Source organism: Triplophysa dalaica, chromosome 4, assembly GCF_015846415.1.
Source record: "Triplophysa dalaica isolate WHDGS20190420 chromosome 4, ASM1584641v1, whole genome shotgun sequence".
Lineage (NCBI taxonomy): Eukaryota > Metazoa > Chordata > Actinopteri > Cypriniformes > Nemacheilidae > Triplophysa > Triplophysa dalaica.
In genome coordinates this window covers 3,525,333-3,667,301 of record NC_079545.1, presented here as the reverse complement: position 1 = coordinate 3,667,301, position 141,969 = coordinate 3,525,333, and the positions used below count along the sequence as shown (strand labels likewise).

Sequence of the window (141,969 nt, the reverse complement as noted above, 5' to 3'; positions counted from 1 at the left end):
GAAGTGTTTGCTCTTTATTAAATTCGTATTAAAGAGACACGCAAGTCACCATGACCGCCTCCTTTTGGCTGAGGCCGGTACTGCACCGTTTAAAAACTCCGGTGTGCAACAGTAATAATTTAAACAGGCTCAGAACACACATAAATAATTACAAATACACATTACACTGTGGATACATGCATGTTTACCACATTAACTATACAAACAACAGCCTGAAAGACTTACTCTCAACTTATTTGTAAGAATAAACACATAAAGATGATCTGAGATCCTCTGATACCCAGTGACCTTCATTAATGAGACTTTTTTTATACTTTATATGTGTCTCGTTTGAATCATTTATAGTATAATAACTTTAGTTGAAATTTCCTTTAAAGACTTTATTTTTTCCCCAATCGTTATTCTTCATTATTATCTTCAACTTTGATCATAATAACCTTTCAATATTAAATATTCAAATGTTTGTGTAAAACTCTTATAATGACACCTAATTCAATTATTTGTTATGTTTAGTTCAGTTCTGCTCATCAAACTTAAGATAATAAGTGTTATGACACGGGTTAAATCATAGGAACATAAGAGAAAATGTAGAAGATCAAAACAATTTACAAAGGAAAGAGCATCTGTCTAACAGGAACAATAAAATTGTGACAAATTAAGATTTTAATTGATGGAGCTGTTTTTGTAAATGTATTTTTTTTAATTATCTGAACCCTTCTTAATATCATTACTAACAATTATTTTGATTATTACCATAAACAAGTAATTATAATTAATAATTCAGGTCAACATTTTTCACATTTATACCAACGTAAACAATGACCAATTGTTACCATGGTTACTGCATTTTTTAATTATTTGTTTCGCCTTCATTTAGTTCGTGTAGATTCAGAGTCTGTTGTTAATAACTTTACTGATTTCTTTTCATTAATTGTTCAAAATGGATCAAAGGCGGAAATTGTTCATGTTTGCTGGCTCGGGTAACATCAGAGTGGACATCAGCCATGAGTCCAGGTAAAGAATCACCAGTTTACACAACAACACAAACAAATATAGTGTAGCCTACTTCAAAGTGTCTTTACACATTCCTTTCAGAGGTTTGATTTGTGAAGGAGTGAAACTCCCTCTTCTCCCACGTCCACGTAAGATTTCATAGATGTTGTGTGTGTGACTTTACTTCAAATCAAACATTACATCGAAATCATTTTTATCTGCATTTAGCAAAGAAAGAGTTTAAATTGAAGCCTCCAGTGGACCTGAGGAGAAGCAAAGTGACTGAAGAAAAGGTAAGAAAATTACTGTGCTGTGGACATTCATGTTAAAAAACGTTATTTGAGTTGTCAATGAAGCCTCTTTACGAGGCCAAAAAATTTCAATATGAATGTTGTTTACTACAGTTTTTAACTGTGAAGATAAAAATTGTGAAACGTATATGAAGAAAAATCGTATTAAGTAATCATTGTTCTTTTGCAGTTGACACTTCCCAAACTCGCCGTTAGGGGGCAGCATCAGAAAAAGCGTCAGATGTGGCGCCCCCCTGTGGTGACTATTGGGCCTTCATCTGCAGGTCTGGATCCCCCCGGAGGTGAGTGAATATGTCACATTGAAGTCTTTACCCAACTGTGTTAGATATCATAGTACGTTAGAGAATCTTGTAGGTTTCTATAGTCTCTAAATAAATTAAAAGTCCAGCAGCAAATAATCTGCTTTGTTTGCAGCATCACTTCCACGTCTGGAAGGTTTTAGACCATCCAGACCTATCCAACCTCGTCTAGCGATGGTTGGACACAGGAGGACGTTCAGGACTCAGGTATATACCTCTGAAGACATTCAGATTTGAATGTGATGGTTGTTTGACTGTTACTGTGTTTCATCTGTTATTAATATCTGTGTCAGCAGTCAGGCAAGAACCTGGAGCTGATGGTCACCAACAGTCCTGGAGCAACACCAGGGTTAAGTCAATTTATTTAATGTGCAAATAAAGAAAAAAATCTTACAAGCGACAACAAAAAAACTTCAAGGGTGCAAAAAAATGAATTATGTGCAAAATATGAATTATGTGCAAAAAAATATGCAACAGAAAATATTCATGTGCAAAAGAAAGAAAAGCTCTATGTGTATCTGTTTATGTAAAAGTTATTTCCTTATAATATTTGTTTATACATTTATGTTTTTAATAAATACTATTTATGTTTTTATTCTGTGTGTTTCGTTTTATGAATGCAATAAATATGCAACACAATCCTGTGTTAAATCAGAAAGAACAGATCAAACTAGTTTTTAGCATTAACTCTACTATACTGTAAATGTGTTTGTCATCTGAGCTAATATTTCACAGATAATTCAGTTTTGGCAACATATACAAACAAACACTTTACACATGAGAAGATTTGATTATCTTTAAAGGTTTGTTAAACAAGCATTTGTAAAACATTTGTTGTGTTTGTGGGACTGATCCAAAATAACAACATGTTATAATACAAACAAAGATTTGTTTATTACATATGATAAAATACGGTAACAAACAAACACATTTTTAGCATTAAGGTCTAGTTAAGGAGTAGAAAGTGTAAAACAAACATAAGTGCAGTTCTGTACAGAATGAAAGCTTCTTCATTACAGTCTCTTTAGTATTTTGTTTAGATCTTTGTTCCTCTGGATTCCATTGTTTTCTCCAAAAACTCCTAAAGGGAGAAAGTTACAATGGAAACCTTTTGTACATTATCTACTAACACAATAAACAGATCAATGACGATGAAAAACATCTGAAAGTGAGTTTGTTACCCTGACAGCATCAGAAGCTTCTCCTCCCTTCAGCTCTCTGTATGTCAAATACTCCTGAGCAAAAGACACAGCCTCCTCTTCACTGAGAACACATGTACATTACGGTTTACATATCTTTGTTTTCTAACTAAAGTCGATGTGACATCCTGAGAGATATTAGATAAACTGAGTTTGTGATTAATCTGAGACTCAAAAAGATTAGTTGAGAAGGTTATAGACCCATAATGCCAAAGAAAACAGCTCACATTCATGTATGTGCTGAACTGTTACACCTGAAGTCACAGTTTTTATGTCTTGTTAAAAATGAGCTTCGACTGACCTGTTTTGCTGCACGAGGCGGTTCAGAAGATCCTCCACTATATCACTGTTAGTGTTTGTGATCAGGTGCCTCTTCAGGTGAGTGAAGTGTTTGCTCTTTATTAAAGTCTGAGCACGACCATTTCCACAAAGAAACATAAAGACGGTGTCTCTGATCTACAGGAAACACAAATGAGTTCAAGACATTTTAAATGAGGAAATGCATATTGAAAAGAAGTGTGTTTTTAAGTAGGAACCTGTGAAGGAACGCCGGCGAGTTCTCCGGTGGCCATGGTTTCTTCTACTTGATCCAGAGTGAGGATTGGGTTACAGGACGACAGAAAGCTCTTATTTAACAAAAAAAACAAAAACTGTCTAAGCAAATAAATTTATACTTAAAAGTTTTGCCATGGTTCTGTAAAATGTCATAAAAAATGCATTGTGTTGCATGTCAAATGCCACACGTAATTAGGACTTGTCCAGATGTTAACAGATCAAAACTACAATCTGGTCCTGAAAACTGGACTTAAGAACAGTCCAAAGTTTTGGTCCTATTTTAAAAGCAGCTCTGTGATGTTTAGGGGCTGTGTCCACCAAGGGGTTTCTGCAGTCGTACGGCGTGTTTTATCAATTGTTTCTAATGGAAACGGCACGCTTTTTGTAAACGACAGCAGCTGGTGTTCCTTTCTGCAGACTTACCTTTTTATTAAGCTAAAAAAAACGTTGTTAAAACACCTGCAAAGTGCACTTTCAGCCCTGTAAAAGTCCCTCGGTGGGTCTTGAGCCTTACAGTGTTGAGCCCCATCCGCAGTAAATTTAGACCTACCTGAATGTGTGGGTTCTTTTTACTGACACAAGGTATGAGTAGAAGGGCGCCCAAAGAGAAGGCCTGCAGATTAAACTGAGAAAACCGCTTTGCAATGGCAACCAGATCCAGCGTCAACAAAAACGGGCATCTCAAAAGAAAAGAAAATTAATCATATTTAGTGAAATAATGCACATCTATAGACCCATTACTACAGATACATACATGGAATATAATTGACAATTTAACTGTGTTTCTAAAGTAGGAACTTACTTTAATAAGAGGACAAATGTCTTATACATGATGTCTTGCTGTTGAGGGCTGAGAGGAAGAGAGGCTGACAAATAAACAGAGACAAACAAAATAGGTGTTAAATACAAGTAAATATTGTATGTAAAAACTTGTTTTTAAAGAGGTTTGAAAAGCTGTTTGTGTGGTTTGTGTGATTATTAGGTTAAGGGTTGGGGATTGAACATATCATAAGCCTGATATAAAATCAATGGAAGTCTATGTAATTACCTCACTAGTATTCTCAAACAAACCTCAGTGTGTGTGTGTGTGTGTGTGTGTGTGTGTCTGAAAGCATGTTTCACCTGTCAGAAAAGGGGCTTGAATGACATTACGCCAGGTTCTGGACAGACCTTGCCCCTGCAGGGAGAAATCACTGTTTTAATATAAAAATGATTAACAAATTTAATGTTGACAATACAGAAAAGAGAATGAAAATGACCTCTAGAAGACTGGGCACTGCCATGAGAGCTTCAAGAACCTTCTGCAAGTAGACCGTCTATAAAAAAAGGGAAACATCTAAAATGAAAATATTCTTCATCAATCAGAAATTGAGAAATGTGGTGGACCAGAAATAAATTCATTGTGTGGACGGAACCAAAACTCATCTATTGACTGCAGACTTACCATATTGAATGACAGAAGCTTTTGCAGGACACTGTTCCACAGCTGAAGATCATAAACCTGATACTCCAAACAAAGATCTGCCACAAGACGCACAGCCTGAAGGGAAGACACAACACATGACAACCTTTACTGTCAACGTATTTCCAGTAACAACAATGAAGATGATCTGTGATTCTCTGAGACGTTCATTATTGAGACCGCTTCAGGCTGTAACTAATGTCTGTGGTCTATTTTTAAACTACATCACTTATAATTTATTCATTTCTACTATTTGTTATGTATAGATTAGCCCTGATCATCAACCTGAAGATGAAAACTACAGAGTGCTTTGACATGGGTAGTATGATGGTTAAATTGATGCAAACCTTTCTCTTTTTTAGCAGATAAATAGAAATAACAGTATACAGTATGTGTCAAATGTAACTAAAAGATAGCAACCTACATATATATGGATCTCACTTTTGAGTTGGTAACACAGTACAGATCAGACGGAAATGTGTTTAAGATATTTTATTTTCTATAATGTAAGCAGAAGTATTTATCCAGCAGCAAAGTAATAAAGTTCTGCTGTGACTGAATGAGATTTTCTTATACAGTGAGGAAAATAAGTATTTGAACACCCTGCTATTTTGCATGTTCTCCCATTTAGAAATCATGGAGGGGTCTGAAATTGTCATCGTAGGTGCATGTCCACTGTGATAGAAATAATCTAAAAAAAAATCCAGAAATCACAATGTATGATTTTTTTAACTATTTATTTGTATGATACAGATGCAAATAAGTATATATTTAAACACCTGTCTATCAGCTAGAATTCTGACCCTCAAAGACCTGTTAGTCTGCCTTTAAAATGTCCACCTCCACTCCATTTATTATCTTAAATTAGATGCATTTGTTTGAGGTTGTTAGCTGCATAAAGACACCTGTCCACCCTATACAATCAGTAAGAATCCAACTACTAACATGGCCAAGACCAAAGAGCTGTCCAAAGACACTAGAGACAAAATTGTACACCTCCACAAGGCTGGAAAGGGCTACGTGGAAATTGCCAAGTCGCTTGGTGAAAAAAGGTCCCCTGTTGGAGCAATCATTAGAAAATGGAAGAAGCTAAACATGACTGTCAATCTCCCTCTGACTGGGGCTCCATGCAAGATCTCACCTCGTGGGGTCTCAATGATCCTAAGAAAGGTGAGAAATCAGCCCAGAACTACACGGGAGGAGCTGGTCAATGACCTGAAAAGAGCTGGGACCACCGTTTCCAAGGTTACTGTTGGTAATACACTAAGACGTCATGGTTTGAAATCATGCATGGCACGGAAGGTTCCCTGCTTAAACCAGCACATGTCCAGGCCCGTCTTAAGTTTGCCAATGACCATTTGGATGATCCAGAAGAGTCATGGGTGAATGTCATGTGGTCAGATGAGACCAAAATAGAACTTTTTGGGCATAATTCCACTAAACGTGTTTGGAGGAAGAAGAATGATGAGTACCGTCCCAAGAACACCATCCCTACAGTGAAGCATGGGGGTGGTAGCATCATGCTTTGGGGGTGATTTTCTGCACATGGGACAGGGCGACTGCACTGTATTAAGGAGAGGATGACCGGGGCCATGTATTGCGAGATTTTGGGGAACAACCTCCTTCCCTCAGTTAGAGCATTGAAGATGGGTCGAGACTGGGTCTTCCAACATGACAATGACCCGAAGCACACAGCCAGGATAACCAAGGAGTGGCTCTGTAAGAAGCATATCAAGGTTCTGGGGTGGCCTAGCCAGTCTCCAGACCTAAACCCATTAGAGAATCTTTGGAGGGAGCTCAAACTCCGTGATTCTCAGCGACAGGCTAGAAACCTGACCGATCTAGAGAAGATCTGTGTGGAGGAGTGGGCCAAAATCCCTCCTGCAGTGTGTGCAAACCTGGTGAAAAACTACAGGAAACGTTTGACCTCTGTAATTGCAAACAAAGGCTACTGTACCAAATATTAACATTGATTTTCTCAGGTGTTCAAATACTTATTTGCAGCTGTATCATACAAATAAATAGTTATCACATACATTGTGATTTCTGGATTTTTTTTTGATTATGTCTCTCACAGTGGACATGCACCTAGGATGACAATTTCAGACCCCTCCATGATTTCTAAGTGGGAGAACATGCAAAATCGCAGGGTGTTCAAATACTTATTTTCCTCCCTGTACATCATTTATAGGATGTTGAACGTTTAAAATTTAAGATTTGAAGACATTATATAATGAGATTTTTTAAAAATGATTGAACAGATCCTCTCGTCTAATGTCAGTGTCTAAGTCAGAAGTTGATCTGAAAAACAGTTTTTTTAGCGCTAAGTGACAGTGATTCTGGAAGTCGACCTCTACTGAGTGTCTGAATCTAAAAAAGTTTTGTAACAATCGAAACTAAAAGTCACTTTTGGTTCAAGCTGCGATCCGTACCTGAGGTTCGTTGCTGTGATTCTTCCACAAACCCTTGATCATGCCCTCCTTTGGGCTGCTCATGAACATCTCCAGGGTATAAGGAATGTTGAGCGCCTCCAACTGAGCAAGATACACGAAGCACTTCAAATAATATCTGTGTAAAACAGAAGCACAAGATACACTTTAATGTTTATTAAATCACAATGTCATTTATTGCACATGAAATGTCCATAGACTTACAGATGGATTTAAACCAACAACAAAAACAAATGTTACTTCGCATCCGCAAAGAATAGAGTCGCTGGAGATTATTTATGATAACATGGCAAGATAAATAAAAAGTAAATGACATTAGATAGCGAGATAAAAGTATGTCTTGTAAGTATTATTTTGGGTTAACAGTTGAAGAACTGTTACTTGGCTAAACTTAAATGCGATAAAGTTACACAACCCATATTTATTAAATAAACTCAACAAACTGTTTATTTAATACAATTATTATACAATAAAATACAAATATAAATTAATATTAATATAAATGAAATTAAATATAATTAGTTTTATTACGATCCACTACCCAGACATATGTTATTTATTTATGTTATGTATTATATGGACCACTCCTTCCCAAAATGTGCGATGGGAAGGAGTGGTCCATGTTAGATGATTGAGAGGCCACTTGAGGAAAGCAGCCGTTCGTAGGTTGGGAGAAGCGTCAGAGAGAGCCTCCTGTTGGCTCTGGCACAAGAGAGAGGAAACAAGCTGGAAGCCTGGAGGAGAGGGGCAGTGACCTGGCCAGTCACTGCAGACCCGCCAACTGGAGGGTGTAGTGGTTAAGGGTCGAAACACCCAGTGAAGGTTGAGGACCACCCGATGACCTCTCTTCCAGGCCAAGGCTTCATCCATTAGAAATGGGTGTATGCTAGCATCGTAGATGTATTATATAACTGTGCAAAAAAATGAATTATATGCAAAAAAATGAATTATGTGCAAAAAAATGTGCAACAGAAAATATTTATGTGCAAAAGAAAACTATGTGCAAACAAAAGGGACTATGTACAAAAGAAGCTCTATGTGTATCTGTTTATGTAAAAGTTATTTCCTTATAATATTTGTTTATACATTTATGTTTTTAATAAATACTATTTATGTTTTTAATCTGTGTGTTTCGTTTTATGAATGCCATAAATATGCAACACAATCCTGTGTTAAATTACCAAGAACAGATCAAACTAGTTTTTAGCATTAACTCTACTATACTTTAAATGATCTGTGTTTGTCATCTGAGCTAATATTTCACAGATAATTCTGTTTTGGCAACACATACAAACAAACACTTTACACATGAGAAGATTTGTTTATCTTTAAAGATTTGTTCAACAAGCATTTGTAAAACATTTGTTGTGTGTGTGGGATTGTTCCAAAATAACAACATGTTATAATACAAACAAAGATTTGTTTATCACATATGATTAAATACTGTAACACACAAACACATTTTTTCCATTAAGGTCTAGTTGAGGAGTAGAAAGTGTAAAACAAACATAAGTGCAGTTCTGTACAGAATGAAAGCTTCTTCATTACAGTCTCTTTAGTATTTTGTTTATTTCTTTGTGCCTCTGGATTCCATTGTTTTCTCCAAAAACTCCTGAAGGACAATGGAAACCTTTTGTACATTATCTACTAACACAATAAACAGATCAATGACAATTTAAAACATCTGAAAGTGAGTTTGTTACCCTGAACACATCATAAGCTTCTCCTCCCTTCAGCCTCCTCTTCACTGAGAACGCATGTACATTACACTTTACATCTTTTCTAATTATATTCACTGTGACATGCTGACAGATCCTCGATTAACTGCCTTTCAGATTAATCTGAAACTAAAAAAGATTAGTTGAGAAGGTTATAGAGCCCAGAAAAGCCAAATCCACCCATAATGCCAAAGAAAACAGCTCACATTTATGTATGTGCTTAACTGTTACACCTGAAGTCACAGTTTTTATGTCTTGTTAAAAATGAGCTTCGACTGACCTGTTTTGCTGCACGAGGCAGTTCAGAAGATCCTCCACTATATCACTGTTAGTGTTTGTGATCAGGTGCCTCTTCAGGTGAGTGAAGTGTTTGCTCTTTATTAAATTCGTATTAAAGACACACGCAAGTCACCATGACCACCCCCTTTTGGCTGAGGCCGGTACTGCACCATTTAAAAACTCCGGTGTGCAACAGTAATAATTTAAACAGGCTCAGAACACACATAAATAATTACAAATACACATTACACTGTGGATACATGCATGTTTACCACATTAACTATACAAACAACAGCCTGAAAGACTTACTCTCAACTTATTTGTAAGAATAAACACATAAAGATGATCTGAGATCCTCTGAGACCCAGTGACCTTCATTAATGAGACTTTTTTATACTTTATATGTGTCTCGTTTGAATCATTTATAGTATAATAATTTTAGTTGAAATTTCCTTTAAAGACTTTATTTTTTCCCCAATCGTTATTCTTCATTATTATCTTCAACTTTAATCATAATAACCTTTCAATATTAAATATTCAAATGTTTGTGTAAAACTCTTATAATGACACCTAATTCAATTATTTGTTATGTTTAGTTCAGTTCTGCTCATCAAACTTAAGATAATAAGTGTTATGAAACGGGTTAAATCATAGGAACATAAGAGAAAATGTAGAAGATCAAAACAATTTACAAAGGAAAGAGCATCTGTCTAACAGGAACAATAAAATTGTGACAAATTAAGATTTTAATTGATGGAGCTGTTTTTGTAAATGTATTTTTTTTAATTATCTGAACCCTTCTTAATATCATTACTAACAATTATTTTGATTATTACCATAAACAAGTAATTATAATTAATAATTCAGGTCAACATTTTTCACATTTATACCAACGTAAACAATGACCAATTGTTACCATGGTTACTGCATTTTTTAATTATTTGTTTCGCCTTCATTTAGTTCGTGTAGATTCAGAGTCTGTTGTTAATAACTTTACTGATTTCTTTTCATTTATTATTTAAAATGGATCAAAGGCGGAAATTGTTCTTGTTTGCTGGCTCGGGTAACATCATAGTGGACATCAGCCATGAGTCCAGGTAAAGAATCACCAGATTACACAACAACACAAACAAATATAGTGTAGCCTATTTCAAAGTGTCTTTACACATTCCTTTCAGAGGTTTGATTTGTGAAGGAGTGAAACTCCCTCTTCTCCCACGTCCACGTAAGATTTCATAGATGTTGTGTGTGTGACTTTACTTCAAATCAAACATTACATCGAAAACATTTTTATCTGCATTTAGCAAAGAAAGAGTTTAAATTGAAGCCTCCAGTGGACCTGAGGAGAAGCAAAGTGACTGAAGAAAAGGTAAGAAAATTACTGTGCTGTGGACATTCATATTAAAAAACGTTATTTGAGTTGTCAATGAAGCCTCTTTACGAGGCCAAAAAATTTCAATATGAATGTTGTTTACTACAGTTTTTAACTGTGAAGATAAAAATTGTGAAACGTATATGAAGAAAAATCGTATTAAGTAATCATTGTTCTTTTGCAGTTGACACTTCCCAAACTCGCCGTTAGGGGGCTGCATCAGAAAAAGCGTCAGATGTGGCGCCCCCCTGTGGTGACTATCGGGCCTTCATCTGCAGGTCTGGATCCCCCCGGAGGTGAGTGAATTTGTCACATTGAAGTCTTTACCCCAACTGTGTTAGATATCATAGTACGTTAGAGAATCTTTTAGGTTTCTATAGTTTCTTAAGAAATTAAAAGTCCAGCAGCAAATAATCCGCTTTGTTTGCAGCATCACTTCCACGTCTGGAAGGTTTTAGACCATCCAGACCTATCCAACCTCGTCTAGCGATGGTTGGACACAGGAGGACGTTCAGGACTCAGGTATATACCTCTGAAGACATTCAGATTTGAATGTGATGATTGTTTGACTGTTACTGTGTTTAATCTGTTATTAATATCTGTGTCAGCAGTCAGGCAAGAACCTGGAGCTGATGGTCACCAACAGTCCTGGAGCAACACCAGGGATAAGTCAATTTATTTAATGTGCAAAAAAATTAAAAAATCTTACAAGCGACAACAAAAAAACTACAAGGGTGCAAAAAACTGAATTATGTGCAAAAAAATGAATTATGTGCAAAAAAAATGTGCAACAGAAAATATTTATGTGCAAAAGAAAGAAAACTATGTGCAAACAAAACGGACAATGTACAAAAGAAAGAAAAGCTTTATGTGTATCTGTTTATGTAAAAGTTATTTCCTTATAATATTTGTTTATACATTTATGTCTTAAATAAATACTATTTATGTTTTTATTCTGTGTGTTTCGTTTTATGAATGCCATAAATATGTAACACAATCCTGTGTTAAATTACCAAGAACAGATCAAACTAGTTTTTAGCATTAACTCTACTATACTGTAAATGATCTGTGTTTGTCATCTGAGCTAATATTTCACAGATAATTCAGTTTTGGCAACACATACAAACAAACACTTTACACATGAGAAGATTTGATTATCTTTAAAGATTTGTTAAACAAGCATTTGTAAAACATTTGTTGTGTGTGTGGGACTGATCCAAAATAACATGTTATAATACAAACAAAGATTTGTTTATCACGTATGATAAAACACGGTAACACACAAACACATTTTTTCCATTAAGGTCTAGTTAAGGAGTAGAAAGTGTAAACAAAACATAAGTGCAGTTCTGTACAGAATGAAAGCTTCATCATTACAGTCTCTTTAGTATTTTGTTTATTTCTTTGTGCCTCTGGATTCCATTGTTTTCGCCAAAAACTCCTGAAGGACAATGGAAACCTTTTGTACATTATCTACTAACACAATAAACAGATCAATGACAATGAAAAACATCTGAAAGTGAGTTTGTTACCCTGACAGCATCAGAAGCTTCTCCTCCCTTCAGCCTCCTCTTCACTGGGAACACATGTACATTACACTTTACATCTTTTCTAATTATATTCACTGTGACATGCTGACAGATTTTCGATTAAACTGCCTTTGTGATTAATCTGAGACTCAAAAGGATTATTTGAGAAGGTTATAGAGCCCAGAAAAGTGTTTGCTCTTTATTAAATTCGTATTAAAGACACAGGCAAGTCACCATGACCGTCCCCTTTTGGCCGAGGCCGGTACTGCACCATTTTACAACTTGGTGTGCAACATTGTTATTTTAAACAGGCTCAGAAAACAAATACATGATTACAAATACACATTACACTGTGGATACATGCATGTTTACCACATTAACTATACAAACAACAGCTTGAAAGACTTACTCTCAACTTATTTGTAAGAATAAACACATGAAGATGATCTGAGATCCTCTGAGACCCAGTGACCTTCATTAATGAGACTTTTTTATACTTTATTATGTGTCTCGTTTGAATCATTTATAGTATAATAATTTTAGTGAAAATTTCCTTTAAAGACTTTATTTTTTCCCCAATCGTTATTCTTCGTTATTACCTTCAACTTTGATTTACATTTCTATTTATTTATATATAATTTCTTCTTGTGATAATACCTTCCATCCAGAAAAAAAAACACGCAAAAAACTACATTCATAAAAACCTTTCAATATTAAATATTCAAATGTTTGTTTAAAACTCTTATAATGACACCTAATTCCCCATCGGCATTAATTATTTATCAATTATCAACAATATTAAATTTCTCATAGAAAGCTTCAGGCTATCAGAAATGTCTTCGGCATATTTTTAAACTACATCACTTATGATTTATTCACTGATATTATTTGTATTGTTTAGTTCAGTTCTGCTCATCAATCTTAAGATAATAAGTGTTATGACACGGGTTAAATCATAGGAACATAAGAGAAAATGTAGAAGATCAAAACAATTTACAAAGGAAAGAGCATCTGTGTAACAGGAACAATAAAGTTGTGACAAATTAAGATTTTAATTAATGGAGCTGTTTTTGTAAATGTATTTTTTTTTAATTATCTGAACCCTTCTTAATATCATTACTAACAATTATCTTGATTATTACCATAAACAATTAATTATAATTAATAATTCAGGTCAACATTTTTCACATTTATACTAACGTAAACAATGACCAATTGTTACCATGGTTACAGCATTTTTTTATTATTTGTTTTGCCTTCATTTAGTTCGTGTAGATTCAGAGTCTGTTGTTAATAACTTTACTGATTTCTTTTCATTAATTGTTAAAAATGGATCAAAGGCGGAAATTGTTCATGTTTGCTGGCTCGGGTAACATCAGAGTGGACATCAGCCATGAGTCCAGGTAAAGAATCACCAGATTACACAACAACACAAACAAATATAGTGTAGCCTATTTCAAAGTGTCTTTACTCATTCCTTTCAGAGGTTTGATTTGTGAAGGAGTGAAACTCCCTCTTCTCCCACGTCCACGTAAGATTTCATAGATGTTGTGTGTGTGACTTTACTTCAAATCAAACATTACATCGAAAACATTTTTATCTGCATTTAGCAAAGAAAGAGTTTAAATTGAAGCCTCCAGTGGACCTGAGGAGAAGCAAAGTGACTGAAGAAAAGGTAAGAAAATTACTGTGCTGTGGACATTCATGTTGAAAAAACGTTATTTGAGCTGTTAGTGAAGACTCTTTACGAGGCCAAAGATTACAATATAAATGTTGTTTACTACAGTTTTTAACTGTGACGATAAAAATTGTGAAATGCATATGAAGAAAAAAATCGTATTAAGTAATCATTGTTCTTTTGCAGTTGACACTTCCCAAACTCGCCATTAGGGGGCAGCATCAGAAAAAGCGTCAGATTTGGCGCCCCCCTGTGGTGACCATCGGGCCTTCACCTGCAGGTCTGGATCCCCCCGGAGGTGAGTGAATATGTCACATTGAAGTCTTTACCCCAACTGTGTTAGATATCATAGTACGTTAGAGAATCTTGTAGGTTTCTATAGTCTCTTAAAAAAATTAAAAGTCCAGCGGCAAATAATCTGCTTTGTTTGCAGCATCACTTCCACGTCTGGAAGGTTTTAGACCATCCAGACCAATCCAACCTCGTCTAGCGATGGTTGGACACAGGAGGACGTTCAGGACTCAGGTATATACCTCTGAAGACATTCAGATTTGAATGTGATGGTTGTTTGACTGTTACTGTGTTTCATCTGTTATTAATATCTGTGTCAGCAGTCAGGCAAGAACCTGGAGCTGATGGTCACCAACAGTCCTGGAGCAACACGAGGGATAAGTCAATTTATTTAATGTGCAAAAAAATTAAAAAAATCTTACAAGCGACAACAAAAAAACTATAAGGGTGCAAAAAAATGAATTATGTGCAAAAAAATGAATTATGTGCAAAAAAAATGTGCAACAGAAAATATTTATGTACAAAAGAAAGAAAAGCTTCATGTGTATCTGTTTATGTAAAAGTTATTTCCTTATAATATTTGTTTATACATTTATGTCTTAAATAAATACTATTTATGTTTTTATTCTGTGTGTTTCGTTTTATGAATGCCATAAATATGTAACACAATCCTGTGTTAAATTACCAAAAACAGATCAAATTAGTTTTTAGCATTAACTCTACTATACTGTAAATTATCTGTGTTTGTCATCTGAGCTAATATTTCACAGATAATTCAGTTTTGGCAACATATACAAACAAACACTTTACACATGAGAAGATTTGTTTATCTTTAAAGATTTGTTAAACAAGCATTTTTAAAACATTTGTTGTGTGTGTGGGACTGATCCAAAATAACAACATGTTGTAATACAAACAAAGATTTGTTTATCACGTATGATAAAATACGGTAACACACAAACACATTTTTTCCATTAAGGTCTAGTTAAGGAGTAGAAAGTGTAAACAAAACATAAGTGCAGTTCTGTACAGAATGAAAGCTTCTTCATTACAGTCTCTTTAATATTTAGTTTATTTCTTTGTGCCTCTGGATTCCATTGTTTTCTCCAAAAACTCCTGAAGGACAATGGAAACCTTTTGTACATTATCTACTAACACAATAAACAGATCAATGACAATTTAAAACATCTGAAAGTGAGTTTGTTACCCTGAACACATCAGAAGCTTCTCCTCCCTTCAGCCTCCTCTTCACTGAGAACACATGTACATTACACTTTACATCTTTTCTAATTATATTCACTGTGACATGCTGACAGATTCTCAATTAACTGCCTTTCAGATTAATCTGAGACTCAAAAAGATTAGTTGAGAATGTTATAGACCCATAATGCCAAAGAAAACAGCTCACATTCATGTATGTGCTGAACTGTTACACCTGAAGTCACAGTTTTTATGTCTTGTTAAAAATGAGCTTCGACTGACCTGTTTTGCTGCACGAGGCAGTTCAGAAGATCCTCCATTATATCCCTGTTAGTGTTTGTGATCAGGTGCCTCTTCAGGTGAGTGAAGTGTTTGCTCTTTATTAAATTTCATATTAAAGACACACGCAAGTCACCATGACCGCCTCCTTTTGGCTGAGGCCGGTACTGCACCGTTTAAAAACTCCGGTGTGCAACAGTAATAATTTAAACAGGCTCAGAACACACATAAATAATTACAAATACACATTACACTGTGGATACATGCATGTTTACCACATTAACTATACAAACAACAGCCTTAAAGACTTACTCTCAACTTATTTGTAAGAATAAACACATAAAGATGATCTGAGATCCTCTGATACCCAGTGACCTTCATTAATGAGACTTTTTTATACTTTATATGTGTCTCGTTTGAATCATTTATAGTATAATAATTTTAGTTGAAATTTCCTTTAAAGACTTTATTTTTTCCCCAATCTTTATTCTTCATTATTATCTTCAACTTTGATCATAATAACCTTTCAATATTAAATATTCAAATGTTTGTGTAAAACTCTTATAATGACACCTAATTCAATTATTTGTTATGTTTAGTTCAGTTCTGCTCATCAAACTTAAGATAATAAGTGTTATGACACGGGTTAAATCATAGGAACATAAGAGAAAATGTAGAAGATCAAAACAATTTACAAAGGAAAGAGCATCTGTCTAACAGGAACAATAAAGTTGTGACAAATTAAGATTTTAATTGATGGAGCTGTTTTTGTAAATGTATTTTATTTTAATTATCTGAACCCTTCTTAATATCATTACTAACAATTATTTTGATTATTACCATAAACAAGTAATTATAATTAATAATTCAGGTCATCATTTTTCACATTTATACCAACGTAAACAATGACCAATTGTTACCATGGTTACTGCATTTTTTAATTATTTGTTTTGCCTTCATTTAGTTCGTGTAGATTCAGAGTCTGTAGTTAATAACTTTACTGATTTCTTTTCATTAATTGTTCAAAATGGATCAAAGGCGGAAATTGTTATGTTTGCTGGCTCGGGTCACATCATAGTGGACATCAGCCATGAGTCCAGGTAAAGAATCACCAGATTACACAACAACACAAACAAATATAGTGTAGCCTACTTCAAAGTGTCTTTACACATTCCTTTCAGAGGTTTGATTTGTGAAGGAGTGAAACTCCCTCTTCTCCCACGTCCACGTAAGATTTCATAGATGTTGTGTGTGTGACTTTACTTCAAATCAAACATTACATCGAAAACATTTTTATCTGCATTTAGCAAAGAAAGAGTTTAAATTGAAGCCTCCAGTGGACCTGAGGAGAAGTAAAGTGACTGAAGAAAAGGTAAGAAAATTAATGTGCTGTGGACATTCATATTAAAAAACGTTATTTGAGTTGTCAATGAAGCCTCTTTACGAGGCCAAAGATTACAATATAAATGTTGTTTACTACAGTTTTTAACTGTGAAGATAAAAATTGTGAAATGCATATGAAGAAAAGATCGTATTAAGAAATCATTGTGCTTTTACAGTTGACACTTCCCAAACTCGCCGTTAGGGGGCAGCATCAGAAAAAGCGTCAGATGTGGCGCCCCCCTGTGGTGACTATCGGGCCTTCATCTGCAGGTCTGGATCCCCCCGGAGGTGAGTGAATATGTCACATTGAAGTCTTTACCCCAACTGTGTTAGATATCATAGTACGTTAGAGAATCTTGTAGGTTTCTATAGTTTCTTAATAAATTAAAAGTCCAGCAGCAAATAATCTGCTTTGTTTGCAGCGTCACTTCCACGTCTGGAAGGTTTTAGACCATCCAGACCAATCCAACCTCGTCTAGCGATGGTTGGACACAGGAGGACGTTCAGGACTCAGGTATATACCTCTGAAGACATTCAGATTTGAATGTGATGGTTGTCTGACTGTTACTGTGTTTCATCTGTTATTAATATCTGTGTCAGCAGTCAGGCAAGAACCTGGAGCTGATGGTCACCAACAGTCCTGGAGCAACACGAGGGATAGGTCAATTTATTTAATGTGCAAAAAAATAAAAAAAATCTTACAAGCGACAACAAAAAAACTATAAGGGTGCAAAAAACTGAATTATGTGCAAAAAACTGAATTATGTGCAAAAAAAATGTGCAACAGAAAATATTTATGTACAAAAGAAAGAAAAGCTCTATGTGTATCTGTTTATGTAAAATGTATTCCCTTATATTATTTGTTTATACATTTATGTCTTTAATAAATACTATTTATGTTTTTATTCTGTGTGCTTCGTTTTATGAATGCCATAAATATGCAACACAATTCTGTGTTAAATTACCAAGAACAGATCAAACTAGTTTTTAGCATTAACTCTACTATACTGTAAATGATCTGTGTTTGTCATCTGAGCTAATTTCACAGATAATTCAGTTTTGGCAACATATACAAACAAACACTTTACACATGAGAAGATTTGATTATCTTTAAAGATTTGTTAAACAAGTATTTGTTAAACATTTGTTGTGTGTGTGGGACTGAAAGTGTAAAACAAACATAAGTGCAGTTCTGTACAGAATGAAAGCTTCTTCATTACAGTCTCTTTGGTATTTTGTTTAGTTCTTTGTGCCTCTGGATTACAATGTTTTCTCCAAAAACTCCTAAAGGGAGAAAGTTACAATGGAAACCTTTAGTACATTATCTACTTACACAATAAAGATCAATGACGATGAAAAACATCTGAAAGTGAGTTTGTTACCCTGACAGCATCAGAAGCTTCTCCTCCCTTCAGCCTCCTCTTCACTGAGAACACATGTACATTACACTTTACATCTTTTCTAATTATATTCACTGTGACATGCTGACAGATTCTCAATTAACTGCCTTTCAGATTAATCTGAGACTCAAAAAGATTAGTTGAGAATGTTATAGACCCAAAATGCCAAAGAAAACAGCTCACATTCATGTATGTGCTGAACTGTTACACCTGAAGTCACAGTTTTTATGTCTTGTTAAAAATGAGCTTCGACTGACCTGTTTTGCTGCACGAGGCAGTTCAGAAGATCCTCCACTATATCACTGTTAGTGTTTGTGATCAGGTGCCTCTTCAGGTGAGTGAAGTGTTTGCTCTTTATTAAATTCGTATTAAAGACACACGCAAGTCACCATGACCGCCTCCTTTTGGCAGAGGCCGGTACTGCACCGTTTAAAAACTCCGGTGTGCAACAGTAATAATTTAAACAGGCTCAGAAAACACATAAATAATTACAAATACACATTACACTGTGGATACATGCATGTTTACCACATTAACTATACAAACAACAGCCTGAAAGACTTACTCTCAACTTATTTGTAAGAATAAACACATGAAGATGATCTGAGATCCTCTGAGACCCAGTGACCTTCATTAATGAGACTTTTTTATACTTTATATGTGTCTCGTTTGAATCATTTATAGTATAATCATTTTAGTTGAAATTTCCTTTAAAGACTTTATTTTTTCCCCAATCTTTATTATTCATTATTATCTTCAACTTTGATCATAATAACCTTTCAATATTAAATATTCAAATGTTTGTGTAAAACTCTTATAATGACACCTAATTCAATTATTTGTTATGTTTAGTTCAGTTCTGCTCATCAAACTTAAGATAATAAGTGTTATGACACGGGTTAAATCATAGGAACATAAGAGAAAATGTAGAAGATCAAAACAATTTACAAAGGAAAGAGCATCTGTCTAACAGGAACAATAAAATTGTGACAAATTAAGATTTTAATTGATGGAGCTGTTTTTGTAAATGTATTTTATTTTTAATTATCTGAACCCTTCTTAATATCATTACTAACAATTATTTTGATTATTACCATAAACAAGTAATTATAATTAATAATTCAGGTCAACATTTTTCACATTTATACCAACGTAAACAATGACCAATTGTTACCATGGTTACTGCATTTTTTAATTATTTGTTTGCCTTCATTTAGTTCGTGTAGATTCAGAGTCTGTTGTTAATAACTTTACTGATTTCTTTTCATTAATTGTTCAAAATGGATCAAAGGCGGAAATTGTTTATGTTTGCTGGCTCGGGTCACATCATAGTGGACATCAGCCATGAGTCCAGGTAAAGAATCACCAGATTACACAACAACACAAACAAATATAGTGTAGCCTACTTCAAAGTGTCTTTACACATTCCTTTCAGAGGTTTGATTTGTGAAGGAGTGAAACTCCCTCTTCTCCCACGTCCACGTAAGATTTCATAGATGTTGTGTGTGTGACTTTACTTCAAATCAAACATTACATCGAAAACATTTTTATCTGCATTTAGCAAAGAAAGAGTTTAAATTGAAGCCTCCAGTGGACCTGAGGAGAAGTAAAGTGACTGAAGAAAAGGTAAGAAAATTACTGTGCTGTGGACATTCATATTAAAAAACGTTATTTGAGTTGTCAATGAAGCCTCTTTACGAGGCCAAAAAATTTCAGTATGAATGTTGTTTACTACAGTTTTTAACTGTGAAGATAAAAATTGTGAAATGCATATGAAGAAAAAATCGTATTAAGTGATCATTGTGCTTTTACAGTTGACACTTCCCAAACTCGCCGTTAGGGGGCAGCATCAGAAAAAGCGTCAGATGTGGCGCCCCCCTGTGGTGACTATCGGGCCTTCATCTGCAGGTCTGGATCCCCCCGGAGGTGAGTGAATATGTCACACTGAAGTCTATAACCCAACTGTGTTAGATATCATAGTACGTTAGAGAATCTTGTAGGTTTCTATAGTTTCTTAAGAAATTAAAGGTCCAGCAGCAAATAATCTGCTTTGTTTGCAGCGTCACTTCCACGTCTGGAAGGTTTTAGACCATCCAGACCAATCCAACCTCGTCTAGCGATGGTTGGACACAGGAGGACGTTCAGGACTCAGGTATATACCTCTGAAGACATTCAGATTTGAATGTGATGGTTGTTTGACTGTTACTGTGTTTCATCTGTTATTAATATCTTTGTCAGCAGTCAGGCAAGAACCTGGAGCTGATGGTCACCAACAGTCCTGGAGCAACACGAGGGATAAGTCAATTTATTTAATGTGCAAAAAAATTAAAAAAATCTTACAAGCGACAACAAAAAAACTATAAGGGTGCAAAAAAATGAATTATGTGCAAAATATGAATTATGTGCATAAAAAATGTGCAACAGAAATTATTTATGTTTAAGAGAAAGAAAACTATGTGCAAACAAAACGGACAATGTACAAAAGAAAGAAAAGCTCTATGTGTATCTGTTTATGTAAAATGTATTCCCTTATATTATTTGTTTATACATTTATGTCTTAAATAAATAGTATTTATGTTTTTATTCTGTGTGTTTCGTTTTATTAATGCCATAAATATGCAACACAATTCTGTGTTAAATTACCAAGAACAGATCAAACTAGTTTTAAGCATTAACTCTACTATACTGTAAATGATCTGTGTTTGTCATCTGAGCTATTTCACAGATAATTCAGTTTTGGCAACATATACAAACAAACACTTTACACATGAGAAGATTTGATTATCTTTAAAGATTTGTTAAACAAGTATTTGTTAAACATTTGTTGTGTGTGTGGGACTGAAAGTGTAAAACAAACATAAGTGCAGTTCTGTACAGAATGAAAGCTTCTTCATTAGAGTCTCTTTGGTATTTTGTTTAGTTCTTTGTGCCTATGGATTACAATGTTTTCTCCAAAAACTCCTAAAGGGAGAAAGTTACAATGGAAACCTTTAGTACATTATCTACTTACACAATAAAGATCAATGACGATGAAAAACATCTGAAAGTGAGTTTGTTACCCTGACAGCATCAGAAGCTTCTCCTCCCTTCAGCCTCCTCTTCACTGAGAACACATGTACATTACACTTTACATCTTTTCTAATTATATTCACTGTGACATGCTGACAGATTCTCAATTAACTGCCTTTCAGATTAATCTGAGACTCAAAAAGATTAGTTGAGAATGTTATAGACCCATAATGCCAAAGAAAACAGCTCACATTCATGTATGTGCTGAACTGTTACACCTGAAGTCACAGTTTTTATGTCTTGTTAAAAATGAGCTTCGACTGACCTGTTTTGCTGCACGAGGCAGTTCAGAAGATCCTCCACTATATCACTGTTAGTGTTTGTGATCAGGTGCCTCTTCAGGTGAGTGAAGTGTTTGCTCTTTAGTAAATTCGTATTAAAGAGACACGCAAGTCACCATGACCGCCTCCTTTTGGCTGAGGCCGGTACTGCACCGTTTAAAAACTCCGGTGTGCAACAGTAATAATTTAAACAGGCTCAGAAAACACATAAATAATTACAAATACACATTACACTGTGGATACATGCATGTTTACCACATTAACTATACAAACAACAGCCTGAAAGACTTACTCTCAACTTATTTGTAAGAATAAACACATGAAGATGATCTGAGATCCTCTGAGACCCAGTGACCTTCATTAATGAGACTTTTTTATACTTTATATGTGTCTCGTTTGAATCATTTATAGTATAATAATTTTAGTTGAAATTTCCTTTAAAGACTTTATTTTTTCCCCAATCTTTATTCTTCATTATTATCTTCAACTTTGATCATAATAACCTTTCAATATTAAATATTCAAATGTTTGTGTAAAACTCTTATAATGACACCTAATTCAATTATTTGTTATGTTTAGTTCAGTTCTGCTCATCAAACTTAAGATAATAAGTGTTATGACACGGGTTAAATCATAGGAACATAAGAGAAAATGTAGAAGATCAAAACAATTTACAAAGGAAAGAGCATCTGTGTAACAGGAACAATAAAATTGTGACAAATTAATATTTTAATTAATGGAGCTGTTTTTGTAAATGTATTTTATTTTTAATTATCTGAACCCTTCTTAATATCATTACTAACAATTATTTTGATTATTACCATAAACGAGTAATTATAATTAATAATTCAGGTCAACATTTTTCACATTTATACCAACGTAAACAATGACCAATTGTTACCATGGTTACTGCATTTTTTAATTATTTGTTTTGCCTTCATTTAGTTCGTGTAGATTCAGAGTCTGTTGTTAATAACTTTACTGATTTCTTTTCATTAATTGTTCAAAATGGATCAAAGGCGGAAATTGTTTATGTTTGCTGGCTCGGGTAACATCATAGTGGACGTCAGCCATGAGTCCAGGTAAAGAATCACCAGATTACACAACAACACAAACAAATATAGTGTAGCCTACTTCAAAGTGTCTTTACACATTCCTTTCAGAGGTTTGATTTGTGAAGGAGTGAAACTCCCTCTTCTCCCACGTCCACGTAAGATTTCATAGATGTTGTGTGTGTGACTTTACTTCAAATCAAACATTACATCGAAAACATTTTTATCTGCATTTAGCAAAGAAAGAGTTAAATTGAAGCCTCCAGTGGACCTGAGGAGAAGCAAAGTGACTGAAGAAAAGGTAAGAAAATTACTGTGCTGTGGACATTCATATTAAAAAACGTTATTTGAGCTGTTAGTGAAGACTCTATACGAGGCCAAAGATTACAATATAAATGTTGTTTACTACAGTTTTTAACTGTGAAGATAAAAATTGTGAAATGCATATGAAGAAAAGATCGTATTAAGTAATCATTGTGCTTTTACAGTTGACACTTCCCAAACTCGCCATTAGGGGGCACCATGAGAAAAAGCGTAAGATGTGGCGCCCCCCTGTGGTGACTATCGGGCCTTCATCTGCAGGTCTGGATCCCCCCGGAGGTGAGTGAATATGACATTGAAGTCTTTACCCAACTGTGTTAGATATCATAGTACGTTAGAGAATCTTGTAGGTTTCTATAGTTTCTTAATAAATTAAGAGTGCAGCAGCAAATAATCCGCTTTGTTTGCAGCGTCACTTCCACGTCTGGAAGGTTTTAGACCATCCAGACCAATCCAACCTCGTCTAGCGATGGTTGGACACAGGAGGACGTTCAGGACTCAGGTATATACCTCTGAAGGCATTCAGATTTGAATGTGATGGTTGTTTGACTGTTACTGTGTTTCATCTGTTATTAATATCTGTGTCAGCAGTCAGGCAAGAACCTGGAGCTGATGGTCACCAACAGTCCTGGAGCAACACGAGGGATATGTCAATTTATTTAATGTGCAAAAAAATAAAAAAAATCTTACAAGCGACAACAAAAAAACTATAAGGGTGCAAAAAACTGGATTATGTGCAAAAAACTGAATTATGTGCAAAAAAAATGTGCAACAGAAAATATTTATGTACAAAAGAAAGAAAAGCTTCATGTGTATCTGTTTATGTAAAAGTTATTTCCTTATAATATTTGTTTATACATTTATGTCTTAAATAAAAACAATTTATGTTTTTATTCTGTGTGTTTCGTTTTATGAATGCCATAAATATGCAACACAATCCTGTGTTAAATTACCAAGAACAGATCAAACTAGTTTTTAGCATTAACTCTACTATACTGTAAATGATCTGTGTTTGTCATCTGAGCTAATATTTCACAGATAATTCAGTTTTGGCAACATATACAAACAAACACTTTACACATGAAAAGATTTGATTATCTTTAAAGGTTTGTTAAACAAGCATTTGTAAAACATTTGTTGTGTGTGTGGGACTGATCCAAAATAACAACATGTTATAATACAAACAAAGATTTGTTTATCACGTATGATAAAATACGGTAACACACAAACACATTTTTTCCATTAAGGTCTAGTTGAGGAGTAGAAAGTGTAAACAAAACATAAGTGCAGTTCTGTACAGAATGAAAGCTTCTTCATTACAGTCTCTTTAGTATTTTGTTTATTTCTTTGTGCCTCTGGATTCCATTGTTTTCGCCAAAAACTCCCGAAGGACAATGGAAACCTTTTGTACATTATCTACTAACACAATAAACAGATCAATGACAATTTAAAACGTCTGAAAGTGAGTTTGTCACCCTGACAGCATCAGAAGCTTCTCCTCCCTTCAGCCTCCTCTTCACTGAGAACACATGTACATTACACTTTACATCTTTTCTAATTATATTCACTGTGACATGCTGACAGATTTTCGATTAAACTGCCTTTGTGATTAATCTGAGACTCAAAAGGATTATTTGAGAAGGTTATAGAGCCCAGAAAAGTGTTTGCTCTTTATTAAATTCGTATTAAAGACACAGGCAAGTCACCATGACCGTCCCCTTTTGGCCGAGGCCGGTACTGCACCATTTTACAACTTGGTGTGCAACATTGTTATTTTAAACAGGCTCAGAAAACAAATACATGATTACAAATACACATTACACTGTGGATACATGCATGTTTACCACATTAACTATACAAACAACAGCTTGAAAGACTTACTCTCAACTTATTTGTAAGAATAAACACATGAAGATGATCTGAGATCCTCTGAGACCCAGTGACCTTCATTAATGAGACTTTTTTATACTTTATAATGTGTCTAGTTTCAATCATTTATAGTATAATAATTTTAGTTGAAATTTTCTTTAAAGACTTTATTTTTTCCCCAATCGTTATTCTTCGTTATTACCTTCAACTTTGATTTACATTTCTATTTATTTATATATAATTTCTTCTTGTGATAATACCTTCCATCCAGAAAAAAAAACACACAAAAAACTACATTCATAAAAACCTTTCAATATTAAATATTCAAATGTTTGTTTAAAACTCTTATAATGACACCTAATTCCCCATCGGCATTAATTATTTATCAATTATCAACAATATTAAATTTCTCATAGAAAGCTTCAAGCTATCAGAAATGTCTTCGGCATATTTTTAAACTACATCACTTATGATTTATTCAATGATATTATTTGAATTGTTTAGTTCAGTTCTGCTCATCAATCTTAAGATAATAAGTGTTATGACACGGGTTAAATCATAGGAACATAAGAGAAAATGTAGAAGATCAAAACAATTTACAAAGGAAAGAGCATCTGTGTCACAGGAACAATAAAGTTGTGACAAATTAAGATTTTAATTGATGGAGCTGTTTTTGTAGATGTATTTTTTTTTATTATCTGAACCCTTCTTAATATCATTACTAACAATTATTTTGATTATTACCATAAACAATTAATTATAATTAATAATTCAGGTCATCATTTTTCACATTTATACTAACGTAAACAATGACCAATTGTTACCATGGTTACAGCATTTTTTTATTATTTGTTTTGCCTTCATTTAGTTCGTGTAGATTCAGAGTCTGTTGTTAATAACTTTACTGATTTCTTTTCATTAATTGTTCAAAATGGATCAAAGGCGGAAATTGTTTATGTTTGCTGGCTCGGGTCACATCAGAGTGGACATCAGCCATGAGTCCAGGTAAAGAATCACCAGATTACACAACAACACAAACAAATATAGTGTAGCCTACTTCAAAGTGTCTTTACTCATTCCTTTCAGAGGTTTGATTTGTGAAGGAGTGAAACTCCCTCTTCTCCCACGTCCACGTAAGATTTCATAGATGTTGTGTGTGTGCCTTTACTTCAAATCAAACATTACATCGAAAACCTTTTTATCTGCATTTAGCAAAGAAAGAGTTTAAATTGAAGCCTCCAGTAACCTGAGGAGAAGCAAAGTGACTGAAGAAAAGGTAAGAAAATTACTGTGCTGTGGACATTCATGTTGAAAAAACGTTATTTGAGCTGTTAGTGAAGACTCTTTACGAGGCCAAAGATTACAATATAAATGTTGTTTACTACAGTTTTTAACTGTGACGATAAAAATTGTGAAATGCATATGAAGAAAAGATCGTATTAAGAAATCATTGTGCTTTTACAGTTGACACTTCCCAAACTCGCCATTAGGGGGCACCATGAGAAAAAGCGTCAGATGTGGCGCCCCCCTGTGGTGACTATCGGGCCTTCATCTGCAGGTCTGGATCCCCCCGGAGGTGAGTGAATATGTCACATTGAAGTCTTTACCCAACTGTGTTAGATATCATAGTACGTTAGAGAATCTTGTAGGTTTCTATAGTTTCTTAATAAATTAAGAGTGCAGCAGCAAATAATCCGCTTTGTTTGCAGCGTCACTTCCACGTCTGGAAGGTTTTAGACCATCCAGACCAATCCAACCTCGTCTAGCGATGGTTGGACACAGGAGGACGTTCAGGACTCAGGTATATACCTCTGAAGACATTCAGATTTGAATGTGATGGTTGTTTGACTGTTACTGTGTTTCATCTGTTATTAATATCTGTGTCAGCAGTCAGGCAAGAACCTGGAGCTGATGGTCACCAACAGTCCTGGAGCAACACCAGGGTTAAGTCAATTTATTTAATGTGCAAATAAAGAAAAAAATCTTACAAGCGACAACAAAAAAACTTCAAGGGTGCAAAAAAATGAATTATGTGCAAAATATGAATTATGTGCAAAAAAATATGCAACAGAAAATATTCATGTGCAAAAGAAAGAAAAGCTTTATGTGTATCTGTTTATGTAAAAGTTATTTCCTTATAATATTTGTTTATACATTTATGTTTTTAATAAATACTATTTATGTTTTTATTCTGTGTGTTTCGTTTTATGAATGCAATAAATATGCAACACAATCCTGTGTTAAATCAGAAAGATCAGATCAAACTAGTTTTTAGCATTAACTCTACTATACTGTAAATGTGTTTGTCATCTGAGCTAATATTTCACAGATAATTCAGTTTTGGCAACATATACAAACAAACACTTTACACATGAGAAGATTTGATTATCTTTAAAGGTTTGTTAAACAAGCATTTGTAAAACATTTGTTGTGTTTGTGGGACTGATCCAAAATAACAACATGTTATAATACAAACAAAGATTTGTTTATTACATATGATAAAATACGGTAACAAACAAACACATTTTTAGCATTAAGGTCTAGTTAAGGAGTAGAAAGTGTAAAACAAACATAAGTGCAGTTCTGTACAGAATGAAAGCTTCTTCATTACAGTCTCTTTAGTATTTTGTTTAGATCTTTGTTCCTCTGGATTCCATTGTTTTCTCCAAAAACTCCTAAAGGGAGAAAGTTACAATGGAAACCTTTTGTACATTATCTACTAACACAATAAACAGATCAATGACGATGAAAAACATCTGAAAGTGAGTTTGTTACCCTGACAGCATCAGAAGCTTCTCCTCCCTTCAGCTCTCTGTATGTCAAATACTCCTGAGCAAAAGACACAGCCTCCTCTTCACTGAGAACACATGTACATTACGGTTTACATATCTTTGTTTTCTAATTAAAGTCGATGTGACATCCTGAGAGATATTAGATAAACTGAGTTTGTGATTAATCTGAGACTCAAAAAGATTAGTTGAGAAGGTTATAGACCCATAATGCCAAAGAAAACAGCTCACATTCATGTATGTGCTGAGCTGTTACACCTGAAGTCACAGTTTTTATGTCTTGTTAAAAATGAGCTTCGACTGACCTGTTTTGCTGCACGAGGTGGTTCAGAAGATCCTCCACTATATCACTGTTAGTGTTTGTGATCAGGTGCCTCTTCAGGTGAGTGAAGTGTTTGCTCTTTATTAAAGTCTGAGCACGACCATTTCCACAAAGAAACATAAAGACGGTGTCTCTGATCTACAGGAAACACAAATGAGTTCAAGACATTTTAAATGAGGAAATGCATATTGAAAAGAAGTGTGTTTTTAAGTAGGAACCTGTGAAGGAACGCCGGCGAGTTCTCCGGTGGCCATGGTTTCTTCTACTTGATCCAGAGTGAGGATTGGGTTACAGGACGACAGAAAGCTCTTATTTAACAAAAAAAACAAAAACTGTCTAAGCAAATAAATTTATACTTAAAAGTTTTGCCATGGTTCTGTAAAATGTCATAAAAAATGCATTGTGTTGCATGTCAAATGCCACACGTAATTAGGACTTGTCCAGATGTTAACAGATCAAAACTACAATCTGGTCCTGAAAACTGGACTTAAGAACAGTCCAAAGTTTTGGTCCTATTTTAAAAGCAGCTCTGTGATGTTTAGGGGCTGTGTCCCCCAAGGGGTTTCTGCAGGCGTACGGCGTGTTTTATCAATTGTTTCTAATGGAAACGGCACGCTTTTTGTAAACGACAGCAGCTGGTGTTCCTTTCTGCAGACTTACCTTTTTATTAAGCTAAAAAAAACGTTGTTAAAACACCTGCAAAGTGCTAAAAGTCCCTCGGTGGGTCTTGAGCCTTACAGTGTTGAGCCCCATCCGCAGTAAATTTAGACCTACCTGAATGTGTGGGTTCTTTTTACTGACACAAGGTATGAGTAGAAGGGCGCCCAAAGAGAAGGCCTGCAGATTAAACTGAGAAAACCGCTTTGCAATGGCAACCAGATCCAGCGTCAACAAAAACGGGCATCTCAAAAGAAAAGAAAATTAATCATATTTAGTGAAATAATGCACATCTATAGACCCATTACTACAGATACATACATGGAATATAATTGACAATTTAACTGTGTTTCTAAAGTAGGAACTTACTTTAATAAGAGGACAAATGTCTTATACATGATGTCTTGCTGTTGAGGGCTGAGAGGAAGAGAGGCTGACAAATAAACAGAGACAAACAAAATAGGTGTTAAATACAAGCAAATATTGTATGTAAAAACTTGTTTTTAAAGAGGTTTGAAAAGCTGTTTGTGTGGTTTGTGTGATTATTAGGTTAAGGGTTGGGGATTGAACATATCATAAGCCTGATATAAAATCAATGGAAGTCTATGTAATTTCCTCACTAGTATTCTCAAACAAACCTCAGTGTGTGTGTGTGTGTGTGTGTGTGTCTGAAAGCATGTTTCACCTGTCAGAAAAGGGGCTTGAATGACATTACGCCAGGTTCTGGACAGACCTTGCCCCTGCAGGGAGAAATCACTGTTTTAATATAAAAATGATTAACAAATTTAATGTTGACAATACAGAAAAGAGAATGAAAATGACCTCTAGAAGACTGGGCACTGCCATGAGAGCTTCAAGAACCTTCTGCAAGTAGACCGTCTATAAAAAAAGGGAAACATCTAAAATGAAAATATTCTTCATCAATCAGAAATTGAGAAATGTGGTGGACCAGAAATAAATTCATTGTGTGGACGGAACCAAAACTCATCTATTGACTGCAGACTTACCATATTGAATGACAGAAGCTTTTGCAGGACACTGTTCCACAGCTGAAGATCATAAACCTGATACTCCAAACAAAGATCTGCCACAAGACGCACAGCCTGAAGGGAAGACACAACACATGACAACCTTTACTGTCAACGTATTTCCAGTAACAACAATGAAGATGATCTGTGATTCTCTGAGACGTTCATTATTGAGACCGCTTCAGGCTGTAACTAATGTCTGTGGCCTATTTTTAAACTACATCACTTATAATTTATTCATTTCTACTATTTGTTATGTATAGATTAGCCCTGATCATCAACCTGAAGATGAAAACTACAGAGTGCTTTGACATGGGTAGTATGATGGTTAAATTGATGCAAACCTTTCTCTTTTTTAGCAGATAAATAGAAATAACAGTATACAGTATGTGTCAAATGTAACTAAAAGATAGCAACCTACATATATATGGATCTCACTTTTGAGTTGGTAACACAGTACAGATCAGACGGAAATGTGTTTAAGATATTTTATTTTCTATAATGTAAGCAGAAGTATTTATCCAGCAGCAAAGTAATAAAGTTCTGCTGTGACTGAATGAGATTTTCTTATACAGTGAGGAAAATAAGTATTTGAACACCCTGCTATTTTGCATGTTCTCCCATTTAGAAATCATGGAGGGGTCTGAAATTGTCATCGTAGGTGCATGTCCACTGTGATAGAAATAATCTAAAAAAAAAATCCAGAAATCACAATGTATGATTTTTTTAACTATTTATTTGTATTATACAGATGCAAATAAGTATATATTTAAACACCTGTCTATCAGCTAGAATTCTGACCCTCAAAGACCTGTTAGTCTGCCTTTAAAATGTCCACCTCCACTCCATTTATTATCTTAAATTAGATGCATTTGTTTGAGGTTGTTAGCTGCATAAAGACACCTGTCCACCCTATACAATCAGTAAGAATCCAACTACTAACATGGCCAAGACCAAAGAGCTGTCCAAAGACACTAGAGACAAAATTGTACACCTCCACAAGGCTGGAAAGGGCTACGTGGAAATTGCCAAGTCGCTTGGTGAAAAAAGGTCCCCTGTTGGAGCAATCATTAGAAAATGGAAGAAGCTAAACATGACTGTCACTCTCCCTCTGACTGGGGCTCCATGCAAGATCTCACCTCGTGGGGTCTCAATGATCCTAAGAAAGGTGAGAAATCAGCCCAGAACTACACGGGAGGAGCTGGTCAATGACCTGAAAAGAGCTGGGACCACCGTTTCCAAGGTTACTGTTGGTAATACACTAAGACGTCATGGTTTGAAATCATGCAGGGCACGGAAGGTTCCCTGCTTAAACCAGCACATGTCCAGGCCCGTCTTAAGTTTGCCAATGACCATTTGGATGATCCAGAAGAGTCATGGGTGAATGTCATGTGGTCAGATGAGACCAAAATAGAACTTTTTGGGCATAATTCCACTAAACGTGTTTGGAGGAAGAAGAATGATGAGTACCGTCCCAAGAACACCATCCCTACAGTGAAGCATGGGGGTGGTAGCATCATGCTTTGGGGGTGATTTTCTGCACATGGGACAGGGCGACTGCACTGTATTAAGGAGAGGATGACCGGGGCCATGTATTGCGAGATTTTGGGGAACAACCTCCTTCCCTCAGTTAGAGCATTGAAGATGGGTCGAGACTGGGTCTTCCAACATGACAATGACCCGAAGCACACAGCCAGGATAACCAAGGAGTGGCTCTGTAAGAAGCATATCAAGGTTCTGGGCTGGCCTAGCCAGTCTCCAGACCTAAACCCATTAGAGAATCTTTGGAGGGAGCTCAAACTCCGTGATTCTCAGCGACAGGCTAGAAACCTGACTGATCTAGAGAAGATCTGTGTGGAGGAGTGGGCCAAAATCCCTCCTGCAGTGTGTGCAAACCTGGTGAAAAACTACAGGAAACGTTTGACCTCTGTAATTGCAAACAAAGGCTACTGTACCAAATATTAACATTGATTTTCTCAGGTGTTCAAATACTTATTTGCAGCTGTATCATACAAATAAATAGTTATCACATACATTGTGATTTCTGGATTTTTTTTTGATTATGTCTCTCACAGTGGACATGCACCTAGGATGACAATTTCAGACCCCTCCATGATTTCTAAGTGGGAGAACATGCAAAATCGCAGGGTGTTCAAATACTTATTTTCCTCACTGTACATCATTTATAGGATGTTGAACGTTTAAAATTTAAGATTTGAAGACATTATATAATGAGATTTTTTAAAAATGATCGAACAGATCCTCTCGTCTAATGTCAGTGTCTAAGTCAGAAGTTGATCTGAAAAACAGGTTTTTTAGCACTAAGTGACGGTGATTCTGGAAGTCGACCTCTACTGAGTGTCTGAATCTAAAAAAGTTTTGTAACAATCGAAACAAAAAGTCACTTTTGGTTCAAGCTGCGATCCGTACCTGAGGTTCGTTGCTGTGATTCTTCCACAAACCCTTGATCATGCCCTCCTTTGGGCTGCTCATGAACATCTCCAGGGTATAAGGAATGTTGAGCGCCTCCAACTGAGCAAGATACACGAAGCACTTCAAATAATATCTGTGTAAAACAGAAGCACAAGATACACTTTAATGTTCATTAAATCACAATGTCATTTATTGCACATGAAATGTCCATAGACTTACAGATGGATTTAAACCAACAACAAAAACAAATCGCTGGAGATTATTTATGATAACATGGCAAGATAAATAACAAGTAAATGACATTAGATAGCGAGTTAAAAGTATGTCTAGTCAGTATTATTTGGGGTTAACAGTTGAAGAACTGTTACTTGGCTAAACTTAAATGCGATAAAGTTACACAACCCATATTTATTGAATAAACTCAACAAACTGTTTATTTAATACAATTATTATACAATAAAATACAAATATAAATTCATATTAATATAAAGTAAATTAAATATAATTAGTTTTATCACTATCCACTAGCCAGACTTATGTTAACTTCAGGCCAGGCGTGTGCGTCCAATGAATCAGTCTATAATGTTCTCGTTCAAAAGTTAAAAGAGTGCTTATGTTACTCACTTGATTTTGCTGCTGGGTTGATTTGAAAGAGCCTCTAATGTCGCCGTGTCTGCTAAATGAGTGAGACAGAGCAGAGCCCGACTGTGATGCTCAAAGGTCAAACGCAGTCCTGATCCTCCTAACGGCTGAACACAAGAATAAACATTCAGTGCTTTCATTCTTAGTCCGCCGATAGATCTCCGCAGAAGCTACACAGACACATTTCATAAACAGTTAACTGGTTCATGAAGATTAAAAAATGTCCTGGAGTATTTACCCATGTCTGAGCCGTCAGGATGGGACTGAGCAAACGGGCACTTATATCCATGGGATGCATCTGCAACAGATACACAACCCTGCAGAACAAAAGAGTTGAGGATGTCATGAGACGAGTCAACAAGCACATTTATTGTCCTTCAGTATTTATTTCTAAATGAATACCTCATGAGGTCGGGGTCATCATTTATATCAGTGACGTGGTCCAGATGACTGATGTCCTACAGAAAATGAATACATTTATGCCTTGCTAAGTAATACTGCTATACAGATGTCTTAAAAGCATGCATCTTCAATCAAAGTCCAAAGGACCCCCAAATAAAACAAATCTGCAAACTGACTCATTGGCCATGCAATATAACTGATGTGTCAGAACGGATCTTACCTTCGCATTAGTCTGACCAGTTTTACAAAGCCACTTCTCCAAAAGAACGTTCCTGATCTTCAGAAGATCCACACCATTGATGGAAGCGATCTCTTTGGCCACGCTGTGAATATCTGCCACATGTGTACAGTGTATGTAAATGAACACTAATGTTGACTAGCACAGTTCAGTGGTTTATGACACAGTTTTCCTTACCAGGGTAAGTCTGTCCCGCAGGATTGTTCATGCGCTCGATAACAGAGCCGTGCTCAAACAGAGCTACAATGAGCCGGCCGGGCAGACCCGTGAGCTTCAGGAGCTCTGAGGAGCCCAGCTGAGACGACAGGAGGGCGTTCTCTGTGGCTGAGCGCTGGTACTGCAGCTGTAGTTTAGAGGTGAGCGCCTCCCCACGGGCCTTCAGATTATCCTGATTCAAAACAAGGTACAAACCAAAGTCCAAGACATTAAATACAAAAAACATCTTCAATACAGCACTCCAAAACGTCACGGCTGAAGTGGTTGCACAATATATGACTCGTATGAGATAATAAATCAAAATATAACATAGGATGTCATCCTTTAATGCTTTAATAGAATATAGACAAGACACATGCAAAACACAATTTGATACTTTTTCAATACAGTGTTTTGGAAAACAAACAACCTACCTCAAGAGTATCTGACTTGAGCAACTTGTGAACAAGCTCCAAGCTAAACTTTAAGAAAACTGTTTTTTCAGCACCTGAAATCAAACACAAACCAAAAAATGACTACATGACATTGACACTCTATTAGGGCTGCACGATCATGAGTAAACCATAGTCACGATTATCTTGCTAAAAAAATGTATCGCAATTAATAATCATTTTTTTTTTCTCAGTTCGGAACTTTTGTTTCTATTGCTGCCAATGAACCTTATTTTAAAAGCACGCAATCAATCATCTAAACACTTCACCACAAAAATGTACATTCTGTAACCTTCGAAATTTAACTTTGCTACTCCGTTTTTGATTTCTTGTATTTTTATGAATCGTTACTATTGGTCACCCTTCGTGTTTGTCTTTGGGTTTTGCAAAAAGTATTAAATAGTAGAAATGCAGTAATTTGTTTCATAAGTGTTTAAAAGAAGATGATCTGACCTTACCTTAAAGGGGTCATATGGATCGAACACGTGTTTTTCTGTGTCTTTGGTGTGCTATAAGTTTCCCATGCATGTATGAGACATGTAAAAGTGCAAAATTAAAGTTAAGTATCGAAACAAAAATGCATTCTATCAAAAAGCGAATACTCACCCAGACCTGCCTGAAATGTCTCGTGTAGCCACCAAATCTACGTCAGTTCTTGGTATGATTTAACTAAGACTGCCCAAATGTAAACGCAAGTAAGGTGTGCGTACCTGTCAGTACAATTGTTTTGGAACCCGATGTTCCAAATATGTTAAGAGGTGTTACATTACAGTCACAGGCTTGGAGTATTCGACCAATCACTACACACTGGTTAACTTGCCAATCATAGCACACCTTTTTTTAACCTTAAATCCTGTATAAACATCGCATTACATCTAAAACAATTGCTTATATTTGTTTTAGCTGTGTCATATGACCCCATTAAGTTTTGTGCTTGCTTTTCAAATAATATCACAAAATTATGTTCAGTTAATTTTGGGAAGCATAAATCGTTATCAGGATTAAAATATGATTGATTTTGCAGCCCTACACTCTATCCTAAAAACTGGACAGTGTGATTTTGCTATTATCAGTGTTTCCGCCATCTTGGATTTTCTAAAAGATCACACTGTGGCATATCAATCTTCTATTGGTCACACGTCTTCATGTGATGTAAATTCGCAGGTTCGCCAAACTTGTTGGCATAAGTTTGCGTTTCTGGTCTGCAGCATTCACATAAACGGAAATCGTCGGTATGAAAAGTCAAGTGTGATGGTAGTCTGACTCACCCGCGGGAAGGTCCTGAGCGATCTTATGGACTGTGGCAGCTGCCAGCTCCAGATTCTGGATGCACAGCACGTGTCTGATAATGTTCTGGGTGACGGTGGACATTTCTCTGGAAGGATCCATGTGCTGGATTTGTTTGGACTGTTCCATCACCAAAGGCAACAGACTCTTCTTAAACACGTGGTTCACAGCCAATACATACAGCTTGTCGAGATTAACCTGTGCAAAAAACAAATGCTAAGATTGTACACTACTGTAAAACATTACGTTCGAGTAACTTTTTGTATGTGTTTAATTTGATTTCTGCACATTCTACGCACATATGCTACACATGAAAATGAATACATGACATGTCCTATATCCTATATGGTAGATAAACACAAAATAAGTGCAGAAAGAGAGGAAAATAAAGAGGTCCGTGAGTATGTGTTACTACCTTCATGAGTTTACAGATGAGAAGTAAGGTGGGTAATGTCTCTTCACTGAGCTCTGGAGCTGTGGATGAACAATGAGGTCAGACAAACAGAGAGAAGATAAACCAAGAGGTATGAAATTAGCAGAAGTGTACAGAGCAAATACACACAAACAATCTTCCAGAAGGCGTGGTTGGTCTGGAAGAGCAGGTGAAAGGGCAGGCGGGTGTTTGATAGAGCCGTGGGTTCCAAACAGTTCTCCAACAGGTAAGAACTCTCCAGGTCGGCAGGGGGAGAGATTCTTCTGTGGGACTTCAAGTGTTGCAGTAATCCCATCATCTTAATGATAAATAAGAAAGATGTTGGCAAAATTCTTGTGTTTAAAAAAGCAGTAAAAAATGAATTAAATAACATGCAAACATGATCTGGGATCTGACAATAATACAAACCCCACAAACATTCATCTAAGAATCAGTATTCTGTCAACGTGTCCGTTTTTCACTGACCTGACCGAGAGGTAACAGTGTGGTGCTCTCATCCGCCATCTGAATGGTTTTGAGCACTCTTTCAATCCGCTCATAATTGTAAGGACTCAGCTAAAAAACAGATCACAATGTTATGGATCATTTTTACAAACTCATTTCAGTCACTCATCTTAAGAACCATCAAAACAAAAAACAATTCATCTGGTCTATTGTTTAAAAAAGCTGAACTTCTTGTAAAGAGTGGTAAAAAACAACTAGGGTTAAAGTGATTTAGACATTCCATGGACACCTTGGTCATTGCTGTGTTGAGACTGATCACAAGGTCTCTGGTCGAGCTGAGCTGAGGAACAATCTGTAGGGCACGCTCCAGCATGTCATCACTTCCTTGTTGTTTGTTGCCCCCCTGGGCATCATTGGGGTCGTGATCACCGGCCTCCTCCGTCTCATAACACGTGTCGTCCTGCAGCAGCAGTGTTGTGATGTAGAGGTTGATGGCAGAATCCTGGTCCAGATCAAACGCACTGCAGATCAGAAAGTAAAAAACACAGAGTTTGATCTATCTGACACGGTCCCTTAAAAACACTTCATAAAGAAGGAGAGAGACAAGAGTTGAGAAGAGAACAGGTGAAGCATCTGACTTGCCTGCAGTACTGCAGTATGATGTCAGGTGTGATGTTTTTCTTCTTTACAAGCGTAGGAATCAAGTTTCTCTTTGTCTCCGTGCACTGCCCAAATACAGACTGAATAGAAACCTAAAAACAAATGTCAAACAAACTTTAAAGATGATCGTCAAAAGATTATTGGATGTATTCATGACAGTAGTAAGCTCAACACTGACCCCAAGTCTGCCCAACTGAATGCCCCACTCGGCATCAGTTATGACGGACAGAAACTTTTTTCTCTCCTCTTCATCTTTATATAATAAACTCAGATGGGCTCCAACCATAGCAACAGCCTACAGGAGGCCAAAACAATCAGCAATAAATTCATGAATGAACAAAAACGGTTTTGACATTCTCTGAGTTGAAGATTAATGTCATTTTTTCTTCAGAATAACATGCACGTGCAAAGTGCAACTGCGAGTGTGTATTTAGAAAGCAAACGGCGTCAAACGAATCAATAGGGCTACGAATCAACCTTACCAAGAAATATGTTAATCTGTTTGACAAACCAAACTTTATTCTGACCTTAATCTTGTCATAATTTTGCCAGGCGCTGCTGATCATCTTCCATAAAATATCCACGACTGCCGCTTTGGACAAAATGGTACAAAGTCCGATGGCCAAATCTGTGTCGACAACCCTCCAGTTAAGCACCTGTAACACAACTCGCATCAATAAATCAGGTTAAAGGGACAATTCACCCCTAAGTTTGTATTCTCTCATCACGCACTCTTCCAAACCTGTATAAGTGTCTTTGTTCTGCTAAACACAAAGGAAGAATGTTTGTGCAGAAACCAAACAGATTTCATCCTCCATTTACTGCCATGGTAGAGAAAATGCATAGTACGGAGTCAATGGGGGAGGAGATCTGGTTTGTTACTGACATTCTTCCAAATATCTTCCTTTGTGTTTTCATTTTTGAGTGAACTGAATTGCTGAATGTATTGACATGTTAGTCATACACCTACCGACTAGTTCATTAGTGAGGTTAATTAGTTTTTCTCAATTTTTGTTGACTTTAACGGAGATAACTATAATTATAAGTATATAAGAACCCATAAACAGTATTTTCTAAGATCGGGCAACATATATTCAAACTTTAAATGTGTGAGCCCTTCACATTTGAATGGATTGTGACGGGCTGTTTATTCGTTCGTCGTAGGGAAAACACAGCTTCAGGGTTGCAAAGTCTTTAATTTTCCTGTAGAATTGGGCGATTTCTTTATCCCGTGGGTTAAAATGAAAGGATTTTATTAGTCAGCAAAGTGAGACCGTGTTTATGATCGATACATTGATACATCGAGTTAGCCGTGATTGGCCATTGGACTAGTTTTGCCATACAGATCTGGCAACCCTGTGGATATTGTTTTCTGTCTAGTTATCATTATTGTTGTGGAGTGTATTCCATTATTCTCTTAAAACTTTTTTCAAAACTATACTTGTAGTTAGTGTTAATCCTTGTGTTAGCTCCTTATCCTTTTGTCAGCATTCGGCCGGTAACTTTATTAGGCGCTTCAACTTTATGCATGGTTTATATCAAACTACGAGAATGAACCCAGCTGATGTAGGTTGCATGCCTGATTTAATAAAAAAATCCTGTACCTTCTGTAACAATGAGAACACGACCACAGTGACAGACGTAAGAGCTGTTTTCTCGATTTGGTCAAGAGTCTGTTTGTCTCTAGCCAAGCGGTTGCTGGAGTGAAGCTGTGAATGATAGAAAACATGCAAAATGTTCATCATTAAATGCATTTATATTCATATAAAACCATTGAAAGGTATCAGTATTGGAGCATGATGTCAAATATTGATGATAAGAGGGTGGTCTCATATTCATGTTTAAAGAGTACATTTTACGAAAATTATGTAAATTACATTTCATGCAGTGTGTAATGTTGACATGTGTGAATGTAAGCAGTCTGCCAAGTAGTAAAGCCGAAGGTGAATGAATTACAAAGTTATTTGCTTGGAAAAAAGGGAGTCGACTCTGAATCACGCAAACGAGTAACTATATATAGTCCCCGTATAGTATAGTTTTGCTAGGACTGCACGCGAAAACTTCACTCTTCTCCCCCAAACACTGCAGCTCGTGAGCCTCATTCGTGGTAGACTAATCACAGCAGACTAGACCATCTGACCAATCGCAACAGAGTAGGCTGGTGGAAAGGAGGCGATTAGACGGATGTTTTGCCGAATGAATCATTTAAGAGTCAGGCAAGAAAAACAGCATATTTGTTTTTGGACACTACAAGAACCAAAATAGGACCTTAAATCCTATTTTAATAATCAAGGAAAATTTTATCTTAAATAAGATTACACAATTGTTTAAAAGCAAACTTTGTTTATGTGGGGATGTGGAAAGGTAATCTAAAGCATGTTGGCTTTTAGAAGAAAAATAACCTTTTTATAAATATTTGACAAGAAATCTAAATACGTCTTTGACAAATACAACCTCTAGTGTCTTACTTTCATGCTCAGAGAGAGGTCCATGTTGTTGGAGACAAAGTGCAGTAATATACTGCCGTAAGACTCCATCAGAAGTCTCAGAGCCAGTTCCAGCTGACTACACTCCTGGAGTGTTTGTAACATAGAGGCCATGGGGTTGAGCAAAGGACTGACCAAATCACACCCTGAATAAAGAGACAGTTACAGAATTTTGTATTAGACGCACCTACATGTTTCTATAGGAAACATTATAGGAAAGAGTCAGGACATTAAAAGACTCTTACCTTCTTTGAGAGTGCAGAATGACAGACACGAACAGTCGAAAGGATAAAGCCTTGAATCTGGAATGAAGGACAATGTTTTATGAGTAAAAGTAAAAAAAAGCATGGTTAAAGCACAATGAGAACAATTCAATACAATACAATACAGAAGAGTTCATAACTACTGAACACATTCCCATATTCCCACCTGACAGAGGCAACAGATTGGAGGTGATTTTATACTGAAGTGGCAGCACTGACACTGGATCCAGCACAATACCGTCTTCATTAAACACATCTTGAAAACTGGACTCTGTGTATGCATCCTCCTCACCATTCGATGCAGACTCCTGAATCAGAAAATCTAACTTTAAACACTTGAATGTTCATATAATACACAGGCAAATATTCTGACGAGAAAACTGACTTTAGCGAAAAATCCAAAATCTTCAATCTGACACTGTCTGTACACATCAGCGGCGCTTCTGGTGCTTTTGCACAACTCCAGACAGTCAAGCAGAAGGTCTGTGAAAGACATACACATTTATTTCTTTTGATATGAGTGATCTATTTACTGTAAAAAACTATATGAGATCGTTGCCGTACCGCTGTGGCAGATGGTGATGGCCTGGCACGCCAGCCTGTTAATGACTGCAGGGAGATTCACTTTCTCCGGCAGAACCATGGGCACGTTCTCCTCCAGCATTTGGCAGAGTCGTTGGGCGGTGTTTAACAGGACTTTTCCTGTGCTGGAGCTCGGGTGATGCTGGTACAGTTCACTTTAAATGTTGAGAGCGAGAGAGATGGTATTGAAAGTTACCATCAACAGAACACAAATGTATTACTATTAATATGAAAAAAAGCTCGTACCCGAGGATCTTTAGGGCTTTCTCCACATCTCCAGCATCCAAAGCCCTCAGCCCCAAGTTGGCCCACAGCTCCTGCTCGGTCTTCTGCAGCTGTCTGGCAAGCCGGTGGAGGCCGGCCTCAGTGGAGAGAGATTTTGTTTTGCCATCAGGATCATTGGCTATGGTGGTATTGTCATCGACTCGGTTGGTGGACACCTTGTCAGGGTGTTGTTTTCCAGAACGTCGCCAAGCCTGCGTGTTCTCGTATGCCGTGATGAGCTGCTGGCTGAACTTGTGTCTCACTACTGGATCGTCGTACTCTGCCGGAGTCAGGAAGATATCGAAGTCCTCCTGAAAATTTTAAATATTAGCTTTTTTCCCTATCATTTAACACATTTGTTTCATGTGATAGTTTTACAAAAGATAAAAAATGGACACCTGTAGATGAGCAATGGCTGCGAACATCTTCATATTGTTCTCGCACTCTGTTCTCTTGAAGGCATCATCTACACGTTTCAAAGTTCGAGAGTCAAGAAAAACATACTATAAAAGGAATAATTCAACCGAAAAGAAAAATTCACTGCTGACTGACAAATACATTAAAGTTGCAATCGTAACTACCTCTGTATCGCCATCTCTCTTTAAAACATTAAATTGCAGGTTACTTTATCAGATTATATTTAAACAGACCAAAGTTAAATGATGTCAAACTGTTCCGGACAGCTTAAATTATAAATAATTTCTTAAGCTTTTTACATAAATAGTCAATGACTGATTTGTGTCTTTTTCTATCAACAACAAAAAATACGTACGGATTGTTTCTTTTTGATTTTTTTGCTAAATAAGGACAAACAGATCATCTGTATTGACATGCTCTTGTGTAGCATCACTGATGTGTGATGTACTCACCTGTCTGAATGCTCTGCAGGTACTTCAAAGCTTCAACCATAATCTGTGAAGTGAGCATCTGCTGCTGCTTGTGCTGTTTAAGAAAAGTACATTTAGGTACATGTGCTGTGTTTATGAATGAAATGCCATTAATAATAACACTGTCTGACCTCATTAGAAATGTGTCGTTTGTCCTGAAGCTCAAGTCTTGCCCAGCAGGCCATGCGCTCGATCACATATTCAGCTTCTGAATGAGGCAGGTTCTTCAACAGCTCAATGCACTTCTCTCTCTGCAGACAACACATTCAACAAATAACAAATCTTTCAGTAAAGTTCATTCAAACTATTTCAATAAATATGTTTGTGAATGGTAGTTTACAAATAGACATTCTTTGTGCCCATGTAGTGAAAAATGGTAGCATGCCATGACTAGTTTAACCTAGATTGGGCTACCTAGATTTTGAAACATTCTAAGGTCCGATTAACATTTCACATCTAAGACCGCGCGGAATACCGAGCTGCGCATCTTTCTCTCTTCCAATGACCTTCCAAATTCCTACTTCCATCTTGTCAAATAACAAAACTAAACTGCAATTTTAAAACAAATTTCAAATCAAATAAAAAATAAATAAATAAATGAAACAACAAAAAACAAATCATAAAAAAGACTCTTTAATATAAACAAATATTTTGTCTGTGCTTTTCTTGGATTTTTTTACACTTTAGAAATATCAGCAAGTCCACGTTTTCCAAACAGCCCCTGCTGTTCAAACCATGTATTGCAATTAATTTTACGTTCAACCGATATGTTATAATCGATTTACAACCAACTCACAGTGAATCGTTACACCCCTAGTGAAAATTTACATTTGACATGCTTTTATCCAAAAGGACTTACAAATGAGGTAAACAATGGAAGCAATTGGAACAAACATAAGGTCAACAAAAACCAAAAGCGCAGTAAAGCTGGTCTTATATAGCCCACCCCAAAATATTTGTTAAAATTTGTAAATCTTTCATTAATAATCCTTTGTCCCAAAAAGTGTTATCTAACATTTGCATCCAGACAGTGTGCAAGACCTTTTCTTTCATTCCACTGTACACATTTTTCAGAATTGTTGAAAATATACAAGAAACCTAATGAATTTCCCGAAGATATGACAGTATCTTCAGTCAGAAATACCTTGTGCAGGTAAATTCAGTGTCTCTGAGCTTACCCTGTTATGCTGTATAAGCTGAATACAGTGAAGATGATAGATCTTGGCCTGGTGGTGTTTGTAGGCTTCTGCTAACTTCAGAGAGTCCTGGAGCGAGCTGGGCAGATCCTGCTTCAGAATATGCCTCACAAGCATCTAGCCGAAACAAACAACACTGTTGTCAGCTATCACAACAGTTGACACAATGACCTGCAGTTAAAGCCATACAGAATGACTCAAACTCACCATGATCTCACGAGAGTTGGACAGGGCTAAGCTGCGGATACCGTAGCATCTGAGAAGCTTCTTTATTTCCATCAGTCTGTAACCCTCTCGCAGTAGCTCCTGTCTGAATATAGTTTATAAATGACATCTTTATTGTGTTCTTCTAACATCCAAAATCAAATCATGAAATTGTAAAGCGTTTTGTTGCGTTTATAAATGTTTTGCAGGTCGCCTGAAGGTCTTACTTTGGATGTTCCTTCTCCAAGTGCTGTTGAACGAGTTTCTCGATGGTGTCGCTCCAAGGCACCACCGCCTTATACATGATCTCAATCACAGCATCCATCACTTTCTGAAAAATGGTAAACAACACACTCTCAAATACAGAATCTACTTGTTGAGCTTGTTGAATTTTCTCCCAATTAAATATTCTCTGGTTTGCAAAGACAAATTAAAACAAAGGTGAAACAAATATTGTTGCAAAAGTAAATTCACAATAAAAAAACTTCAGAATGTTCTTGTGTATGAATCGCTTTGAGCCAATCGTAACAGCGATGTGGATGACACAGGTGTTAACGGAAGTCAAAAGAAAAGTTCAATAGGTCAGTTTGAAGTCTTTGAGTTCAGTTAAAATACAAAAGGTCATTAATGTAAACATTGGGATACAAAGTCATACCCCGCAATGTTTTCAAACACAACACCAATGGCGGCCATTGGGAGAACTTCTGCAGAATGGCATTACAGACTATACCAGTGTTTTTGGTAAGAAGGAACGATGAACAGCACATTTGTGTATTTACCAAAAATGACGTTTTGGTTAGTTCAAGGTAATTCATGTATGTATGAACATATCTCACATTGGTGTCCGTCATGCAGTTTAAAACCGCCACGGCTTTCGCTTCCCATTCAGTGAAGAGAGAAGTGATCTGAGAGCTACAGCACTCCAGCAAATCCTGCACGACAGACACATAAAAAAGCATGAATGATAATACATAGAAACATCATGAGGGTGAGTAAACCACAGCTTGATTTTGACTAATAAGTTCAAAATCAAATAATAAACTGCTGAGGCTAAACAAAGCAGAGGAAAACGTTGAGAGACCTTGATGTAGTGCAGGAGGGTCTGGTCCAGGTCCAATCTGTTCTCCAGAGCGAAGGGCCGAACGCTGCTCTTGATCACAGCAGGAATAAGTTCTGGAGCCTGAACCTTATCCAGCATCAGAAAGGCCATACTGCGTGTGCTACCCTACAAACAAAATACAAATTACTTCACAATTGTGTTGTGAGAAGTTTTCTTGTGCTGTCAGCATAAAAATAAACACAAATAGTTTCGATTTTTTTATCTGTCTACATAAAGAGTAACGCAGAGATGTTGTTTGAAGGCCAACTGGGAAGGTTCCCTCGACCGAAAGCCTATGCATTTTTCCCATAGAATTTTGGATTGCAAAAATTAAGATGTATGAAATTTATATTTTTCATCTATCAAGATAATCTTTACAGATTAACACAGTTTTTGCTATTTTTGAAGCGTAAATACAGTAGGCAGAAGTAAAGAGTTAATATGAGGCAGTAAACAGACAACACTACTGTCAGTTAATATCAATGTCACCGACAAAAACACGTGTTCCCTGCTAAGTAATTACTCAGTTAATGAATATCCATCAGCGTATTTAGAGATTTGTGTCCATGTTGCACTGTTAGATTTTTATGCGTGATGACTTTAAATGTCCCCGCCAAAGGACGTAGACGCTTTTAGCAAAATGTTACCAAATGCCGTTTTTAAGACACGATAAAGCTTTAAAAATCACGAGCGTGTTTGTATGTAAAGTGAAAACATTTAAAGCTTTTGTTAACCACACAACTTATATGAGGCATTTGACCAAAAACCCCACTCAAAAAAACTTTGGGGCGCAGGAACCGGAAGTGCTCAAATGCTCTTGAATACAAAAAAGGTAATCTCTGCGATACTCTATGACTAACGTGTGTTAATTTTTGTACTCACCCTCTCATAGTCAGACAGTGAAAGACGGCAGTTATATTTGGTGTAGAGGTCACAAAGCTGACGGAGATTTGTCACCAGTGCCTGAAGATTTTGCACGTCTTCTGTCCCACATTTATCAACCTGTCATTCACATTAAAAGAGAAATTTAGGCTGATATAAGTCGACTTAGCACACAGAATATCAAGAGTCACGTATGAAATGGGGGCAAACTTGATTTTTACCAAACCCATGGAGCTCCACAGGGAAGGTAAGCCCAGTTCAGCCAAAGCGAGGCCATTATGAGGCCAGTCATTCTGAGAAAAAAGCAGTGATAAGTAAAATCTTACTGAAAAATATGAAGCAAACCAATAGCTTGCTGGTTTTAAAGCTTGCTGGTTTTGGCACAATGTGTGTGTCATAGTGGATGGAGTAACAGATAATAAGGATTCACTACCTTTTCTGTTAACTCTAGATTCCTGGCACGCTGCTCCAACCATCTAGCAAGGATTTTCTGTATGCATAAAAAATACAAACGGAGATTGTGAATTAAAGTCACAAAACTAATGTCTTCAATACAAACAATATCTATATTTGTTTTGTTGAATAGCCTTAAACCTGTCCTGTGGGCAAAACTCTCCTCACAAATGGGACGACCACACCCTTAAACCACAGACTGAGGTCGTGAGATGGGACGTCCGATGGCATGGAGCCCAACAGAGCATTCAGAGAGGCCTCATCGAAACCACTGGCAAACTCTCCCTGCAAGAGAAATGTCAACAATTAAGCCTCAAAAGTGACTTAATACATACGACATTTCATCAAAACGTACTACAATTTTAACAGGATTTAGCAGTACCATGATAAGACGGTAGAAAATTTTTAACGGCTTCGCCATTTAAAGGAGTAGTTCACCTTCAAAATGAACATTCTGTCACTATTACACACCCTCTTATCATTTCAAACCTATAAGACTTTCTTCTTCAATAGAACACAAAAGAAGATATTTTGAATAATGTTGTTAACCACCACCAATTCACTTGCACTGGTTACAATAGAAGACATTTTTCAAAATATCTTTTGTGTTCTGCGGAAGAAAGAATGTCATACAGGTTTGAAATGACAAGAGGGGGCGTAAATGATGACAGAATATTCATTTTGAAGGTGAACAACTACTTTAAAACACATATGATACGGCATACAGCCCTCCCACATTTTGTGTTAAAAACATAAGCTTAAAAGTTTATAATTTATGGGGCATCAAGCAGAGATCTCCTGTTTGGTCGGCCTCCATTTCACATGGCTTTGAAGCAAAACTACATTCATAAAATGGAAAATTCGAGGAATAAAATCTTTATTAAACCATAAAAGACTTGACGCATATTTGCCAACTGGGGAACGGTATGTGATTATGTCAATGTCAATGTCAATGTCAATGTCAAGTTTATTTATATAACACTGTTTAATTCAACTGAAGTTGACCAATGTGCTGCACAATCTAAACAGATTTAAAATGAATATAAAAAAGAACAAAAGGTAAAGAGAGCATACATAAAAGACATACACAAGATAAATTACAGAAAGCCAGGTCAAAGAAGTATGTTTTCAGCAGAGACTTAAACACAGAAGGTGAGGAGGCTGTTCTAATGGAAAGAATTATACCATTTGAAAGCATGCAAGACAGACACAAACAACCAATGAATTTGTAATAAAAGTTTCACCTCGTGTCGGAGCCATAAGTACTGCGCTCCGCTAAGATTTCCATCCCTCAGAAGATTAAGGATGTCTTTCAGATAATCGTTGCTGTTCAAAAACTCAATCCATGACACTCCCCTGCGAACAAAAAAAAGATTCACTGGAATACAAATAATACAATTACTTGTATTAACTAGAATACAATAACAATGTTAAGCTTGGAATGATAGATGAGTTACATACTCAAAGCTGTTGGGTCCATACATGCTAGAGAAGGTGGCAAGTTTAGCCATGGCTATCTGGACCTGGGAGCATGGGAAGCGATTGGAGACGTAATTCAACATCTCTTCAGCTATGCTAAGTGTTGGCCATGAAGCAGTGAGGCAGTACTGCACCACAAACTGCTCGTCCTGGGAGAAATAGTTGAAAACGTAACATCAACAAAAGCCAAAATGTGACCATAGAGAAGTCACTTGGTTTCAGCATTACCATAATCTTCATCAGGTTAGTTTTAGCCTCTTCAATGAGCTCAGCCCACTCGTGGCTTTGATCGCTGCCTGACGCAAAGATGAGTTTTTCCAGCACAACATTCATCTTCACTTTATAAACGAGCTGATAGAAACAAGACAGCTCATCAGAATACCACACGGATGTCATCTGGTGTCTTATGTGGCCTCTTTTTCATTGTCTTACCTCAACGTCAAGTTCAAATGCTTTTGCAAATTTCTCTGCTTCTTCAAACTTGTGCTTGTAAAGAAGTTTATTCAGTCTAAAGAAAGAGAGAAATATTTATACATGTCTTATGGGGTGTTAAACGATTAATCACGGTGAATCGTACCCAGAATAAAAGTTTGTTTTTACATAATTTATGTTTGTGTACGGTGCATAACTATTTTTGTATTCCTAGAGACAAACATGTATATAATATGTATAATCTTAGGAAATATAGGCATGAGTATATTTAATTTATATTATATTTAAACATTTGATTTTTATCTTTTTTTCTTAAATAAATACATGTTTCTAAATACAAAATAAATACGGACAGTACACAGACTTTAAAAAAAACTTTATTCTGGACGCGATTAATCGTTTAACAGGCCCTACTTGTTTCTCAAAAACATGACTTATTCATCTCAGTGTACCTGTTTTCTGGTAAAGCTTCTGTAAAGCATCTTATCACAATAGTAGAGACCGGATCTCCATCTCTGTTTCAAAACATCAAATCATTAAATCAAAAAACTTACAAAATTATGATTTACAAAGAATCATAAATATGTCTGTCAGTCACCTCTTTGTGTCAGGCAAAATCCCTTCCAGCAAATACATTGTGTCCTACACAGAAGAGTTTCATTAATAAATTAACTTTAATAGTTTTACATGATAACTTTTTTATGACTTCTGGTCTAATTTTCCTCTCTCTTTTTTTGAAATATTGAATTGTTTTTATAAAGATTAGACTAGTAAAGTACACAAAAATTGCTGTTATATTACACATAGGCCTTTTATTATACAAAGTATACAAGTTTTTTAGCCGTATGTTTTCCCCAATGAATGCGGCAAAAGAAAATACTGATATTAAAAACCACAATAAATGTTCCATAATTACCATACTGATCCCCTTCTGGATCAACCAAGACTCAGCAGAAACTTTCAGAGAGTAGAAAATCTCCATAGAGGGCAAGGACTGAACCACAAGCTTCGTAGAATGAGGCTAAACACAGATACAAATGACAACAGGTCAATAACTTAAATGATGAATTATGGTAATGAGTAAACACATGTATGTGCTAGTGTTATATGGATACATTTAAAGATGCTTGTTAGATACTTTTTGTCAAATCCAGTTTGGAAGGTTTTATGTACTAATAGGCTACAGGTGACAATCAACTCTCCCAATGCAACAATCTACATTAAACATAAAATACACACCTTGTGTTCTTCAACAACCAGAGTCAGAATTTTCATGCTGGTGTCATTCTGCCTGTTAAACCACAAAAAACAGCATTTAACAATACATGAATTAAAAGCAAAAAATGCTTAATGTTTTGTCAAGGAATGAAATACTTGCGTTGTAAAAGATTTGGAGTTTCTGTCTGATATAAGCAGAAGATCCACAATGTGTTGATCCGGCCAACAACACAACACAATGAACGAGTGCAAGTCCAATAAACTGAGCATACCCTTCACATGAAACAAACAGATATGAAGTTGTGCACAATCCACATCGATTTAGAAAAAAAAATGACAATGTTACACACAGCACTGAAATAAAAACACATTTTGGATCGAGAATGGAATTTCACACTGCAGGACATGTAACACGCTAATAAAACATGAATGTTTATAAACAGCTGCATTTTTATTTGTTAGGGCTATTAAACAATTAATCACATCCAGAATAAACGTTGTTTTTACATAAAATGTGTCTGTGTGAATATTAATTTTGAATTAATAAATACAAATACATACACACGTTCATCTATACATATTTAGGAAATATTTACATGTATTTATTTACATATTTTATTTATCATTTAAATTATATACTATATACATATTTAATAATTTGTATTTTTTTTTTGAATATATATGTGCATGTATGTTTTTATAAATACAAAATTAATAGAGACATATAGAGTACACAGACGTATATTATGTTAACACAACATTCTTTTCTGGATCGAGGTTAATTGTTTCAGAGCCCTAGTATTTGTATGTTAACATTTTCATATTTAAAGCTCTTACCTCTTTGTTTAGAACATAAATCAAATTATCTACAACTTGAATCTTCTTCACCCCTTAAGAAAAATGGCAGACAGAAAATGAGAAATGTTAATTACACTGATGATAACATACACAAGATATTTATTTAACGTAAATAGTAAAAAAACATGTAGCACCTGATATTAAAGAAGAATCCAGGTGATTTGTGAGAGTCAGTGATGTCTGGCCATGACTCATGCTCCAATGTGAAAGAACACTCGAACCATCAGCCTGTCATAAAGAATCATTTATAACATTTGTAATGGCACATCAGAACAATTCAGTAAACATCTAAAAACTAAGTAAGTTTTTTTTTTTACTTTGTCCATCAATTCTTACCCCGATCAGAAGTTGAACTGTGCTTCCAAAGCAGACCAGACCTGCCGAGATGCAGCCATCTTCATGAATCTCTTTAGTTGAGTAGAAGTTGATGGCTATGAGAGCTTGGATCTAAAGTCAATGGGTATGATTACTGAGACAACCGTGCAAATGATGACTGGCTATGATGAAAGAACATTTGGAAATCTCCATCTGGAGAGATTTGATGGAATTGAAAACCAACCTCATTTAATGCCCCAAGATTCATGTCTTCAATCGCTAAACAAGACAAACACAAACCTTATTATTTTCTTTGACATAATACTGTAGTACTGTAGTGTAATAATACAAGTTCAAAGAATTGATTTGAGATTTCACTCAAACCTTTTTTAATCTTTCCCAAAGCAAGATTGGATATGTGTAGGAAACCATCGTGAACAACAAGGTAGAGTTCATACAATCCTAAAACATAAATAAAGCCATTTAATAATCGTAATAGTACTATGTGTACCATATTTGTCTGCTTATATATTTATCCACTCTCACCAGCAGAACTAGGCGTTTCATGTAGTATAAGGCTTTTGAAGGTTGTCTCATCACCATCAGAAGAGTTTTGTTGTTGGAGGGTCTGAATAAAAATTCACCAACACAACGAGGTTCTTAGTTACTTGAGCAAAATAAGCCATTATTCCGTTTACATGAAATGTGTGATTACTTTCGTCAGCACAGTTTTTTTCAGAGGGACAAAGATGATGTGAAGATTTCCGTTTCTCTCTCCTATGAGCAGAAACTGTCCTTGGGGACAAACGGTAACTGCATCGACCAAAGTGTCTGAACACAAGATACGTTTTGGAAGATTACAACATGAGATACTGGTTTTCTTAATGTTTAATGATAATGTGATTGTAGAGTTTGTGTTACCAAAATACAGATGGATGAGAACGGTTTGAAAACTAGGATCAAAGAGAAACACAGCCGTGTCTGCCACAACAATGCTGCAGTTTGGATTACTGGAGGCATAAACCTTTGGATTTGACAACACCTGCAAGACAGAAGGAGAGTGACGCTATTTTTATGATGCTTTTATTAACCTTTATTACTTTCAAGCAATGATGTGGAAAATTAACGAGACAACATCATGCAAATATTAAATACATACCACACATTTAAACTAAACTATTCATCTAAGAACATTTGGATGTGAAATTTCCCACGGCACTATTATTGATTGCGTTCAATAATAAAAACATGTTTTAAAACACTTGTACAAGAAGTAATATTGTGTGGGTATAATGATGTATGGTGGCAAGAGAAAAAAATTCAAGACACTAAAAAAATCAGTACACAATACAACCAATGATAACCATCATCTTTAAGCCTTAATCGTATAGCCTATATGAAATAAAAAGATAAACAGGAAGTGTTCCTGGACCAGTGTTGTTTACATTGCAAAAAGGTCTACAGTGTGATTTAATTTTAGGGATAATGTACAGGCAGCCGGTTGTTATCGCAGAAATAAGCCTCGACAGTGTGATCAGGAGGGTCTTGTATCACACTAAAGGGGCTTACTTTGCGATAACAGCCAGCTGCTTGTACATTATCCGCCTTATTACACGGCTGCTTGCCACATGAGAAAAAGACTGCCAATAAAATGTGAATTTGAAACCATATTTAGCTCATTTTTAACGAAAGCAGATCTTCCGTGAGGAAAGCCATTTACATTCGGGGTTAAGGTATGAAACGTTGTTCAAATGTGACCCTGGATCACAAAACCAGTCTTAAGTAGCACGGTAACATTTTAGGTAAAAGCCAAAAATACATTGTATGGGTCAAAATTATTGATTTTTCTTTTGTGCAAAAATCAATAGGATATTAAGGAAAGATCATGTTTCATGAAGATATTTTGTAATATTGTAAAAACCCATACATCGGTATAAAGCTTATTTTTCATCTTTTAGATTATGTAAAAAATCTCAATTTCGAGAGATTTACCCATAAGACTGGTTTTGTCGTCCAGGGTCTCAAATGTCACGGACAGGCAATTATGTTAAACGTTAATCATTTGTAAATATAATGTCACATATGTAATTAAAATAAGATGTTTATATTTAATTAGTCAAAAAACTGTCAAAATGATTTTATAGAGGTTGTTATGTTGGAATAACGAACCTCCAAATATCGCAAGTGGCCAATCAGAATCCAGCATTCCAACGAGTCGCGTATTAAAAAAATTAAAATCTGTTTAATCCTATCATTTGAGATGAACACATTATTGTGTGACATTATTTTGTAATTTTTACTATTTTAGTTAATTCTCTGTAGGAATTTAGCTTTCCTAATTTTAATTTTGTGCCATTTTTTTATTATCTTGCTTACGTAAAGGAGGTTCAATGAATCCTTCAATGTTGTGTGTCCAAGAATGAAATGGTGCTGAAAATCTTATTTGGTGTTCAAATTCAAAATCAGTGTTAATATTGCTCAAAAATATCAGCCTTGATATAACGTTGACTTACATGTCCAAAATAAAATAATGCAAAACATGGTACATTAATGTCAGTGCAGTTAGCAACAAACAGTTTTTCATGTCAAACACAAACTGCGAAAAAGAGCCACGTCGTGCCTTTTTTCTTTAACGTTAGTTGTACTTTATTTGTTTACCTTTTCTGAGGATGAGATTTTTACAAGGGTGTCTACTTGATAAAGAGCATTTCCAGACTCTTGTTCAGCATCGCTGTACAGACGGACTGTGTTCGTGTCTTCATTTAGCAAAAGTTCAACATTATTCCACATCCTCGACGTGTGATGACTTGACGTCGGTGACACCAAAATGACAGAAACTCTCCGTGTTAAAAATTGACATGTACACACAAGTGACAAGCGGAAAACACAACTGAAATTTGGCGCCGAGATGAATCTACTTCCGGCAGTAGCGTGCGTGCGTTTCCTGATTGCGTGAGCACGTAAACGAAATCAACTTAATGCGGCTCTGCAGCTGGCTGCGCAGACTGATCTTCGTATGACATTGTTATCGCGAGAGCGCGCTACTCGGAATTCTGTTAAATCGCTCTCGCGGTACTTCATGTCATTTGTCGAGCTGTATGCGCAGCGCACATTAACAGTGTATTGAAAATGAAAAGTTCTTTCACACACTTTTAAATATTCCTTTCCTTATTACCATACTGTTCATAAAAAACATATGAAGTTTAAAAAATAACAGTGACAAGGGGTAATAGTTCAACGATTTAAAAACGGGTACGACTATGCGCATCACTGCACTTTCAGTCCCTTCCACCATGCTGCGTACAGAACTTTTGTATTTTAGTCAAGATAATAGTAAGACATATAACGATGAAAGGCAATCAAAAAATATGAATAAAAGGATTAAAACCTTGACTTAAAAGCTCCAATACATTTCAAACTGAAAAATATTGGGTTTCCTGTCAGACCACTTATGCACATATATGAATGCAATCCAAAATAAATATGTTTTCTAACCATGTTGTTTCTCTCATAGTAAATACTTTTTGTCGACCCGTCCAAATAAACAAATAGATACATGCTTATAGCACGGTGTCATTAACTGTCAGGTAACATTTACCTGGCATGTCACACTCGGTTAGCCACGCCCCATACATCTCCCCACGGTGTGTGTGTAACTGGAGATTATGCGCACTGCTCAGTGTCAACAGGTTGACTTTGCATGTAGTCTTCCAGCCCATAATGCGTATGTTTTGGGGATCTCCGTCCCTTGACATCGGTCGGGATAAAACAGGAGTTTTGACAGCAGAACGGACCAAAATGTAGCACGATAATGTTGATTATGGGAGAATCACAGACGTAATCTTGTTCGCAGGTTGGCTTGAATATCCAGGTGCGTCTCCTTCGATTCATCGTATTACAGTGTTTTTTAACAAATTGCAATAGGGATCTTTACATTAAGAATAATTAATGTATTAAGATTTACTAAATGTAAACAAACACATTTTTTCACACCATTTGTTATCCTGTTTGCTATTAATGTAGAATTGTATTATTTTATTAGTTGTTAATGCTGACGTTTAAACAGTGCAACATATACATGTGTATATGTCTAAATTAACATTTTATGTTTTGTTAACAACGAAATTATGTTGTAAAAGTGTTATGTGTTTTCCCAAAATGCCACAGTTAATAAACATTATGTACAGTATATGTGCATACAGGTTACAACCTGATTCTGTACTGTATGATTAGCTGCACGTAATGTTTTCAATTTTTCGAATAGAAATATTTTGCTGTCATTACAATGACATACGTATTGTATCTATAATTTGTGTTAAACTATTAAAAGAAGGTTATAGACTTTGAAGGATTGAAGGTCAGAGGTATTGAACCATAGCCTAAATGAATTAACCTCTTTCTCCAAAAAAAGTATTTTTTTTTCATTTGTCCTGAATCATGTCTGTCTGACCTGTTGGAAAACACATCATTATCAATGGGAATGCAATAAAAAAACGAGTCCCTTTCCAGAAGGGATTTATTTACTTTTTATTAAAGATTGGTGTTCTCCAACTACGTTGGCACATCAGATGAACAGATTATTAAAATGTCCTTTTTTACAAATGGTTGCTGCAAAATACTCCCATTGGACTATATTTATTCATTCGATCCCAGGAGGTTAGTGGCCACAGTTCCATCTTTTGTTTTCGTGTGGGCTGGATTTACGGGTGGGTGGAGATTATAGCAACTGCGTTGTATAAACAACTTGTTATGACTTTCCTAAGGCAACCAAAGCATTATCTGCATTTCACATGATTGAATGTTAAGTAAAATAAGTAGTACGTATTGGTTGGCTTATTACACCAGCATTAAATCCTTTAAGACTGAATGTTTTTTTTGGACATGCTCCTAATGGAAGTTAATGTCAAATGTGTTGAAGTCATTTAAACCTGGACTTTAACCCGCTTCCTTCTCTAAAAGAGCATTTCATGCGGGTCATTGAATAAAAGCGACTGTGCTGACCACGAACCAAAGCTCCATGATTCATAATAAGATCACTGAGTTAACCTCTCAGTTAATTTTCCACTCGGTCCTTGGCATTTTAATGACTTGTTTGTTTGGTTGTAAAGAAACCTGAAGGCATACCAATAAGAACAAAACTATGCATATATTGCTTGTAGAACGCGGGTGCAATTTACACAAAGCACAACAATGTTTTTTTATTTTATTTAATCACATTTTTGTCTTTGCGAGGGCCACTTTATTGGACTACACTCTTCCAAGGGAGTAACTTTCCATTCTGTACTCGTGTCTGCCACACCTGGTTCATCACTTACTTTACAGTGCCCTTAGTTTTACATTTAATACATTCAACGTTGAACCATTTTGAATAGATAACTTCATTGTTAAATGGATCTGTGTTGTCACCTGTATTACATGCCACTATCTGCTTCAGTCTTCATTAATATCTTACAACAACAAATTGTCTTTTTCCGTTTCGTACTGTACACACTTCACAGATTACTGATATGAAATATGCCAATGCCACTATGACCATCATTTCTGAAATCAGATAAGAACTGTATTTCTGTATTTCTTGGCATACAGGTAATTCCTCACAGTTACAGTCTAGTTGTCCACATAGTTGACCTTTCTATTCTGCTGTTATATTTACCCATGCTAAGTGCTTGTTTTGCATGTGTAGATTCATGTTTAAAGTACAAACAAACTCTACAGGTGGTGCGTACACTCTCGGGGTAGACAGCTTGTTGACTTGCAGACTCCTGTTTTTCGTGCAGGAAAAATGCGAAGAGATGCGGAGTGTGTGCGGGCATTGACTCTGGTGTGGCTTCTGTCTTGGATGTCATATAGCGATCGTAAGTGAGGAATCTACAGTAAAATGCTGATGTTTAAACATAAATGTCATAGTTATGTTCTGGAAATGTGTCTCCAGCTCATTATCCACCTGGGAGGCCCAGACTTACGAGATGCCGGTCCCCTGAGAAAGAAACCTTTACCTGCTGGTGGGAGCCGGGATCTTCAGATGGATTGCCCACCAGCCATCATCTGTATTACATAAAGGAGAGGTGAGAGGCGTGTTTCAAACATGCACTTTTTATTTGCCCATTTATTTGCTATTTTAAGATATTTAAAACAAACATGGTTTCATAATAGGTACATGTTTATATACGACTTGAAAGAATTATTTAATTTGACCTTTTTCAGGTTTGTGGGACCAGTTTTCAATATATACTAAAAACAAGAATGCCTTTGAAAAAAGTTTTTATTGTTCAAGATAAACATGTTTTTTCCCAGATCATAGATTAAGATTTTTATTATTAAAATATGGAAAGCTCCATTTTCATAAATGTGATCCAACAGAGGTAAATGACAAATTTAAACCATATACTGTTTTGATGAATTAATCACCTGTAAAGTATTTTAACTTTCTTATGGATGCATTTTTATTTAAAAAAAACAAATAATGTTGTGGGTCCACTAGACAAGTGAACATTGGTAGATAAATAAATTACATGAATTCTAATAAATACCATGTATGGGTTATATATCATTTTATACCATGGTTTGAATACTGGATTCTGATTGGCTGTAAATTGTGCACTAAAAGCCTTTAACGCACGGGTAGCTCCAGTCAATTTGATTACATTTAAAATGAACTGACAAAATAACCATAATTTTCACCCTGTTTGATCTAAAATGACACTGTTAACATCTATAATAAATTGAACTTGGCAAATAACCATGGTATAAACGGAATAATCCACGGAGAGTCGTGCATTAAAGGATTATCCGCTACGGTCGGGTGGTTCTTCGCCTCCACATCGTGCATTAAAATCCTTTAATGCACAGCTAGCCATGGATTATCCCTTCCTTACTTAATATTAAAAAACTGTTTGTTTGTTCATTTGTTTGTTTTATGAGCAAACAATGTGGATATAGTGTGTATTTTTATAAAATATTAATACATAGAGACTAAATAAATTAATGTCAAAATATTTTTTTAATTTTCAATTTGTTTAATGTTTTGGGTCCACTAGACAAGTGAATTTTGGCAGATTAACAAATGACAAAATTTCCAATAAATACCATGCATGGGTTCAATTTTATTTTGGTTAATATTAAAATACTATTTCTTTTATGAGCAAATTATTAATACATAAAGACTAAATAAATAAATGTAAGAAATCTTTTTTAAATCTCTGTGTAATTTGTTTCAGATCTGTGGAAGTCTTTGAATGTCCAGATTATCATTCAGCAGGGAACAACTCCTGCTTTTTCGATAAGCGGCACACGTTGATTTGGATCATATACAACATCACAGTGGTGGCGTCCAATGCACTCGGGAAAACCTATTCTGAATCTGTGGAAGTAGATGTTATGGATATAGGTGAGTTTGTTTATTTTGTTTGCATATGAAAGTGCATCCGAAATGCTTATAATTTTATATCCATTTACCCCAAGTGTATACTACCTACCTGCGCATGAGTGGTCAATAATGTTTTACCACAGAGGCCAATTTCGAGGCTGTTTTGACAACACTTAAACTGGAAGCCACAGGCCAGTAGGCCGGTTGCTAAATATAGCGTATAACAAACTCACCTACTGCTGCGCAAGGGCACATGCAAGATCAAGATCAGGGTAATTTCCTTTATGAGAGTCTACTTTTTTAAAACATTGTACAGTTTTAAACAGCATGGTTGTTCTTACTGAAACTGAAATGCATAAATGTAAATGAAACTGGATTTTTACAAATCTGTATTTTATTGAATTTGTCTAGTGCTGGGCGTGCTATAAATCTGTGTCTGCTTGGTTCCTCAAATAATACACACACATAAGAGTCAAATGGAAAACTACTGAGAGAGGTGAACCAGATGCTGCTACGGCCGAGAGTGGTTTAATAAAATGAGGTTGAACAGGTTTGAGTCTAGCTTGCTTGGAAACTCAAGCCATGTATTGAATATCCCTCTGGGGCCACCTGAACGTGGTTTTGTATGACATATGAAGGTGTTGTGTCCAGGAAACAAAGAGGAAAAGTCTGACTTGGCAAGATCTGAGTTTATGTTCGATGCTCATGTGTGAGTTTAGATGAACTATGTAAATGAGAAGCTTGTCTATTTTGTCATACAAGTCATACAAGGAAAATATATAAATTAACCCATCAGTTGCTTTTTCTGGAACATTATACCTGTTCAGTTTTGTCATTGATTTAATATAATTTATCTGCTTCCTCACAGTTCAGCCTCACCCTCCAGAGAATGCCAACGTGTCTTTAATTCAGGCCGACAACAACTTTTACATCCTGGTGCGGTGGGAACCCCCTCGTGAGGCAGACACACGTTCAGGATGGGTGACAATAAGATATGAAATTCGTGTAAAAAGGGAGAAAAGCAGGGAGGAAAGCAACAGCTGGGAGGTGAGATTGAAATATGTTTTAAAAATTATGATATTGAAAAATGTTTGTGATTTTGTTGCGCTACACAGACAATAGTGCTGCCAGGGGTACGTGAAAAAATATATAACAGATTTTTGAAAATATAAAAAAATATTCTATAAATGTATGTTTATGTTTAATCTGTTATATTTTTACATTTACATCTAAACAATATTATTCAAGAAATAGTTCACCTAAAATTTCTGTCCTTTAGTCAAAATCTGAATGTCTTTCCTCTGTGGAACGCAAAAGCCAGTGTACTGTTGTTCAGTGTAATTTGATTACCAACATTCTTCAAAATATCATATTTTGTGTTCTCCAGGATAAAGTCATAGGTTTGGAATGATGAAAGAATTTTCATTTTGGGGTGAACTGACACTTTATAAATAATTATTGTAAAGTGTGTCCAAGAATAGCTTTTTATACTTGGATCGCTGGGTCTGTTAAAAACCCAGAATTAAAGAACCAAGTGTTGCATTTTGAATTTAGCTTTTTTGTAAAAAATGGTTTGTTTCACTATAAAACAAATCTTGACATAATCAAGTTGGAGTCATATGACGTCAGGTTCCAAACGATTGTACGACAGGTACGACCCCTTACTTGCGTATACATTTGGACGGTCTTAGTCAAATCATACCACGAACTGACCTGGATTTGTGGGGGTGTGGTCACATGAGGCCTTTCACCCTCTTTTGTTCCGACACTTAATTTTTTGCAATTTTACGTGTCTTATACATGCATGGGCAACTTATAAAACATCAAAGAGACGAAAAACAAGTGTTTGCACCATATGACCCCTTTAACTGTTTTTCTGTGTTTTGTGATTGTAGTCATATAATGCTGGAAAACAGCTGGAGTTCAGCATCTACAGTCCTCAGCCAAGTGCATCTTACCTTATACAGGTGCGCTGTAAACTCGACCAGGGCCTGTGGAGTGAATGGAGCTCTCCCGCTTTCATCCAGATCCCAGACAGTAAGATAAAACCAGCATCAGCCATTCAATCCATCACACCTTACCTCATTGTGTTACGTAACTGAGCGTTTTGCCTTATGTAACAATGACCAGGCTAAAGAAGAGCCAAAACAGAATATATTCTTTGACGGATCATAAAAGTAAAGCTTGGTTTAAAGCATGAACAAATGAATACAAACCAGCAGTAAAGTCAAAAGTTTTTTTTTGCTTTAGTATTTGTTAGCCTTAACATCTCTAAACTAGTGTGATCCAAAACACAGCCTTCCACATCCGTTAATCCATTTAAATGTCATCATTCTTCATTTCTCCTCAGATTTAAGTCAGAGATAAACTAAACACTATTAGCTATTTAAAAAGGGGGGGGGCACTCAATATGCACTTCCCTAACTTCCTTACCTCAACGCATTAAACAAAGCTGCACAATTTAATGCACGGCAGTGGGTCTTTGAAGCAAAATCATTACTATCTTAACGTTTTGTGTTTTCTCTGCTTTAGAAACCTCAGACACACAAAGTGCGCTCTTGATCTTCTCTGTGACTCTAACAGCTTTTATTTTCTCACTGACTGCCGGAGTGCTGGCTGTCAAGATGAAACAGTAAGGCTGATATCTTATCTCATCACAAGCCCTACACACAATAAAGCGCTGAATGTCATGCTATACTGTTACCATACATGCCATTTACATGTTGGATATTCGCTTTGTTCATCTACTCTAGCTTGAAACGTTTTCTGCTGCCACCAGTTCCACAACCGAAGATCAAAGGCTTAGATATAAAACGTCTTAAGGTAAAGCAGATCTTTCAAATCGGCATTACAATGTACAATACTGGCCTTGAAATACTAACAATGTTATCATATGTGAAGTATTAAAGGAACACTCCACATTTTGGGGAAATAGGCTCATTCTCCAACTCCCGCAGAATTAATGATCTGGAGTTAAAGATCGCCAGACCCGGAGATCGGCTGAATAGATTCCGGTATAACTCAACTTAATAACTCTGCGGAAGTTGGAGAATGAGCCTATTTCCAAAAAAAGTGGAGTGTTCCTTTAATAGAACATCGATAATCACAGTTATTTAAGGAACAGTTCACCTTCAAAATGAATATTCTGTCCTTATTTACACACCCTCTTGTCATTTTAAACTTCTATGATTTTCTTTCTTCTGCAGAAGAAGATATTTTGATAAATGTTGGTCCCAATGAGTTGGTTTTGTGTCCATACAATAGACGTCAATGGGGACCAACGGTTTTTGGTTACCATCATTTTTTAAAGTATCTTCTTTAGTGTTTTGCAGAAGAAAGAAAAACGCACAGGTTTAAAATGACAACAGCGTAACTAAAGAATGACGCAATTTAAATTTTGAAGGTGAACTATTCCCGAGATAAAATAAAATGAAATCACTGTTACCTCTTATTTGATCAATTTGACAGAATGGAAATTCTGAGGAGATCTTCAGTGGTCTTCTCATTCAAGAACATCCCCAGATAGCCCAGAATCTCGAGCTTCAAGTGGAGTTCCTCGTGATCTCAGATGGTGATGAAGAGTTCGATGGTCAAGGACCTCACAAACACAAAATAGATTCTTCTAGAAAGCCTCCTCTAAACGGCAAGCAGATCATGGAGAACAGCACAGAGGAGGTAAACTCCACACGAATAATGTGTCCCAGTCCTGGATGTGACTATCAGGACTGCACAGTTAAAGATTCTCTGTTTCTGAGCATCCATGGAGAGACTCAACCGCAACTTTACCACGACTGTAGCGGCTTGCTAATAAAAGCCCAGGAACAAAATACAGCCAACACTGGACTGAGTGAAGGTGAAACTGACATCAGAGTCAGCATCACTCCGGCTGAACTCACAGGTTACGTTGAGGTCGATAAAGATAAACAAGACCAGGAGGATTATAGTAAAATCAGTGACATTATCAGTGATAATATCCTCGTGCTACATAAAGACACAACCCCCCTACAGAAACACAAAGAGGGTAAATGTGACAAAATAAAGTGTGAAACCGAGGAAACCACTGATGTTGAACCACTGGAATATTTGGAAACTGTGACTTTTGAATGAAACTTTTGTCTTGTGAAAACTGTCAAAGCACTTTGTAAACAGAGACGTCAGAGCAAACTTTTGGTTTGTGTTCTCTACTATCCGGTTTCTCTTGAAGGAAATTGACTTTTCTCTGTTGACTTATTTAATATGGATCTAAAAACAGGAAGCTGCTATAAGAGGTCAGCGTTCATAGTGAAAATTCCTTTTCCAAACCATTACACATCCACCAGAAGCTGTTAAAAAATACCCTACTACAGATCATTATATTATTCTTTAAACCTCTCAAAACCTGTTTTTCTGCCAACTACCTCACTTTAGGAGACAAAGGAAAAACATATGGAAGGAGGCTTTGCCTCTTTCTCTCTCTCTCTCTCTCTCTCTCTCTCTCACTCTCTCTCTCTGGCACTTTTCTCAATGCTTGCTGCTGCAGATTTTTTTTGAGATTCCTCTGACTGGTCAAAAATGATTTCACAATTTATTTATTCCTGTCAGGTCCTGTTTGATTCTTTTTATTTACTACTCGGCTAGTTGGAATGTTCGATTCGGATTGGCCAGTCACGACATTTGCAGGTTCATTATTCCCAGATAACAACCTCTCAGAACACAATAATACGGATGCAGCAAATCATTTTGACAGTTTTTTTTGGCCATTTAAATATAAATATGTCTTTTAATAACATATACAACATTATATTTACAAATGATTAAACTAAATTGCCTGTTCGTGATGTTTGAACATCGTTTCTTACCTTAAAACCTAAAGTAAATGGCTTTTCCTCACGGAAGGTCGGCATTTGGTAAATAAAATATTTCAAATTCACATTTTAACAAATGTACACGCAACCGGCTGTTATCGCGGAATAAGCTCCTTCACTGTGCCTCTAAATTATCCCTTACTTATACTGTACTTGTTGAAAGCCTAATTTAAAGCAATATTCCGTTTCAATATTCAGTCGGCTGGACAAAACCATACATACAGTAATATTTTGTACAAATATTTATATAGAAAACATTGGTTAAGGTATTTTTTTGACAAAATTATTTTCCAAAACAGCAAACATACAGCTGCAGGGAAAAATTAAGAGCCCATATCAAATTTATTTTCTGTTTTCCTGAAATTACTATTTGTCGGTATGTGTTTAGGCAAAATTATCATTTTTGTTTCATTCCGTGAATTACTGAACATATTTCTGACGAAATAAAAATAACAGAATAGATTCTCTGTATTTTTTCATTCACTTTTAAGCAATACAACAGTAATATTTCTTCATGTATTTAGGAAAAGTAAAAAAAAGTAATAACCTGGATTTTTATTACAGTTTTCATCTGTCATTTCTGGCTGTCAGTCTTTCACATTACTGTTGGAGGACTTTATGTCACTCCTGAGGTTTGATTTTGTTGAAATTCAACTGCAATGGCCAACATACATCTAGAAATGGTGATTAAATGAAACTTCTGAATGATCAAATTTTTCTGTGGCTGTATGTCAGAGAATATGGGTTTTATTCAAATATTGCATATATTTCTATAAAAAAAAAAATAAGGCATACAATGACTGCATTTTGTATCAGTTTTTAATATTTTGTTGATTCGATTTTGACAGCATTCATTCTTCTCCTGGGTCTTGACTCAACAAGCTTTGCTCATCTGTTTTAATTTTTTGAATTAGAATTAGAATGCCTTTAATGTGCTATTTCATCTTATATATATTGATGGCCTCCGAGCAGCAGATTATGCAGACGGGTCAGCAGGTCAAATGATGGAATGTTTTTGGTTTGCAGTGCAACAGTAAAGAGTTACTTGTGTTAAATCAAACATTGACTTGGGAACAAACAGTTCAGTCTGAAGGAAATGGAAGAAGTTAGATTTTTGTTGTAATTCTGCAGCTTTCAGTTAAAACTGGAACTTGAGTTATTTCCTTGTTTTTCATCTATATGTCTATTGTGGGGAACATTTATGCTTTTTGTGACATGACAATGTAATTAAAAATATATATATTAATAGAATATTTAATATTGCTAACTTGTATAAGAAATGAGAAAAAAAAACATTGGGTTAATAGTCTTTTATTGACAAGGTTATGCATCAATATATCTATGTTATTTAAAAAAAATCCCAAAACAAAATCAAAGGTCGGAGACATATACACAAATCTCCTTTTTTTAGCCCTTCTTTTAGAGGTGATGCCATAAAATAACCACTGCCATACTACATATCTTAAAAGAACTGATTCTTTTTTTCCAACTTAAAATTAAATGGGTTGTTTTCACCCATGATTGGGTAAAATATGGACAAACCCTGTCTGAGCCATTTTTAAGTGTTGTTGTGGCGAATCGGCCTTCCAATGCACAAAGAAATCTCGCAAGACAAGGGTTCCAGATGCCACATGCCATAGTGTAAGGTTTTGTGGACGTGAAAGATTTGTTGTGGAACCATAAAGACAAAGAAACTTTAAGCAGCCTTTATTTTCAATAAAGATTTTATAAGAATTATTTTAAACAAAACATCAATATCTACTATAATATATGTGCTATATTTTGAATGGTTTTCCGTTAGATTGTTTGCAACTAAATCTTCCAGAATCAAAAAAGTACTTGATCATTTTTTCCTCTATGTTTAAAGATCCAGTGTATGAAATTAAGCGACATTGAGACATGAGGTTGCTAATCGCAACCACTGGCTAACTCCACCCACCCTACCTTTGGAAGCACTATGGTGGCTGACACAGGACAAAGATGTCACGGTTTCCTTTCCATGCTAAAGGAGATAATGGATAAATACCCCCACTTGGTCTTTGCACTTTACCACTTGACTACTTTCATGACGTATTTCCTGTTTTTGGCCCAAGTGTTCCAGTGGTTGGAAAGATCCCAAGTGAGCACGTAGTATTTCTAATACGATGAGACAAACTTACAATGTTAATAAATGTGGTGTTTCTAATTATGTGATAAAATAAGTTTGACAAAATACATTACTTCGGAGTTTTCACCATTAAAATGTGTAACACTACGTTTTACTTACAAAATATATGTAATATCTATTTATATAGTCAAGGCAGATTTATTTTTATAGTGCTTTATTTGTATTGTATCAAAGCAGCTGTACCCGCTCGGAAGCTGTATTCAAGATAGAGGGTTAAGTATGCGTTGAGGGCACTGGACAGACTTGCAATCTTACATCCTGTCGCGTGCATGCGCTCTCAAGTGGCCAAGACTGCAAGTGGGGGTATTTGGACGCGGCTAATGTATTTATGAAACACGCTCTCAGTTTGTCCGTTCAGGGCTACTGCAGAAACAACATGATGAATTACATGTAAGATAACCTGAGTATGTAGATAGAAATAGAACATTCTATGGTAATTAAAACTTAACGCTTCATTATGCAAGGTCTTAATTCACCTCTAAAGACATAGTTATATATAATATATATTGCATTTCTGTCAATAGATCCTCCAAACAAATTACACACAGCACTCTTAAGTAGATAAGTATAAATTAAACAAATGACATTAATGAAAAAACTGAATCATCCAAGATCTGGTTTATTCCAAATAATTTAACATTCCTTGATCCTCAAATGCATTTTTGTGGCCTTAAGTCACATTTTTGTAGAGGGGTTAAAATAAAGCACAGCAGATTCCATTCTCCATTCAAACTTTTCCAAGCAGTAATCAGAGGTCGGGATCAGTTATTGCAAAGAATTTATTGCAAATACTGGAGAAACCTTGTGCTTGCATTCAATCATCCACAACACACAAAATGTTTTGGTCCCAAAGTCAACTTTTTTCTACATGGCAGCAAAGCACACGGTTTTATCTGAAATAAATCCTCCATTAAAGTGAAGTTGTAAGTAGTTCGTCTTACGCCACATGTATGTGCAGAGTACTGAACAACTACATAAAATGAAAATGTTTGATTAACTACAAACCACATGATCCATAAACTGTTAAAAATGAACCACAAGGACTCTCTTTGATTCAATGATAATGGATTAGCTAGTGTACAGGAACCCTCACTTGGATAAAGTGGATTACAAATTAAATGTAAGGAAACTGAATTAAGTGAGGAGCGGATACGTGTTCCCAAATACAGTTCGTGGTCATAACATTCATTCATTCATTTACCAGCTTGAAGAACTGAAAAGTGTCTTGCTGACACAATTTTGCTACAAACACAGTGGTCATGATATAGGAGAAGGAAAATACATTTGCTTTCCAAATGTAAACATTTACAACAATCTAGTGGTTCTGATTTCATATCTTTATCAAACTAGTACATTTCTTTGAATAGAAATTGAGATAGAGGAGATATCTACAAAAATATTCACCATTCAGATTGCCAAACAACAAACTAAGTATGTGATAATCTATACGAAAATATTTAGTCAAGGGCTATTTTCATCTGTATTGCCTTGATTAATGACATCATTCCATGCCACGTGTTAACGCTTGCATTTCATTATAATCCTAGACAATCATAGGCACGTTTGGTACTTCAAGATTTCCTCGGTGTGTGCTAGAAGCTCATGTGTGGGTCCAACACGCTGTGTTCTACTTTCCGCCTCACAGAAGCATGACCTCAGCACAGCACATGGACAAAAACTGAGATTCTCAACTCTCACTTCCTTCAGCTTCCTTCTTGGTCACGCAGATGCTCCTCTGAACCGATGGAAACCGATGAAAAGTGCTCCTCAAAATTCAGGAAAGAGTGCTCGAAATCTTTCTCCAGCATTTTCTTCCAGACTTTTACTGAGAGGACAGAAGGAGGTCAGATGAAGGGGTGATTTCAAATGTTGTGACAAATGTTCTTTCTTATGTAAATGGATACAAGCCAAAATATTAATAGAAGTCGTAAATAAATATAATAATGGGTAAGAAAAAAGGTAAAATTTAAGTTTCCCCCAACATTATTTATTCACCCTCATGACTTTCTTCTATGGAACACAATAGAATATCTATTAAGAAATGTCTCAGTGGTTTTCTGTTCATACAAGCTAACAAGATTTCTCGTTCCCGTCTGATTTACGGGCATTAGCGGTGGAGTTGAAGACAACAGATCCCATCATTCCACGTTCCTTCACAGCGTCATCGAGCTAAGGCATTGTTGTTGTTTTGATCGTGCGCCCTCTAGCACAGTTTTATACAAACTGCACCTTTAGCTAATATTTTGTTACACTTATTGATTACATAAGCTATTTCTTATAATAAAAAATGATTTCTGGAAATCATCTTTCGATCACCCCCACTTTGGGAACCCCTGACTTAACCAACAGTCTTATCAACAGATAATTCGAATATTTTAAGCAAATTCTGAGTATGCTTTGAGTAAAAGAACAATTCAGTTCCAGCAAAAACATATCGCTCATCACTCATATGGCAACCAACTGATGTAATACGACAAAAAGTCTTAACCACAGCCTTCAATCAAAACAGGCAGGTTAAACATTTACATATTAAACCGAGCAGTTAAATAAGAGGAAAATAAAATCTAATCAAAAGTGTTGAGGAGCATAACATTTGTTTAAGAAAACGAGTGAAGACATACTGTAGTCGGGCTCTTCAGTTCCAGAAGGTTCTTCTGAGGTCTCCACCTCCAGCTGTTCCTCCAGCTGTTCCTGCGATGAAGTGTCAAGATTCGCAATCATCACCTCGTAGGCCTTCCTGGCCTCTGCCGATAACTCGATCATTTTGTGATAGTGGTCCTGTGGAAAGAGATATGAATGCAATCAACATCGTTGTTGTTGAAGAACGACTTAAGCAGCATATTTAAGCAGCAATGACCGGAGATTTTTGACACTCACTTGTGCCCCGTCGTAGTTAAAGATGCCCACTAAGCTCACGGGGACGGCTTTGTTTACACAGCGCCCCAGTGCCTTTCTCGACAGGGCAAAAACGAATGGAATGGACTGTTCCCGACACGTGTCGATGATGGTGTGGAGAGCCTCGTCTAGACCACCTGCACAATACAAGACCACCGATCAGATCTTAGGCTTTGTCGAAAAACACAAAAGAAACATGCATCCAATGCTGTTTTCATTCAATAAAACGCTAATAATTGTTGTTTAGAATCATACATCAGCAAAATGTACCACTGCAGATGATATGTCTATGTGAATGGATCATTGGTGAATCAGCATGTACCTTTGGACTGTATACGTTCACAGTTGGGCGAGATGATAACACACTTGACTTTCCTGAGTTTGAGATGTTTCAGCACCTCTCGCAGTCCCATGACCACCCGACGCTTCATCCTAGCCTTCATGGGATCTTTCTGATAAAGACGATCCTGAAACCTCACCAGCTCCTTCAGTAAAGTGGTCACACATTCATCCACATCTTTCCTCAGCACCTGATTGCAGTAGCTGCAGTCGTAGAAAAATTATATTAAACATCAAATAGAATTTCCTTGATAACAATTCATTTATTATCTGAGATGAGATTGCATAACAAGATGACAATACATAACATTATGCATAGAAATATAGTTTTAATACAAAGATTCTTTTTGGTACAATTATGTCAGTAATACTTTACAATAAGGTTGTATTTGTTAACAATATTAAATGCATTATCTAATATGAACTACAGTTAACATTATAGTTTTTCAGCGTTTAAAGGGACAGTTCACCCATTCTGTCATTATTTACTCATCCACAGGTTGTTGTTGAAACTGTCTTTATGTGAACTGTCCGAAATTAAGAAGATTATTGTATGCAAGCAGTTCTGGGGCACTATTGGCTTCTATAGAAGGGAAAAAACCCACAATGGTAGTCAATGGTGAACCAGCACTGTGTAGTTACCCATATTCTTCAAAATATCTTCTTTTGTGTTCAACAGAAAAATATATATATACAATTTTAATTGTTTTTAGAACATCTCGAGATTGAGAAAATGGTGACAGAATTTCAATTTTTGGGTGAAATATCCCTTTAAAAATCTATGTTAATGTTAGTAAATGCCAATACAGTTTTTAATGTTTGTTCATTATGCACTAACTAATGTTAACAAATACAAGTTTTGATTTAACAAAAAGTTCTATAAATCAGTAGCTAAATTGAATAAATTGTTGGTATTGTATTGTTTGCATTGTTAGGTGATGTTAGCTAATGTTAACGCATACAGTCTTGTTGCAAAGTGTTATCAGTATATTCATATTTAAGGAATAATCGTACATTAAAGAAATAAAATTGTATTTTCTTACTCCCTGAACTTCCTGCTGTGGATTTTGGGAAGATTAGGGTTGGATTCGGGATTACAGGATAGTAATGTTGGATTTTCCACCACATCATTATCCGGCGTGTCATTAGACTCTGAAATGGGCTGGTCGCTCTCTGGTTCTTCAATACAAACAAGTTCAGGGTTGTCACCTAGATCCAATGAAAGAGAATATGAGCATTCTCACACACATACAAGAAAATAATGTGACCAAACAAGGCAACACTAAAACATCAAACTTTCTTATTAACTCAGTCCAGATTGCATTTTTTTGTCTACAACACAATGCATGCCGTGTTTGCATACTTGTGAGATGTTGGTCCTGGTCAGGCAGGCTTGTATCCGAGGGGTTCTCACTGGTTTCCATTTCCACGGCCTCAGTGACCAATCGGGCTGGGTCTCTCTCCTCCAGCAGGCGGTTCTGTTTCCTCTCTTCCCTTTCCTTTAGAATCACCTAAATTATGAAAAAACAAAACATATTTTACACTGACAATTTGACCTTAAAGAATCATGTCATTTCTACAAGTAAAATTAATGTTTTCTTCCTTCTAGTTTTAAAACATTCAGGTGGCCCTAACCACACCATTGGTTTAGCAAACGTTGATACGTCGAAATCGCGCACTGGCCCTTTAAGTGAACACGAAGTGGAGATAATCTCACTCGTTTAAGAGGCGTTGGTTTCTTCGCTTTCGGAACTTCTCGTTGTTTTCCCTTCTTCACTAAAGGACAGGTGGAGTCCAGCGGGTTATGAGGCATCATCTCCTGCTGCCGTGGCTTCTTCTGAACCGAAGGCTCCTTATGGACCACATGCAGAGCTCCACCAACTGAGACAACAGAAAATATGACTCTATTATCTTACGTGTTATATATTATAAAACATAGTAAAGAAAAGACTTGACACTTAAAAATAAACAATGATTTTCTAAGCGAAATACCAGAGATGGTCAACGGCCGCTGGTCTTGTTTGGATTTCTGACACTGTTGCTTCTGCTCCAGGGCGGCCAACATGTTTCCCAGGTCCAGCTGCACAGGGACTTTAGACTTCTTCTGACTAACCTGCTGAATGAAGGTGGGGTAAAAATCAGCTGCTACTACTATTTAAATAATACTCATCTTAAATGTATCCGACTTAACGCAGTGATATAACGTGGCTAAAGCGAATATTATCGATAGTTTTAGACTTAATGCGTAAACACGATTTAAGGTTCAAAATGAAATATATTACACATACTGTTCATGTTTGTATCTCCTGTTTGCCCCGAGGCTCTGAAACGGCAGATTTTTTATAAAGCTCATCGCTCTGAAAAGCGAGGTGTGCTATGATTGACCAGTTAACCAGTGATTGGTCGAATACAGCAAGCATGTGACGGAGATGTAACGCCTCTTACCATATTTGAAACATCAGGTACCAAAGCAATTGTACTAACAGGTAAGCCCACCTTACTTGGGTGTACATTAGGATTAATATTTTGAGCTTATTTTTTGATTTTGCATGTATTTATTTAGTTTATAGGGAAATTGTAAAATAATAAAACATTCCTGTAAATGTACCAGAATAACCCAAAGGCTAATTTTTAATCCGTAGTCCTTGGACAATATATTACGAGCCACCCTAAAGAAAATCTTATTAAAAATAAATACTAAACAATGTCATAATTACAGTACAAATCATACAGTTTTCCATTGAAAACAATAAAGGATCAATTAAAAACATAGCAAACAAAATACGAACAATAAAAGGATAGCTAGCAGATATAAGATTCTAGTGTTGATAAATCGGAGTAATTATTAACCAATTCTTCATTGGAACCCTAAATAAAACTATTCTTTTTGTGGTCCACACCAACCTGTGTTTTCTTAGCATCACTAGAGGCAGGTGCTGTTTTGTATTTTATCTGTAGAGACGATCCTTCTTTCTGTGCTCCAGAATGTCCTTTGACTTCCTGAATCATACAATCACAGATAGTACACTAGCATAAATAAACAAACACTAACATTTTATTTTATATGTGCATATGAACTGTTGGCCTGTGGGTGTGTGCCAACCACCTCAATGAACTTACAAGTGCAAGCGACAGGTCTGGAAACTCCTCCTCATCCTGCAAACACAACACTAAATTATTCACCATTATGCAACGGAGAATATTGAAGGAAGAGTTCACCGCCCCCCGAAAATTGTCATCTTTCCTCCCCCTTAAGTTGTTTCAAATCGATATACATGTCTTTGTTCTGATAAACACAGAGATGAAGAACGCTTAAAACCTAACAGTTATTGGCCACCATGGAGTACCAAAGCAGGAAGAGTGACAGTCACAAGTGCCCCAGAACTGTTTCACTGTACTACATTCCTTAAAATTTCTTCTTTTGAGTTCAACAGAACCAAGTTTTTCCTACTATGGTAGTCAATGGTGGCCAAAAACTGTTTGGTTAAAAGTTCTTCTAATATCTTTCTTTGTGTTCAACAAAACAAATACATTTATTTAGATTCAGGGTTTTCATCTTTGGGTGAACTGTCCTTTAAGACTGGTTTGCATTAGTGTTGTCTAATTTTATTATTTAAATGTATTTTAAATATGATTTATTAAGTAAAGACTCAGATTTTAAGCATTTTAAACAACATTATGACACAAATAACCAGATTTTCACCCCAATCTTTGGAGGCTCCTGCTGTATCAGATGTTCCTCTGGTATCTGCCGTTTCGTGTCCTCGGAGGTTGTTTTAGTCTTCCTCTTTTTCTTTCTCTTCTTCTTCTCGGTTTTCTGCTCTCCTGGTTGTGCATATAAATCCTCCTTGAAAAGGTGAATGAAATGTTTGTTCTTAAAGAGAAACACAACAGTATTTATGTTGTATGGTGTACGCTGACAGACAAAGCGTGTACCTGAGATGATGTGTTGGGTTTAGGGCATTTCTCAATGACTTTTGGAGGCTGAGAAGCAATATTTGCCCAGGATGCAGGTCCAGCCGGATTGGATGTGGCATTATCCTGATCTAAATCCGATTGGAATATATTCATATATTACTTGATTTCTCTTACATAGATTTGTATTTTTTTTGCCAACAAATACGCTTATGATTTGATATGTGCAACAATGACACATTCTTTTTTGCACGATTTATCATTACACCACAATCATGACATTTTCTTTATGTTAACAATTCATCAGCACCATGTTGTTCCAAAGAAGAACCGTTTGTAAAAACTTTTTTCAGAAAATAGGACATAGCTCGGCCCTAGATTTATACACTTTTTTTCTTTTAATATCCATTTCCCCTACATTTGAATGTAAAAATGGGTTGCCATGTTGAAGTTTTCCTGAATCTTTACCTGTTGTGACGGCCAATAAAACATCATTCTGTCTGTTCGATGGGACTTGTCGTGCCGGCTTTGTTCTTCGATTTGCTACATTCTGATATACAGGAAAAGAAATTAGCAAGTGACCCATAAAAGCTAATAGATGTAAACAGTTTGCGCCTGAACAGTGTTCTTAGGATCATACCAGCATGCGTGAAAGTTACCTTACAAGTAGCTGCTGGTAAACTCTGTCGCTCTTCTGACATCACTGAAACACATGCTGACGACTCCAGGGGCCAGGAGGTTAACGCAGGGTCACCAGGTGTGATGTCACCCAATTCAGGAAAATCTACAAGTTTCATCTCAAAAGTGCTACTACATGAAATTGCTGATTTGACACTGTGAGCAGGATCTGGGGACAGAAGCATACAGAATTTTTACATTTCGAAGTTCCTTGAGAATCTAACAATGCTAAAGCTACATGATTGTATCGTGGTTACGTACCTTTTCTGTCGGACGACCTCCTACTGATTCTTTTGTCCTGAGATGAAGCCTCGGATCTATTCTCTTTCCATAACTGCAAGATTAAAACACATATTTGGAACAGCAACAAAATACGCCCACAAATGATTTGACATGATGCTGTAAGAATGACCAAACTTGTTGGATCATACTAGACCTTTCCAGTCTTTCTTCTAAGATCAGAAGTCCTGGTGGTGGCTTGAGAGACGCTGCTGTGGCCGTGTTTCGTCTCTGCCCTGTCATGCTCGACGGATCTCTGCCTTCTCTTGAACCAGTCTTCAGCTGAGGACTGACATGTCTGGTCTTTAGGTGGAGCTCTGAAATACAAAAAGTTACATTTTGTAAGTGTTAACTACTGAAAAAAGTACAAAGGTTTATATTTATCTATGGTGGCTCACTCTGCTTGCTAGTTTACATAGACACATTATAAAAAATTATAATAACCTTTTTATGTTCTCCATCTTGTTGTAGAAATGGCTATGCACCCAACAATTTCGACTGAGCAAAAACTCTGATCCTCAAAATCTGCAAGTTACATACACGGGTTCAAAGAGCAATGTGGTCAATACAATGCAACATAACTAAATATGTTATATAATGCAATACATTATATTACAAGTATGAATATTGTTACCCGAAAAGTAACCCTCGTTGTTTATTATTAAAGGTGTTTAAATGAACGTTGCAGAAACTTTGTGTTAAATGTGAAATGATGGCGCAGTAAACAAACTAATGTCATAAACCACACAACGTTACAGTTTCCAAACATGCTTTACAATTTTCCAATCCTCGATGATTTTGAACAAGTGTATTTTAAACATTGAAACAAGCTGTAAGCAAAAGAGAATGTGGTTTTACAAGACTGATGTCGCAATAAACATTGCACTGCATCGGTTAGCAGTCAGCTAAAAAAACTACAGACAGCAAACCTCATGCAGATTCCATCGAATCAAACCAAAACGCTTCGACTTTCACCTTACATGCAAATAAATAAATAACATTATAAAGTCTCGTTGTGTCGCATGTTTAATTCTCCACTGCTTTTCTGTGCCGAGCCATATGGGATTTCGAGATAGAGCTTCAGACCGTAATCTGAGCCATTGTAAACAGTCGTGATGATGAAGGACTTTAATGACTGAACGATAAAGACTTTCATACCTTTCGGCCTTTGACAGACTCCATTTTAAAGACACGCACTGCCTTTTGAAGTAAAACCGGTGGGCCGAATAATAAGAGATCAATCTCAAAGTTGACAGGCAGGCTCTGTGGGAACGGGACTTTTATTTTGAAATGATCTGGTTGTTTGGTAACACGTGAGTTTGACCAAAGCGCTTGTATGGCTTGATGCGCAAATGAATCGACGTGTGATATAATTGTATCGCGAGAGCGCATTTATTTTAACGCGCTCTCGCGGTATTCTGATGTCATAGTTCGATTGTCTGCGCAGCGCCTTATAAAGTGGAACGCAAAGCAACAAGACAATAGCGCTTTTATTTCACACATTGACAGTTTTATTTCTTGTAACTTAGCAGCTTTACAGAAAATAACAGTCGAGACAGTAAACAGAGTATAGAAATAAAAGTAGAATTGTAAAAAGAATAATCAAACACATGATATGAAGATACATAAGATTACAGCGAGCGTTGCAATAACAGATGCAAAAACTTAAAAATAATTGAAATAAACATTTATTGAACATTTTTATTGAAAAGTAATATTGAGTCATAAAAAATAAAAATAAACGTTTGATCGCTGTATCCACATATTATAATATCAGTAGTATGTTTATATAAACATGCATATCTCCATGGTAACAAAGTCTTGTAAAAATACTAATAAATATTTTTAATACTTACAGCCTTTGGAAAATTTAACAGTAAACAGCCTTTTTATAATCTTTCTTGGCATTATTTATAGTACCTTGTATTGTTTTTCTTAAATTTTGCAAACAACTAAAAATGAGCGAACATGTGATACTAAGGCACAGTGGAATAGAGAGAGGGGTCTCTGTTACCCTAATAACACTAAAACTCCATGTTTTATTCCTCTTTCTGTCTCTCCAGTCTCCTCAGTAAAGTCAGAGGCACTATAAGGAATGCTGAACTCAATATAAAACATATTTCTGCTCCAGCCAACCAGTACACTGAAAAGTAGAATAAGTTTCAAGTTTAATTTATTTATAAATGCACATTTAAAACGCGCGCAGGCTGACCAAAGTGATTAGAAAAGACTAAGAAAGATAAATAAATAAAAGAAGAAAAAGTCAACAAAAATAAAGAATTAAATAATAATAATTAAATTATGTATGTCAGTCCACAAGCCTCAAACAGTATAAAATGCCAGTGAAAAGAAATACGTTTTACATCAAATAGTGTAATGAGTGAATGATGTGCAATAACTATAATGTTTTATTAATAATAAATAATCGAAAACGGGAACAACATACAGAAGAAAAAAGAGATTGTAGTTTACCTGAAGAAGCCAAAACAGGACCCATTGCACGAGCCAAAGCTCCAAGACTCCGAAGGATTCCCATCACTGTTCCCTTTTGACTGGCTGAGCCTTATAAACACACACGCACACACAAAAACACACACGCACACACGTCTGGTTTATCATCTCCGTGTTTGACAGCCAATGGGCGTAATGTTTTTAATACTATACAAAATTTTAATTTTAACCCCTGCCCCTAACTCCACTCTTAAACTTAAAGTTCGTAAAAAACTTTTTGCATTTTTTTATTTTAAAATATATTTGTCGCCCATGGGGACCTCAATTTTGGTCCCCACGGTGACCCAAGTCCCTGTGTGTTGGTATGCACTCAGGTTTAGGTCCCACCATGATTATATAAACAAATTCTATTATTAGCAAAACATAAAAATACAGTTCAAAAACTCACCATGACCAGAAACTTGCGCTGAAAGACAAGGAACAACGATGGCAGCGGCTACAAAACGTGAAGCAAACATTTAGAAATACAAACAAATATGTAAACGAAAACATGTTTATTTGCTATGTTTGTTATGTTATGTTTACCAAAGGAGTACAGAAATAACCCAGAATAGAGTAGTGTCAAATTCCATGCTATTCCTATGAGCAAAAAGGCCGGTATGAGTGATGCAATTGCCTGAAATATAAATAAAAAGCGATAATAATTAAGAAAGCCAGATTTAAAGTTCCACGAAAATCATACAAAAATGTTTTAATAGACTTGTAATGCATGAGAGAGTTTACCACGCGAACAGTCTGGATCTGACGACCTGGTTTGACCCTGCGGGCATAGCCGCCCTGGATCACAGCCATGGTGATGCCAATAAAAAAGAACATCTTTCCCTGATCCATGCTGAAACAGAAGCATTGAAGTGATTAAAACGCAGGCAATGAGTCAGGTGCTTATATACTCTACATACTAATATCCATATGTCATGGTTTTGATTAACCAAAGCGTGTTTCAGTTCATACAAATGAAAAAAATAGGTTTGTTAGTATAAGGTACTACGCTGTTGTCACTTTAACCTTTGTTCCCAATGTCAAATACACAAAAAAAGTTCCTTGTTCCTCATATCCTCAAAGAAATAATCTCAGGAGCAATTTTTCCCAGGTTCATGAGTCATGCATCATGACCCTGACCTTAAAATCAAAGACAATAAGACGCTTTATAATGTTGCTCATGCTATATTTTTTAGTTCTGCTACAGCTGATGATGTTTCCACATACATGCTTGTCTGTTATATTCTGTAGCCCCTGTAGCCTCTCCGACTCAAACATCTCAAACATACAAATTTAACACATTAATATGATCAAATATCAAATATGACTAAATTTAAGTTTCAATGGAGTCAGAATGATCTGCAAAGAGGATTGCAAAGACAATAGAAAACATAAGTTGTGTTATGTATGTTACATGCCTGGAAAACTGGAAGCGCTGATGTGTTAAGAAACTCAGCGTAAATTCCAGCCCAGAGAAGAGAAACAGATATGTGAAATACACCAGGCCAAGCACTTTTAGATTCTGCATTCCTAATGTAGAGGAAAAAAATCTCTTAAAAAGAAATACTGTGACAGTTTATAGAGCATGACTGAATGTATGATATGCTATTATCATAGGTCATTGAAACATTACGCTCACTTTGTTCGGTGGGGGGATTCTCTGTTCTCGTGACAGCAGTGAAATTGAAAAGGGCTGCAGGGTGAAGAAGATCCCCGGATTGTTGAATACCAGAAGTTTTAGATGATCCCTGTAAAATAAAAAACATTCCTCATTTCCATAACTAAACAAATTAAAAACCTTCACTGACAAAAAACCTACTTGTGCATACAAATATCTAAAATAGTTGATTTAATGGAATAAGGTTAAAACTTGAATTGTTTTTTCTTGCACTATTAGAAGATGTTTTTCTTGTTGTAATCGATCACTTTATTTTGATACATTTTAGAGAAAAAAACACGATTTAATATTTTAGGCCAGGCCATTTGATTCTTAAGTAAATGTGTTTTAACTTAAGAATGATTTGTATTGGAAAATAAGACAAAAAAACTAAGCAAGGAATGTTTTTTCCCCACAGTAAAGCAATTACAATTCGCACAATTCAGATCTGTAAATATCAACTTTGAATTATAAGCATAATTGAAAAACTTTAAGTCACACCCCCAAGTTGTTCCAAATCTGTATAACCAAATCTTTACTCATTTCTTAGTTCTGTTGAACATAAAAGAAGATATTTTGAGGAATGATTGAGAGCAAACAGTTCTGGGGCACTTTTGACTGCCATTGTCATTTTTCCTCCTATGGTAGTCAATGGGGTCCAAGCATTCTTCCGAATATCTTTCTCTGTTTCATCAGAACAAAAAAATTTGGAACAGATTTGGAACAACTGGAGAGTGAGTAAATAATGACAGAATTTTTATTTGTGAGTGAACTGTCCCTTTAAAAAAAGAATTATTTGCATTATATCATCACCTTACTGTCCTTATGTAAAGTCTCTGGCAGTGTGAAGAAAATAAAAAGCAGGTCTGCTATAGAAAACAAGACGGCCAGCATCGCGGGTCCTTGATAAAATATCTCAGCGTCTTTGCGCCTCAGTGCAAAATATGCTCCCATCAACGGCCCAAGTGTAAATCCCAAAGAGAAAGCAACACCAATCATTGCCTGCCATCACAACAAAAATAACAACAAATTACGACAAAATAAAGGCGTCGCATGAAGTAACTCTTTTAATATTTGAAAATCATCTAGATTATTGGCAACAGCTCACCATTCCCTTGTTTCTTGCTTTAGGGCAGGGCAGGTCAGCCACCACAGCCGTGCACAGACTGACATTACCTTTACAAATCCCCCCCACTAGCCGAGATAAGAGGAAGAGACTAAAACTGTGAGATAAAGCCCATAAAATGTAAGAGGCAATGAGTCCCACCTAAAACACGAGGAAATAAGAATCGTAAAACACTGAAGGTACAATGTTATCATTTTAATTTCGCACAGTGTGTTTTCACATTCTTCTGTACCCACAGTTGTTAAAAGCAGCAGAGGTTTTCTTCCATACACATCTGAAAGAGCTCCAGTGACGGGCGAGGACAGAAATTGAAGAAATGAGTAAAGCGAGCCAATCAGACCTAAGACATCAGAGAAGACGATCAATGCAAAGATCTAATTCAAAAGACCATGTGATGCCTTTAAATAAAACATTAAGACAAAATAAGTTACCGCCGAAAAGAACGCTGTTGTATTTGGTTTCCATAGGAACTCCAACAGCGCCCCTGAACCAATCCACAACGCTCTGTAGTGACTGATAAACGCCGTCCTGTCAAATACATAAAAATACGCACATTACTAGGTTGCTAGTTTTTGAGGTGGCACGTTTTTTTTACATTTATTGTAAAATGCATACTTACAATGCATTCAAACCATACATTGTTTCACCTGGGACTTGAACCCACAACCTTTGCACTGCTGATGCAATGTTCATTGGGCTATTGTAAAAAGTGTAATGATTGATGCCCAAAGGAACAAACTAAGTCATAGTTTCATTGATTTAAAAAGAATACTGGTTATAGAACAGAGGTAAATACTATAAAGTTCATTCATTCAGTACATCGTGTTATCTCGGTGTGTGCGGAAATACAGGGCTGGAGAATGATGTGTTTACAAAGCTTTACGATGCATCATAATGTCACACAATCTACAGTTGTGTGTACATGCATACCTTATTGAATTGTTAAACCCTTTAGTTGAACCCTTTTGAATAGTGAAACTTTTTAAACCCGTGCACTGGAAAGCTCAAAGCAAACACAACCTTCAGAAGATCAACTCACCCCAGTTTGACTGTAGTGGTCCAGAATGGAAGGCAGAAGTGGAAGAATTAGTGTAAAGCCTAGAAGATCAAGCAGCAGAGCGAAGAAAACCACCCAGATGACTCTTGAAGATCGGACATCCTCGGATGTTGAAGTCTTGTCGCTTGACATTTTTCCTCTCTGGTTGTGTTACCGCAGAAGATGCTTAAACCATCTCGTGTGCGCGCTGAACTGAACTGGAGATTCTTTGAAGAGCGACAGAAGAAAAACAAGCTCAACGTGTTCTGGGAACTATGGATCTGATTTAAACTGTATTTTAGAAAGAAGTATTTTAAACTGTGATTTCACTGTTAATGAATTTTACTTTTAATGGAGCACTACAATAGATACTTTTTCAGGAAATTAAAATGTTGTTACCATTTGTATTAGTATTCTACACTCACTTTGTTAATGTAAACTACAGTGTTGTTTCGTTAGAGTTAACGTGCATACGATATACAGTTCAGTTCCTTCTACACACAAGGAAAGCAGGACCGCCCACCCAGTATTTTAATCCACTTATCGTTTATGTGTTTCACTATTTCTATATTCACGATACAGTTTATCTTACCTTAAAAATGACAGCGTGAAAGTTGAAGATGAAGATGCGCTGGGTCCCACGCAAGCACTCGTAAACACACGCTCGCGCTCACGCACACCAGGAAGCGGGTGTCTGATTTCACCAGCAACGACACGACTGTGACGTGTAGAGGGAAGATCAGGATTTATTTGCCACAAGAGATTTATAAATGTAACGAACAACCTTTTTTATATGTATATATTTGGAAGATGCGTTTGTTCAAATCTATTTACGGTGCATATACATTTTATCAGCTGACATCAAACCCAAAACCTATGCACTGCTGCCAGCTGATATATAGAAAACATCTAACTAATAGCATATTAATTAATTTGATAAGTTTCAATTTTGTACGTTTATTTTTACATTAGCTTGACGTTACAACACATTTAAATGTGATTGTAACGTTTTTTCAAGACCACAAGAGGGAGCCAGAGTTCATGTTTTGAAATATTTGCCTGCTAAAAGCAAAATTCTGTCAAAATGGTACACTATGAAGGTCTAATAAAAATGTCACGCATAAACATATAGAACAAAAATGTTATCATGTAAAATGCAATTGAAATAAACTTCAGAATGAAATTGTAAAACGAGAAGTTATAGCAAAGACAATATAATAAAACTATAATTTTTTATCTTAATTATGGGTACTAGAGAATGAAAGATAAAGTTAAAACAAAAAATAAGTTACAAAACATTCATGAGAAAATATATAGTTTTATCTTTTTCATGAGCGGAACTATACAGCAAATCGCAATTTCAAGGGGAACACATGATGGGTGAACACAACGTGCGGACTCTCCCACAGTGATGTAAGTTCAAAACCGTCTAAATTAATTACATTTAAAAGATTGAATTTTTAACATCGTGAAAGATCATTCGCGCATTATTTGTCATTCCTTCTTTTTATTTATAGACGCTCGTTGTTTTCTTCCGTGACAACTTCCGTTAACCAATCAAAATCACGCAACGCTTCTAATGTCCTTTTCTTTTTACAAATGGCTCAGTATTAAAGGTCATGTGTTGTATTTGGATGCTTGTCAGCACAGAATATTGACCCACAATAAAAAAGAAAAAAAAAACATGAATTCATCTAGTTGCCTGTAATGTGTACTGAATAGTGTCCATTGTCTTCTTCTTCTGTTATTATGGTCAGGTCCTATTGTTCCTGAGGAGGTCCCTCATTTGCACATGAATGTAGAAGCACAATGGCTCCTTTGCAGTCCTGACATCTCTTACAAAGTTTGTCATGACAGCGCAACCCACAAAATGATGTCCACGAGACTACTGACACTGCTTAGCCCACATCCAGTTAAGAGGAGTCTACCACTCATCTGCAATGCTTACTTCTCAAATCTCAGAAGACACTATGAGAACGTCTCCACAGCCATCTGTCAGTCTGGATCCTGTTTTAACCAAATAACTTATTGCAAAAAGGGAATATGGTCAGTGTCACCGGCTGGCAACAGATGTTTCAGCCTCACACCTGCTGGGATTGTTAATGCAGCCCCGGTATCCATTCAGCCCTACCTCCGATTAATGAGACTGGACAAACCTATAGGTGAGATGACATGAAATGCTTTGGTTAAACTGACTACCCAATAAAATATTAACGTTGTACATTTGTAGGAACTTGGTTGCTGTATCTGCCCGGTGCATGGAGTATTGGGTTGGCCGCAGACCCCGGATGCCTCCCTGACTTTCGCATGCTGGCTCTGTTCGGCGTTGGAGCTTTGCTTATGAGAGGAGCCGGTTGCACCATCAATGACATGTGGGATAAAGACTTTGATAAAAAGGTTTGACAGAACAGTCGTACGAAATTTCTCAAAACCATTAGGCAATTTGATCATTATGGTTATGATGGAAGTGTTGCATAATATCGTAAAAGCATTAAACTCTGAACACTCGCCGCAGAGGAAGTTGATCATTTAGATTTGATCTTGACAGCTACATACATAAAATTATATTTCTGGTAGGTATTGAGGACAGCCAGTCGACCCATTGCGTCAGGGGAGGTCACACGGTTTCAGGCTCTGGTTTTTCTCGGAGGTCAGCTGAGTTTAGCTCTGGGGGTTCTGCTCTGTCTCAATTACTACAGGTACTTAATACTTTTAATATTCATATTGGACTAGAGTATAACTAGAGCAAAGTAGTTATTATTGCAAATTTGTCGAGTAACAGTGGTTTTCTCTTCCTCTGTTTAGCATCGCTCTCGGCGCTGCTTCTTTGTCACTGGTGGTCACCTACCCGCTCATGAAGAGAATCACATACTGGCCACAGCTCGTTCTAGGTGCAATACTGTAAATGTGCTTAACTCTTGTATGTTGTTCATGTTTTTATTACTCAGCCAATGTTTACGGGTCTAGTAGACCCACAGCAGTATTCTGTTTGTGAATATATAAAATTTTGTTAAAAAAAAAAACCTCATCAGCATACATGGGAAGTATTTGTTATTTGTTCAGATGAAAATTTGACTTAATAGAAAAAACAAGGTTTTAAGAGATAGTTCACCCAAAAAACTGTGTCATAATTTACTCACCCTCAAGTTGTTCCAGACCTGTACAAATATCTTTGTTCTACTGAACACAAAGGAAGAATTTACTGCAATAGTAGGAAAAATGTATAGTATGGGAGTCAATGGGGGACAGTATTTTTTCAGTTTTGGGTGAACTATCCCTATAATTCTGTAAAACTTTGATCTTAAAGGTGCAGTGCATCATTTCCAGTCTACTTTACTCAAACATCATTTACACTTCTACAAATTAACCTACAAACTTTTTTTTAAAATAACTTAAAATACAACATATGTTAAGTTTACATTACATTTTATTTGTATTTGAATTTGCTTCATTTTTTTATCAATTTCATTTTTAGACATTTAGGTTTCATTTTAGTTTTGCTTTTATTTATTTCCAGTTATGAATTTTAAACTTATTTCAGTTTATTGCTAAAGCAAATATTATAAATGTCATTTCTTGAACTCTAATTTTTTTTAATAGTATTTAGGCCAATATTTCACTTTACAGAAAAATAAATATAAGCTGTAGTTAATATATTTAGATTATAACCCAAACTTGTTTAATATGAAAATATAAAGTTTGTCTTGCCATATTCCAAAAAAAACATAATTTGAAAGGATTTCTCTGTGATTCTTACACCCATAGGTCTTACTTTCAACTGGGGTGCACTTCTGGGCTGGTCTGCCGTGATGGGATCATGTGACTGGTCTGTGTGTTTACCTCTGTATTTCTCTGGCGTAATGTGGACATTGATTTATGACACCATCTATGCCCATCAGGTAGATCATCTTATTGGTTGTCTCATGACACTCGCATATCTGTGCCTAGTGCTAGTTTTTCACGTCTTCCCCTCTTGAGCAGGACAAAGAAGATGATTTAAAAGTGGGCGTGAAGTCTACGGCTCTGAGGTTCGGCCAGCACACTAAACAGTGGCTGGGCGGGTTTAGCGTGGCGATGTTGTCCGGCCTTGTTCTAGCAGGAGTCAACGTGGACCAGACGTTACCCTATTATTGTACACTGTCTGCAGTGGCTGTTCATCTAGCACATCAGGTGAGAAGCTGCGCTTTTTTCAAATGAGAAGCAGTCTGTGATGCACAACCGTGGAAAAATTAGTCATTTTTGTCTTGTGTTTTGCAGATCTACACTGTGGACATCAACAGGCCTGAGGACTGCTGGAAAAAATTTGCCTCCAACCGAAACCTCGGACTGCTTTTATTTTTGGGAATAGTGACCGGCAATTTATGGAAGAAAAGAAACGACGATCAATATGAAATGCAGCTTAACTCTGCTTCAAATTAAAACCTCTGGTTGAGATAATGTTTATTGCAAGACCTAATACATGTAAAGTGGTGATCGTTTTAAAATATTTATTAAACCGCTACAAACAGGCTTGAATACAATTTCTTAAATAATTAGAAAACGTTACATCTATAAAAATTAAGGTTAACATTGATAATGCCAGTAAGTTATGCCTACATACAGTACAGACCTGAACATTTTCATACAGTGAATACAAATATAAAAATAACAAAAGAAACCACTATACAGGTCAGATTTGGATTGTTTTAGTAGAGTAAAAAGAAGGGAGACTGAGCGAAACGAGGCCAGCTATGTGCATTGAAAAAACGCAGAACCAGGAAGGAACGAACTGTAATCATAGGAAAGACGAGATGATGATAATACATGATGGGAATGGTTCATTTGGAAGAAATGTTAAAAACGTGTGTAATATGGTCACGAGGAAGCCCTCTCCTCATACGGAGACTCATACACGTCCATGGGTGGGCAGGTGCAGACGAGATGTTGGTCTCCGTATATGTCGTCGATTCGTGAAATTGTAGGCCAGAACTTGGTCTCGGGTCTCACAAAAGGCTAAAACAACAGATATATGATTTAGAAAAGATTTGAGATGAATTATTAAGAAACGACTATTTAGGAAAAACGGGACACACCGTGGGAAATGCAGCATACTCTCTGGAGTAGGGCCGGTCCCATGTGTTGGAGGTTATACACGCCAGCGAGTGAGGAGCCATCTTGGATGATAGAGGGAAAGAAAACAGAAAGAAGAATCAGTTTAATTTCCCATTTTGCTATCATTCATGTTCATTCTATACAAAAGATATTGACATTGTCCTAGACATATCACGTGTTATAAAGGATTTAAGTTGTAAATTTCTATTGCATAATACTTATGTGCCAAACTGTTCTATCCAAAGCAATTAATAACTTTATTCTGCTGAACACAAAAGATGATATTTTGAGGAACGCTGGTAACTAAACAACATTGGACCCCATTGATTTCCAATGTACGAATAAGACGACAGAGACATCTCAAAACATCTGTGTTCCACAGAAAAAAAATTGTGACATGTTTAGTTTTTAATAAAAGAATTAATGAATATATAAATAAATTTTATATTTATTTTGGGGTGAACTGTCCCTTTAACAAACATTCTGTTACGCCTCATAAACTTTTATGTGAGTGTTTTATTGTGCAGTTCCCATCAAAAGCTTTATTTGTATCATGTAAAACGTCTAACACTCACCTTTAGTGGATTAACCCTCGAGTCCATTCTGCCCTCTTCAATGTCTGCTATTTCCTGTCGGATGGCCAACAGCGAATCACAGTACCGGTCCAGCTCGGACTTGTCCTCGGACTCTGTAGGCTCGATCATCAAGGTTCCAGCCACGGGCCATGACATAGTAGGTGCATGAAAACCTGACAGAAAAGATTCTGGAACATCAGCACATTGTAATACTCGTGAAAACAGATTCATTTACAGCTGTCTGTCACTTACCGTAATCTTGAAGCCTTTTTGCAACATCAACCGCCTCAATGTTTGCAGTCTTTTTAAAGGGCCGGACGTCCAAAATAAATTCATGAGCAACAAACCCTACAAATATGATATAATGCTTGTATATAATTCACCATTAAGACAAAACAGACAATTCTTGCTATTAAAAAATATTGCAGCGGGGTTATATTTTTTAACTATTAAATTACAATCAAATATAAAAAATGTTTTTATATCATAATCTTTAATTAAACTTTTTCCTTCCCTCCCCCTTGAAACCACATCAAACCTATTTTTTCTTCCGCTTCATGCCTTCAATAAATATTCAAATGACCGGGTTTCCCCAAATAGTCCCTCTGTCTATTGGTCAAATAAAACAGCACTGACTTAACAAACGTTGCTATATCAGGCTGATCAGGATGTGGATACAAAGCAGAAGAATCAATAAATCAATGGCTTCCATAACCGAGACAAGGTATTATTGTGTATTAGAACGATTCATTATTTAAAGGGATAATTCAACCAATAGGTCACCTTGTGTCATTCAAAACCTGTATGATTTTGTCTTTTGCAGGAAACAAGATATTTTGGAGAACGTTGGTAACCAAACAACATTGGATCCCATTGACTTCCATTGTATGGACACAAAACCACTGAGACACTGTTCCATAGAAGAAAGTGTCATAAACAACACGAGAGTGACAAACTATTTTTGCAAGCTCAAGACCAACAAACCTTTAGTGCCCCTGAAAAGAATTTTGTAGTGGTTTTCCAGTCTTTTAGCCATGTAGTTGGCATTAAGGATGGCCACCTCTGTAGCATGTACGAGACCCTTTGAACCCATCATCTGTTATATGCAAAAAAAAAAACAATAATATTTCCATTTCCTGTAATATACAATACGATGTACACGAAAGAAGCGCTGACCTTAATATATGCCCATGAGATGGGCAGGATGGCACTGGAGCCCCAGGGAGCGGCGCTTATTGTGCCCAGAGAGCTCACTGCATTACTAGACTGTATGTTCACCACTGGGTGCATGGGCAGGAAGGGAGCAAGATGCTGTTTCCTGTTGAAAAACAAGTCATTTTGTTAACACTTGGTGTTGACAAATCAAATATTCCCAATGATGATTAGATATCAGTCTCACTTGTATTTCTCAAATTAAATATACTTACACTCCTATCGGTCCCATACCAGGCCCGCCTCCACCGTGAGGAATACAGAAGGTTTTGTGGAGATTTAAGTGAGAAACATCAGAGCCGTAGTCTCCCGGTCGGCATAAACCCACCTGTTTAAAACAAAGACATTCATGAACATTCAAGCACTCCCCAAAAAATGCCAAAGCAGATGACTTTACTGCTCTCTACACGCATCTTACCTGTGCGTTCATGTTGGCACCGTCCAGGTACACCTGTCCCCCGTTCTGATGGATGAGCTCACAAACTTCACTGACGTTCTCCTCGAAGACGCCGTTTGTGGAGGGATATGTGATCATGATTGCAGCCAGATTTGCCTTATGTTTGTCCACCTATGACAACTCTCGTCAGAACCATGGCACCAAACATGGGAATTTTGACAGTTCAAACTGTTTTAAGGCAGATTTTATCCCATTGCTCATTAATATCCAGATTTCCACAAACATCCAGCGTTAAAATATTGGTTTAATGCAATATAAAATAAATGGGGCGGGGCTGTGTGATTGACAGACCATTGAAAACAATCTTTCCAAACTGTACAGTCCAGCTTTAAATGTAACCATTAACAAGAAAACTGTTGACAGTTTAAGCTCAAAATATTCAGTTAACTATTGACAAAAGGTCAACCTGCGCATGACATCGTCGTGTGTGAGAACTGTACGTACCATGGCTTTCAGGTGAGCCACATCAATGCTGCCATCTTTATCCACTTCCACCACCTGAACTTTCATGCCAGCCATCTGAGCGCTGGCCGGGTTCGTCCCATGAGCGGATTTAGGAATCAGACACACCTGCACAGATTCATACACGTTCATAAAGGTGAACATCTCCTAAATACTCCGGACACGTTTGGCTTTTTATCGTCTAGGTCATTTATTCTCAATTGGGGGTACGTGAGAGAAACTGACATTTAGGAATAAATTATAATAATAATATTTTTATATGAATTTAGGACTACACAAAGATGCATAAAATATGAATTAATACATTTAGATATAATAACTGTTTGACTCTCATTTCACTGTATTTTAAAGTAATATGTTGTAGTCAAAAGGGGTACTTAAGCCAAAAAGGTCTGAGAACCAATGGTCTAGGTCAAATGAAATATGCGGAACATTCTGACATGGAACAAAGTGGCCTTCATGCTTAAAATTGTGTCATTTTGGGCGATCAAGGACGGCGTGTTTTTCATGATCTCAAAAATCCCAAATATGGTGTCTTCCACAGGATCTGAAGCCATCATTTCTGGGCTTATTTACTCAACCATGGCAGTTTGAACCTTGGCTGTGTTAAGAGTCGCATCTGCTATCTAAGATCTGCTTATAAGGGAGTTGATAAAAACACAGGTTACAAAACGCTATCGTGACTTGACTAAGCAGTCTCTAGTTTTATTGCTTTCTATCTTTCGGTCCATCTGAATATCAAGTATCGCCTCACTTTCACCATTTTCCACTTTTTGAAGACTGTGAAAATACTCTGAATTTTAACATATCGTGAACCAGCAGCCATGTGTAGGTCACAAAACTTGAATGAATCCAAACAAAGACGATTTCAGGATATTTCTTATTGAATCATCTGAGGGGTGACACTTTAGATCTTTTCATAGATAAGATGCTTCTGACTGTTTTCTCAAATCAAATTCTATATCAAAGGTTAGACTTTGTGAACAGATCCTTTCGCTGTCTACTCACCGTTCTGTGCGATTCTCCTTTGGAATTCAAATAGGCTTTGATAGCAGCCAGGCCGGCATATTCCCCCTGAGCGCCACTGCGAGACGGAGAAATCAATATTATCATGTACATGTAACAGTTCAGCCTCGGTAAACCAGAGGTCAAAGATAAGCTTTGAGTACAGTATGTTAATAGTCCTGTTAAAGTGTCAACCAAGCAGAATGCACTGATGCGAACATCAGACTTATCACAACCTGAATGAAAACAAATGGTGAGGTCGGCTTTGCGTTGTGAACCATCTATCATGTTTAATATTTGTCTTTACGTTTGTTAGGTTGATGTTAGGTCAAAAGATGGCATTTAGAACAAATATTGAGACAGAGTACCTAAGTAAAACCCTCATGACTCAAAACATTTGACCGGTTGTGTATATTTGATTAGAGTCACATGACTTAAATGTGTCTCATGATCGTGGACTTAATATGAAGGTCAGCTGACAGGGAACGTTCTCAGAACTAATGCTAATGCTCGCAAACAGTTCGTAATATAAAATATTATTTAAAAAAAATCTCGCAGTAACAATAAACAACAAAAGTTCATTGGATCTGCGTTAATTAGCCATAACAGTCCATTTTTTTCAACATTACGTTATCGCTAAACGTTTTAAATGTTATTCTTAGAATCCTACAACCTTTTTGGTTTCAGTATTTTTAAATGCCAACATGATTCAGAGTGAATTTGTCATAACATAACATTTTTTCAACATTACGTTCTTAAACTTTATTTTTGCATTTATACAAATTAAAAACCTTTTTCATTATTTAGGAAAGCGTTATTTTTACATTCCTATAACATTCAGAACTTTTTTGTTTTCATTGTTTTTAAAACTTATTGGGGGTCATCTCAGAATGTTTTGTTAGCTAGGACAGTTTTTCTCATTGTAAAACAAAAATGACAGAACAATACTAGGGACCAGAATAGTTGGGAAGTCCTTAGATACTAAGTGTGACTACACTGAGGATATTACATAATTTTCTTTTTATTATTTTTTAAATCAGAATTTCCATAGTTACATTTGTGTCATTCCATTGTTTTGAGGAGTCTAATTTTATTCTAAAATGTGGAAAAAGCTGTATGTATATAATATAGCTTATGGATATGTTTTTTTCTGGAGAACTTGCCTATTTGGTTGAAAGGAGATATTATCATATCCTGTGATCTCACAAAGGTCCTTCTCAAGCTGTCGGAAGAGCTGCTGATAACCTTCAGCCTGGTCCAGCGGGACGAACGGGTGGATGTTAGCAAACTCTCTCCAGGTTATTGGCTGTTGAAGAGGGCAAGAAACAGTGAGAAGATCAGACCGTTTCATGGCAGAGTTAATATGATGACTCAAGTGGATCTGAAGACTCACCATGAGCTCCGATGAACTGTTCAGCTTCATCGTGCAGGAGCCCTAAATTCAACAGCAAAGATTTACTGCAACGTTTATCAATACGATTACAAAATACTGATGAAACAAACATTACTCACCAATGGAATCATACTGTGGACGAGGGAAATGTCTTTGTTTTCCAGGCGCTTCATGTAGCGTACAATATTAGTCTCCGAGTGATAACTGAAACGGAGTCAAATAATTCAGATTCAATATTGAACATTAATATGTGACAAATCTATCCATTGATTTCTGATCACAGGAAGTTCAGCCAGTGGCAATATTTCCTAATTCACATTTCATTTAAACCCCTCATAGCATTTGCTTTTTGACACCAAAATGCAATAAAAACAACAACAACAACAACAAAAAGCCGTCTGGAGTTTGAAGGAAAACTTTTGAATTTTGGATGAACTAAGTCTCTAAACACATCAGTAAAACAGTTCCCAGAACTGACCAAACCAACCTGTTAAACACTGGGTGTGTGAGAAACTTGCTGGTTCTCTTGAAAGGGCTTGCCAACAACCCCTTGTTTCTCTCACTCATTTTCTCGGCGATAAGCTCCTGAAAAATGACAAAGTTGAATCAATAAATGGATTTCAATAATCTTAAACATTTGTCTGAATCGGTGTACAGAACTCACAGCTGAAGATTCACATCCAAAGATCCACAGAAGATCATCCAAGTCTCTCTCTGTGACCGTTTCATCCAGAGAGACTCCGAGCTTAAAATCACAATACCAACACAAACCATTAGCATCATTCCCAAAACCCTATTTCTAACCCAATTGTTTAGCGTTCCACAGAAGAAAGAGTCATATACAGATTTTGAACCACATGAGAGTCGGTACTCACCAATCCATCACCATAGATGCGCAGGTTGACCTCCCTCTGCGTGGCTTTTTCTAAAATGTCCTTACCAGCCACACCACAGTTGATCTTAAGCGTGTCAAAGTAGTTCTCGTGCTGGAGCTTGTGTCCGGCTCTTTTCAAACCTATTTTTACCCAAAACAACACATTTGAAACCTGTGAACAGTTATGTAAATCTTAAATATGAAGACTCGGGAGAAGTACTTGCCTTCGGCTAGAATCAAGGTTGCATTGTGGGTCCTCTCTGCGATGTGCTTTAAGCCTTGAGGGCCGTGATACAATGCATACATGGCTGCCATGTTCGCAAGAAGAGCCTAAAGTAAAGAAAACATTGAAACGGAGCACAAAAAAAGTCACGCTTCACAACAGAAGAGTTTGATAGAAATTGTTTCGCTCTACCTGAGCAGTGCAGATGTTGCTGGTGGCTTTGTCCCTACGGATGTGCTGCTCTCTGGTCTGCAGAGCCAGACGATAAACCTCTTTTCCAGCAGCATCTCTATACAAGACGCAAGAAGGATCAGAGGGGCCATGTAACACCTGTTGCTCTCAAGACTTCAGTGTATAATACAAAATAAAACCCACCTGGTCACTCCAACCATCCTTCCTGGCATCATCCTGACGAGATGTTCTTTGACGCCAAAGAATGCCGCGTGAGGTCCACCATAGCAGAGAGGAACGCCGAAACGCTGAGAGCTGCCCAGGGCGATGTCTACTCCAAACTCGCTCGGAGGACGAAGCACACAAAGTGCCAGCAGGTCTGTGGCACAGCAGGCCAGGGCCTTAAAAAACAAACAGTTGTTGTTTGCATTCAATGTTATAGTGAATTTCGGTGCATTTCAGAAAACAGGGATTCACAATTTTTTTTTTTTTATAATTAACATTGAATTTTTTCTTCAATTAAATACAAAATATGCATAGATGGAGGTATCACGATGCACAGGTATTGACAATAATTGGGATTTTTAAAAACACAATAGTTGATACGGCGTTAATTTTACACACATGATAATATCGTAGTTAAGTTTGACGCTGATAAGTTAGAGTCCCAATGGTTACAAACCTATATTTTGAGAGTAATTAATTGGCCAAAAAGAGAGAAAACCAAAAAAAAACAAGATAATTTGACTAATAGTATTCTTTATCTTTACTTTAGCAAATTAAATAGAACAATAATATACAATAATATTGTTACTGTGAATTACTTTACAGTGTAAGCCGCTTATTGAACTCTGGCATTAAGTCAGCCATAAATAAATATAATTTCAAATATGAATTTGACCAATAGTATTGTTCATTTCTTTTTAAAACGGATGTCGTGATAATATTGCTATTGTGAATGATTCTTGACACAATAACCGTGTAGCACAAATCTGATATCATGACTGCCCTATGTATGGAATAAATCATACATTTTGTCGCTTTGTTGTATTCTGTAAAACTGCATTATGAGAATTCTTTAAAACATTAACTTTTAGTGTGGGACACAAAAGAAGATATGTTTAATATTAAGAAAGATAGCTGGGAGGTACATACGCCGCCCTTGTGAGCCCGGTCAACCAGTGCGGTGAAATCTTCCACTCGGCCCTCAGTATCGGGATACTGGAAGAGCACACCGCTAACATCATTTCCACTGAAGTCCATCTCATGAGGGAGCTTGAGAACGGTCTTCACGCCGATGTAACTAAACAACACAAATGTTCATACTGTAACAACATGCAAAACATATTTTTCCATATATTGGTGAACTGGGAAATAAATCCTAATTTCCCTACTTGGCTCTGGTTTGCACAACTGCGATAGTCTGTGGATGACAGCGCGGGTCAATGTAGAACGTTCTTCTTTTGTTTTGCCTTTGAAAAGAAACGGATGAGTGTTAATTGTCATGTTAACTCAAGTCTTCACTCCCAGCCCCAGAGTGGTTCCCTGCATCCGGGTGAGCCGGTCTAACTAGGATTAGATCAGAAACAAAATTGCGACATTAAATTGCAAATCACTTCAGTTTTTGAACAGCTAACCTGTTACAGAGTTGCATAGCCTCTGCAGCTGCGGTTCCTTCGTCCAGCAATGATGCATTAGCCACCGCCATTCCTGTGATGTCGCAGACCATAGTCTGATAATTAAGCAAACTCTCGAGACGTCCTTGAGACACCTCAGGCTGGTAGGGCGTGTACTGCGTCACCCTATAAATTATACAAAGAATGTGCTTTTTACATTTAATTATATATTGCACTCATGTTATCTTCCTATATAGGAAATGTGCAAGCTTCAAAAAGTAATCCATTTAACTCCAGTGGAGCCGTGTGTGCGATAAAATGATTCATATTTTGATCAGATTTAGCATAAAAGTGCTAGAACATGGGTAACCTCAAGTCTTTAAAAATGTGATTCTTATGATGGCTAGCTACGAACCAAACGCAAATTACTGAGATTTTAAGTTATCAACATTAGCAGACTATTTCCTCCAAAGCAACATCAGCAAGTGATTCTTCTAAGACTTCGATATTGCTAAATATTCTCAAAATATTAAAGGCTTCCCACACACAGATATTGTTTTGCAGTTGGTAACCGGCTGGAGTTGTGAGGGATGCTTCCAATTTTTCGGAGTTTCAACATGTTGGTACCTATATACCCAGTATGTTTATAAACTGAGATGGCATGAGGGCGAGTACATTTTGGGTGGGAGAACTATTCCTTTACACTACAAGCTTATCTAATGCTTTAATAAAAATCATCTTACTTCTATTAACTTGTCTATAGGGTATGTTCTGTCCATGCACAAACCAACTAAAAGGTTTGTGTAAGAAATACTTTTTTGATCTGGGAAACACATACCATCCAGAATTCTCCAGTAGGTTTCTTTGTATGACCTGTGGAACGGAGCAGTTATAATAGCCCATTCCGATGTAAGATCTCCACATCTTATTCCTGGAGGCAATCTTCTGCAGGGTCTCAAGAATCTCATTCTCACCTGCAGTGATTAACACACAGATAACATTACATTTGCATCTCTGAGGTTACAGTTTGAAACCTCTCAGTATGTTAAAAAACGTCTCTTATCTGAGATTAAAGGGGTCATATGACACGGCTAAAACTAATTTAATTGTTTGTTTTACATGTAATGCAATGTGTTCAAAAACGCTGTATTTTCCACATACTGTGCATGTTTGTATCTCTTTACCCCGCCTCTCTGAAACGCGCAGATTTTGAACAAAACTCATCACTCTGAAAAGCGAGGTGTGCTGTGATTGGCCAGTTACCCAGTGGGTAGTGATTGGTCGAATATTGTAAGCATGTTACGGAAACGTAATGCCTCTTACCATATTTTGAACATCGGGTACCAAAGCAATTGTACTGAAAGGTAAACCCTCCATACCTTACGTATACATTTGGGCGGTCTTAGTCAAATCATACCACGAACTGACGTAGATTTGTGGAGGTGTGGTTACACGAGGCCTTTCAGGAAGGTCTGGGTGAGCATTCGCTTTTGGATAGAATGCATCTTTTGTTCCGACACTTGAATTTTTGCAATTTAACATGGCTAATACATGTATGGGCAACTTATAAGTTAACACAACAAAGAACAGAAAAACACGTTTTTGCACCATATATACCCTTTAACGAAACATGACGAAATCCTTGCCTGATGAGTTCTGAATACAGTTCAGAAAAAAAAACTGATTCGAGAGTAAAATAGATCATTCATGTCTGACCTATTTTTGCTGTGCAGAGACAAGCTGAATGCAGCGTTTCTTTCATTTTAACAAGCGACTGCCACTGTGACTTAGATTTGTTAGGAAGCTTTCTCACAAGACTTGATGATGGCCAATGGAAAACATAAAAACAATGCTAATTGCATTTCTAATTTGCATTTATTTTTCTATTATAATGTTTTTTTTTACACTAACAGGCACTGCGCTCCTAATTTTGCGGTATCCATTGCTATACAATACAATAAACGCTTTCATCAATAGATCAGTTACTTTTACTAAAATAAACCATGCATTCCAAGAAAATACTTAATTGAAACATCACAAGGCAAACGCACCATCCACATATTCTTGCTGACGTGACCTACAAAACTACACTAAATAATTCAACTGTGCACTGGTTTCCCATTTAAGAGATACAGAGTGTGTTTGTAAATTAAATTGTAATAGAGAAAAGGTAAAACGCAGTAAACACAAGGCATTTACTGATGAGTAGGTGATGAGTTTAAAGGCTTGCAGTGGCTTGAGAGCACATATAGACACACAACATTCCACTGGCATTGTCCTGCAGCTTAGCAACACAGCAAGCGAACCGGGCAGAGATAATGCTGTATTAAAAACTGTTATGGGGGTGGAGGGGGTATTACATCTGACCACCTCAGATTAACATGTCTATACAATGCATTTTTGAGTAAACAAACATAATTATTCATCCTTATTTATTACATTTAGTTTTTCTAAATCTATCAATTACGGTTAGTATTATAAAATAAGTAAAGTAGTGAAAGTTTGGACAAGGTTTTGTGCGGATGTGATTTTCTCAAAGGATTTGCCGAGCAAAGCTGGTGCAGCTGAACCAGCAGAATCCAGTCCAGTCTGCTTCAGCACTCGCTTTATTCTACACACTCGTGCCGTAAATCAGACCTGATGCTGTGTGCATTTCAAAACGACACTACAACCTCATACATCAGTTTGTGTACATGACAATGGTTTGATGGTTAAAACTGAATAAGCTAAAAGAAGTGCAGTACAGACTGCTCTCAGAGAAGACACAAATTAATCTAAAAGACGATGCTTTTAAATATGCATAAAGAAAATTGTACTATTCGGGCGTCAATTTTATTAGAAGAGATAATCAAGATTATTATAATGTTTTAAGTAACACACAATAGTTTAATCATCACTTCATACACATCTGGTACAAATGCTCCAACGATTTTCAATTTTAGCAAATGCGCATCAAACACTTATCAGATGTTATAAAAGCAACGTGAACTCGAAGCACTGTTCAATGATAACTCAACGAAGCGTTAAGATATTACGCAAAGCTGTATGTGAATAGATGCTACCGCTAACCAGATCAAACTGGCCGTGTGACGCTGAACTTTACACTCTGATTGTCATCGGCTGTGGGCGTCAGAAGATCCGCAAAAACAACTCCTAATATGTTCAAAGGAAGACTTAACGCCACAAAAAACTCCATTGGCACACAAAGAGCGTGTAGCCTACATTCAACCCTCCGATGCTCTCCTTTGTCGAGTCCGGCTGGTTAAATAAAAAAAAAAATCCCCCAAAAATCCGATTTCGTTAATAAAACTAAATATTAGATGGAAATGTGCTGAATTATGCGTAACGGCGCGGAGCGAAAAGCCCGGTTTGGAAAACGGATGCTTAATTTAAAACATTGTTGCAAGAAAATCTAAGCAAATGAAACTGTTACACTGTTGCCGATTTGCTTACTGTGTGCAAATACACGATGAAATCACATCAACAAACGACACGTGTTTCCTCTCGGCCACTGAAGAGAGCGAGAGGCAAAACTTACACACGGGATCGTCCATTTTCAAACTTCTTCCCAGGCGGATGAATGCGGGAACCGTGTTTTCAATGAGATGAGAGATCGACTGCAATGAAGGGAACAACATCAAACACACATTTTGATGTATATGCGAGTGAAAAATGTCGTGCGCTTGAAAGTCAAGCGAGATCTCTCATCGGGAAAAAAAAATCAGTGCCATTCAGGATTTTATTTAAACACATGTAACGCACGAGTTCAAATTGGTCAAAACAGAGATGTTGCACATTAGTTCATACTTTAATTCCGACAAGTGCACTTTGTTACCTCAAGTCCAAGAGTATTGAGCATCTCTCGTTTCTCCTTGTCACCAGGTCCAATATGTCTCTCGGAGAAATCATCGTGTCTCGGCAGTATCCTCTCAATTTTCCTGGACGACAAAACGTGCGAGGTGCTCAGGGTGCGAACGCTTGGATTTAAAGCCCGAAGTTTCCTAAAACGATCACCTTTGCAGAGATTCCTATAAGGCACGCGGGCGTTCATCGACCTGCTGATGATAACGCCCCAGGATTTCGCGCAGCTCTGCATATTCTTCACTTTAGATTTGACCAAAATTCTACTGAAGAATCGTTCGAGCCAACTTCCACGCCGTGCACGCCACTAAATGTCTGCGAAATTCCTTAAAAGTGACTATTTTATACGCCTCCTCGTTGCACAAGGAGCAGCCAATCGATAAGGGAAATCTCTCTGACGCAGGGACAAACCCCACTCTCGCACCCCTGTCACTTTCTTTCTCTTCATTACTCATGCGCTCGCTATTCGATGGTTATAAAACGCCTTTGCCTTTACACGTTTTATAGTTGAATTCTCATGGAGATAGACAAATGTGGAGCAACCACACAGTGAATGTGGAGTTTTGTTGGCCCGTATTTCAGTTTGGGTCCATATTTATTTCTGTTCGAATTGAATGTCACAATTGTTTGAATCTGATCTTGGCTTTTCTGGTCACCAACAAACAACACCAATCAATGATTTGTGAGTGGTGCACAAGTACTGTTGCTTAATTGAGCATTGCAAGCAAACTGAAGATCAAGAGTTCAATCCCTGGAAACACGTCAAATGTGTTCATCGATAGACATTAGGTTGCTTTGGATATAAACATCTGCCAAATGCATAAATGTAAGAACATTGCCATAGTAAAAGCGCTTAATTTTTATTTAATTTTTTTTAGTTACATAACTTAATAAATGTTTAGCTTATTCATTTACATGACGCTTTTAATCTGATCTGGGAGAATTAAAGCACAAGTTTACAATGCTGTTTTCAAGTAATAAAGATGAAGCTGCACTCCAAATAAATGCTGTATTTTTTCAACCCGTGGTTGTGGTGTGTTGAAAAAAAAATGTTTTGCTCTATATTTGTTTAATTTAAAATTAAATTTTAATTAGATGGACCAGTACTATTGTTAAAATGATCAAGAACGTCTCAGTGGCTCTGTTGAGTTCTCCATGCAAAATGTGGTTTTCAAAATTAAGTCTGTGGACCCCAAAGGATCCTCCAGAAGGTTTCTAAGGGGTCCCCCAGAAAAAAAAGATCATGTAAAGATTTCAAAAGTCTACTAAACATTACAGATTCTTCATATTTATTTCTACATATGTATACATTGTGGAATTTATGTTTGTTTTGCATCTTTTTAATAAGTTTTTCTCACCATAGTTTAAACCAGAGATTCAGAAAATCTCATTGTTATTGCAGTACGCAGAAATGTATAGGCTATTACATGGATAAAGATAGTGTCTCTACATTTTGAAGTGGAACTCCATCCCCCATCCATCTGTAAACATATATAGAAATACAAAAATATAGATAAATACGTATTTTAGAGAGGGGGTTCTGCACAAAAGGTTAATCATGTTTGGGGGTGCTTGAGAACAACATTTGAAAACCCCGGATGTTGAAATATTTGTGCATAAGTGCATGAAAATACAAAGCGCATATAAGACAAACCGATATTTGCTTTCTAGGATCATTTCAAGCCATTTTACAATTTAATCATAAACCACACAAGTGAATGTGGTTTAAATGTGTTTTTATCCTTACTCCACCGAGAAGATAGTCGTGTTTACCCATGATTGGGTTGCCACCGTCAACTTCCATTTAGCAATGAAGTTCACGACTTCCCGAGTGTCTGTATCTCCATGCATAACTGGAATGAAAGGGATATTTTTGGAAAAGATCAAATAAATGGACCAGAGACCCCACCCAGTCACAACATTAGCTGATAAGAGATGAAAATAATAGAACTCTGAATCCCTCTTTCACGCACAACAATCTCAGACAAATGACCATCGGTGTGGTGATGGATCTCTTCTGGATATTTTTTTATGATAACCCACAACTGTTTTACCAGTTCCTGAACATCCCTTTTGCTCTACTGTTGTACTATTTAGCTAGACAGGGACATCTCTCAATAGTCAGCAGGTACAGTATTACCAAAAAGTGTATATCTTTTTTGGGGTCCTTTGTGAAATATATATTTTTTAAATTCATCTTTTTCCGAAAGGCATGTTTATTTGACGCTGGGAGGCTTCGTCCTGGCTATCGCAACGATGGGTCCATACAGTGTTCTTCTGTTCTTCAGTGTTAGTCTTGCTCTTTTTCTCACTCATTTTCTGGAGCCAGTGCACATCTTTCGATGGACTTTCGGACTACAGATGTGCTGGCAAACGTTCTGGCATTGCTACATCCAGTTCCAACTATATTGGCTTCAGGAAACACCAGACTCGAGGTATTTTATGAAGTGATTTTAAAATGCGATATCAAAATATATCACAGCGTAATAGTCTTATCCTTATCCCGCAGGCTTTTGTTGGCCACGTCAGCTCTGATGTTGATGACCCAACGTGTTTCTGCTCTGTCTCTGGATCTTCAGGAAAGAACCGTCTTTAGAGGATTTCAGATGAGCACCATTTCATTTCTGAGTTACTTGTTTTGTTTCACGTCTCTCCTCGGAGGACCGCTTTGCAGTTTCGACACTTTTGCGGGGTCTGTTAGACAAATGAGCCGGACTCCACCCTTGGCCACCTGTGTGGGTAATCTCGCATCAAAAACATTGCAAGTTTTCCTTTTGGTTTTGATGAAATATTTTCTAAATTTGCTCCTGAAGTCTTCTTATACCTTGCAAGGAAACAGCTGTGCTTTTCAAGATATATTAGGGATTTGGATATTAGCCCTGTTACTAAAAATGAACTATTATGCACACTGGAAGGTAAGCGAGTGTGTTAACAACGCTGCCGGCATGGGTCTCCGGGGAAACAAGCGAAGTGGAAAAGCATCATGGGACGGGTTGTCTGATGGCAACCCATGGGTGACGGAAATGTCAAGCCGTCCTTCGGTGTTTGCTCGGGAGTGGAACAGAACCACAGCGGAGTGGCTTCGGAGGATGATCTTTCAAAGATTCGACAGATTCCCGTTGTTCATGACCTTCGGGTTCTCAGCTTGGTGGCACGGCCTTCATCCAGGACAGATTTTGGGCTTTCTCATGTGGGCCGCCACTGTGCAAGGTGACCACAAGTTACATCGCTTTCTAAAACCAAAGCTAACATCGCTGTGGAGGAAAAGGCTGTATGTGTGTCTAAGCTGGACTTTTACTCAGCTGACCACTACATGTGTTGTTGTTTGTGTTGAGCTACAGAGTTTAGCGTCCGTCAGACTGCTTTGTTCTTCATATTTCACTGTCTTTCCACTCCTGAGTGTTCTCTCCATTATAATCCTGTGAAAATGTATTTGGAACGTAAAAACTGACCAACAAACAAATCCAATATCAATTTTGTTGTATCGTAGGATGGCTTTTTATCCGTGATTGATAAATCACAACATTTATACCCTTTAGAAAAAATTATTACACCTGAGAAAAAGTTTGAGTAATCAATTCATGTAGGAAGTATTAGTATTAGAGGAACATTTCAATACCACTTGGGACTAAATTGGAGCACTTTTTAGTTGATAAAAGTAGGCCTTTACTTTTAGGGATAATTCTGAGAAGTACATAAAAAAGACGAAAGTTTGCATTCTTTCTTTTTAGTCGAAAAGAAGTAATGGCACACTTGAATACTCCACAAAACGACTTTTTGTAGAGGATGTGTTAATTTAGTAAATGCATTAATTCTTTGTAGAAAATCACAAGCAGTTTTCATAAAAACAAAACAATATTCATATAGTGTTGTTCATATAAATGCATCTAGAATTACGCAGTTCAAGTATTGTCTGCATTGCTGATGTCAGATCATGACACCAATGATTTCCAATGACAGACAAATGTCAACTGACACAGCAAACTATAACTTTATTGCTCCACTTTAGTCAGACACATTCGCAGCTTCTAGTTTTTATAGAAATATGATATTCCATATACATGGTAAAATTTGAAAATTACCACACAAAATCATAACCAAATCAAATGTAATGATATTGATAAAAACATATTCCTTAATCAAAGTGGGGCAGTGATACTGATGTAATACGGTCAAATGTGTTTGTTTCTATCGTTGCCATCAATTCGAGTCGGAATATCGTATTTACGAGTTCCACGCACGTAAAGCTCAGATGAAGTCGCGTTAACTACTCGGAATGAAACAGGAGTTGCTTAAATGTAGATCAAAATAATGCAGTGATGGTTATGTGTGTTAATTTATGATTCTTCAAATTCTGCATGTGATTTTTTTCGTGTAGCCTACACGTGTTTGGGAAAAGTAAAGTGGGATAAAGAAAAAAATGAATGTCTTTTGTAAAGGGAGACCTGTCTGGACACTTATATATGTGTATTATAAAATGAATTTATAATCAAGAAACTAGTAGTTTAATCATATTTTTTGTAATTTCCAACATGACTTTACTATTACCCCCATGTGGAAAAGTAGATTACATTTATACGACAATAACCACTGTTACTGATGTCACACTGCCCCCCGGTGGCCAGCTCTGCAAACAGTTTCTAATATAAACATCACCTCAAAATGTTTGTTGTTTGCGTTTAAGTGTATGGCAATCAACTCATAAGTAGATGTCTCTGAGACACTTTTTCTCAACCTTCTGTATATCATGTCGTCTATATATTAATGTGCTTCATGGGGTAACAAAAAAAAGGAACTGGTTTTATTTCAACCATAAATATTATGAAAAATAACAAGACAACATGGTCTTATACCATGCAAAGAAATGGATAACAACTACAGTTTGCACAGAAAAACTAGTGATTAATTATGCTTGTTGATGTCGTGCAGTTGATGTTGCACTCCATAAACTTCCAAGTAGCACCTATATAGGTAGAAACAGGTTCTCCGATTGGCACAAGTTAACAACAATTATAGGTTAAAAATATGTTAACAATGAGGTTACGGTGTTAAAAGGACAGTTCAACCAAAAATGAAAAATCTACTAACATTCTCAAAGTGGTTTATCGTGCAAGCTTGCCGTAGTGATCCAAGCACTTCTTCTAATGAACAAACCTGAAGTTTACTGTCATTTTAAATATGATCACTGACCATCTCATGTATACAGAGGTGACACATTTAACACAGATATATTTCAATGTCTAACTTTTTTACTTAAAAATAAACAACAAAATAGTTAGTGAGCAAGCACATAAAGAACCAGCATTGAAAACAATCTTTTTATTATATCCTTTTTAGATATGATTCACAACTATAAGCTTATAGTAATGATTTATAAATTGGGCGTTCAACTTAACAGGAAAGTCATTAAGGTTAATACAGTACCTGTTGCATTTAAGTAAAAACATTAATACAATATCTCTCTAAAAAAACACTTTCTATAAAAAAACTAATTGACAATATAAAAATGTACTTTTAAACATGTGTACGGTCGGCTTTCATGATTTGATAATCTGTGGTGTCTGAACATGAATCTGTTTGTTTCACAAGGAGTTTTTTCCTCTTCAACAGTCTGTCAACAAATACTACGAAAACCCCAGAGAGGACGAGACAGAAGCCAGACAAGTAGAAACCAGCACTGAAGTCATCGGCCCAGTCCACCAGCCAACCTGAGACACAGACAGAGAGAAGAAACATGAGACACAATTTACAATTCATGTGTTATCCTTCCCCATTTAATGAATCCGAGCTGTCAAAACAACCCGTTCTCAATAATTGATTAATTACCGCTACAACATCCAAGCATACGTTTTATTTTATTATCGAGGGAGTATAGAAACTGTACCTATAGTGATTTAACCAACAATAACTGAACATTGAAGCTGTCGACAGAACTTTTATGATAGAGAACGGTCATATGAAAATATGAATACGTTTAGCATAAAAAACTGCAAATATTATTTTTATAGTTATTATAATATACAGTATATTATAATTAACAAACACGTAGCCTTAGCAATAAACTGAGATAAGTTTAAGTTGAGGAACAAAAATTTGGAATTATAAAAAATAAATAGTATTAATAAAAGCTAAACTAAAATTAAATAAATGTAACTTAAAGCAATATTAAAAATAAAGAAATAAAATGATAAAAGCACATAACAAAATTTAAAGATTTAAACAAAATAAACGTGAAAAATATAAATATAATCAATATGAAATATTCATATTAATACAACTACAACAAATATTAAATTATAACTATAATGACTAAATGATAAAACTATAATTATAAAAAATATTCTAAACAATTTAAATATTTTACACTAACTTTGCATAATGAAATATGAAGATAACAGTGGTCTGTGTATACATTCATTTATTTTCTCAAATAATAAACTCTCACCTGCAGCTGGTGGTCCCACAAATCCCCCAGAGCTCCGCAACAGCATGAAGAGCCCAAGAGCGCTGTCAAACCCATCTAGTCCAACAATATCCACAATACTTGTCACATGGATGGCCATCACACATCCAAACAAGAATCCGTACATCGAGGAGAACACCAGGATGGCCCAGTAGTCCTGTGCAACAGGAAGCAGAAGTAGCACCACCCCTCCAGCAGTGACCACCATGGTCAACAACTGCAGGTTCCTCATGAGGCGTAGGTTTGCCAGCCAACCACATGCAAGTCTGCCCAGCAGGTCTGCCAGCGCCAGCACTGACAGGACAGAGGCGGCCCAGTACTGCTCCATGCCCAAGCTGTTGGTATAGGGCACCAGAAACAATGGTGGGATAAAGAAACCTGCCGCGGCCAGGATGGCAAACACGATGTACAGCAGCAGCTCTGGTCTCTGAATCAGACACCATTGGAAAGTGATTTTTTTAGTCGTCCCACATTGATCTTTAGAGTCTTGAAAAGAGTTTTGGGTGACTGAGTTTGGTTGCAGGGGTCGCATTAGAGCACCACACACACACAGATTCAGCTGAAGACCTCCGATAATGAGTAAAGCCCCCCTCCACGTGTAGCTTTCGATGAGCCACTGAAAAAACGGGCTGAAGATCATGGCGAACACGCACTCTCCGGAGCTCGCGACTGCATAGGCGATCGGACGCCAGCGCTTGAAATAATGGCTGACCATGCTGTTTGCTGGTATCCAACATAATGACATTCCAAGACCTAGAACACACCAATGCACAGTTCGCCCATAAATAATCAACATTTATTCACCCTCAAGTTGTTCAAATCATGTAAATGACTCGTTCTTCATGAAACACAGAAGAAGATATTTTGAGAAATCTCTATGCGGTTTTGTATCCATACAATAGAAGTCAATGGAACCAATATTTCTTTGGTTACGAAATTCTTCGAAATATATTTTTTTGTGTTCTGTAGAGGTTTAGAATGACATGAGATATTGAAATTACCTTGGAGCACACCCATAGACACATACATCCAGGGCAGACTGAGGCCCAAAGAGGCAATAATCATCCCTGAGGAAGCCAGGAGCCCTCCGATCATGATGACGCTCCGTTGTGACAAGTGCATACTGATAGCGCTAGCGAGAGGAGCTGATGAAGAACAAAGAACAAAGCTGATGTTCAGACTGTAGCATCTTTACTGTGATGACATCATCAGTAGGCATAAGAAGTCAATTTCAAGGGGGTTACACTGGTTACAACTGTGAATTGCTCGGGATTCAAACATGTTGGAAACATTTCAGAGGAAACAAGTATACACCCATCAACAACATGGGTTTTGGCTACTTAAATGCAGAAATCTTACATATTGTGCCTTTAAATATGCTTTTCTCACCTCCTAAATGAAAAACAGCAATGGTGGTTGAGGTCACCCATGAGGTAGTGCTGGTGTAAACACTGTAGTGTCTTTGGATGTCAAGGAAGAACAGGCCAAAGTTTTTTAGAACAGCAGCGGTGAGGCCCATGATGAAGAAGGCAGAGGTGACCACGACCCATCCGTAGCCACCATCTGGTGGCTCGATCGGGCGTTTCTCCATCCTGGATCTGATAGCCTCTTCTCGCCCTCTGCAAAGTCATAAATCACCATACTGTTAAGCATTTGTGTCTATATATGTAAAGGTTATGTATAGCGTTAAAACTTAAATTCATTTTAATTTAAGTAGCTAATACTTCAATTTAACAGCCGAGAACTCCACTCCGTCCTCTCTAAACAACTTCATCTCCCTCTGGGTTCAAAATGAAAGCTGTATCTTGTATGTCACTTTGGAATCTAAAGTCAGTGTTGGTTTGTGCCAAGATAAAGGGCATTCAAGGCTTGTGAAAACTCCAGCTGTGCAGCCCGTTTCAAATTTACATCACTTTATTTGCCTTTGTACAATAAAACGGCAGTCTTCTGAATGTTGCCAAACAAATAAATATATATTTATAATACATCTACTTATATTGGAACCATGTGCTCATACTTTTCAATATTTAAAAAGTGTTAATTTACTGTGAATTATTGAATACATTGTTATATTAATAATGTATTACTCTACATATTTTAAAATACACCGATGCAGAAAATAGTTTTTAGGTTCAAGAAAAATGATCCTTTTTGTTTCAATTGGTGAATTTGTGACAACATTTCTCCCAAATTCCATAGGAAAATTAATAAAAAAAAATAAAAAAAACGGTAACATGACAAACCGATCAAAGTAACTAAAAAAGATGAGTGTACATCTTAAATACTATATGACTTTGTCATTCCTAAGTTTTTTTTTGTTGGATTTCAACAGACACACTGGACTGGAAAGGTTGCAATTCAATTCAATTCAATTCAAGTTTATTTATATAGCGCTTTTCACAATGTGTATTGTTTCAAAGCAGCTTTACAGGGGCAAACAAGAAAAACAGAAAAGTTAAAACACAGCACAGTGCATGGTATTTATACAACGAGTAAGTTCATTCTAATAAATAACATCTAATTTCTAAATAAATAAATGAATGAATGCAGTCTCAATGCACACAGAAATGCTGATTTACGGCAAAACTCAAGTCTCAGTCTCTAAAGTCTCTATTAAATGATTGAATATACTTACAATTCATATATGAGAAAATAAATTTTCTGTTGAAGGGGATCCACTACCTCCACGCCTCAGTGCTAGCTGATAAACACATATTCAAAACTACGGTTGCAAAAAGCAACCCCTGAAACACACCAACAACTTTCATTTGTATCACGACAACGTCCATGAGACTCCAGTCATGTTACAACAAGACATAGATCATGACATCATCGTCTCGCCCAAACTGCAACCGAGAAGCCATACTGAATTCTCCAATGAAAGGCTGCTTACCCCTGTTAAGCTATTCATGGAAGTGGGAACGATGCCATTCTCGCCTTTCACCTTTCTCGCTTCCCTGCTGACACATGCTCAATCCTCACTCCTCACCTTACAAATTTAGGGTTAAACCCATGATGCTTCACAGATTGTCAATTCATCAACACAAGGGGAATTGATGAGCTCAAGGGGGAAGTGTAGTTTACAGCAAGAAAACCAGTGCTCATAGGGTTCAAATGCTCAGTTACACTCTTATAATTGGTTGTTAATTCAAATAAATGATGTGCTATGAAAACCTATGTTACACATTATTCATCATCACAAACTCTCTTGTTGAATGTTTTGTGCTCTTGAATCATTTGCATTTTAAAGAAACGTCTTATTTCTTTGTTGTCAATCATTTTATATAAAGCAGAATTGCCTCTGTGTATGAAATGTGCTATATAAATAAACTTGCCTTGCCTTGATTCATGTCATAAAATGCAACAACAAAAATACACAAAATAAAAGACTGGCAGCATTATTTATTACTGCGAAAAGTTTGCAGCAAATATCGCGATAGCAGGGTAATCAAGAGGTAAAAATCTGATATTGTGCCACCCCGGTTTTCAAGATATTTTTACAAAAGTATACTAATTTTTTTTATTATATGCTTATTTAAATGTATGTAGTTGAATTACTAGTTCTTGAGAAATGTAGACTAACGTTACCATCTTAAATTAAAAAATATATTGAGAGTGAGTGAATAGCCTATGCTCATGTTTTGTGTATATTGTCTATACTCCATATGATCTGACATTGCTCGCTGTGGATGTGAATAGTAAACTCTGTAAATATTGCATTTGTTTTTTTTAAGAGAATTCCCGTCATAAACGATCCTACAATATCTATACAAAATTGAATCACGTCTGAAACATACACTTACGTCAAAGGCGCGCGCACCCTCCTGTTCTGTGCTGTTCACGGTCAGGATGTCCCCATGTTCATCACAAACTGCAGAGCTGAGCCGACTAAATGTAGGCAGTTCTATATATAACCTCGCAACAATGCTGACCACGCCCCCTACAGCCGCATGCTTAAGGTCGTAAAATAAGAGCGCTTCTGCCTATTTGCTGGTGGCCGCACTTTCGCCAATATTTCACAATATCCGCACCACATACCCAGCTAAATTAGACGATACTTACTTTCCAGAACGTGCCATGAATTAGGTTAAATGTAAACATATTGGGTCTTATTGCAGAAACCACAGATAACTAGTTGCCGCATTAGCATCTGTTTCTTTGGTCTTCCGCCATATTGGAAAGGTATGAGCCGGTCCGTTAGGCATGGTTGCCAACGCACTGTTGAGGCACCAAACATCCTAATTCAGAATATAACATAGCCATGACTCAGAAACCTGTTTCGATACTTAAAGAAACAGTTCACCCAAAATCAATCATCATTTATTCACCCTCAAGTTGTTCACAAGAGAAGAATGCTTGCGAATAGTTTTGGGCCACCATTGACTACCATCGTAGAACAACATGATTTTTTCTATTAAACACAAAAGAAGGGATGCTGACTACCCCTTCTATGGTAGTCAATTGTGGCCATGATCTGTCTGGTTACAAACAGTGCGTTCATCAGAACAAAATCACAGAAAATGACAGAATTTTTACTTTTTTGGGTGAACTGACCCTGCAAAGGCCTGGCAAGTTAGGAAAGTGAATGTTTTTAAATCGGTAAAAGTGTAGTAATGTTTTTGGTGAATGTACCATTGTTAAAATACAGTTACTTGGAAATTGTACATTTTGGGTTAATATGGAAAACATTTACAGCAGTTAAACTATTGATATTGCAGTAAAGCTATCTCTCAACATTTACCTTGATAGATGTTAACTCAGGATTTAAGATTTCAGAATTTAAGGTTACATAAAGATTCTGTAATATGTCTCATGTTCTCCATTTTTTAAAGGGGTGATCTTTTTCTAGTTTTACACAAATGTAATATAAATCATAGGGGTCCACAAAATGTGTCTGTGAAGATCAGCTCAAACAACACCACAGATATATTAATATACATGCGCTACATGCCCACTTTTGCATGCGAGGAGAAACGCGCTAATTTGGTGTGTGTCTCTTTAAGTGCAAGCGAGCTGCTAGTCTCCGCCCCCTTTTCAGCAGAATTTGCATCCAGAGCTGTGAGCCTGTGCTTCCAGCGACAAAACTTTAAAGTATCGTCACAACAAGGAAACTAGAAACAAGGTCTCGTCTTTGAACATCAAACACATTGTTTTCGATAAACACACCGCTTTGCCATTCACGAAGCCCCTCCGGTCCCTGTTGGTCCGATCACATTCGGGAGAGAGAACACGCGTCATTGTGTGTTGGTCTGTGCAGTTAACAACATAACAGTTCGTAAGCTTTGCTACTTTTGCAATGGTGTTGGAAATTCACACATGCGAGAACAACAATGGCAGCGGCACAATGGGTGGACACGTTCAGAACAAGGGGCGGAACCTAATAAGTAGGCTGCTTACGTCATTAAGAGAGCGATTTCTGAAGCGCTCGTTTTCTCAAAGGCTTGCAGAGATAGGCTCACATATAAAGTTAATGATTTGTATTTTTTCACGTTTTCTGAGTTGGCAGTTGCACAAGAGACACGATTTTAGCATTTAAAGATGGAAAAAGACTGTTTCATGAAATCACCCCTTTAATTTCTTGGCCGACTCACTGCCAATGATACAACTCAGATTAACAAGAGGTGTGAATTACTACACCTGTTCATGTGCAATCTGCATTTACTGTTGTGAAATAGAAGGTAAAGATAATGTTTTTCAAGAGTAGATGCATGTAAGGCACTCTTCTAAACTCTGAAGAGCAAAAGAACACATTTTAGACCAACACACATTTACACCAGGTCTCGAAACTATGAAGAATGACAACCCTGAATGTAAATGTGTAGATTGTGACAGCCCTCTGTATATGGGCTACATTTAGAAAATCTGGAAAAGGTGCTCAAGACCCTGAACGAAACTGGCACCAGAATCAAACTCAAAACTTGTTCTAATATTTGATCACAATGCCTACTGATATTTAAGTTAAAATAACATGTGATTAAAAAGTCAGCCAGTGTTGCAATAACGTGTTCCCAGTTTAGTGGGACAGTCAGTGTGATGCAAACTGGTATTAGCCAGCAGTAAGAGGATAATGTCATGTCTATGTTTGACATACTGCACTGTTGCCATTCCACAGCTCAGCGGGGTTGTCATTTTAGAACACAGTGCATGGCTCTTCAACACAACCTAACATTTGCAATAATTCCTTTTGAGTTGAAACTATATTGAAAACGGGAATGTTTTCTATATTAAAAACACATTTTGTTTAAAATAAGACCAAACAAAACTAAATAAAATTCAACATATTTGTAATAAAAAGTAAATAAACAACCTTGCATGCATGAAAATGATTGGCAGCATGTTACCAGGAAATACTGGTAAACAATACCTCTAAGAAACACCCGACATTTAATGACGTTCAAACATTTTATCAGGCTTTTTTTATTCAAAGCAAGTATAAAGACTTCTTCGTATAATAGCAAGATCTTTCATTTCTTGCATACTTCTCAATCAGACACCACCTGTACTGACAAACAACCTATAAACATATATACCTTTTCAATTCATTTACATAACTGCTTTTAACAAGCAATACAGAATGAGTGCGTGCTTATATCTCATTTATATAAAATTATAAAATCATCTTTTCTATGTACATACAAACACGTGGATGTAAAAACGCACCCACGGATTCTTGCATTTCTTTATACTCATTAAAATAACGATTAACTCATTCAAAACAATTGTCGGTAGAGAGGTGCATGCCAGCACTGCTAGCAAAGCAAAAAATGAACAAGGAAACATTTTTGATATAAATGACCATAAATTGTTCTGAGAGATGATGAGGTGATCAATTCGGAGGGATGAGATCTGCCATAATGGCACGCTGAAAGCTAGGGGTGGCCGCTGCGAGACCAGAATGAATTTCTGGATTAAAATGCAGGCACTTGGGTATATCTGTCTAAATCGCTGCCATCCCGAATTAAGTCCACATGGAGAGCCAGCTGCTTAAAAGTTGGCCGGACACAAGGATCGTTGTCCCAGCATTCTTGCATGATCTCGTAGATCTAAAGGAGATAGAACATTTTTAAAAAAATGTATCAGTGACATCTAATGCATGAAGCGTCGGACAGATGAATAAACATTAAGGCAAGCTTTAGCTTTTATTGGACTTGTGCTGGATGACATGTGGTACCTCAGATGGACACCCTGCGGGTTGCGGTAAAAGGTTCCCTCGTTTCAAGAGCTCAATGAGATGATAGACGATCGTCTGTCCCTGCTTGTCTCCTCCCATCATACTCATGAACACCTGAGAAGAACAAAAGAAAGGCTATTATATTACACACTTAGCAGGCTATTAGGACCATTTCCATAACAGTGTGAGGATGTCTGAGGACATTGTCACTGAGATTTGCATGGGTAAAGCAATTCAACACATGCTGTCCTTATAATTGCAGGTGTGAGGAAGTGAAATTTCAAGCACAACTGGAAATGATGTCACACTTACTGTAGGTGGACTACAGAGCTTGTTGCTGTACGTGAAGAGTTCATACAGAACCACTCCAAAACTCCAGACATCAGATGCCACCGAGAACTTGCTTTCAGTTAGAGACTCCGGTGCATACCTGTCAAAACACACATGACTTCATTCATCTAATTGTCAGATTTCAACGTTTTTAACATGGTGCCATATTTAAACTTTGGTTGAAATTAATAGTTTTTTCCCCTCACGAATATATCATTTCTATTGAGATGACATAATCGTCATTACTCACTGTGTCATTTGGATTTCTTCCATAAGAAAAAAACTTCACAGCATTTAAATATAAAATGAATTGTGTTTAAACAAAGAAAGTAAATGACATTCATCTGGGATGGGGGAGAGAATTTCCAAACATGTGTGAGGTATATAAATGAAGCTCACCAGAAAATCGGGCTCTCCCCAGGTTCTTTAACCTTGTAGTATTCTTTGTCCTGAGGCAAAACCTTGGTCAAGCCAAAATCGCCGATCTTCACCCGAAACTCACTCTCAACTAAAATGTTTCGCGTGGCCAGGTCTCTGTGAATGTACCGCTTCGTTGCCAGGTATTCCATTCCCTATAAAAACATTACGTGATAAATTTCCAGATATGCAACACTCGAAAGATGAGTTAAATGAAAGAAATGCTCCTGGTTACTTTGCATATTTGAGCAGAATAAAAAACGAGCTTGTTGTGGTCAATCCTGTCTTTGTTCTTGTTGAGGTAGTCGCGCAGACTGCCGTATGGTAGATACTCCATAACCAGCCGTAGATTTCTCCTTCCTGTTAGAACAAAGCATTCGATTAGTTTCAGCAACATTAGTCTTGAGGCTATAGATTAAAAGCAATAAATCAATGTAAACAGCTTTGGTTACTAGGGCTGGGCAAATTGCTTAATCAATTTTTCAAATGCGGTCGATTTGATATCGACTCTCAAAAGCCGTGAATCAATTTTTTTTCTTTCACATTTCAGCAAGCACTGAAGATTCATTAACATGAAGGTTATTGCTACAACTTTCTATCAGATGTCACTTTTCTTTTTACGACGGGTGAATATTACAACAGGGAGCATATCCTTCATTTATTGCTTAATTGAACATGTGTTGTCGAATTTAACATCTCCTTCATATAAAGGGCAGCGGTTCATATGACTGCAGCCTCTCTTTACAGCTAATTTTGTGATTTTTTTGTTTAACTGCATTAAATATAAAATAACCTGATCCTGTTTGATCAAGGTATGCGACTGTTCGGTTTCAATATACACAAGTTTAATGTACAGGTTTGTGGCTCTTCACTTAATTTTTTTAATCACCATTGTAATCTGATGCTTACTGATACTTTTAAATTATTTGTATTATATCTATAATCATTGACTCGAATCGAATCAAGAGCTTGTTAATCGAAACATCAGAATCAAGTGTGAAGTTTTTCGGCTTATTTGATGATATTCAATGCAAACCCTCTAATTGCTTTTATAACTAAAAAAAAAAAAAACACACACACACGCATGCATGCACACACAAAACAGAGACACGGCGGCTGTAGGATGTCTAGCTCGGCGTTCCTCATACCTGCACCGTAGCATACTCCTTTGTATTTCACAATGTTCTCGTGCTGGAGGGATTTCAGGATCTCGATCTCTCGCTCAAAGTCTCGGATGTGTTCAGTTGTGCTGTGTTGCAGTTTCTTTACGGCCACCACCTCCCCAGTGTTGTCCTGCAGGGGGTCGTACCTGCACATTTCCACACTGCCAAAGTTTCCCTAGAAATAGGAAGAACAGTTCTTAATGTTTAGGTTGTGTTTTTAAGATTGTTTAACTATGTTCTAATGTATCATTTTAAACCATAAAACTGAAGTTTCCCAAAGAAAGTAAAAAAATGCCGTTTGAAACTGCGCAGGTTTGTGATGTTATAAACCTGTAACTGATCACATCAACTCATTTGACCCCATGGATCAGCAGTGAACATGGGTTAGGCTCCGAAACAATCAGTTGTCAGTTTTATTCATGTCAGATGGGGCTAATTTGCATATTCATGTATCTGAGTCTTAATGAAGCTGGGGTGTAGAGTAACATAAAAAAGGACAATTTTAATGGTCAATGATTAGTTTTAATGAGTAAAATGATCAACCACAGGGGACTTACCAATAATGCTGTCGTTCATAGAGCTTATGTTTTAAAATTGTATAAAAAATATTGTACAAATGAAATTGTAATTATGCACACATTTGTAATTAATTATATAATAATCATTAAATTGCAAACATTTGTAAGGTATATGTTTATCACAAGCTACAGGTTTACGAGAGATCAGAGTAAACTTTACTGAACATCTGAAATGAAACGTCTCTTAGTTACCTTGCCCAGCTGCTGGAGGAAAATGAGATGTCTCTCCTCAAACTGAACCGGCTCCTCGTTCTCAAACGCTCCGGAACTGAATCCAGACGCTCCGGTTCTGCTCGGTAATATGTCGGTCTCCTTCACTATCTCATAATCTAAAAAAACGCATTCGTTGAGTGAACGATACACAGCAGGTGCTCGAACCAGTTAAAAGTGTCATGCTATCAAACGTTTCAGTCTGTAATTACCTGGGCAGAAGAGATTGTTGAGGTCACGTATGATGGCTCTGAACGAAGGTCGGACTGTTGGCTCGTAATCCATGCAACTGTTAATCAGGTTTGCAAGCTCCGTCCACTTTGGAGCTGGAAGTTGGTGATGATTTTCATAGAACAAATGTTTCTGAAACGACATACACATAACACTCGTGTTATAAGTAAAATGATCCTTTACTTTATTTAGATTTTGAGGACATCTATATTGGCCTGCCTTGGAGTTGTCCATATTGGCAAGTGGCTTTTCTCCTCCGCTGCATATCTCCCATACTGTTGTGCCAAAGCTCCACTTGTCTGTGGCAGGACTCAGGTTTTTAGGGTCTACGATGCATTCGGGGGGCACCCAGGGGATTCGCTCCACAAGAACTAGAAGAACAATCACATTTCAGTGCCATTTAAAGTAAAAAAGATACAAAGTAAAGAGAACGGCACATGGGCAATATGACTAAGAACAAATACTAAACTGCAAACACAAGTGTGGCTTTATGTAAAGCGCTGCTCTCTGCTGGTCAAGTAAAAATACTAATTTCAATAAGATTTTAATGTCTTTCAAAATCTACCCTTAAATTTGAATCATAACCTCGTACATCTGCTAATGACCGACCCAAATGTTCTCATCTGAATGGAGACAATAACTGCATCACTCACTCTCTCTGGGCAGCACCGTGACGCTGATGCCCGGGTCGCTCAGTTTGATGAAGGGTGGGTTTCCCTGTGTCCTGTCCTCCTCTCTGATCAACAAAATGTTCTTCGCGCATACATTCCCATGAGTCAGATTCTTCTCCTCCTGCGTGCGAAAGAATGAAAACATCAAATCTATCTCCTTCTGAAAATCGACATATTCCTTATTCCATTTTTTAGCGACTTACCAAAAAAAGCATGGCCCAGGCCAGCTGCTTGGCCACCTCCAGCTTCCACAAGATGTTGACTGACATAGAATTCTTGTTCTTCTTTAGGTAAGTATCCAAAGATCCAAACTTCACATATTCTTGCACCATGATGTCTAAGAGAAGAAAAAGATTTTTTGAAGGATTCCGTGGAATACACAGATGTGGGATTTTGCATCAGCGTGGTGAAAACTTACTCTCCTCGCCGCACACACAGACGCCGTAGGTCAACACCAGATGCTTGTGGGTGAGCTGGCTCATGATGCTGGCTGCCTCGAAGAAAGACTTCAAGAAAAAGAGGAGAATTAAGAGACGTCTTCTGATGGTTTAATGCTAATTGAGTTAAAGGCTCATTCACGCCAATAATGTAAAGATAACTCTAACTTGAAAACGTTAGCCCTTTACATTTTAACAGATTCTGATTGGCTTGCGATGGAACCTCTCTCTCACCTCAGAGTAATTTCTGTGTGCTTTGTCCAAGACTTTGACAATGACTTCGGTCTTATGGGTTTCTCCATAGTCTCCCTGCTCTTTCCGAATCCCTCTGAAGATCTTGGTGAACGTTCCTTGACCTAGACTCTCACCCTGGTAAGAACAATGCATTATATTCACCATTGTTAACAAGTAACAGTTGAATTTTAACTGTGACATATTATACGTTCCTAAATCCATAAAGACAAGATTACTTACAAGGTCGAGATCTTCTTTCTTGATTTTGTGAAACACCATTTGACTGATGTTACTTCTCTGCATGGAGGAAGAGAGGGGGACCTCTGAACCCCTATTGCTTCGACACACCAACAGATTTGACTTTTCTTTTGATGTTGACAACAAAGCACAAAACATTAATACTCATTACTTCATGATATAATAAAACTAATTTGCTTTCATGACTCCATAAAAAAAGTGAATAAAACAAACACGACCCTTTAAACCCCCCCAAAGAAAGCCAATCAGAATGCACAAAATGTTCAGATAGGTCTCAGAATTTTATATATTTAATATGATATTTAAATACGATTCATGCTCTTTTTTTATTTATGTTGCACAGGGGAGAAGTTCAGTTGCTGTACTGACCTCTGGCCCTTGGTGAACAGAACCTGCTGAACTGAAAGACAATGTCTTCCGATTTCACCGTTTCCTTTTGGTAACACTTGAGCAGTTCCTTCAAGCTTCTGAAACTCCTTTTGGTTCCACTGAGATTGTAGTCGCCAGTCACGGACCTGGTGATCAGGCAGTGCTTGTACTCTACATCCTCATATGCCTGACGGAAAATAAAGAACATGTCAAGATGATGCGATCGTGTGATTTTGAAGGTCACAGATATAATGGTCACAGATAAAACTTTATAGGCTTCATTCAATATGTTTATATAATTGCATACAGCTGCTATTCACATAATTAATATCTCTTCTTTCCACATACCCCAACTGCAAGAGTCAGAAAGTATTTGTTGAAGTCTTTGGGGCTGCACCGTAGCACAAACAGACCTCTCTGGTTTCCTGACTTGCGCAATTTGCTGATTGCAAAGTCCATTCTGTGTGAACAGACAATGAAAACAAAGACAACAACATCACTGCCTTTCACATACGGTGATGAATATTCGTTTTAGAGGTGTCCTTGACTAAGGATTTACATAGTTGAATCAGAATTGGGACGTCTTGCCTATAGTTGATTGAACGCATTGCATGCGTGTGTGTGTACGGGACGACACCAGGTGGTTAACAAGAGTACAGCGCAAAGTGCAGCTCACCATTGATGCAGCAAAAAACATTGAACATTAACTTACAGAATTTGTTAAGAGTACCTTTATGTTTAAAATAGAAAAAAGCAAGATTAAAGTCACAATGTGCAAAATAAATGTGTTCAGGCAAAAAGTCTGAAATGCAGGAAAACATATATTCAAAACACAAGCTATAAATAGCAAAATTAATAGAAACTTTCCTTAAACATCACTTACAATGCTGTGCCACTTACAAGACTAAAAGTATTTTAAAACTACTAGATAATTATGAATTATTTTTTACAAACAGAAACACCGTTTACTACCAATGAACTACCCATAAAGTTACTTTATTCACCGCATGTAATTGAGAAATGGGATAAAGGGGGGTGCTATAAACCAATCTCACACCACAGAAGAAACGGAGAGACGAGATCCCATGCTGGGAAATAGCCAGACCTCTTGCTCATATGCGCCAGGGGTTTCGGTACCAAACCCTAAAAATGTCAAATTTCTTTACATTATAAATAATATTTTTGGCGGAACAGTGCGTGCCCGTCTGTTCAGGCGCCTACTGTTGGAATCTTCGACTATTTGGGGTCAACCCTGATTCATTTCATTCAAGTCTACAAAAATCACACAAGCGCCAAAAATAATACTCTTCCATTTTTCAAAAAATAAAGCACATGTCATTCTTACGATATTGGCCCGTGGCAGTAGCTCTCGATGGCCTCCAGCAGATGGGGTGGTGCCACGTCCTTGCAGAGGTAGTGAAGGGCGTCTGTGGTCAGTCTGTAGTAACCGTCGATCAGAGACACAAACGACAACGCCTCCATTGAGGAGGAGAACTCCAGCTCCTGACATAAAAAAATTAACAATCATAAAATAATCCACTCTGTTCCAAAACCAGCATTGGGAAGGCATTACAAATGGTTCCGATGGTAAATTAAACTCTGACTTATGAAACCTCATTTTGGACAAATTCTAATAGAAGTATTTCTGGCTCAATTTGCCTGGATAGATGAACATCTTTTCTATCTGACAAACTTACTAGAGGTTTGCCGTCTTGTCTGTTGATGGAGACGATTCGGTTCGTATCCCTCCCCTCTTTGCAGGCCTGCCTGATACTGATATCCACAACTTCTGCAAAATCACAATACGTCTGCAGGTCCTGCTAAGAAAATACAGTCAGGTTATTAAAACCCCAGAAGGGATGAAAAAAAAATAGCTTCTTTGAAAGTAAAAAAAAATCACTTGCAAAACAAATAATACAAAGTCTTATCTCTACACGGTTCTCAGAATAATAAAAAGATCTAATCTAAAAATAGGCTTTGTAAATCAGACGGTAGCGTTTCATCGGTGGCGAGCGCTCAGGCAAAAAACAAACAATCTCTCATAATAATAATACATTTTATTTATGGGCGCCTTACGAAACATTCAAGGACACCTAACAAGCAAATAAGACACATAAAACAATTTAAAAGCAGCAATTAAAAAATCCTTAAAAGATGTGAAGAGTTTGTTTCAAAAATGAGATCACAATGTTTTTAACATTTTTCAAAAATCATGTTTTTTTATTGTGCATTCCAATTAATATCTATCAAACTGCAGTTAGTTTGTTTTTATTTAAGCCATAATACGTCCAAAATTACAGCTAACTAACACAATAAAAACATGAGTTATCTCATTTTGGAACCAAACTCTTCATGTGTTTTCAAACGAGATTTAAAAGCAGAGAGAGAGTCACTATTGCGAATGTCCTGTGTAAGCCAGTTCCAAAGATAAGGAGCAGCATAACTAAAAGCTTGAGATCCCATAGAAGCCAAATGCATACGAGAAAGAACAAAGAAGAATTTAAATGATGATCTAACAGTTCGAGAGGGAGTAGAAGTTAAAAGTTGGTCCGGTAGGTATGATGGAGCCAGGCTATGCAGTGCTTTGTAAACAAGAACCGAAATATTTTATGCAATACGCTGTGTAACAGGAAGCCAGTGAAGTTGTTGAGGAACAGGAGATATGTGATCCATCTTAGGAGTTCTAATGATTATTGGTGCAGCCGAGTTCTGCACTAACTGTTACTTGTGTAAGAGTTTGAGGGGAAGACCATAGAAATGAGCATTGCAGTAGTCGACAGGTGAGGTAACAACAGCATGAACCAAAGTAGCAGTGCTCCTTGTTGAAAGGGGCAGGGTGGAGGCGAGCAATCTTACGGTTGTGATAGTAAGCCGGCCGAGTAATCTTGTTAAAATGCGCTTCAAAAGACAGAGTACTGTCAAGGATAACCACAAAGCTTTTAACCTGTGTTTTAACCTACTTTGAATGCACATAGAGAAACCGCTAAACTTTCAAGATGGTTTAATCATTTACATACATCAGTAAAAAAACTTTTTTATCAACAACATAAATCTTGATAGTTTTTGAAGCATTTGATAAGCAGCTGAAACAAATCCAAATAAGTGCCGTTTACCTCCAGCTGTGTGTCTTTAGGTTGTTCACGGCACAACTGAATACCGTGGTCTGCAGAGACGATTATGGTGACCTGCTCGGCCGAGGGCTTTTTGACCTTAAAGCGTTCGGTGTAGAAGCCAGAGTCCAGAGACTCGAGGCTGATCAGGTACTTGAGCTTCAGGTCACGGGCTGAGGCTCGGCACTGGCTGAGCTGCTGGACCACCTTCCGGAAACGATGGCGAATGCGCTTCCTTGTGATGAAGTGGTAATCCTGGATACGTTCCCTCATGTCTTTAGGAAGGAAAGACTTGTAACTGAATAAAACAGATAAGAAGTTACGTATTAACAAGTGCATTAATAGGAAAAGGCCTCAGAATGGAGACTCTTCAAGAGCTAAACCTCAGACATGCTAACAGTACTCGTGAAAGGCCGACTGCAGTTGATACCTAATTTCATTGTAGATGTCCAGCGGAGAGCACTGCTTCTCTTTGCCCGTCCTCATCATATCCAGCACTGCCATGCCCAGACACTCCTCTTGAATCTCGTGGTCACTGGATAACTTCACCCAGCCGTTTACGAAGTCGCTCCTCCACTACATACAAAAAACACAAGAGGGGAAAACCACATCAATATGATAAAGTCAGGAGAAAGAGAGGTTTTTAATGATAGGACAGTAACACTATTAGCAGTTCCAACTATGGCTTAACCCCGGGTTGGAATCATAGAACCCCCTGGGTAAGTCTCAGCATTAAAGGAAAAGTTCACCTCAAAATCAAAAGATCATGAAGATCAAAATGTTTTAAAGGACCCAGTTTTTAGCTGTTTGAGATACTTTGAGTATGTTTTTGGGGTGTTTAACAATGGATGTTCATGTGTTTAGTTTAAAAAAAACACTTTATATTTCACATATTTCAAGTCTTTTGTTCCCCGCTGTCCCTCTTCTAACAAAACGACTGGATTTCTTCCGGTCTATATAAAGTCCCTCCTTCCGAAACACTGGGAAACACATTCTACTGAATGGTAAAGCTGACCATGTCTGTCGTGATTGGTGTCCTGCTTAGAGCATGAAAATGTCCCCCCCATACCATATCAGCAAGCTTCCGCTTCTCAGGCTGTTGTGATTGGTCGGTCCCCCTCTCTGTGCACGTTAGAGATGCGCGGATAAGCTAAAATGTCACCCGCATCCGCTGCTTCAAATAAATTATCCACCCGCCAACCGCCCGCACGTATCATTTTCTCTGATATGGATATCCGCACCCGACCCGGACGTCACTTTAATCACTCAGTAAATTTTCTAGCACTGTCTTTGTCTGTAAATGCTTAAATCTAATCTTTCGATTTAGCACACACATGATGTACCATATTAGAGGTACCAGTCTTATGGCTTTCATATACATACAGTGCCTCACAGTCGTTGCATACCCAGGACTTGATTCATCCTTGTTAAACTTTGCTAAAACGCTCCCACACGGTACTTTTCTTTCCTACCTTTTGTTTTGTTTTTGGATCTGTTTTGCCTCCATTTCTGCATTGAGAAATAGACCTTCCTCTACCGCCGCCAAGCACTCATTTCTTTTAAATTACTGCAAATTAGTGCCTGATGAAAAATGCATTTAAAACATATTCGTATTTTTTTTCGAAATTTTGTTAATATTGTATATGATGTCATCCACCCGCGACCCACCCGCAATTAATCTGAATTTTTTTTTTTATTACCCGACCCACCCGACCCGCGGATCATCCACAGCGGCCTTGGATTTAACGGCCACCCGCGCATCACTAGTGCACGTGTATTCATAAACTTTTTAGCAATAAGTGTAACGGAGGTCTGCTAGTGCATGTGCATACAAAAGTCTTTGTTTATATGCTCTCCTACTTGTAAGTCGCTTTCGATAAAAGCGTGCCAAATGAATAAATGTTATGTAATGTATTTCAGTCTCTAAATGCATAAACACACTTTACAGCAGTTTATTCTTTTGATATTAATTTGTCAACAAGAACTTACAACAATCATGACCAACAAATATAAGTAACCATTATATATTGTTTAATAATGTGTAGAGAATGATTAAAAACAAGAAAACAATAACAGATTTATCAACGTGATATGATACGTGATATGATACGCAGGTATTGCAACGTGAGATGCTATCCATTGTTCGATAAAAATAAAATAAGTTTAAAACTTCTATCAGGAGTGGACTTTGAACTCTGGTTTGCAATACCTGCATGAGTTGCCCAACTTGCCCTAATGTGTGCCTGACCTGACGCATTCCTTCAGTGGTGTAACTTTGCTTTGAAAAGTGGTGGAGACAAAAACACTTAATTCTTCAATAAATTCTGGGGAATTCTGGAAATATAAATTGGCTTTTTGACTCCGGCTCTCACAGTATGTGGTTCCTCTTGGGAGGGTCACTTGGCTGTTGTGGTGCATTACACTTAAAAACATTTGTTTCCTTTGACGAAAAATGTCACTTGTTTGTTGGTTTATGCGATTTTGTGCTTGGATGCACAAGCAAGCGCCCCAATGCGGTTTCTGGAGTCGCGGCTCTCTGTCTTCTGCAAAATAAGCGTGAGTAACGGGAGATGGTGCGAAAGCGTTGCATCCTGCGTTTTACATGACTTTTAGATGTTAATGGCCCCTAAACAATACACACGTTCCACAAGCATTTCTAAATTTCTTCCAAAAAGTGGTGGAGACATGACCGACCTGCAAATTACACCTATGCATTCCTCATAAACGATCTGACATGAACCCGCTCCGATGAGGAGGCCAATTGGTCCGGTGTAAGATGGAAACAGATGAGTGATCTAACATAGATTGGTGTTTGCACATGCACACTTTCACACACTCAAGGCCTCCGTTACACTTCTGAGTTTTCATTGATCCGCGTGTTGAACTAATGAGGTGAAACTGATGTCATTACTGTTTATTGCTAAGAGCTTAAGCTCGTGTATATGGTAATGTGTGGTGCATCAATGTAAAAAAAGAAGGCTTGTTTGACTTTATGCGGCGGTGCGCACAGCCAACTGGTATATCAAAGTACTGCAAGAGCAATTCAAAAGCAAACGGAGCAGCCGACTCTTGCGCGGTGCTGCCGACCACTCTAAATGACGCCCCATGACGGGTGTGTGCAGAAGCTGCGCAATAAGCTTTACTAAATATTTACATGAACCTCCCCTGCAAAGTGAACGAACATAATTTATGAACACAAGTAACCAGTCAATTTGGCAATTTATTTGACTGCAGAAGCAGACTCGTTTGATTTTTATCTGCATCTTGTGGCTTTTCATTTCAAACCCTGAATGCAAGATAATAACTCAAAACATTTTTCAAAAGGTTCTACGTACCCCCTGCAATTACGCCAAAAACCACTAGGGGTCCATGTACCCCCTCTAGAAAAACACACGCCATAGTCTAATTTGTGCAGCCATAGTTTCAAAACAAACCAAAAACAATTTAAAGGGTACGTCTCAAAACAACATATCATTGTATTGTCTGTTTCCCAATTTAATTTATTCGTCTCAGCCACACTATCCAACACTGGCCAACTATGAATAGATCATTCATGATACCTATTAGATTTTTATTTTGATATTTAAAACAGCTTTATTCATTGTGCGGTTGCGATGACTCAGCGCCGCCCTCTCTCTCTCTCTCTCCCTCCCTCATATTGCGTGCAGCGTCTATTGTGTGGGCCTATTGTTAATGTAAATGTGTATTTCAGTAATATAACCAAGTTGAAGAGTTTGGGTAACCAGCATTTACATTCAAATACGAGTCTAAAATATTGATAACCAATCGATATTAAATCGAATTGAAACTACAAAATAAGAATCGAATCGGCAACCTGTTGTCAATACCCAGCCACATCTATTAACATATATATTTATGAGCCTGTGACTTTATGAATGACACAGTGACCGTCAATCATCAAATTACTGAAATACTGTAATTACGGCATACATACATACTGCCAAGCCTAATTCTTAATGAGGGGTTCCAAACGACTCGCGTGTCTGTGTCAGCCTGTGTTTTTTCCAAGGCGCGGCGTTTAATAAAATGATGAGACACACGAGCAAGTTATACAGGTATAAAACGTATTCTATCTTCTAGAGTCAGTCAATGCATACCGGAAATGCTGCTGGAAGACGAAAAGGCGACATAAAAATGAAAGCCGCTCAGTGGAGTCAATGCCGGCATGAGTTTTCTTCATCATTGGGTTTGTAAATAAGGGCCTTTATTCATGCAGACATACAGATCCATGATTTACTTTCACACACTGTAAAACCCAAAGACAAGAATGTCTCTTCTTCAAGAATATTCTATAGAAGGAAATCCAGGCCAAAGTGCAATTCAATTCTACATGGGTGGGATCAATTACACAAGTGAGAATAAGTTCAAGCCACATGAAACAGACGTTGCAATGGCAAATGTTCTGAACTGTTCATCTAGCAGAAGAACAACTAATAAAGTAGCTCACTCAAAAATTCCCTCATGCCATCCCGAGTGTGTATGACATCCATTATTCATTAATCTTTATAGATATATTGGTCATTTTACATACTTGTATAGCTCAACGAAAAACAAAACACACAATAATAGTAGTAAATCCCTTAATAAATGTCTTCTCAACCATTCATATTTTGAGCCAAAACCAACCAAAGCCAAAACAAGCACTGAATTCAAATATTACTTCAAGAATACCTTCAAAACTCGTTTCTTCATGTCAAAAAACTCTCTATAAAACAAATGAGATTTGAAGCTTTTGGTATTTATCTGCCATATTTAACTTAGTGCTGGTTTTGGTTCCAAGTTTTGTTAAATACAATCAAAATATTTAACATTGTTGACAACATTAAGAATTAACAACATTTCAGGGGAATGTGAATAGACACGTCACTAAAAAATAAAACAGTATTTAAACATATAAAAAGCTTCTAAATCCCCAAAACAAATTGAATCATATATGTTGACACAGGTCAGCTCAACCAATAGGATTAAACAGACAACATATAAAAAAACAATTGACATAATGGGTATCATCACATCTCTTTATACGCCTAGTTATGATACATTTGTACTTTTAAAGCTTTTAGTTAAACATATTTAAAAATATTTTCTATTTAAAAACAACTGTTCCACTTAAGACAGGAAGTCATATGCATCCGGGATGGCATTAGAGTGAGAATGTTAATTTGTGGGTGAACTACACCGTTAAATGTGAGGAAGACTTACCTGAGCAAAGAGATAAGCCATGACATAGTCATCTAGCACAGGACTCTCCGATCCCTTATTAACTCCATAGCGGTACGCCCGAGACGCCCCACAACTGTACCAGCCAGGAAAATAGTACCTGTACAGGTGGATATTAACAAAACTGAATTAAAATATAGATGGTCATCAGCTTGATTCGCTTAACAATATGAGTCTGGTCTATTACCTAATTCTGAACAACAGATTCTCATCAGATGCTTCATCTAAATGCAGAATGTGATTGGGCGATAACCAGATGCCTTCATCTTCCTTGTACAACCCAAACAGGCTACAGTAGACTGGCGACACTCCTGGTGGAGAACACATGAACAAAAAACAGGTAAAGGTGAGACAAGACAGTCCGATACAAAGAAGCCTTACAGTCAAGTCATGACTATAAGCCCAAAAGCTTCAACAAAAATTTTTTTTCCTGTAAATTTTTAAAACGAAGTACGGAGTTTTTACACTCAACGTGAAAATATCTTTATTAGCACACGGTATAAGCAATTGCGTCAAAAACATAATTTCCAGTACGCAGATTTAAAAACCTTATGCCGTAGAGTTACATCCCCACATTAGATAGAGGCTTGGGAAGAAAATGTATGTGCATTTGGGTACAAGCTTCTTGTTTGTGGCTTCAAGATTTGAATTTGTTAATTAATTCATTACATTTTTATAGCGCTTATCTGGGAACTCAAAGCGATTTACATCGAAGGGTGGAGTAGTACACTTGTAGTGGAGTAGGCGGGGTTAAAACCCCTGAGGCATTAGGACCCACACAGACCACAGGGTGAGCACTAGGGGTGCGGGAAAAAATCTATGATTCAGGCATGGACGATTATGAATCGATTCACAAAAGTCCAATCTATTTTTAAATGTATTAATAACATGTCGGGATGTTAGCGGAACAAAAAGGCAGAAGATATTTTAGAATGTTCATTCTTTGTCTATTCTCTGCAGCGAGCAGAAGGTAAAAGCAGCACATTTAGTTCACTGTTCCACAGCATACTTGTCACTAAATGAGTGCAAATAGCGATTTCCCAAAACCTGTCACTAACATTTAAGACATAAAAACATGAACATATTTCTGTAAATATGCACAGTTTATTACCAGAGGTGCTGGGTTCGCTGTATTAGATGAATCCACTGCTCCATAGGTGTATGCCGATTTTGTAAGACAATCAGTCAATTTTCTGAACTTACCGTTTATTACTATATAATACTTATTTTAACGTCTGACAAGAGAAGCAGAAAATATGTAATGGGAACGGCTTCACTGGGCAGTTTTTCATTATAATACAGAATGTGACAGTTCATAGACTAGAAACAAAAGTGCCAACACTAGTGTGACTCTGAGCGTAAATGCGATGTAATGTCGTCACACATATGCAAATTAGCACATCGAGAATCGATTCTAAAGTCAAATCTCAACGCTCAGAATCGATTCTGAATCGAATCGTGAGGGACCAAAGGATACCCACGCCTAATGTGCACCCCCTGATGGCCTGACTAACACCTCTTTCAGCAACAACCTAGTTTTTCCCAAGAGGTCCCCATCAAGGGAAAGACAAGGCTCAACCCTTCTTAGCTCCAGTTGACAACCAGTCTTGGGTTACAGGGTAAGATGGCTGCTTTCTATTCAATGAGTTTGTGTTTATATAATATATATGTCTTTTCACTGCATATATTTATTTTGTTATTACTTTTTATAACCACATATACATATGGAAAATATATGCAGGTATATATTTAAATATAACTTTAATTATATATAAACATTCATCTATTTTTATATTTACATAAATGTATACATCACGGCTGATGTTTCATAGATTGAGTATAGCTACAGTAAATCACACAGAAACTCAAACGCCTTTGCGATGACCGGACAAAATAAAGGTCCCGTTAACCTGAACACTCAGATGAAAACAAATCTGTAGTATACTATAGTATTTGCTATAGATAATTGTAGTACCCTTGTAGTAAATTGATACACTGTCGTAAAACTGTAGTATACTAAAGTAAGATTAAAAAATACTATGGTATCTAGGACTTTTACTGTAGATTACTATAATAAATACTATAGTATTGTAACCTACAGTATTTTGATGTGGATAACTACCCTCCCAGTCCAAATAAAAATCACCACCTGGATTTAACTCAAATAGGTAAAAGCCGTCCATTGGATTGGAGGTCTAGGTTCAGCAACGTTATGTGCCAAAAGAATGAGGTCAGCTGACTACCTGAATATTTACATTACATTTACATTTATTCATTTGGCAGACGCTTTTATCCAAAGGGACTTACAAGCAGGAGAGCATATAAACATTTTGTCAACACGCTAAACAGTACCGTTTAATATACTGAATGACCAGGTTATTCCATCAATGGTTTCTTTCTTCCCTGATGGCACGGGCTTATTCAAAGATGACAATGCCAGGATTCATCAGGCTCAAATTGTGAAAGTGTGGTTCAGGGAGCATGAGACATCATTTTCACACATGGATTGGCCACCACAGAGTCCAGCTCTTAACCCCATTGAGAATCTTTGGGATGTGCTGGAGAAGATTTTGCGCAGCAGTCGGAGTTTCCCCATCACCAATACAACTTAAAAAAAGAGGACATTCTGGACATTGCAGAGCTTATCGAAACGATGCCACAGCGAATACGTGCCATATTCAAAGCTAAATGCGGTCCAACTAAATATAAGAGCGTGTGACTTTTTTGGGGGATGGGTAGTGCAAATTACCGGTATAGTACAGAATTTAGATGAAAACTAATTTAGATAAACTGAAAATGATATGGCCCTAATTTATCCCCCTGTATGTAACATTAAAGGGGGCATGCAGAGCTGTTTCATGCATTCTGATTTATTTACACCGTTAAACATGCTGCTTCTCAAGCTTGACTTTGTCATCTTGTCAAAAAATTAGTTGGCATATGACGTATTATTTCTGTGCTCGATACACTCCCCTAGCATTTGTATAGGTTTTCTTATAGGTTATTACGAAAACATCTATTGGGCAAAAGAAATAGCCCGCCCACGCATCAACCGACGAGCGAGACCTGCTTAAAGACAGAGAGTTGCAATATGCTAAAAGTGTGCATCTAATAGAGAGTATCTAAGACAGTGGTTCTTCTCTCTGGCCCGCGAGATCCATTTTCCTCAGAGTTTAGCCCCATCTCTGATAAAAACACCTCAAGAGGCTTATCAGTGACTTCATGAACAGACGCTTTCAACTTAATGTTGAGCTGCTTAGATTGTTTGGCATATCGCGTTAAAGTACCGTGAGAGCAATTCAAATGCGTACAGAGCAATCTGCACTTTAATCGCTCTTGCTGTGCTTAAATCTCATACACTGATAGATTTGCGAAGCGTTGCATTAAATTGAACGCATCTATTCTTAAAGACGCTGACTAGCTTGTTCAGGAGTTTTATTTCAGAGTTTGGGCTAAACTCAGCAGGAAAATGGATCTCGCTGGCCAGAGTTGAGAACCACTGATCTAAGATATAGAATTATAATGGGAGATCGTTACAGTGAAATACATTGTTAACAAGACTTAAAATGACCCATTCCGTAAAATAGATTTTTGGCCCTATGCCTCTGTTTTGTTGGCAATGGGCACATGCTTTAGTTCCGCCCCCCCAATCCCCTACGCATGCGTCGTATATTATCGGAAATAATCGCACAGCTGTATCTGTCTTTTATAAAATGTGATCAAACTAAAGACTCTATGTATATTGGAAGGTTGCGATACTGTTCTGTAAAGACTTAAGATTAACATGTGATATGCAGGAAGTCTTAGAAACTGAGTTATGGCCACTTTAATGTAATTCGTCAGTTACCTGCCTATCAGCACTATTATGCATGTTATTGTTGCACATAGAAACTTTTCTGTGTATTATTGTATTATAAATTAGATTGTTTGATTATTTTCAGGGATTTGCAGCATCATACATTTTTATTTTAATCTGTGATGGACAGTTTAACATTTACTTGTCCTGAACCTTAGTTTTTAAGGCTTCAACGAGATGACTGATCCTGGTTAATGGCACAATGACTATTCTAGTGGAGGTAGAGGTTGTCTCTGGATGCGAAAGAAATTAGTGCAGATATTATGCATTCGGTTTTAAAACGTGAACCGTTTTATTAAGTGTAATTCTTTTTATTCTTCTATTTCCTCTGTGTGTTGCAGAACACACCACTATTTAATAATTCTGAGCTCCGTTGTCTTTCTCCTTGATCAGCATTGTCGCTCTCTGCTGTTACAGGAAAATTCACAAGTTTTTTCTGCAGAGCATCATATCAGTCTAAGGAGAGTAACATGCAACTTTTTGGGCAACTTGTTTGCAGGCACCACAAGCGTATTTTATTGATTTTAAACACGTACGATAGTTTTGTCAGAGTTTACAATGCAGAAGCGGTGTGGTGTCAATTGCCTGTCAAATTAGCGGTTTACAGTTTTAAGAAATTTAAACAGAAGTTCAGAAATATATGAGAATGTACTTTATTTGCACATTTAAGTACATAGGTACTCATTTGATTTTGGACCTGGTGATTTATTATAATGCAGATTTAATGTTCACTTCTGCTGCCTGAATGGATGTTTTTGTCCGCACAAGTAAAAATTGCAATGCGTTGGCGCTTCATTGAGTTCGCAAGTGTGCAACTTAAAGAGCAGATTGGTTTATAATATTTCAGTACCAATCCTTTGCATTTTTATCAAAAAGTTGCTTTTGAGTAAACAGTAATCAGCGGACCCCTTGCAGTTCCAGAAGACACATGCTATAGCCTATTCAAATGACATTTGAGTTCACTATATTTTAAAGCAATTAATGAAAATACATTTTTCGTAAACAGTTATACCTAATATTAATTCTTAATTAGTTTGTCTTAATAGTTTAGTCTCTCACAGTCTGTCACGTTCAATGTAATAGCTGATAATAAACACAGCTTCTCTGTTTCCAAAAATCTGAAATTTGTTAAAAAACTAAACCAAATCAGGCATCGTCAATTTAGGTTTCTTTAAAAAAAAATCATAATCGAGCAGCGCTAATGAAAATAACTTACCGCACTCTTTGGCGGCATCGATGATGAGCTGTTCAGTGATGTACTGTCCTTGTGGGTAACAGAGGGGGCCGCAGGGGGCGTCACTCTGACTGCTGTGGTAGAAATGTATTTTAAGAACTGTGGATTGCTTCACGCCAAGGTCCTCATGGTGGACGTCGCCATTCTGGTGAAGGAGTTCACAGGCTGCTGTCTCCATGTCCATCACAGAGACACAAGCGACAAGACACGATGGAGCAACATTCACCTGGAGGACAAAACATCCGGAAAAATAAGTTTGCTTACCAGTGGGTGACTGGAAATGCACGGCATATTTTTGTCTACACTGTGATATTTGATAATGAATCGCAATTATCACTGTGGGCTGTACACACATCCACAAAGCCTACAATTACAACAGTGTGTCAGTTTCATTCTGACTCACCTTGTGTCCTATCAGTAACAGCGACTTAACAAGAACCAGTCATTCAAAACATGGATATGACTTCCTTCTGAGGAACAGAAAAGCAGATATTTTAAGAGATGTTTGAACATTTGTTCAATGTTGTTTGTTAGAAAAAAATTCAAAATATCTTTCTTTGTGCAAGGTAGAGAACACAATTATGTTTACTATGATATTTTTTGTGTCACCGAATTATACATTTTATAATTTAAATCTGTACTGCCATGATGTTTCAGTGGTTTCGTGAGAATCACTCAGATGTCTTTTATTGTCCTTTATTACAAGCTGAATTACGAATAACTCAAACGCCCCTTTAATTACAAAGCACTGCATGCATGGGTATTATAACTAAAACATATTTTAATTGAAGGGCCGTTTCAATTGGTTGCTGCTATTTTTATCAGATTGCCTAACAGGTATAAACTGGTGTGCTCACCTCTGACCTGATTATCAACTTACAGTCAATACTGCAAACTATTAAAAGTCGTTCTGGTTGATTTGGGAGCTTTATTTCAAACTATTAACAGTTAAGTCTAAAGTAGAAAGTCAAGTTTGCAAAGCTATAAGAGGAATTGACTATTGGGGAACTGGTATAATAATAATGCTGAGAGTTTCATCACTGTTTGCTTTGGCAACATCAAATTGAACAAAAAAACACGACACAAAGGCCATTTAGAGAATTATGAAATCTACTCCGAGAAATAAACGCCCTGACCTTTTAGTTAAACAGATTGCTTCTGCTTTTACAGTTAAAGCCCAAAGCTTAATACCTTTCCAGTTAGATGACACTTTCAAATGTTTATCATACAGGGCTGACATCACAGACAGACAATGACTCAATGTGAATATTGCATTACAGATGATGACCTTGATAGTGTTTATTCTTTATTATTGTTTGCACTGCTGGATTCCCTTTAGATACTATATGTTGGAGTGAGTCTCTTTGGCATACTTCACATTGCAGCCAACTGTACCACAGTCTAACATATTTTCAACTAAAAAGGGTTATTTAAAGAAAATGTAGGGAAATACTCGATTTGATTTGTTGTGAAATGACCGCAGCTTGAAAACAGGCCTCTGTATGACAGACGGTTCAATAATAGTAATACATTTTATTTTTAATACGCTTTTCTTACACCCAAAGTCCTACAGACAATAAAATATAAAAATAAAGGTTTAGAAGTTGAAAAAAGTAAAAAGGGCATCAAAATGTCAACCAAAAAGTTTTGTTGTTTCACAAAGAGGAGCGAGTTAATGCATTATAGCCTGATCAGACAGAACGGGTCTTTATCTGTTAGACGTGTCTCTTTATAATTGTTTTCAGTTGGCAGGGAATGTTTTGCGCGCTGCTTACATGCTGGACGTCATGCAGCTTTTCCCCATTGTCTAATGGAATGAAAGGAGAGGCGGGCCTTCCGATGTGGTGACCGAAATTTACAGTTGCTTGAAACATCCGTAAACCGCAATGATGATGGAGAAACTTGTTTTGGCTGACGCGGGTTAACCGATCAAGGTCAGAGCAAGCGCCTTCTTGCTTGTACCTTTTTGAAGTTTCTGATAACATGACAGTTAAGAGCAACTAGAGTGTTCGCTCTATAATCCTTGACTGACAGGACAGCTGTTTCGGTGGTTACCTAGCAACATAAAAAACTGCTCTTTTCCCACTGGAGCTAGGCAGGGCTGAGCCTGGCCAGTACCTGTATAGGATACCTGCTGGGAAAAACTATGTTGCTGCTGGAAGAGGTGTTAGTGACACCAGCAGGGGGTGCTCTCCCTGTGGTATGTGTGGTTCCTAATGCCCTACTATAGTGACGGGTACAATACTGTTAAAAAGCACAGTCCTTCGAAAGAAACGCTAAACCAAGGTCCTGACACTCAGTGGTCATTAAAAATCCTTGGCCTCCTATTCATCCCCATATGTAACTCGTTCTCCTCTCCATCAATAAGCTGGTGTGTGGTGGACGTTCTAGCAAAACATGGCTGCCATCGCATCATCCAGGTGGATGCTGAGCATCAGTGGTGGTTGAGGAGATTCCCCCCTTCGAGTACCCAGTAAAGCACTATATAAATGTAATGATTTATTATTATTTTCAAAGAGTTAACCGAAAGAGCAGCGCGCCTCGCGTTTTCGAACAGAAAAGGATCGTTCTGTGTGATCGACGCTTATGACTGTAGAGACAAAATGTCTTTCCTTGGAATCACACGCACCAATGAAACCAGGAAACTGTACTAATAAGTAGGTCAAATTGTACGATTTTTTTCTTGCCGCAGTTTCAAGGTATTTTATTAGTCATCTGTTAATCACAGTCGTTTCACATTTTTCTCTGACAGTTAAATTGATCATTATTTCCCCTGCGTCTTATTGTACTCCTATCTTTAGTTTTAGAGTCGAAATCACAGCATCTATCCAACTTGCCGACTTACCATTCGTGGGTGGTCATGTATTCATATTGATTTAAATGTGAGAAATTCGCAACAGTTCAGAAGCATAATAAGCACACTTTAAGAGCTCTGAAAGATAAAATATAATGTTGTTAAAAAGATTCTCAAGGCTTCTTTACACCGATGCATAGAACGATCTTTCAAAACTTTTTATATAGACTCTTTAAAAGTTTATGACTAGAATGGCCTTTCGGGAAAAAGAGCGGATGTTAAAGGCTCTTTATAATTCCATACAGACAGACAAAGAGCCATTCTTTTTTTAACAGGGTTTGACCCCTTTAAAGTGAAAGAACCAACAAAACATATTGATAGCAGACACAACATAAAAAAAGTGCACAGGTCAACAGCTTCTACATCTCCACAAAAACAAAGTTTGCCTGATAACAAACCACATGTGAGCTGGAAAACAAAGCACATCATACAACGTTCACAAAACCGAGTTAAACGTCCTTAACATGTAAACACAAGACAGAAGAGAAGCTGCAGAAACGGACTTCCTGAGGACATGTTTTTACACTTAAACATCATTTTTATAGTACGGATGTGGACTCGGTTTTCAAAGTGCAAACTAACCACAACACGAAATGGATCCTAGAATGTTAAAGACATTACATGGTGGAAAGCACAAACTGTCAAAAGTCTCTCCAAGTTCTCTTATAGAGAAATCCTTACATATGTATGCGAATTATTCTCGAATCGTGGTGAAATACTCGCATTGACATTTTGCTTTTGTATTCGATTAATGGATCAACAATCACTTTATATCGACAGTTTAACAACATTACAGATCATAGCATGCATTATATCTGCAACAACAGCCTCACATTTGTGTTTCTAAAGCACATTTGTTAAAGAACAATGTCTCGCGTGAAGAGAAATACTCACTTGATTGGTGTTGCCGAGCTAGCGTGCGCTGCTAGCCAACTCCCGCGACGTGAAATCTTACTCAAAACTTCAAATATCCCAGCCAAATATTCGTTTAACCCATGCTGCTGTCCAGACTGTACATATGTGCTTTACTTGAGGGTCGGTCGGTCGTCCATCTCGTTGGTTGTCGTTACATTCAACTCGTAGCACGGCTCGCTAAGACGTTAGGGTCAAGTTTAGAAGACTAGCTGTGCGTTAGCATGTGCACATTGTGCAGCCGCCGCTGCTTTCATTTACAAAACATGACCGTCGAAGCCTCGCATACGTGCGTCCGGTGTCCAACTCATGCGATGATGTTTTCTTCAATAAAGCCAATTGATGCGTTCGCGTTAAGGAAGCGACATATCTCGAGTTCATCAGTCATACCAAGTGACAGCTTGCGGGCATGCTAACTCACCCAACTGTCAGCGCAGCATTTAATCAAAGACCAATCGCGTTTGTTGTTAAACGTCCGACGGTTTGGTTATCCTTTCAGAAAGACGTAAATTTGGAGTATTCATTTTCACCACTCCATCTTTATCTTCCTGCTGTCAACACAGGCAGATGGCGCCTTGTAGCTACTGCAGACACACGCCACTCGGTCTCTCCGGTGGGGCGTGTCCCAAAACTTAATGAACTGCGGGGATGAGATCTGTTTGGTGACTGAAATTCATCCAAATTTCTTCCTTTGTGTTTATCGGAACAAATATATGTATTCAGGTTTATAACAAGGATATGTTTACAGGTTTGGACCAATCTGAGGGTAAGTAAATGATGAGAGAATTTTCATTTTTTGGGTGAACTATGCCTTTAACAAACTTCGAAAGGGCCCCCAAGAGACCTTAAAATAAGTGAAAACAAAAATCAAGACATTTCTTGTTCATTTCTAATGTAGAAAGTTGTTCTTGTCTAATGTAATGAAAATGTTCATCTTTAATACCAGTGTTAGTGTTTTAAGTGTTAATTATATATTTTTTATTGGCTAAAAGTGTTCAACTGACAAGGAAAATCTGCAGTACCATTAACAATTTGCCAATATAACAACAGTTTTATTTTTCATAATTTACATATTTATAAAAAGCCTATATTATGGTTGTTTAATTGACAGTTTCAGACTATAGGTCAGCATGTATAATACATCTCTTTTTTTCTTTTGCATAAAAAAAATTGTTCCTATCCTGTCCATAAATCATCTGCTGGGATGAACTGCGGGGATGAGATCTGTTTAGTGACTGAAATTCATCCAAATTTCTTCCTTTGTGTTTATCAGAACAAATATATGTATTCAGGTTTAGAACAAGGATATGTTTACAGGTTTGGAACAATTTGAGGGTAAGTAAATGATGAGAGAACTTTCATTTTTGGGTGAACTCTGCCTTTAACAAACTTCGAAAGGGCCCCCAAGAGACCTTAAAATAAGGTAAAATCAAAAATCAAGACATTTCTTGGTAATTTTTTTATAACCGCTATAAAACTTTCTAATGTAGAAAGTTGTTCTTGTCTAATGTAATGAAATTTTTAATCCTTCAAACACTTTCAATATATCTTTTAGACCCGTGTTAGTGTTTTAAATGTTAATTATATATTTTTTATTGGCTAAAAGTGTCAACTGACAAGGAAAATCAGCATCTCCATTTACAATTTGCCAATATAACTACAGTTTTATTTTTCATAATTTACATTTTTATAAAAAGCCTATATTATGTTTTTTTAATTGCCAGTTTCAGACTATAGGTCAGCATGTATAATACATCTCTTTTTTCTTATGCATAAAAAATTGTTCCTATCCTGTCCATAAATCATCTACTGAAATAATGAACTGAAAAGATGAGAACTAGCTTCAGATATCTGCATAGGCTACTACTGGTTAGTGGCTACCTATTTTTGGGCATCATAGGCTGAGCTGATTCAGAATGCACCCAAGACTTCTCGAAATGCATCTTGTGCCTACAATCTCTAAAATGCTGACAAATCAGACAGCTCTCTCGGTTTTGAACACAGTGTGTAACAGTAGACTGAACACTGACTGACCCTTAGCCGTATCACCTCTATCAGAATTTAATCAAATATTAACTCTACATGCTTAAAGCACCGCTCATTTATATTATTTGTTTTGACTATATGTGGTCATTTAAAACTGCATGTTTTTGGCTGAGCGACTTTGATAGATCATTTCAAGGAAGTGAAAGTAAGGACGGTGTTGGACCAGTTTGGTTTAGCTAAAAGCAAAGAATGTTTGGTACACACATGGTCCAATGCTTTTTTAACTATACCGTGCTTGAAAAGACTTTTTTCTCTGGGTCCACAAAATGTCAAAACACTCCCCTCAACAAAATACCAGATAAGTGATGAATACATCAATAGCAGATATTGTCTGTAAAATCATAAGGAAGAACGACTTTGCACTTACTGAAGTCAAAATAAACAAAGTTTTATCTTTTTGAAAATGTATCTATGCAAAATGATACGACACGACACGTCAGTTTATAATGAAATGCTTTAGCAGAAACAGATGGAAAGTAAACAGACGAATGATTAGGCTATTGATTGTTTATTTATTCACAGAGTGGTCTTGACATTTCATTTACGTAGGAATTACATTACATTGGCTTACAAAATATCAAACAAGTAGCAAGGACATCATGTCACAAAAGTTTTTTTTAATGATTCTTTTAACAGAACAAACAAATCTCACTGCATAAAAAAGACATTAAAAGTGAAAATACCAATACTGATTGAAAATACCAACAGAATAAATGTTTATGTTGCCTATTAACACCATAAAGTAGTGGGCAAAATGGGCTGTCCATCTTTTTTTTCTATTTTTATCACTTTTAGCTACTGGATGGGATTTCTTTCTTTAGTCACTAGAGGGAGCCAGTTTCCTTTTAATATTCAGATATCTTCTACAATCCTTGGGAAAAGAGATCATTCTCCATTTCTACCACTATAGAATAACAGCTGGAACCAAGATCTATAGTGTCAGCAATATCTATAGGAATCTGGTGGATTTAATACAACAGGGAGGGGCAGATTAAAAATAATTGTTTTATTGAACCTTCAGAAAGTACCTTGCATAGCTACTATTTTGTAGTATTGAGGGTTACTACAGTGCAATTTCTGACATCATGATCAGTGTTGCCTTTTCCTGGGGATATCCGTCACAAACACAGAGCCTGAGAGCTGGACGGGAACAGGAAAGCGTTCACTCGGAGGAGGGTGGACTGCACTGAGGTGACATTAAAGTTTGCCTTTAGACATTATTTGTTCTATACAAACAGTGTTTGGGGTGATGCACTGAAAACTGCAAATATGTGTATGCACAATCAATAAGCATATTGTTTTTGAATATTTTATTATATTATATTTCTCTCGACTATGTATTTAGCTGTCTCTGTACTCAGCATGGCTCATGTCTGAACTCATGATCGTGAGCAAGTGTAGCTCCTGCCCTACAGCTGTTGTGGTTCAAGGTCAGGAGGAAGCAGCTTGGTTCCCACAGAAAGGTATAGATCAAACACCCAGACCAGTACAGACTCACCAAGTTACACAAAACCGTACAAATGCCAGCCACGCAAGCACAAAGTACAGTGAACAAATTGACACCAAGACAAACAGTACATTCCTACTGTCTGACGCTTAAAACCAACTGATTTACAGGCTCTGTTTCCACTTAAACCAACGGGTGAGCTCACCCGTGTCAATCTGGATCATTACAGGTTTATATGTATCTACACAAATTACATAAATGTGTGCAAGGTAGAATAATCTACTTAGGTTCAAAGACTAACTTGAATTTAAATTATATTACAGTGACTTAAATCTATTTCTATAAATTATGCAAAATTCTGTAATTAATTATGCACCATCATGTCATTCCAAACCTTTCTTTCTTATGCAAAACACAAAAGAAGATATTTTGAAGAACACCGTCCACCATTCTATTGTATGTACATGAAACCACTGAATGATGAATACAGGTATTGAACAAAATGATGGTGAATAAATGATAACACGAGGTGTCCCTTTAGGTCTGTTAAATATAGTTTTAGTTCAAGTGGCTTGTAAATGTGATTTTACATTAACTCAAAATTTAAGGCAAATAAATAAAGTTGTTTAAGAGTTTAAAACAGGCGTATTAAAATTAAAAATATTGTGCAAACGGTTCTATTTTTTAACAACTAATCAGAGTAACCAGGCAGGAAACGGATCCACATGCAATACAAGCTTTAATAAGACAGAAATGAAACAAGATAATCCAAAGGAAACCAGCAACAGCGACTGACACATGACAAATGATCCACAAGGATTATATACACAGGATAACAAGCAGACAAGAAACACCTGGATCACAATCACAAAGAACAAATAGAAAACAGAACTACAAAGGACTACAAAATAGTACAAGACAGGAAGTAACATAAAAGTCCACAATACAAGAGGCAAACACAGACCATGTCATGACATATTTATCTGGACTTGAAGTACTTTATGCATAGAAAAATGGATTCTTTTGCAATTGCATTGCAATTTTTTTCACAAATGCACAAAAAGACAACCATTTGAGTTAATAATGCTTCCTACATGTTGAGATGACCTGCAGCACACAAATGTCAGGAAAATAACCTTTTCCCATGCTAAATAAATAGGTCAAGTATTACTTTTTCTATTGAGCATGCGCTTTTTGTTTAAACCAATCTTCAGCTCACTAATTGCGAGGGCAATGCCCAATAGGGCAACCTGTGCTTAAGTGCCTTACGTGAGGGCTTTTAACTACAATGACCGCGCACAACAAGACCTCGTTTAACAAGTGATTCGCATTTAAAAGCGCATGTAATTTGCATGCAAAATTTGAGGAAGAATGTCAAACATGTGGTTTTATAACATGTTTATTTCGGGAAAGAGAGAACTTTTAAACTGATGTGCGAGACAAGTTTAAAAAGCTAAAACAACGAGTTGACAAATGTGCAGTTCTGTTAGGAAAGAGATACAAATAGCCAACTGATTTTATCACTTCCCATAACACGCCGATTTTCCACAGGCAACTGTTTTGAAATGTCTACCTTTCCTCTCTCTCTCTTTTCTCGCAAGTCGCTCTTTCTATCTGTGCATACGCCTATGCTGGGAAGAAAGGCTCGTCTCTTTCCCACGGTCCTAGAGCACGTGGTTTAAAATTGGATCCTGAATGACCCACCCTCCCTATTGAAACGTCATCACAGCTCAGCCATTGAGATCCTGTTACACTGCCAAAAGATTTTATAAGGCATTTTAATGAGAGTCTATTGAACCGGCAAAGAACAGTACAAGACACATTCAACAAAACCACAGTACCTACAGACAAGTTAAGTCAGGTTCGAGAGCTGCGAGACGCTTGAAACCATGCGGGGTCTTAGCGCTGAATATAAGGACACGACGTCTCTTGTTTGCGGTGCTTGACCAGTTGTATCCCATCAGGAAATATTTTTTTGCATGCTCTACCTTCACTGTTGTTGTTCTTTTTCCCAGATAAAACCAAACGGATATTTCTTTGTGAGACACGCGTCGTATCAATTAATGAATGTAATTTCCCAAATCTTGCCTGACGTATATTAAGAAACTGCGTGTGATGCCACTAAAACGTATAAAATGGCCTAGTTTGGGCTTAAGTCTCTGTGCCAAATTGCGGCTGCTGGGTGATAGAAAAACAGCATGCGGTAGCCTAGTTCTCATGGTACTTAAGGACACTGTTTCACTTCATGAGAACCCTGTTGTCAGACGATATCCCCGGCAAGTTGTTCCTCATTTGTTAATACAGCTTAACCAAAGGGATTGTTGATAAACAAATGTTTACAATCTAAAATCTGTGAAATAAAAAAAATGAGAACCTTCCCTCCACCTTTTAATAATGCACCATTTCTTATTTCACGGAGAAAGTTCATGAAGTGCACACTAATGGATTTTCAGCATGCATACTATATTCATTTTAAATTGCGCAGTCGCTAAACTCTCAAACATAAACGTTCTTAAAGGTTTTTTGTCACATCCATAGAACCTTTCTGATGCACAATAGGATCTTTGTGGAGAGAACTATCCGAAAAGGTTCCTTCACTATGGTATAATGCTTAATATATTTTACTCCACTACGAAACATTTTTATTACCGTTATAAAGACTTTGTTAGTATTTTTGATCAAATATTTTGACTAAAGAAATAAAATTTAAATTAAAGTACCAAAAAACGTAAAAAAAATGAATTTATGAATTTGGTGAAGCAAAAAGATAAATGCGTTATATTGTATTGTTAAGTACTTTTTTTAGTAAAAACACTCATGAATGTACTTGAGTAGGGTAAAATACTCCACTACCATCCACTTTTATTTTATTTTAAGGGTTTATCAGGTTTAAAAAAAATAAAATCCCTCACTTTTACACAACAGTTATTTTCCTATTTGATAGATTTGTTTCTGCATTGCGCAGCACCACTCACAATTTTGTGCTGTCCTATAAAGCAGCCTACGAAATGAACGCAGTCTCCACCCATTCCAGACCAACTTTTTGACGGGCTATTGTTATTCAAACGAGTCTCAAAAGGCGGAATCGAGTCTATCAGCCACACCGGAGCGCGCAGTCAGAACGCAGAGCGCGCAGAGGCCATTCAACACCCGTTCGTGGGAACCACAGAGGTAAAGCCCAAAACACACAATAAACCATGAGATGAGGATTGTAACGCTTGCATGCACGCGAAGTTTAGGCGAATGTTAACGCATTTTCTCTTTGGAACAGTGCATTGGACCACCATAGGCAGTATGGACCACTGAAGTTTCCAGGACGCGAAACTTTAATTCACCGTATGTCGGAACATATAACGGGGGATTTGTGAATACCTAGGACGCTGGTCTTTGGTTTGTAACCTCAGGGGGAAGTTCTGGCCGGTTCGGTTGTTTCAAAAGCAGAACTGAAGGGCTCTACCTGTTGAGATCATGAGTCAGGACATGACTTGCTCCGCGCGTCAGCGAGTGTTTCAGGAAGCGCTTAGGAAGGGCAACACCAAGGAACTTCATTCCCTCTTGCAAAACATGACAAACTGCGAATTTAACGTGAACTCGTTCGGACCCGAGGGACAGACGGCGCTGCACCAGTCCGTGATCGACGGCAACTTGGAGTTAGTGAAGCTGCTCGTGAAGTTCGGCGCGGACATCCGCCTGGCCAACAGAGACGGATGGAGCGCGCTGCACATAGCGGCCTTTGGTGGACACCAGGACATCGTCCTTTACCTCGTGACGCGGGCGAAATACTCCTCGAGCGCAATCTGAACAATCAAAGAGAATATGACACTGTACCTATCACATTTGACCCCTTCGTGCCAAAGGAAAAGACAGCAGCTGTGCGATGTAACGCGTTTGGGAAATCTGTAGGCACAGAATTAAAACAAAAGGCAACCCTGCTGAAAAAAACAATAGAAATTCTAATGGAATTCTAATTTATTTACAAATAACATCGAAACCATTACAAAATTCCTTTATGTAGTGTGCTTAAAGGCCTTATTCCAGTTGGACGTAATGCCAGAAAACATCCCAACAATAGAACCATTACCAGATCCCATAATAATCCATTAGAATTCCTGTGATGGTTTTGTTTAGCAGGGAAATTTAGGGTTGGTACAATGTCATAAATGTGGTTTGTCAACTTTATAATGCATGATGAAAATGTTCCCAGATGACAGGTTAAACATTCGATCTCCATGAGAAAACTGACATGTCCTACAAGACGTAGAAAAACATTATACAATCTCTCTGCGTGACCTCCAAACGGGGACTGATCTCACATACCTCAAGTGTAACGCATTTAATATGATGACATTGCAGGTTAGTATACCGTGGACAATTCAGGATGAACAATTTCTTATCTTCTAAATTATAATATTCAAGACTATACGCTATCTGGCCCAGACACTACCACACAGGCCTGGATTTTGCCATCATAGTCAGTATTGTTATTGGGCTGAGTTCCCATTCGAATTGAATTTCTCACATGTTTAACACAGCTTCATTTTAGAGAAGCTCTAGAAGTAAATGTCAAACTCCGTACATTTCAAGTTCAAACTTACTGTTAAGTCATTCAGATGTTAAGAGCACAGAACAGTGGTTTAAAGGGATAGTTCATCAAAAAATAAAAATGATATCACTTATTTTCCCGCATGCCGTTCCAAACCTGTATAGGAATGTTCCAATGAACACAAAAGCAGATATTTTGAGAAATGTGGTTTTGTGTCCTTACATTGGCTAGACAATGGGGTCCGATGTTGTTTGGTCTCCAACATTCTTCAAAATATCTTCATATAAAATATCGAAATAAGTCATACAGGTATGGAATGACATCAAGGGGTTTAGAAGTTTTCATTTGTGGGTGAGCTGTCCCATACAGGCCCTTTCACCTCAGAACCAGCGCCAACTCAGGCATGACGTGGTAAGGTTTGAAAACGTCGCGACTTTGGGAACGTTTTAAAGCCAGTATGGAAATATGCATCACTTATACTTGAGAATGTTTTAAATATTGCACTGATGGCTGTTTTATGACTTGTTGGTGTCATGCCAACTTTTAAAGATACTATTTTTCTAAATGGAAAAACGATTCTTAATGTATGAAAGCTCCGGGGTGGTGTTCACTCATTCTTTATGAAGGCATTTATATGCCTGCGAACTGAATTACTGTATGTTTAATTTTGTAAAACACTCTCCTTGAATGGCTCTCAAACACATGCATATCAACTGTGTTAAGGGCAGTGTTATGCGTGTCCTGTCGACACGATGGGAGAACATCCAAGTTAAGTGTCCAGACAGAAATCTTGGAGCACTTCTTATCTGAAGTCCCATCCTCCTCTTTTTAAGGGGGTTGCTACATGGTAAAAACCAGTGTAACCAGATGTTGCACAATGCACAAGTCTTTACTTGATAATGCCATAACATTTATGACATGAAAGTAAAAGTTACTTCTTTGATTGAGATAAAAGTCAAATGACTGTGATGATATTTTGTTTTGGACCAATTTTTAAAATGTTATTTTTGGAATATTATGTTTGGAAACGAGGCCTCTCGTAATGTTTTTCGTGAACTGTTATTTTGTCATGTTTTTATATTTGTTTAGCTGTTTATGTTTGAAAGGATGTAAGTGGTCACATGCAAAGATATTGCTTGCTGTATTTGTACAAAGGCATTTTAGATATTAAATTCTGTGGTTTGAAATATGCTGGTGTGATGCAGAGACTTGCACACGGCTCTGTCATGGAATGAAGATTCTTATGGATTGTTTTTGTTCCCGGAGTCAGTCTGCCTAATATGCCTCAGGTATGGGTTGCTCAATAGTTCCAAGAAATACAAGTGATTGTGATAAATTAATTGGGAGAATCTCGAAAATATGTTTTATAATTAAAAAAAAAGTTTCACATGCCTAAAGCAAATGTTACATGTGCCAGCTGTTACCTTCTGGTAAACAATAGTTTGGATGAAATGAGATGAAACATAATCTGCTGTTAGGATAAGCAGTTCACCTATACACACACACATTTGTCACACCTGTCGTAAAGTTAAAGCAATAACATTCATCAGAGTTAATAACATACATTCATCATCTAAATAACAAATATGCTGAGGTTAAGCGCAGGACAATTTTCTTTACTTTTATCAACATTATCTTGAACTCATATAAATGAACTTGTATAAACGAGTGACAAGTGTCAGTAACATTCACCAAAGGGGATGTGATATCAAAAACATTTTTGCCGCCTCAAAATTTTAAGTAAAATCAAATTGGTATTCAGAAAATATATTAATGATGAGAATTTTAACATTGATTCAACATTAAATCAATTATCTTTGCTAAATGGGAATTCCTTTCAACTTACTGTTTTACATTTCTAAAGGTATTTACATTTAACTTTTGGCTTATTCGGATCTGCAAATTCAACGTATTTTCTTTTTAAATAACAGCAACTAAAATACTAGGTTGAAACAATCTGTAAAGCCGGCTTGATTCAGCTTAAAAAATTGAGGTCAGGAAGCATTTTTCTAACAATGTACTGTTGTCATGATGACAGTGGTCAGTTTTTGCAATAGGGGCTTACAGTGCTTAGTGAAAACATGCTATAGAAAAAGAAGAAATAAAGAAAAATCTGAATGCTCCTTGCATATATACATTACACCTTGTCAGACACTTTTATTCAAAACAAGTAATAATACCGTTTTGTTTTGTTTTATTCAGCAAGCGTATTCAGTGAGACTCGAACCCACAGCTTAGAGTTTATAGTGTAATGTTCATTTCGTTGAAATACAGCAAAGAATTCTTACATTTGCTCTTAAAGCTTATATGTTGTGTCGATGTAACATAAACGCTAGTTTAAGGAAACCTGAGGAGACAGGGTGCCGGAAGTGACCCAGGCATTAACCTGAAGTGCATTGAGTAAACTCTGACGTTACTTCTGGCGTGCTCTTGCCTCAGGCTTTACTGTAAGGAACCTTGCAGCAGCTTGCAAAAGTCAGCTGATATATAAGAGGCATGAAAAAAGTAAAAATGTAAAAAAATATTATAGTTTATCTTAGCTAATTATAGAATACATATGAAAAGTATGATGCACAAGCGACACCAAGGTCATGGGTTGGATACCTAGGGAACCCACTCGCAAAAAAATGTAAATCTTGCAAGCACTGAAAGTCTCTTTAGATAAATTTGGGTTTGACCATGACCCCAAAATGAACTATAACAGAATAAAAAAATTGCATTTTGGGTTGTTTGGATCGCACCCCTTTAGCATTACGATGCACATCAAAATTGCATCACGGTATCAAATTTTGACATGGTGTCCCGTCAGCTGTTTACAAAACAATCAATTTCTTTCTCCTCAAAGCACGCACGCCGCTTGGGCTCCATTCCC

The 141,969-nt window shown here is 37.0% G+C and overlaps 11 protein-coding genes across 16 annotated transcripts; 4 read left to right on the top strand and 7 right to left on the bottom strand.

The window, feature by feature from the left end:
• Positions 1–2,033: 2,033 nt before the first annotated feature.
• Positions 2,034–8,139, bottom strand: LOC130419461 (kinetochore-associated protein 1-like). The gene is made up of 11 exons (XM_056746232.1): positions 7,913–8,139; positions 7,252–7,387; positions 4,802–4,897; positions 4,617–4,673; positions 4,480–4,534; positions 4,160–4,223; positions 3,908–4,037; positions 3,339–3,428; positions 3,104–3,258; positions 2,785–2,866; positions 2,034–2,684 (listed from the first exon to the last, which is right to left on the bottom strand). Exons 1-11 carry the CDS (start codon positions 8,137–8,139, stop codon positions 2,640–2,642), a joined length of 1,137 nt encoding a protein of 378 aa, XP_056602210.1. The 3' UTR covers positions 2,034–2,639.
• An 18,795-nt stretch (positions 8,140–26,934) lies between these two features.
• On the bottom strand, positions 26,935–52,491 carry kntc1 (kinetochore associated 1). Its single transcript, XM_056746865.1, has 61 exons — positions 52,249–52,491; positions 50,512–50,632; positions 50,306–50,421; positions 50,137–50,218; positions 49,975–50,052; positions 49,835–49,869; positions 49,612–49,722; positions 49,410–49,503; positions 49,255–49,307; positions 48,574–48,690; positions 48,439–48,486; positions 48,116–48,220; positions 47,798–47,841; positions 47,652–47,714; positions 47,200–47,275; positions 46,996–47,118; positions 46,750–46,916; positions 46,533–46,644; positions 45,430–45,573; positions 45,269–45,325; positions 45,057–45,128; positions 44,836–44,955; positions 43,936–44,079; positions 43,691–43,786; positions 43,082–43,185; positions 42,858–42,960; positions 42,633–42,767; positions 41,586–41,705; positions 41,437–41,509; positions 40,966–41,033; positions 40,550–40,878; positions 40,286–40,458; positions 40,107–40,204; positions 39,888–40,029; positions 39,704–39,760; positions 39,441–39,604; positions 38,577–38,681; positions 37,500–37,628; positions 37,151–37,267; positions 36,955–37,064; positions 36,602–36,833; positions 36,334–36,423; positions 35,998–36,166; positions 35,851–35,909; positions 35,417–35,633; positions 34,131–34,204; positions 33,679–33,889; positions 33,484–33,596; positions 33,264–33,319; positions 33,100–33,178; positions 32,844–32,968; positions 32,217–32,352; positions 29,766–29,861; positions 29,581–29,637; positions 29,444–29,498; positions 29,128–29,191; positions 28,876–29,005; positions 28,320–28,409; positions 28,085–28,239; positions 27,766–27,847; positions 26,935–27,665 (listed from the first exon to the last, which is right to left on the bottom strand). Exons 1-61 carry the CDS (start codon positions 52,378–52,380, stop codon positions 27,621–27,623), a joined length of 6,672 nt encoding a protein of 2,223 aa, XP_056602843.1. The 5' UTR covers positions 52,381–52,491; the 3' UTR covers positions 26,935–27,620.
• A 794-nt stretch (positions 52,492–53,285) lies between these two features.
• On the top strand, positions 53,286–63,005 carry prlrb (prolactin receptor b). 2 transcript variants are annotated; one of them, XM_056744812.1, is made up of 9 exons: positions 53,286–53,461; positions 55,368–55,445; positions 55,523–55,655; positions 56,808–56,977; positions 57,825–58,003; positions 58,852–58,993; positions 59,489–59,588; positions 59,710–59,779; positions 60,425–63,005. In XM_056744812.1, the coding sequence occupies exons 2-9, from the start codon at positions 55,373–55,375 to the stop codon at positions 61,061–61,063; spliced, it is 1,506 nt and encodes a 501-aa protein (XP_056600790.1). In that variant the 5' UTR covers positions 53,286–53,461; positions 55,368–55,372; the 3' UTR covers positions 61,064–63,005. The 2 variants fall into 2 exon arrangements, with proteins under 2 accessions (XP_056600790.1, XP_056600791.1); XM_056744813.1 differs by having other exon boundaries at positions 55,306–55,445.
• Positions 63,006–64,728: 1,723 nt separating this feature from the next.
• On the bottom strand, positions 64,729–73,347 carry LOC130420139 (selenocysteine insertion sequence-binding protein 2-like). Of its 2 annotated transcripts, none has more exons than XM_056747243.1 (18): positions 73,232–73,347; positions 72,518–72,598; positions 72,231–72,390; positions 72,056–72,128; positions 71,776–71,963; positions 71,585–71,666; positions 71,138–71,247; positions 70,905–71,048; positions 70,322–70,357; positions 70,106–70,201; positions 69,194–69,317; positions 68,919–69,082; positions 68,565–68,712; positions 68,245–68,410; positions 67,185–67,405; positions 66,845–66,999; positions 66,589–66,745; positions 64,729–65,792 (listed from the first exon to the last, which is right to left on the bottom strand). In XM_056747243.1, the coding sequence occupies exons 2-18, from the start codon at positions 72,532–72,534 to the stop codon at positions 65,671–65,673; spliced, it is 2,163 nt and encodes a 720-aa protein (XP_056603221.1). In that variant the 5' UTR covers positions 72,535–72,598; positions 73,232–73,347; the 3' UTR covers positions 64,729–65,670. The 2 variants fall into 2 exon arrangements, with proteins under 2 accessions (XP_056603221.1, XP_056603222.1); XM_056747244.1 differs by having other exon boundaries at positions 69,194–69,314.
• A 393-nt stretch (positions 73,348–73,740) lies between these two features.
• mfsd10 (major facilitator superfamily domain containing 10) lies at positions 73,741–79,086 on the bottom strand. The gene is made up of 13 exons (XM_056746189.1): positions 78,975–79,086; positions 78,386–78,609; positions 77,778–77,874; positions 77,583–77,686; positions 77,329–77,487; positions 77,034–77,222; positions 76,203–76,311; positions 75,982–76,093; positions 75,308–75,416; positions 75,110–75,200; positions 74,973–75,020; positions 74,546–74,635; positions 73,741–74,216 (listed from the first exon to the last, which is right to left on the bottom strand). The coding sequence occupies exons 2-13, from the start codon at positions 78,533–78,535 to the stop codon at positions 74,113–74,115; spliced, it is 1,362 nt and encodes a 453-aa protein (XP_056602167.1). The 5' UTR covers positions 78,536–78,609; positions 78,975–79,086; the 3' UTR covers positions 73,741–74,112.
• Positions 79,087–79,727: 641 nt separating this feature from the next.
• On the top strand, positions 79,728–82,890 carry coq2 (coenzyme Q2 4-hydroxybenzoate polyprenyltransferase). The gene is made up of 8 exons (XM_056746403.1): positions 79,728–79,795; positions 80,140–80,544; positions 80,613–80,779; positions 80,960–81,081; positions 81,188–81,273; positions 82,148–82,281; positions 82,364–82,552; positions 82,640–82,890. Exons 2-8 carry the CDS (start codon positions 80,175–80,177, stop codon positions 82,799–82,801), a joined length of 1,230 nt encoding a protein of 409 aa, XP_056602381.1. The 5' UTR covers positions 79,728–79,795; positions 80,140–80,174; the 3' UTR covers positions 82,802–82,890.
• Positions 82,856–95,731, bottom strand: gldc (glycine dehydrogenase (decarboxylating)). The gene is made up of 25 exons (XM_056746402.1): positions 95,297–95,731; positions 95,000–95,078; positions 92,300–92,435; positions 91,483–91,647; positions 91,240–91,317; positions 91,001–91,148; positions 90,050–90,246; positions 89,867–89,963; positions 89,676–89,781; positions 89,453–89,592; positions 89,242–89,322; positions 89,065–89,162; positions 88,697–88,781; positions 88,578–88,619; positions 88,348–88,490; positions 87,188–87,263; positions 86,162–86,287; positions 85,679–85,828; positions 85,476–85,588; positions 85,225–85,366; positions 85,033–85,144; positions 84,301–84,396; positions 84,049–84,221; positions 83,455–83,535; positions 82,856–83,374 (listed from the first exon to the last, which is right to left on the bottom strand). The coding sequence occupies exons 1-25, from the start codon at positions 95,555–95,557 to the stop codon at positions 83,237–83,239; spliced, it is 3,063 nt and encodes a 1,020-aa protein (XP_056602380.1). The 5' UTR covers positions 95,558–95,731; the 3' UTR covers positions 82,856–83,236.
• A 1,597-nt stretch (positions 95,732–97,328) lies between these two features.
• mboat4 (membrane bound O-acyltransferase domain containing 4) lies at positions 97,329–98,747 on the top strand. Its single transcript, XM_056747214.1, has 3 exons — positions 97,329–97,450; positions 97,533–97,757; positions 97,832–98,747. Exons 1-3 carry the CDS (start codon positions 97,329–97,331, stop codon positions 98,745–98,747), a joined length of 1,263 nt encoding a protein of 420 aa, XP_056603192.1.
• Positions 98,748–100,101: 1,354 nt separating this feature from the next.
• On the bottom strand, positions 100,102–105,679 carry zgc:114041 (uncharacterized protein LOC574425 homolog). 2 transcript variants are annotated; one of them, XM_056746501.1, is made up of 5 exons: positions 105,589–105,679; positions 103,175–103,404; positions 102,787–102,930; positions 101,768–102,538; positions 100,102–101,030 (listed from the first exon to the last, which is right to left on the bottom strand). In XM_056746501.1, exons 2-5 carry the CDS (start codon positions 103,374–103,376, stop codon positions 100,837–100,839), a joined length of 1,311 nt encoding a protein of 436 aa, XP_056602479.1. In that variant the 5' UTR covers positions 103,377–103,404; positions 105,589–105,679; the 3' UTR covers positions 100,102–100,836. The 2 variants fall into 2 exon arrangements, with proteins under 2 accessions (XP_056602479.1, XP_056602480.1); XM_056746502.1 differs by having other exon boundaries at positions 105,583–105,640.
• A 2,373-nt stretch (positions 105,680–108,052) lies between these two features.
• On the bottom strand, positions 108,053–131,665 carry jak2b (Janus kinase 2b). Of its 3 annotated transcripts, none has more exons than XM_056746003.1 (25): positions 131,044–131,665; positions 127,699–127,765; positions 127,278–127,521; positions 122,393–122,516; positions 122,188–122,305; positions 117,395–117,540; positions 116,968–117,262; positions 115,552–115,674; positions 115,200–115,357; positions 114,203–114,314; positions 113,855–114,041; positions 113,468–113,592; positions 113,228–113,362; positions 112,975–113,062; positions 112,760–112,893; positions 112,539–112,677; positions 112,105–112,256; positions 111,867–112,017; positions 111,637–111,773; positions 110,852–111,041; positions 109,939–110,063; positions 109,686–109,858; positions 109,269–109,386; positions 108,957–109,070; positions 108,053–108,828 (listed from the first exon to the last, which is right to left on the bottom strand). In XM_056746003.1, exons 3-25 carry the CDS (start codon positions 127,477–127,479, stop codon positions 108,694–108,696), a joined length of 3,381 nt encoding a protein of 1,126 aa, XP_056601981.1. In that variant the 5' UTR covers positions 127,480–127,521; positions 127,699–127,765; positions 131,044–131,665; the 3' UTR covers positions 108,053–108,693. The 3 variants fall into 3 exon arrangements, with proteins under 3 accessions (XP_056601981.1, XP_056601983.1, XP_056601982.1); XM_056746005.1 differs by having other exon boundaries at positions 115,552–115,671; XM_056746004.1 differs by lacking the exon at positions 127,699–127,765.
• Positions 131,666–138,022: 6,357 nt separating this feature from the next.
• On the top strand, positions 138,023–138,355 carry nrarpb (NOTCH regulated ankyrin repeat protein b). Its single transcript, XM_056746196.1, has one exon. The coding sequence runs from the start codon at positions 138,023–138,025 to the stop codon at positions 138,353–138,355; it is 333 nt and encodes a 110-aa protein (XP_056602174.1).
• Positions 138,356–141,969: the final 3,614 nt, after the last annotated feature.

What these genes read in the sequence shown, in the direction of transcription:
- LOC130419461 (XM_056746232.1), bottom strand. Translation starts at nt 8,139, where the DNA reads ATGGATGAAGCCTTGGCCTGGAAGAGAGGTCATCGGGTGGTCCTCAAC. An exon ending in CGAACGGCTGCTTTCCTCAA is followed by an intron (nt 7,388 to 7,912) that starts GTGGCCTCTCAA and finishes TGTTTTACACAG; the next exon opens with ATATTATTTGAAGTGCTTCG. An exon ending in AAAAGAACCCACACATTCAG is followed by an intron (nt 3,429 to 3,907) that starts GTAGGTCTAAAT and finishes TTGTTAAATAAG; the next exon opens with AGCTTTCTGTCGTCCTGTAA.
- kntc1 (XM_056746865.1), bottom strand. Translation starts at nt 52,380, where the DNA reads ATGTGGAATAATGTTGAACTTTTGCTAAATGAAGACACGAACACAGTC. An exon ending in TCAAGCCCCTTTTCTGACAG is followed by an intron (nt 29,192 to 29,443) that starts GTGAAACATGCT and finishes TTTATTTGTCAG; the next exon opens with CCTCTCTTCCTCTCAGCCCT. An exon ending in ACATTTGTCCTCTTATTAAA is followed by an intron (nt 29,006 to 29,127) that starts GTAAGTTCCTAC and finishes TTTTCTTTTGAG; the next exon opens with ATGCCCGTTTTTGTTGACGC.
- prlrb (XM_056744812.1), top strand. Translation starts at nt 55,373, where the DNA reads ATGCGAAGAGATGCGGAGTGTGTGCGGGCATTGACTCTGGTGTGGCTT. An exon ending in CTGTATTACATAAAGGAGAG is followed by an intron (nt 55,656 to 56,807) that starts GTGAGAGGCGTG and finishes AATTTGTTTCAG; the next exon opens with ATCTGTGGAAGTCTTTGAAT. An exon ending in AGTAGATGTTATGGATATAG is followed by an intron (nt 56,978 to 57,824) that starts GTGAGTTTGTTT and finishes GCTTCCTCACAG; the next exon opens with TTCAGCCTCACCCTCCAGAG.
- LOC130420139 (XM_056747243.1), bottom strand. An exon ending in AACCAACGCCTCTTAAACGA is followed by an intron (nt 68,713 to 68,918) that starts GTGAGATTATCT and finishes TTCATAATTTAG; the next exon opens with GTGATTCTAAAGGAAAGGGA. An exon ending in TGAACGTATACAGTCCAAAG is followed by an intron (nt 67,000 to 67,184) that starts GTACATGCTGAT and finishes TGTATTGTGCAG; the next exon opens with GTGGTCTAGACGAGGCTCTC.
- mfsd10 (XM_056746189.1), bottom strand. Translation starts at nt 78,535, where the DNA reads ATGTCAAGCGACAAGACTTCAACATCCGAGGATGTCCGATCTTCAAGA. An exon ending in CAACAGCGTTCTTTTCGGCG is followed by an intron (nt 77,687 to 77,777) that starts GTAACTTATTTT and finishes CTGATGTCTTAG; the next exon opens with GTCTGATTGGCTCGCTTTAC. An exon ending in AGATCCAGACTGTTCGCGTG is followed by an intron (nt 75,201 to 75,307) that starts GTAAACTCTCTC and finishes TTTATATTTCAG; the next exon opens with GCAATTGCATCACTCATACC.
- coq2 (XM_056746403.1), top strand. Translation starts at nt 80,175, where the DNA reads ATGAATGTAGAAGCACAATGGCTCCTTTGCAGTCCTGACATCTCTTAC. An exon ending in CTCTGTCTCAATTACTACAG is followed by an intron (nt 81,082 to 81,187) that starts GTACTTAATACT and finishes TCCTCTGTTTAG; the next exon opens with CATCGCTCTCGGCGCTGCTT. An exon ending in CTGTTCATCTAGCACATCAG is followed by an intron (nt 82,553 to 82,639) that starts GTGAGAAGCTGC and finishes TGTGTTTTGCAG; the next exon opens with ATCTACACTGTGGACATCAA.
- gldc (XM_056746402.1), bottom strand. Translation starts at nt 95,557, where the DNA reads ATGCAGAGCTGCGCGAAATCCTGGGGCGTTATCATCAGCAGGTCGATG. An exon ending in GCATCTATGGTGATGGATTG is followed by an intron (nt 89,323 to 89,452) that starts GTGAGTACCGAC and finishes TGTGATTTTAAG; the next exon opens with CTCGGAGTCTCTCTGGATGA. An exon ending in AGTATGCTGCATTTCCCACG is followed by an intron (nt 83,375 to 83,454) that starts GTGTGTCCCGTT and finishes CTGTTGTTTTAG; the next exon opens with CCTTTTGTGAGACCCGAGAC.
- mboat4 (XM_056747214.1), top strand. Translation starts at nt 97,329, where the DNA reads ATGGATCTCTTCTGGATATTTTTTTATGATAACCCACAACTGTTTTAC. An exon ending in CATCTCTCAATAGTCAGCAG is followed by an intron (nt 97,451 to 97,532) that starts GTACAGTATTAC and finishes TTTTTCCGAAAG; the next exon opens with GCATGTTTATTTGACGCTGG. An exon ending in CAGGAAACACCAGACTCGAG is followed by an intron (nt 97,758 to 97,831) that starts GTATTTTATGAA and finishes CTTATCCCGCAG; the next exon opens with GCTTTTGTTGGCCACGTCAG.
- zgc:114041 (XM_056746501.1), bottom strand. Translation starts at nt 103,376, where the DNA reads ATGGAGAAACGCCCGATCGAGCCACCAGATGGTGGCTACGGATGGGTC. An exon ending in GTCTATGGGTGTGCTCCAAG is followed by an intron (nt 102,539 to 102,786) that starts GTAATTTCAATA and finishes GGTGTGTTCTAG; the next exon opens with GTCTTGGAATGTCATTATGT. An exon ending in TGTGGGACCACCAGCTGCAG is followed by an intron (nt 101,031 to 101,767) that starts GTGAGAGTTTAT and finishes TCTGTGTCTCAG; the next exon opens with GTTGGCTGGTGGACTGGGCC.
- jak2b (XM_056746003.1), bottom strand. Translation starts at nt 127,479, where the DNA reads ATGGACATGGAGACAGCAGCCTGTGAACTCCTTCACCAGAATGGCGAC. An exon ending in CACACAGAAATTACTCTGAG is followed by an intron (nt 113,063 to 113,227) that starts GTGAGAGAGAGG and finishes TTTTTCTTGAAG; the next exon opens with TCTTTCTTCGAGGCAGCCAG. An exon ending in TCCTCCAGCAGCTGGGCAAG is followed by an intron (nt 111,042 to 111,636) that starts GTAACTAAGAGA and finishes TCCTATTTCTAG; the next exon opens with GGAAACTTTGGCAGTGTGGA.
- nrarpb (XM_056746196.1), top strand. Translation starts at nt 138,023, where the DNA reads ATGAGTCAGGACATGACTTGCTCCGCGCGTCAGCGAGTGTTTCAGGAA.